A 127245-nucleotide genomic window follows, 5' to 3' on the forward strand; every position below is an offset into this window, starting at 1 on the left:
TTTGTTTTTTTTCTCTCTTTTCGGTGCTTGATAAAAAATATCAAGAAAAAGGAATATTATCTTTTAATTTATCATCCAATGGAGCATTGAACTATAAGCTACTTGTTTGATGAAAATAAAAAATAAGTCAAAGAAATACAAAATAAAATAATTCAATTTGTCCTTCAAAAAAAAAAAAAATTCAATTTGATCACTCATAATTTGCTTAAAGCCCAAACAAAAAATAATACACGGTCCTTCTCTCCTTAATGTTTTTCTAAGAGATTCAATTTAATCGCTGACTTATTGTAACAAAAGGACTGATTTGTTCACTTCATGCAAATGTCAAACATTAATTGGATATTTTTTGTCATAATTAAATTAGTATGCAAGAAAATTGCGAGACGAAAATAAGCCTTTAGTCTAAATTTTAAAAACAACGAACTTGCATATCATTCATATTTATATCTCAAACTAATTCGTGTTCTCTTCTTTAGTTAGGAGATATCAAATGCATAGATAATCTCTGATGTTAAAATAGCCTCTCAATCTATGTCTCCATGAATTTATCGAAATCACAATGATTTTGTAAAACTACATAGTGTAACTTTTACAATCATAGAATCTGTTTAATGTGTTGATGTAACATAATAGAACATTCATATTGCCCTGCCCTCTAAAAAAATATATGTATAACTTGAAAGGGAATTATTTTGATTCAACCATTTCCATATTTGATTTCATTTCCCTTTCTATTTTGAATACCTACTAATCACAAAATTTTTATTTTTGCACAATTTTGTAATGCTATAATAACCGATTCTATAAATCTATGACCGCCCAACCAAATCTAAAAAACGATTTCCATTGGTACACTCAAGAATCTGGACAAGTCCCAAGCTTTTTGTATAACGTTGTGTGGAGTCCTATCATAATAATCATCAACAGGAGTCAAAGGAATGGTCTCTTGTTCTCTTGTTTGCATATAAAGGACACCACTACTGGGTTCTGGGTTAGGGTTAGCTTGTAGTATGAGGGACTGAATATCTTCCATACGAACTCGGATAAAAACACGACGATATGTTCCAGGAAATCCGTAATGAAAAAAACATACCATTCTATTTTTTTTATCGAAAAAATTATAACCACTCACCACATTCCAAAAAATTAGAAGTCACCAATGTAAACTTAGAAAGAGACCTGCGATTCCATAGAAAGTCAGGGTGACCCCTTGTGGCTAAAAAGGAACTACAAATTCAGATGAAATCAAAGGAAAAAATGTCTACCATAATAACTGGAAACTGAAATATATAACATCCCTAATGAACCTGAAAGAGTGAAAGAAGCCTAGAAGAAATGGATTGGTTTTCGGGACCCCGGTACAATGTCAAGCCATGCGTCTTGTGAACGAGAACCATGTTTTTTTTTTCTTTTTCTGATTCCCAATCAATGAATTTGAAAATTGCTTTTCTAACTTCAATAAGTTCCTAATAACACATGAAAAATACAAAATTACCCCCAGCGGCAGTTAAATGGGGAGAGAGGTGTGAGAGAGCATGGTAGCATGAGTATGACTACATGGCTTGGTATGTCAAAGTCTCTCACCCTCGAATTATCCCACCTGATGACAAATCTCCTCCCAGGCCGGCGAACCGGCAGCAACTTATAGAGGAGGAGCATGCCAGAGAGATGCCTGACACATTGACGATCATCAGGGATGTCGTGCAGATATCGGATAATGCTGTGGCCATGAGCGCCGAGATGACTAAAGAGGAGTTGGTGTAGTAGATGATCCGGATTGGCAGTACTGCTCGCCCTACCCTTATGTATCGGACTGCCAGGCAGCGCAAGGGGCATAGGCATCGTAGACAACAAGGTTGATTATCATTAGGCTTTTTTATGTACATTTTGACTATGATGATGATGATGATGTATTATTATTATGACATTTTCGTACCTTATGATATTTCTATGACATTTTCGTACCTTTTATATTATTTCTTGCATTTTATTTTTATCATGTTAAAATTATTTTTACTTTTTAAATGTTTTAGAATTAATGAATGTGAAATTGGATGAAAATGATTGAGAAAATGTGTTCAAAATGGTATGTATAAACATGTTCAAATGTGGGGAAAAAGGGAAGAGAAAGTTCCTGGTTGTTTGAATGTGGGGAACGCAGCGGTAGTTAAATGCTGCCGGATATGCCAACGCTAGTAAATTCGTAACTTCCATATGTTATTAGGAAGTTATTGATGTCAGAAAATCAATTTTCAATGAATTTTGGAACATTAACCAATAAAGACATTACAATTAAGACAAGGTTCACTATAATTTTGGCAAGTTTACGTGATATTAAGTTATTATATTTAGTTTTGTCTTGACAAAAATTAATTTTAAATGAATTGATTCTATAAAATTGATTCAGACTAATAAGATAATGAGTTAAAGGTAAAATAATTTATGTTTAGATACATTTATGTAAAAATGAGTTAACAATAAATTTGCTCGTTACAATGAATTCTAAAATCAAAAGTTTCAATTTGCAAATTCAATTCTACTTAAAAGCAACCAATCATGTCTCAATCAATTCTAGACATCTGAAATTAATTTTAGCTCCTATGTAAAATCAAAATACACTGCTATGTACTCCCTCCGTTTCAAAATACATGTCCAAGTCAACCACTTCACATATGTTAATGCACAATTTTGACCGTTAATATCTTTAATTATCTAAAGTAAAAAAACTATAAAAATTTAATATTTTGAAAATATTTGTCGAAACAAATCAAACAACATCTTACGTGCTAATATTTGTATTTATACATTAGTTAAAAAGTATGGTCAAAGTAAGTCAAGTGAATAGTGCATATTACAAAAATTGGACATATATTTTGAAACGGATGGAGTATATGATCAAGATTCAAAAAGCTAAGGCCTCTCTTTTATGCCAAGTTTCTTTATATTTTTGAATTGTTGTTAAAATATACAAAAGCACAAGAAGCATGGACAACCATCGCTCTCACATACCAAACCGATTCATATTACGTGACCAAATTTATTGCTTTGTCGCGTTGATTGTTTCTTGGTATTGTTCAAAAGTAGCAAAAAGTGCATACTCTTGTATTATTGTCATTATGCTTTTTCAAACTTGGTTTATTGAATGACAAAGAAAGAACGTGAACCAAAGAAACACCCAACTCTTTCTTGTGCTTTTCTCTTCTTTTGATGCTCGATGCTTTACTCACTGCAAAAGTTGGAACACCCATTTGAATGCACACAACAGAGAAAGCTAGAAACTGACAGAATGAGGGGTCCTCTGTAGGAACTTTTCTTTCTTGCTCACCAGGCAAATCATCTCCTTTTGATCTCTCTCCAATTCAATGCAACCAAAGATGTAAAATTCATTCATTCATGATTTCATTCAATTCAATTCCATTATCCATCTTTGACTGTATGTACAGTATTTGCCCCCACCACCATGGTCAAATTTGAATCCCTCCCACTCCACATGCATTCACATTTTTCTATTCCCTATACTATACCCTTCTCCAAAACCATTACAAAAAGTAATAAAAAAATATCTCATCACATGCCTTATGATGCATAGCATGTACAAGTACAACAACTATTGTTGACAATCTCCCTCTAAATGAAAACAAAAAACATCCTTGTCATGTCTGATGTCCCCCACCTCATTCCATTTCCAAAGGCTATGAGAAAAATTTAGCCACCAATAATAATAAGCAAGGCTTCCTTTCCTTTCCAAACTTGGAATTAAATGTTAACAGCAACATTTTTTGTTTGAGCTTTTTTAAATCAACAATGTCTGCAGCACCAGCTCATATATTCTGATGCTAGTTAAGGTGTGTCCCCATGCCAAAGTTGGTCCAGGGCTCAATTCTCATATTGTCTCTCTCCAACCATGTTATTTGTCCTCCACAAAGATTCTGTGTATGAAATCCCTAAACCTTTTGGAATATAGCTTGGGATCAACGGCTGAGATGGATGTGGGGTCCACTTGTAGTGACTTGTATGCATGCTCTAGCTTTTTGCTAATATCATAATCTTGGAGAATGTCAATGATGCCAAAATAAAGGATTACATCAGAGATCTCACCGCTACTCTCTGAAGGGGTAGATTTGCTACTTCCAGTTTGCTGCTGATCCAATCCAGCTTTACACACTCTCTCCGCTCTTGCTGGCATGTTAATTCCCAGCCGGATTAGAGGTCCTCTGGTATATCAAGAATCATAATTCAAATCAAATATTAAATATCTGCGTAGTTAGGATGTAAACTCACATAAGAAAGAGAGCCCAAGAGAAACGGATTACTAAAACTTATGACTTAAAATACAGTTTAGAATTTAGCATTTTTAACAAAGAAAGAGTAATGTATATCAGAAAAAATGTCAATATTTATATGTAACTGGCACACAAATGTATTTCCTAAGCCTCAAGTTCTACCAACCACCATTGCTCTATCAATATCATTGTCAACTAACAAATAGCTTTACAGAGAAGGTTCTGCTCAAACGACCACTCCAGCATTTGTTGTCAAAAAAACTTACTATAACATTGGCCATGACAAATCAAGTCATTGTGGTCCATCTCAACAAACAGGAGCATATGTCACTTCTAAATCACAGATAGAGAGGACTGGAGAATACTACTAATTCATCTGCCACTGCTTTATTTCTACATGACTAGTAGTGGTTCATATCCCTCTTTGCTACTTGCATGCGCATGGGCCAATATCGCTAGTTTAGGGTGGAAGCATTTTGCTTCTATTTGCATTATGGCGGGTCCAGATAGACTAAAGCTCAAGAACATGGCACATGCATAAAAGTAAAAGAAATGACCCGGTGGATGAAAGCAGAAGAGACAAACTGCTATATCCTAAATGAATAATCTTTTCATAAAATGTAGCAATAAAAATGGTCCATGTCCCATGAATCCACATTCCCATAAGTGACTTTGATTTCTAGAACAAATCAATAAATGATGGGTTGGAATTCACATAACAGCTTAAGCTAATAGTAGAACCGCACCAGCATTTCTAAATCCTCAAAACTTATCTCTTTGGGACTAAATATGGAAAATTCAAGGAAGACAATCTTAGCAGTAAATTTTTATAATTTCACAAGGATTTATTCACCAAGCTGAAACAACAAAAACAATCAGATACGGTGATAAAGTGAAGAGTGCATACCGGCCTATGGGTATCCATCTCGTGTCCTGAGTGTCATCATTTTGCATGTCTCTCTTGCCTGCAAAAACCATAATCCCACAAATCTTTTAACCCTTGGATCGGACAAATTCACATGAAAGGAAACATGGAACTAGGAGGAAGCAAGAAGACACATACCAGAACACAATTCATTAGGTGAACTTTTCATTTCATCCGATGAGTAATCATCACGAAAATGAAGGCCAATGAGAAAACTGTAGTCCATTATTCCCTCTGCTTCCAGGAACTCACAGTCTCTATCAAGTTGCCTGAGCAAAAATCATTACAAAAGACCAACTCTAAGAACATCGTAAAAATGCTAAAAGTGAAAGAAACTTTACACAAGGACGTAAATTCTGTACCATTTTAGCTCTTGAAACCAAGACTGCTCCAGGCGAAAGGCAAAACTAAGATCAAGGTCTTTAAGAGTAGTAGTCTCATCAATATCCTTGCGGAGTTTATCGGTTGTCCGACCATGAGATGAACCTTTGAGGTCAAATCGCTTATGAATTCGATACTCCGAACAAAACACATTGCCCATTACAATAAATCGGGTCTGTTTTTCCATAGCAATACAAGTATTCATTATATTATTACAAACATTCATATAGTACATCAGTTCAGTGCAAAATTTAAACTAGGTAGTCCATACCTTTTGGCCTCCAATAGGTTTGACACAATGAACTCCCAGGAATTTCGTAACCAACGAGTTCTTGTACTGAGAAACATGTTGATAGTAACTGGGAAGCATCCTGATGAGCACCTGACATGGTCACCAACTAATCATTGAAACAGAGGAAAAAAGCATAGTGACTAAAAGCTGTGATTGAAATTTCACCTTGCTCAATATAGGTTTTATACTTTTCTCATCAAACATAATGCTTTTTCAAGTCTAGTAATTAATTAAGGCTAGGAACTAACAACTAACCTTGACTTCAGACTTCTTCAAGGTTTTGATTACAAATCGGTCATCTTGAGTAAGGTAAAAGAAGCTTCCACTTTTTCCAGGAGAAGACATTTCCCTCAATGTATCATTGCCACAAATAGCAAGCATGTAATCGGCAGGATCAATCGCAAATAATTCCCTCAAATGCCTAAATACCCAACAAAGAAACAAACAACCACCCACCAAAATACAAACATCATTAATACACACATAACATCAATTAAACAATCAACATATAAGAAAATTGATTCAGATATTATTTCCACCTGAACACCACGGGACAGTAGTCTTTCCATCTAAAATCCACCGATTGATGGGGAGGCGTAAACTTGGAACCTTCTGGAGGAAACCTTGTCCAGAATTTCTCCTTTGGATCAAAATCTCCTGACCTAAGCTCTCGAGGCACCGAAGCATGCTTCCCAACACAATATCTAAAACAAAAACAAAACCACAATCTTATTAAAAACGCCAAACACATAAAAATAAACCAAATCCAAATCCAAACTAACAATGTAGATAACACAAAACAACACACCTAATACCCAATTGAAGATTAAGAATCAAATCATAGTTCTTATGTCCCTTACAAACAGTATAACCCGGTTTCTTAACATCCCCATCGATCGAATAACAAGGACTCTTCTGTGAATGTCCATACCCTACATCACCAACACCAACACCACCAATCTCTGATTCACTTCCATCTCTATAAAACATACAAGCTTCCACATTATCAACAATATCACAAGTAATATCACCAGCTTCCCCATCAAGCTCCCAAATACAAATCCTAGGAAAAACCACACTCTTAGAACCATCATCCACACTCACAGAAACCCTCTTCTTGGCATCATTCCCCCAATTCCCTGATGAAACACTCCCATCACGCCACGTAAACACACCTTTCCCTTTCGGCACACCATTCTCCCAACAACCCACATAACGATTCCCATTCTTCCAAATTAAAACACCATTACCACATATAGCACCACATTTCCATTCACCAACATACTCATTCCCATTCCTCCACATATACCTCCCTTCCCCATCTTGCAAATTGCACCTCCACCATCCCTCATACACATCACCATTAGCATAACATTTCTCACCAAACCCATGTTTCCTATCAGAAACCCAAGAACCTTTATAAGTATCACCTTCCACACCAACAAAAGTTCCAGAACCTTCCATGGACCCTGAAATAAAATCACCTTCATAAGTAGCTCCTGATGGCCATGAGAATTTCCCTTTCCCCCATGCTTTACCTTTCTTCCATTCTCCTTGGTACATGCATCCATCGTTCCATACGTATTTACCTTTGCCGTGTGGTGTGTTTCCTGATAAACTTCCACTGTATACGTCGCCGTTTGGAAGGTGTTTTTCTACTGGCGTCGGTGACACGCGCCGTGTTCGCGGTGGTCGACGGCATGGTGATGATGATACTATTACTACTTCCATTTCCTCGTTTTTCTTTGCATTTGTGTTTTGGTGGTGGTGCTCCGAAATAGTTAATAATGTTTCTTGCATATTTAGGTGAAAATGATTATAGTATAGTATAGTATAGTATAGTATTAATCCTAAGATGTACTAAATGATAACATTGCTGCTAAAGTTTGAAGGAGTAGAGGAGGAGGAGGAGGACTGTTGTTCAGTTCTTACTTTACTTTACTTTGATTTAATTGAATTTATGGGTATGTATTTGTATTAGAGACATTTTTGGGTAGTAGTGAGGTGGTGTAGTACTAATTCCACGTGAAATTTGGTAGTGGAAGTGGTTGTGTAATGGTTGGGACCTAAAATTTTGGTTTGTGTGAGTGTAATGGAATGGATTCATTGGGATCTATGCGAGTGTAGTGTGTGTGCTTTATTGCATTTATTCACCTACAATTCCTTTCCTATGGTTTTCTTTACTTTTATGACAACAGCTACCTAGATAATTGTTTTATTTTTCTTTTCTTTTTGTAGGTACAACAAGGTAGGAAGCATTTTCTGTGTTGCTATGCAAGTCAAACCGCCAAAAACTCGATTTTTATGTAGTATGAATTGTCAATTGTCAAGCTGCTTATTAGTGTTGTTGATAGTTGGCATCACGTATAATCATGGATGTGTTAACTTGTTAACTTAAACTTGTGATGGAGTGGAGTGATGGGATTGTATGGTGCTCTATCAATTTTTAATTTTCAGATTTTCACTATCACGAAAAAGTGATGATCATCATCATACAAATAAATTTGAAACTATGTTAATGTTTCGTGCCTTGGCGTCGCAAGAAACAGAATGTGTGTATTTGCAAATAAAAATTAAATGTTTAACGGACACTTATGTACAAAAATATGATTAACTCAATTGAATAAATAGTAAATTCATGGTTAATAATATAGTTGAATTAATTACAATTTTGATCCTGAATTAAATTAATCATCTATTCAACCGAATTAATCATATTTTTTAAATTAATAGTTTAATTAATCATATTTTTTAGTGTGAGTAGGAGCTAAAAAAACAGTATGAGCAGAAGTAGTTGTAGTTGTTCATTTATCATTATTCTTTGCAAATTGCAACACATATAAATGTGGGAAATGTGATTCAATTTTAGTGTGAGTAGGAGCTAAAAGAACAGTATGAGCAGAAGTAGCTGTAGTTGTAGCGGTGCATCTCACCCGAGCATTATTACCAAGGTTTTACAACTCGAGAGTTTACCTCAACTCGTTTTACCTAGTAAACTCAATTCAAGAACTCGTACGAGTTTACCTAAAATTAAAATTAAATAAAATGTATTATTTACATGACATATGTAAACTAATATAATGTTGTAAATAGTCTAATAGTGCAAAATATGACCAAATTATAAAGGTTTCCAACCACCGTTATAAAGCATTATGTTCAACTAAACATCAAAATACAAAATAAACTTGCAAAATTATAAGTTCCACCACCGGCGTCGCAATCACCGGCGTCGCAATCGGAATAGTTTTCCTTCCACCACTATAACCCTAACTGGTATGTGCTCCCCAGTTCATGGTTTGAGAACTCAGAGAAGAAAGAAACAGAAACGTTTCATTTCAGGAAGCCAGACAACATGTTGCGGAAAGGAAACTACTCAGTCTTTGGGCTTGAAGAAAAGGAATTGAGCTTTGAAATGAAATGGGTCAAAAAATGGCCCAGTTTTTCTTAAATTTTTTTTAGATGTAAACTCGGTCGAGTTTACACGAGTTTATCGAGTTTGACCGAGTTAACTCGAGTCAAACTCGTCAAACATTCCAATTTTACCAGAAATCAAGTTTACCTCTGAGTTAACACTCGATTTGTGGAACATTGATTATTACCTTTTTAAAGGGAAAATTTAGATTAGTGGAGACATATTCATGCACTATTTAGGACGGAATTAAAGGTTAAATAAGTTTTTTTTTTAAAAAAAAGCTAAATTAGCCCACCCAACTTGGCACTGGGAAGAATCGAACATGAATGTATTTATTTTTAGGAAGTTATACCCCACACCCCTACATTTATACCTTCACCCCTACATTTAACACAAACTACCAAATTTACCCTTTATATAAAACAAAACACAATACCCTTTCACTTTTCACCCCACACTTTTCTGGAAAAAACACTTCGCGTGTTCACCCTTTTTCTGAAAAAGAAAAAAAACCATTGTTCTGTGTCTACTTTCAACAAAGAGTAAGCCTTCTTTCCTTGTTCTCTTAATCGTTTCCGTGTTCGTTCTTACTATATGAGCCTTCTTTCCTTGTTACCGGAATCCTTGATTAAGGTTTGCTAGGTTTTTTGGGTTAGTGGTTACCGGAATTGTCAATTGACAACGACGATGTGAGGACGATTCTGGAAATGACGATGTATGAAATGGCGTCGTGAATCGTTAACTGGAATCATGTTCACCAAAGCTTTCCGATTGTTTTCCAGAAAAAGCGTCAGAAGCCTTCCGATAAATGCTTCCCGGAATAGTTTGGGGAAGTATTCCGGTTCATGCATCCTTATGTCTGCAGCTTTCATTTATCTGTTTATATATATTCATTATAATTCCTGAACTCGTATGCATCTTTTATGTCAGCAGCATTCACTTATCTGTTTTTATACCACTAATATACTTGTTTTAGAATTCAATTATATTATGCTAATGTCTTGGATACAAAATGCTGATTTTTCTTCTTTTAGAAATCAACATATTTTTCGCAGCACATGAACAATTATATTATGCTAGTTTTGACCAAGTGATATAATCGTAATTTGTGACCATAATTAAGAAATTATAACAAGGAAGTAGCCAAGTGATGGAATTATATGCTGATTTGTGACCAAGTGATGGAATTGTATAACTAGCATGAATCGGAAAGGTATTTCTGTGTTCTCCGGTATATATATTCGGAACGCCAAGCATTCTAGTATTCCGAATTATTTTCGGAAATGTTTATATGAGTGTTCTGAATTTTTTTCAGAAACGTTTTAGGGAAGAACGAAAAACGGAAATACGTACTTAGAAGTGGGGTGAACTCACACTGAATTAGGAGATGTTGAAAATGAGGGTGAAAAATTTATGTTTAAAAGGTTAAATAATAAAAGGGTTAAAATTGGAATTTTCAAAAATTTGTCGGGGTGAAATTACATGTGTTGGGGTATAGGGTAAAATTTCCTTATTTTTATTAAAGGTTAAATAAGTTTTTTTTTGTTTTTGAAGAAGCAAAATTAGCCCACCCAAATTGGCACCGGGGAGAATCGAACCTGAAACTTTAAGGAGGAGCATACTCTCAAGTCTCAAGTCAGGAAATTTTACCATATACCCATACATTTAAACCTTCACCCCTACAAATTACTAATATTTCCAATTATGTCCTTTTTCATAAAATTTATTTTTTCACCCTCATTTTTAACATTTCCTAATTAGGCAGAGGTTCACCCCTACCTCCTTACAGGCGATTATGTAATTCCCAGAAACCTTCAATTTACATTCACGTTCCAAAAATCCTTCAAATAAATTATGGATTGATTTTTCAATAAAAAAAAAAAAAAGAAGAAGGAAACACATCGCTCATTCCTATTGTCTACAAACATAGCATGCTGCTTCCTTTCAACTGCTTGCTGTCGTCCTCTTCCTGTGGTGCATCCTTGCAAATTTAAAGTTGATTAAATTGATTCTCTCACAAACCAATTTTGACCCTTATTTTATTAAATTAAATCTCATACAATTCCGGCCTTTTTTTTTAATTGAATTGCATATTCATTTCAACAACAATCCATAAGATTGAAAATGTTTCTGGTTTGTTTGATTTCCACAAAAACCATAAGCTTCCAGAAAACACATCGTGCTAATAAATCTAAATCAACAATAGATCCATTTAATTTTGATGATTTCCGGCAAAGAAAGCACACTGGAAAACGCATAAGTTGGCTTCGTGTTTTGTTTCTAAAGACTTACACTTGAATTTTTTGACAGAAATGAAAGAAAAAAAATTGATTTTTAAGTTTATATGAGGGTAAAATAGGTAGTTCATGTGAAATGTAGGGGTGAAGGTATAAATGTAGGGGTATAGGGTAAAATTTCCCTCAAGTCAATACCACCGGACCACTAAGTGGGTTAGGTTAAATAAGTTTTTAATTGCCATAAATATAAAAACTTTTTGTTTTAGTTTCTTCAAAAAAAAAAAAATCTTTGACTTTTAGTCTCTATAAAAAATTTAATCACCATTTTGTCTCTATTTTCAAGTCAACTCATGTGTAGCCTTTGTATTTTTTTTAATGAAATTGTGCAAAAATATGAAGAATATTGTAAAAAAATTCCTAATTTTTTTAACATAACATGAATTAAATATGAATTTTTAATCACAAAAAATATAAAAATTCAAATATAATTCTTGTTTTGATAAAAAAAAATTCTAATTTTTTGAGAGATTCAATAATATAAACAATTCTGTAAAATTTTGTTAAAAAAATAAATTTTACATATGACTTTACTTCAAAGGAGAGACCAAAAGTGAAAATAAAAAACTTGTTGTTATAATAACTTACCAACGGTGGAATTTAATTAAGATTAGAACACAAGCTTGTGTGAATGGAAAGCCTAAATAACCATTTGTGTCAACGCAATCGATACATCATACAAAAGTGTGTTATCTTCAACAACTAAATTGGAACAACAAGTTTGAATCCTTTCTAAAATGGAAGTTATGCTTTGATTATTGGAGAAAAGTGTAGTGTGTGTCACATACTCACATGTCATTGTTTGCATTGGTCAATATGATCTGGAATAATTGTCGGCCCAAAAAAATAAAAATATGGGGAGCTTACCATCCGTGAACCAATTCTTCACCATGTTATTGAGATTTTCTCAAACCCCTTGCATTATGAAAAGCCTCCAATATTTCAATTTTACCCCACTTGGGATTAAAAAAATAAGCCAATTGGGAATTGTATGATTAGCTAACCGGTATGATTATGATAATTCTAACATCGTATACTAAATTTAAATAAATTTCAGGACTTTTGCACCTTTAGATTGACCTATTGAAGGTGTAAAATTCAATTTTTGAGACTTTTTACACATCTAGATTGAAAAATTAATCCGGTGTAAAATATTCACTTCAAAATTTTCATAACTTTTTACACTTTTGAATTGGCCGATCCAAAATAAAATATTCACTTCAAATTTTAAGACTTTTTACATTTACAGATAGGTCATTCCAAATGTATAAAAATTATGAAAATTTTATACTACTCATAATTGCCCAAGAAATTTGATGCATCCATAATTTTCAGACCATAATAAGTCTCATAACCCAAGAACCAAATTTTCACCACATTTTTCAACAACAACGCCAAAAAATAAAACAGGAAAATGTTGTGTTTTCTTTAAGAAAACCCCTTTTGTAATAATTGTAAATGGGATGGCGATTGAGGGTGGAGAATATGGATAAATAAATAAAAACCCTTCAGTATTTTTTGTTACAATGTGTCAACATATATGTTCATACAAATTCAACTGCATCAGAAACTCCACTATTAATTAGTTGAGCATCTCATAGCATTGCATTCTCTACATGCATCTATCTATGTACATCAAACCTTAATCAACCATTTTCTTTAACGCTTAAAATAAGTATTAATGATGACAAAAATGTTTATGAATATGTGATCAATAGCTGAGAATTCATGGAGTTGAGTTAGATTCTTGATCAGGATCAACAGTAAATTGACCAAAAATATCAGGACATGATTCCCAGTTTCCCTTTTCTCTAGTCTCCCAATATCCACCAACATAACGATAACTATTACTGCCTTCTTCTTTGGCAAACCACTTTGGTTTCCAACCTTTCTCTTGCATCTTTCGTGCCTGCAGATTATTGTATCATACTTTTATTAATAAATGATATATTAACCAACATTATAAATTTCAATGCATGCATGGCATAACCTAATGAATTTTCAATGTAAGAATTGTATGTATATATACCTGTCGTTGTCTTTGTTCCAACCGTAGTTTCTCAGAATTTGCCATTTCATATTCTCCATTCTCCAAACATCTTTGATCAGGCCTTAGCCTTGAATCTGTTGGTGGCAACTTCTCCTGTTTGAACTCCAAACGTCAGCACAGAAAATATTTTTTATATGGTAAGTTTAATTTAGTATAAAAAAATTCCTGAATAATTAATTACCTTTAGACCAGGTGTGATTTCATTTAGTGTAATAGCAAACTCAGTAAGGTTATATCTTGTTTTTTGCTCTGGTATTTCGTTTCGCTTCCACAACATATGTCCTTTTGACGAGGCATTGGACCCTTTTCCTTTTCCACCTCCAATTATGTAATGCAAGCTCTCATCCCACTTTCCAAATATAGTGGCCATTGTTTTTCCCTTCTTATCTTCCACTATGCCGTGAACCTACAACAAAACTTAAAATTACATATCACAAGTTACATAATATGCCGTGAACCTACAATGTCTTACTCTTACAACAAGGTTGACTGACCCTCATAAACAAGAGAGGAAAAAAAGTAACATGTGTTGCACCTCATAGCATAAAAAACATAGATGGTTTATGATTTAAAGGGAACCATCCCCCAAAATATGAAGTAATAATATTAATTAGTTATAAGAAAAATTGGTACCTGGTGAGGATTTCTATCAATGATTGATTGCTCCTTGAATTTTATTTTGCATGAATACTCACCGTTACCCTCCATCCGCATTGTACCATAATGGTCACAATACAATTTTCCTAAAATGAGGTTGTAAATGGATGTTGTTACCTGATAATGGACGATTAATTAGTTAGCTAATCAGACCATTTGACAATGGAAGGAATTTAGCTCCATAAGCTTTTACGTGATAGGAGAAAAGAAAAATGGTAAGAGTCGATCAAATAAGCACTCTCTCGATCAGACTAAGTAAAAGTTACATAATAATATTGTATTTTAATGTAAAACTTGTATTTTTGAGAGATCTTTAACATCTTCTCTAAGGAAACAAGTTAGCAACACCCTTAAAAAAATTTAAAAAATTATAAATAATTAAATAACATGTACGTGTGAAACTCACTTAGATACTCAAAAGTGAATTATCTCCATTTTTATACATTTATTTATATACTTCTCATGTCAGGAAAAATTATACCTTACTCCAATAGAAGACTTCTCCATCATCAAACTCTACAGTCAAAATACCAATAGGATCAAGTTGAATTGAGCGACCCCAAAATTTGTTTTTTAAATTGCTATCTCCCCAAAATTTCCAGCCTTGACCTTCACAATGACATGCTACAACCATAGGGTGATGACTCACCTATATTAGAATGAATAGCGTAAGTATTTCACTTTCAACCAACAATATTGTGATAAATATGGTCAATTTAAATTAAGGGACCAAATTGATGATAAATATGGTTGCGGTCCTTGTAAAATTGGAGACCTTTTAGTCTCTATTAGTACACATTTTTAGTTTTCTCCTATAATTTAAAAAAAAAAAAAAAAAACTTGGGGCTGGTTTGATTGAGACATAGAAGTGTGTCCCTCTTTAGGTATCAGGTTCAAATCCCTTATGTGCCAACAATTCATGTGTTGGATCAGTGCATAGAGATGTTTATTATGTCTTCAATTTGACCTTTGATACACAATTATACCTTCTCAGAGATAAAGCGTACTCCTTTATCTGGATAATCTGCCTCATATGTTTCACCCAATAATGGATTAAATGGTTTGCAAGTTCTACCACTAGTGTTTGCATACCCTGAAACTGCAAATGCAGCCACATATAATATCCTCATTAGACGGTCACCCTGTGCACATATGTGATTTAATTTATTTAGTACAAACAATGAAACTTCCTAATATATAATACAATTTACAAAAATTAGTGAGCTATATTTTAACTATTGCATTGTAAATGTTTTTCAAATACTGAGAACTAACCTTTTTCCCGCATTCATACGCCTGATCTAGAAGGTGGGAGTATTCCAAATCTTCAAAACATTTCTGTAATGAAGAGATTGGTTCATTGAAGTAAACTGGAAGACAAACTTTTGTAAGATCTTTTCCAATGTTGTCTTTTATTATTGACCATAAACTAATTCCAGTTTCTTTCCCAACAGGATCAGGCAACTTCTTTCGTCGATCGATATGAGGATAGTTAGATCCAATAGTTGGAGTGGATGTCTCCTCAGATTCAGACTCATGGTTGGATTTCAGATGATCAGATGATCCATGACTTCTAATAGAACTGGTGGTTAGAATTTCATATGTATCGAAGAATGCGTCATTCTCATCGTCGGAGTTATCATCATTCCTATCTTGCTCATCAGAATATTCACTTCCACTCCCATCTAAATAGTAAAATGGATGAATTAGAAGAGTTTTAGACAGTGTTACAAAATTACTTCCTCCGTTCATATTTATAAGCACTTTTTTTAAAAATAGTGATGTGTTGTAGATGGAAGATATGCTAATTAAAAGTCACATATATTCCAAAAACTCTACTACTTTTTTAACATGCAATTACAACATTATTTTTCATTTAACAAGCTAGCCAGGACACAATATTCTATAATAAAGTATGGAATATTGGTCTCTCTAAACATACCACTATCTGCTTCATGTGTTGATAGATAAGACTCCCCATCATCCTTGAATTGTCTTTGGTCTTCAACAAGCGTGTTCTCCAAGTCAACCTTTTCTGTCTAGAATAACCAAATTTAATCATTACAGTTTCACACATTATAAACTATATAGAAATATAGAATACATACTAGCTAGTTATTTTGTGTCACTATTACCTCTAAATTACGGAGTGTGTCCGTAAGTAACAATTGTTTCTGCTTTAGGGCAACAATATAAGTGTGCAACTGGAATAACTCAGCTCTCATGATGTCTTCACATTCACGAATAGCAATCTCATTTACACCTTCTTGCAGAAGTCGTTGCCTCAACTTGTCTGTGGAAATCACTACCGAAACTGAAGGAGATGTGAGCTCTGTAGTGGTTGGTAATCGAGGATACATGTTCTTCACTGCCATCATTGCCTCCATCCACATTGTTCTATCTTCTTTGCTCTCTGCCCTTAAATGGAACCTCTTCTTTGTCCCCGTGCATATACAAAACCTCCTTTCATCTGACTTGTTCTCACGTACAGAACAAACCTACCCCATCCATGCAATACAATCAATTTTATCTTTATTGAATATTTTAAGTTAAAAACTATCCAAAAAAACATTTAAGAAATGCATCTAACTTATATCAATTAAATTGATTTTATTTTATGAGAACAAAAAAAATGGAGATATGATTAATTGTTTGAGTGAGAGAGAAATAGTGAGATACCATGAGATGGATTTCACTGACGGGTTTGCGGTGGCGGGAAGGACAATGTCGGTTGCTAGCGATGCGACGGAGGGACTCATCACCAATGACTTTGGATCTTTTTTCAACGTCGCGATTAAGAATGAGCTTATTGGAACCGTGAATTTTATAATAAGAGAGAACACCGTCGTGGAGGACGAACCACCTCGGTCGCCATCCACGACCGTAGTTAACCCACTTATACAAGATACCAGATATTCCATTACCAACAATATCATTAAGCATGAGTTCACGTGAGGTGTTTTGACGTGCCAATCTAGCAGAGGCGGATCGTTGAACCACCCTGTTCGATGAGGAGGTTCGACCATGACGGTTGCAGCTAGAGAAGGAACGGAAGGGAGTGGAGGCCTTGTTGTGGTTCTTTGACGATGAACCGGGTTCATCGTCATTTTGAGCTTTGCGAAAGGATTGCATGGTGAGAATATTTGGTAATGTGATGTGATGAGAATTTGCAAAAGTAGATTTTGCTTAGAATGTTGTGTTTTGTTGTTGTGATTGGGGGAGCGTTGTTAGCGGTGAAACCATGCAATAGTGGCTCGTAGTGAAAATCGCTCTATTTCAATTTCCTTTATTATCTCTATCAATATCAATATGTAATTTTCCTTTTGTTTATGATTAAGATAAGATTACTTAAAATAAAAACGATTTAGATAAGATTGACCAATCTAGTTAATTTGGCTTTACTATAAAACAACGTATTTAGTAAAAAAGTTGATAGAAAGCGTATTTAGTAAATTGTTTATACACTTAACTTATAAATGTAATCATATTTTAAGCAATTCTTTTTACATTAAAATATCTCATGAAACAATTTTTAAAATATTATTCTAATGCATGTGTGTTAACTTGTGTTGTTTTAGGGGTAAATCATAATAAAAAAAATTGCTTTGGGGATAACACTGCGGTCGTAGACGTGGTATGGCTGGGGGAGTGGTATTAGTGAAAGAGTTGGCCCCTTAAAAAGAAAACAAAAAGAGTAAGAGAATGCAATGAATGAATTCTTCGAAGATCCTCTCTAAAAGCATCTCCAATTGAAGATTTTTACCGAAAAACAAAAATTTGAATCTCTCTCTCATCATATTTCAAATGAAAAGTTAATGCATGAACTTAATGTTAAAAATAGAGTGATTTTTTAAGAGTTGCTTATTAAACATTAAAATTAAAAATGTAATGAATATGTGAATTGTGGTATAAACATAGAGGAACAACTTAAATCATCTCTTAATAAGAGCATAATTAAAGATACTTTAATATCTAGGGTGTGTTTGTTTCAAGTTTACCAAATTTATTCTTAGGAATAACATTCCTTAAAATATAAAGATGAGAATTTTATTCTAAGGTATTTAGAAAAAATATGTTTGGTTAACTTTATAATATTCCTAGGCACCATACAAATACAGATTATAATAGGTAACTACATATGAATTTATTCTCATCTTCAACTTTATTCTCACTCTTTTATTTGGGAAATTTTTTCTATTCTCATGAACATTTTATATCTGAGAATAAAATTTAGTAAACTTGTAACAAACATACGCATATATATTTATATCATTTTATTCCCAGAAATCAACAAGTATAACTTGAAACAAACACACCCTTATACAATAAAACGAAAGCAACGGTTAGAGGAATTAGTGAGTTTGACTAAATACCAACAAAATTGATGTGATGTTTGTTCTATTTCTTTGACTAACCACTAATTTATAAATTGGTTTTTTTTTTTTTTTTTATCAAATTTAACAATTCTAGTTTTCAATTGATGAATACATTCATACTTCGCAGTTTCTGTTCCTGTAGCACTCCATCATTCCTAGTTATGAGTACTGATTTCATATTCTAGATATATTAGTGTTGTAATTGACTTCAATTTTTTTATTTTGTGAAAGCAAAAATCGTGACACGATTTTTGGAGGCGTGCCGCGATTTTCTTGGCAGAATGGATGGTTTCTGCTGAAGGAAAACTGGGGCGCAGTTTTGTACAGGCGTGACGCGATTTTTGGATAAGGTTGTCGTACCTTGGATCGTACGCTTAAATTGTGGCGTGATTTTCACAGGCGCGGCGCGATTTTGTATGTTAATGTGTACTATTTAAGTGTTTCAGATCAGATCTTTAAAGAGAGCTTGAAGAGAGAAAAAACTTGGATTACATAGGAGGTAACTTTAGGGTTGAGTGCATTTGTAGTGAGGTTTTTTTGGTTGGGAAACATCGTAAACACCTTCGGTAGTGAGATTTCACCATTGAAAGAATCGAAAAAATTCCTTTTGTGTTTTCTCTTAGGATTCATTGAGAGTGTGGGTGACATGAAAAAGGGTAGAAATTAGGTCTTGTTCTTTTGTAAGCTTATAAGCTAATTTCTTGTAACTCATTTGTATCACTTTCTTCTTAGTGGATTAGACGGCTGCTCTCTCTCCCATAGTAGGTCATATTGGACCGAACTGGGTTGTCATCTTGGTGTGTATGATTTCTTTCTTGCTTTCTTTATCTTTGTTGCTTTGATTATGCTTTGGTGTTGCTCCATACTTAGATTTAGGCATGTTTGTTGTTGTTGTTGTTGTTGCTTGGAGACACTTTATTCATTGATTACCACTTCCTTTGCTCCACACATCTTTGTTATTCATTGGTGTGATTTTGTCCGAATTCACAACAATTGGCGCCCACCGTGGGGCTAAGGCGTAAATTAGTAAAGTTGATATCATGGGTTCAAAGTGGGACATCGAGAAGTTCACCGGAAGTAATGATTTTCGGATTGTGGAAGGTTAACATTTAACAATATTAATATATAATTTTTTATATATATAATTGCTGCAATATTATGAAACTCTGTATTTATTATCCTCGTGAGTTTAACTCAATTGATAAAAACAATGTATAATATATGCAAAGTCCGGGTTCAAAAATCATCGCCGAAAAAACAGTTATTTTTTTTTTACCAGTTATAAAGAAGGAAGTAGCAAAAGAAAATAAGGGACAAGTTAATTGTTTTAGCAATTCAAGGGTAATAATGTAATTCACTATTAGACAAATTTTGAGACAAAAGACGGCCTCATGGCGGTGCCATGTCTTCTCTCTCTTCATACAAGAAAGTAGAAACCGTAGCGGGCCAATTCCTTATATTCTTTTTTTTACCATTTTCAATTGATTCATTTTTAATACAATCTTTGTTTTATTTTTTAAAATTCAATATTTGATTTAAGGACCAATCAATTCTAGAGATCAATTATATCCTCTATTAACTAACCCAACATAAAAATTGTTTTCATAATTCAAAGTTAAACTTTAAGTTGAAAACTTCTCAACCTCATACCTACATCACTACAGTTTTTATTTATCATTTGTTTTTATACAAAGAGAAAAAAAAAAACCATCTAAAACCCACTTAACAAAAATGAATGCAAAGTTTAGGGTTTAAAGTTTAAACTCAATGAGAGTGTCCATATTATTAATATCGACGATAACAATTAAATTTTAGCGACTTATTTTATTTATTTGACAACTAATAACAGTAATGCACACGCTCCTTAAAAAAAAAACAGTAATACACACGCAAACCATTCTTCTCCTCGTATGTTTTGTTCTCAACAACGCAAGGAAACAATTAGTCCAATATAGACAACAACCTCAAATTACACACACTTGTCCACTTCACAATTTCATCATCATCATCGAATACTCAAAAAGGTTAAAGCAAAGCAAAGAGAACAAGATATCTCACATTTCATCTTTCATTCATTCATCAAATGCTCAACCTCTTCCCTCTCTTTCCTTCTTCACTGGTGATCCTTTCCTTCTTCACAGGTGTCCCTCACTCTCATCAAGATCAAATTCACACAAAATTTATTTTTAGTTTTCCTTTTTTTTTTTATAAAGTTTTTATTTTTATTGAAATTTAATTATGTATTTTGTAGTTATTTATGTGGGTTTTTTTGATGGGTCTTAATTTAGATCTGAGTGTAACTTAAATTATGGTTTAGCTTAGGATGTTACAGTCTCATGTTAAAGCAATTCAATTTTTTATTAGCTTAATCATGATTATGATATAGTACCCATTATCTTAATCTTTGCTTAAGATGAAAGAAAGTACTGATCAATGTGCAATCATTTTCTTCACAATTCATCCATCATCTCAGCATGCTCTGTGTTTTTTTTTATTTTGTATTTTTTTTAAAGTGCTCATTTTGCTTCTTGACATACATATTGTAATTTTTGCTTATTTTCTTCAATACAAAATATTTGCAATGATACTGAAATTTTAACATATACTAAATTTCTTTGCCTTTGATTTTTTTTCGATTGCAGGGTAGTTTGTGACATACTGTTCTTCAAACTTCGGTTGCTGTTGGAATATGATCTCATTTTTCACTAGGAACTGAGGTGAATTTACTGAAAGGTATATTTTGAAGTTACGAAATTACGAATTATATTAATACTATGAAGCATTGCATAATTGATCACTTTACAATAATAGTCAACAGTCTTGCGAGATATAAAATCCACGTTTTTGCTCCATATTTTCCATAAAGAGAAACTTTTAGCTAAGCACACACCATTCTGGGATTGGGCATGTCCCTTGTCTGAGACCCATATGACACATGTTTAGCAATTCAGACAAGTGTCCTATAAACACTTTTCTTTTTCTCTTTGCTTCGGCACACATTAACGCTCTTTGAACACATCTACGAGAGTTAAAGATGCGTCAAAGCTGATCATTGAGGAGGTTAAAGACATTAAATTTGATCATATCATTTCCAGATTTTCGGTAATAGATGGATGAATGATGGTGAAAGATTATCCATTTATTGTTTTAGATTTTTTTAATGAAACAAATTGCTCAATTTAGATGTACATATATCCTTTGATCTCAATTTATATATCTATAATTAATGTTTGTATTCTATTTAATTCATATTGGTGTTGGTGTCCTATGTTTTTGACATTAGCAGTGTCGTCGTATCCGTGTCTGCCTCCTGTCAGTGTTGGTATCTGCGTCCTGTCAGTGTCGGAGTCCATGCTTCATAGGCTGTTAGCAGTTAATGTAAGACTATTGGTGATTTTCCATACTATGAAGAGATAGTCTATATTCTATCATGATATACATCAAAGGGAGAAAAAGTTTGTTCTCAGTCTGGTTTTTAATTTTCTTTATTTGAAATTATACACCCTTTTTTTTATGCATTTGCAATTATATGTTCATAACCTTTATGTTTTGGTAGACTTTTTTATAAAATCTCTCGGAATTCAAAAATCTTTGTTTGTTTCTCTTTAGGAAAAATTGATAAACCTCTACCTTCTGCTGTAGCTGACATTAATTCTTTGTTCCTTTTAATCCATGTTTGCTTCCTCTTGTGATATTTGTTTTAACTTTTATGCATTATTTAATTTTTAGATCGTTATCTTGAAAAAAGATGGCAGCTGAGTTAGTCAATGCTGCAACAAGTGAGAAATTGGCCGAAACTGATTGGGCAAAAAATATTGAAATATGCGAGTTGGTTGCACGTGATAAAAGGTACGGCAAAACTTTCATCTCTTTAATTTGTTCTGTTCCATTCTGATCGGTCAATGTTTGTTGATTTCAATTGTATCACATAAAATAAAACTGAAGTCATTTAATTATCTTCATACATAACTCTTGTGTTATGGTTTTTCATTATAGGAAATAAAACCAGCAATCTTTTAGATTTATTTTCATACTTACTGCATGTTTCTTTTGTCTATCTGCATAGCAATCAAATCTTTGATTGGTATACTTGTGACTTGTGCTATGCCCAAGTGGCCAGTTTATTGTTGGGAAGATAATCCCTATGAATGATCATTTTCATCCATCTTTCCAGAAATTGATTGCTGGTTTGCCAGGAAGAAATTCTTTTTCATTTTAGCTGTACGTTTTATGTCTTACTGTTTATTTTATTCTCAGAAAGAAGACTTATATTAGAGTATTACGTTAGTTGGTAAACGACTGATATCAGGCAGGTGCCTGGCATACTGTGTGGTTGGCTTTGCTTATTTTGTGTTCAAATAACGTGCAATAAAAATGTTGCAGAGATATATTTTGAAAAGGAAAAAAAAAAGATTATATCTTAAAAAATAATCAAATCCAGGCGAGCTTATCTTCTCATGTCAACTTATGTTCTTCACAGTTGTTGTTCAGCACCATCCCTGGACCCTGGCTGTTCTTTTTTCATTCTATTAGTAATATAGATGAACTCATAAGCATATTAGGTAATCCTAGTGGTTACTGTTTTTAACCATCATATCTTTTGAACATGAAGGCAAGCTAGAGATGTTGTTAAAGCTATCAAGAAGAGACTCGGTAGCAAACACCCTGACGCCCAACTTTATGCTGTCACGGTGAGTATAATGAATTTGTTAAGACTTTTTTTATTCAAAAAAATCCGTGTGAATCGATCGAATTTGTATTACTTTTACTGGAAAACGTATGTAAAGACACAGATAGGCACCCCATGGTTTTGCTGTAATTGATATAGAGAAACTTGGCTATTAGACTTATTTCTACTGAGTTGTTGTTGATCTGTTGATCCTCTAGTTGCTGGAGATGTTGATGAACAATACTGGAGAGCATATTCATGAGCAGGTGATTGATATCGGAATTATTCCTATTCTTGTGAAAATTGTGAAGAAAAAGGTGAGCTTTCTCCACTGAGACTTGTTGTTTTGCTAGGCTAGTTTTTCCTTTATCTGATTTCTTACTTTGTTGTTTTCTTCATTGCAGTCTGATTTGCCTGTGAGGGAGAGGATATTTCTTCTACTAGATGCCACACAATCATCCCTTGGTGGTGCTTCTGGAAAATTTCCTCAATATTATAACGCATATTATGATTTGGTGGTAGGTACAACTATGTGACACAAACTCGTAGGATGTTATTATAATTTGGTCTGCGTTCATTTGATTAGTAGGTGGTGACTAGGCTATTGTTGTTCCAGAGTAAGAAAGAATGATGCTAATCTTACTATATGATTTTAAAAATAGAAGAGGAGGCTAATATAGGGAAAAAAATATTCAATTGGTCTGCATCTGAGTCTTAAATTGCATACCAGGAGAGTGTTCTGGGTTCATATTTGACCAGGATACATAGCGCTGACTTTTAGGGATAAGGTCATTTAGTACTGATATATCATTATTTAAAGTGCACCTGTGATGATTAAATGGGAAAATTGTGCAAAGTGGCATGTATTATTATTTTTGAGCTCAAGATCATTGATGGTCTGCAAATATGCTTGGTATTATGCTATTTGCAGCTCCCCCGTGTTGCTCTTTTTAACATATATGTTACCAAAAAAAAGAAGAAAAAAAGAGGTTACTCGAGAACACACAAATAAAGTCATTATATGCCATTATTTTCCAGGGATTGAATGCTAGACCTCTGCTTAAAACTCTTGCGACGTCCCTTAGCTCACCAACCGAGCTTGAATGAAGTCATTATACACCATTACTTACGACATTTGGTTTTATACTTTTTACAGAATGCTGGAGTGCAGTTTCCTCAAAGTGCTCAAGCGGTCCAATCAAATAACGCTAGTTCACAACCTAGTAGGGCCGGTAGTGTACCAAACAGGGAGCAGGCCTCACCTAGACAAGAAGTGGTTGTACCACAAGCAGAGACAGTCCCTGAATCCAGGTGACTTATGTTTTTGAGTTTTAGTGTACTTGTGATTGACATCATCTTTAGAAAACCTTTTCTATCCTACTGTATTTAAAATGGCTTATTACGGTAAGAAAAACTATTTGCTTTAGGGGATGGAAATTATGATAAGAAGATTTAGCCATATACAATAGTTTTGGTCAAATGAAATAAATGATCAGTTTCAAAATCTGTCTTTGGGTGGATTTGTGTTTCTTTAGTTTTTTTGGATGAATTTATTCTAAAAAGTCTGTTTCTTCATTTTCATTTGCTTGTATATTGCAATCCTCTTTTGCAGCATCATTCAAAAGGCTGGTAATGCATTGGAAGTTTTAAAAGAAGTCCTTGATGCTGTTGATGCTCAACATCCTCAGGTGACTCTTGAGAGTTTTAGTTATAGAATCTGCTAACAATTAGATTCTATCTTTTGCTGAAAAACTTTCCATTTCTTTTCTAGGGAGCAAGCGATGAGTTTACCCTTGACCTTGTAGAACAGTGTTCATTTCAGAAGCAAAGGGTAATGCATCTTGTGATGGCTTCTCGGTAAGGCTAATTTAGTTTTTCTCTTCTGCTTTTGAACCTTATAATTTCCTACTATTTCCTTTGTAGACCTGAGACGTTCAAATTATGGATAGTGCCTTTGCTCCAAGTCTTTTGGTAGATATACTAATCCTATGTATGAAGAGTATATCCAATCATTTGAGGAACCCTCCCTTAAAAATCTAGCGATCAACTATCAAGGAAGAAGAACCAAGTCACTTAAATACCCCACCGAACATCCCGTACTACTCAATGTGGGATTTGAGCACCCCATAATACCCAGGACTTCTCAGTTAACCCATCCATATGTAGCCCTTTCCAAGTAACTAACAACCGGGCTCTGATACCAATTGATAAGTATCCAGGCATTTGGAAAACCTTCCACCCAGCAAGCATCTCATTCTAATCGATGTGGGACTTGGGCAAATCACTATACATATAAGCAAACAAAAAGAAAAAGAAAAGCCCTATGTGGGCTTGGTTTAATAATAAATAATCAGTATAGTTTTAGTGTTGATCTCAACAAAAGCATAAGCTTTGGCTTCAAAAAAAACAAAAGCATAAGCTTTGTGTTTGTTTTCATGTTACTTATTGTTATCACATGGTTAATTTTACTTAACTGGTTTTTGCATTGTTCATTTGTAGAGATGAGAGGATAGTTTCTCGAGCAATTGAATTGAACGAACAGCTTCAAAAAGTTCTTGCAAGACATGATGACCTTGTTTCTGGAAGAGCTACAAAACCTGCTAATGAACATGTTCCAAAAGTTAAACCAAGACGCGATGACGTTGTATCTAGCAGAGCCACAACAACTGCTAATGAACAGTTTCCGAAAGTTCTACCAAGACGAGATGACATTGTAACTAGCAGAACCACAACAGCTGCTAATGAACAGTTTCCAAAAGTTCCTCCAAGACGCAATGATGTTGTATCTGGCAGAGCTACAACAACTGTTATTACTCGCTTTGACCACGATGAATCAGAGGAGGAAGAGGAGCCTGAACAGTTAGTACGAAGGTTTGCCTAACTTGTTCTTTCAACTCAATTAACTCCTTAATGAATGATATAACACTGTATATGAATATTAATCCATCTCAGTATAACTAATGCCTTGCAGATTACGCAAAGGAAAGGCTTGTGCAAGACCTGAAGACGAAGATCTTGAAACTGACATCTCTCGCATGCGTTTGAATGGGGAGAGACTCAATCGTCCTTTAATAAGGCCACTGTCCTCAGAGCCATCTCGAGAGGCTCACAGTCCTGTTCCTCCACCGGCTGTGATCCCACCTCCACGTCCAAAACAGAATGGGGAGCTTCCTCCTGTGGCAATTCCACCGCCACCTGCAAAACACATGGAGAGGGAGAGGTTTTTTCAGGAAAACAAGGATGCTTCTAATCTGTCTGGTCACAGGAGAGGCCTCTCTTTACATAGTCGCAATGGCAGCAGCTCTCACAGTCGCAGTGGAAGCTTTGATTTTAGCGACTGATATCTTTAACAACAAAACCTCTTTTGATTTTTATCTTAATTTGGAGTTGGTATTTTAATGTTGTGAGAAGTTTGTGGTTTCTGATCTAGTCTTGTTGCCTGTTATTTGGAGAGGGTGAAAAGAAGGAAGAACGTGTCTTCAGTTCAAGAAATACATGTAATTATAAAGTTTTCTAGATCATATGATGTGGCCTGATGTTTTAAAGTTTCAGGTACTATTGTGATAAATGATATATGTATTCTCCCTAATGTAATAGTTTTGGTAAATAAAGTGAATTCATGATACATTCAAACTGTCAACTTGGTACCAGTATTTTCAAATATATATTTTTACGAATATATTTTAAATTTATGTAGATAACAATATACTTATGAGCAGCTAAATGAAATTATAAAAACAGGATATGCAAAAAACAGGAACTGGTTAGTCTTTCTTCCAGATGATGATGAAAGAAGAAAATACAAAGTTTCATTAAATAAATTTCAATACTCTACTTTTTGTTGGACAAAAAATACCTTATCTATATTCATGAGGCGTAAATTTACTTGCGTCTAAAGTTTTTAGCATATCCCTTAAGAAAAAAAATTAGCATATGCTGATGCTTTTAACGTTATGCATATCCCACAAACAAACTAAATGGATTTAATTTTAATCCACTAATCATGTTTTTTTTTAATTGTGTTATTTAAACATCAAAATACAAACACCGAATTTAAACTAATAATGTCGCAAAATTTGATGTCAAAATCATCTCTTTTTTTTTTTCCACTATAATGTAATCAAGCATCACCATCACATTATATATAAAATGAGGTCAACTAAAAAAAAATAAAAAATCTCCCACATAGTGTAGAATTCACTTATTTTTTTTTTTTTTTTGGGTACAAAGAATTCACTTATTTACTATATGGATCAAGTGACATAATAACACCATCACATCATGATTATGTCATCTGGATACAGTAAAAAAAAATTACTTTGACTTTTTTTTAAGGAAAAAATTACTTTGACTTGTCAAACCACTTAATACAACCCCTCAAAATTTCAATATTGTGCAAGGGAATGACTTGATGGCAGTGTTATTAAAAACCTATATACTGAAGGATCAAAATTGAACTGAAACTATGAACTCCACTGTCTTTGAGAGCATGGTTGAGATTCATTCACCTAAGAGAGGGCGATAATATTCCCCATTGGTGAAAAATACTATCAGGTGTCGTGACTTCAAAAAACAAAAGATGCAGCACAGCTAACATAGCTGCTCTTCCATTCCAAGTTTCAGCACTTTTTGTCAAACCCCATTCCCACACTATCACCGGCGATGGCAACTCCCTATTTTGCGAGTCATATGCTGCCAATAACTCTTGTACACTTCCGAGCGGAACCAAAGACTGCCAAAGATAATATACTTTCAATTAGATCATCACAAGATGCCAGATTCCAGAGATTTAAACAAACATGTTCCCCATATTAGAAAGATTAATTCCAAAATAGATCAAATACTACAAGACTAAAACTAAAACAAGGACAAAAAGTATTATATCATATTCATATGTTTCATGGATTGAAAACGCCGATCTTTTGAGACTAAAACAAAGAAGATGCATATTACAGAGACTAAAAAGTTATTAAACCAACTATATCTAATTGAAAAGAATACCTGTCGAGCTTCGAGGCTTGAAACTGCCATGGCACCAGCATATGGGAGACTTTCAATAACAGCATCTGCCAAATCAGAAATGAAGGAGGGTTCACATCCTAGAGCAGGAACACGGCCCCAATTTTCTATACCAGATTCTAGAGCCAATTCTTTGTATTCAACATCAATTTCTTCTAGAGTTTCAATATGTTCACTGACAAAGCTGCAAGTGAATAAAGCCGCACGAGTTAACAAAACAAAATACTAGTCAGGTCTAAGAAAAAGGGCGAGAAAGATAACAAAAGAAATTGTGACACGAGTAAACTAATGTATTTACCTAATTGGAACAGCCAACATACTTTTCACTCCTTTTTTTCCAAGTTCAACTATTGTCTCATCTGTATAGGGTTTTAACCATTCCACAGGTCCAACTCTACTCTGTAAGAAGAATTATTATTATAGTCAATTACTAGAAACCAAGAAAACTTCATGAACTGTTCAGAAATTATTGCCTAATGAATAACATCTAAAGATAAAAAAGTTATAGAAAACGAAACAACAGCAGAATCAAAAGCAGAAAAAAAAATTACCTGATAGGCAAGGGTGAAGGGATTTCTTATCTTTCTTGTCTCAAGCTCTTCCATGATCAAATCCACACATTCCTCCATCTCTGCCTTGTAAGGATCACCGGCCTCTTCCACATAAGCAAGAGGCACCCCATGTGCACTAAAAAATATCATGACCTGCACAAATTACTTGGAATTAAAGCACACACAGCCAGCAATGAAAAATGCAACTCAATTTGAGAGCTACTTCTTAGCAATCCCAAACAAAGAGAAACAGGAATAACCAAAATTGTTATCACATGAATCTCAACAAAAACAACACATTTTTTTTTTTGGGCATAAATTGGCATTTCACAGTTTCCATGAAGTCGTTGAAACTACATAAGGTAAAAAGTACACTACCTCTTTAGGGCAGTCAAAACTCTTCAGTTCTTTTTCAATTAAATTTGACATGGCCTTTATGTATCCTTCACGTTGATACCATGAAGGTAATACTGTGTGCTGCATGTTGACTAGATACTCATCCTCTCTGAAGGACCAATTCATAATTCAAATCATAACATGAAGTTTGATGCTTATATATTGGCCAAATACCTCCCTGGGTCCTTTAAGTTTCACGTTTGTAACAGATAGGTCCTTTAAGTTTCAAAGGTTACAGATAGGTCCTTTAACTTTCTAAGGTTTCAGATAGGTCCTTAACGGAGGTTGATAGAAAGAACCTATCTGAAACAAACTCGAAACTTAAAGGACCTATCTAAAACCTTAGAAACTTAAAGGACCTATCTGTAACCTTTGAAACTTAAAGGACCTATCTGTTACAAACGTGAAACTTAAAGGACCCAGGGAGGTATTTGGCCCTTATATATTTGAAGAATATTTAACGTGGGTAATAAAAGTAATCACCGGAATATACTCTCCAGTAGACGTAAGCTTGAGCCACTGGTTGATATTGAAAATTGTGGATAAAGTGGGAGAACGACCAGCTTTGTAACTCCATCCTTTTTAATCTACACAATATGTTTCAATAGGAAAATAATTATAATCAGGTTTCAACAATGTGATCAGGTCAGTATTCTTGATTTCTTTGATTATTTATAAATATTTTGCTACCTTTATTTTAGATTACAAAGCATGCAGTGACATTTTTTAACTCGTATTGTAGAGCGATAGCAGGTAGGAGAATCCCTGGTGGCATAATCTTTATCAAATTCTATCAGAGTTTTTACATTATGAACTAAGAATGAGATCATCAAGTACCTGTTCAATAGCTTCCTCAGTGAATGGATGCCAGTAACGCATGCCAACGTACACTTCAGCAGGGACATTCTTTTCCGAAAGAGATTTCTTCAAGTCTTCAGCCTGTGCAGAGGAGATCATTAGAAGAGCAAAGGTAATAATAGAATGAATGAGGTATGAATCATAGTGCTAGAAAACTCTTAAAAACATAAATAAAAAAATATAAGTCAATAGTAGAATCTCATCGGATTAGCGAAAAATTCCGAAAGCTTGATTGAAATGATTGGAAAGAGTAAGGATGAGGTAACAATATAAAAATGCAAGAAGCGGTAAAATTAAATTGCTTTCGGAGTAAATATTGTTGGATCATCAATCCAACATTGGACTTGTATTTTAAAAATCATGTATTGTAGACTGCCACTTAAGTTGAAGTCCAATTAAAAGTGATCTAAAAAGGTTTGGTTAATATGGGCTTATAAGTATCTAATAGGGTGTGGGCCAGGGTTCTATATATAGAGAGAAGTTATGGTCTCCAGATCACGCGTGCTTGCAGCTGTTATTTTCTGACTACCTATATCAGAAGAAGATAGAGAAGTAATTAAGGGTTCTTTCAGAGAGAATGTGTGTTGATCTGGAAGGCCAAACCACCAAATATTTGTTCATCATGAATTCAAGTACGCCTCCACATATTATTCTGATTATTAACATGATTGATTTTGGTTCCAACAAATATTTCTCCTTAACAGTTACTGCATAAAAGTGGTTCTAACTACTATTGCTGAATGAATCAAAATACACATAATGCTACTATTTGATAGAGTTATATAAATTTCCGCCATATCATTGTGCTATTCTTTCACTTTGCAAAATCTGAAGCTGACAAAAGTCGCAAAGACAAATTTCATGCATCAAGTGCATATAGAGACTACAGAATAACAAAGCCTGGAACAACTCCTACTCAAACATGATTAGTTCATTTTCTGAATATTGAAACTTGAAGTATTGTAATCATTTTAGAGAGAAATATAAGTCATAATCAAAAGGAAAAAAAATAAATAACAGAAAGTGGCATGCCCGTGCATCAGTTATACGTCTAAGAGGAGAACCACCACCAATTGAAGCGTAGCCTTCTCTGCTCTTTGGGGCCCTTAGAACAGATACAAACTGGGCCAATGGCTTTTGAAGAAAACTAAATATTCTTGGCAATCGTATAATATCCTGTGAGATTGGACATAAAATACAACTGATATCAAACAGCAAAAATGACAATCTTAGGTTCATCACGACCTAAAGGAATAGCGGGATAAAAAAGCAGTGTTGTCAATCGCATATTATGTAAAATAGAAGCTTGTTCAAATTCTGCTATGCTACAATGCTATAGCTGCTATTTGGTAACAGTTTGTACTAAATCATCTTACGCATAAATAATAGCAATTTTTTAATATTTCAATACACTATAGCACTATAGCGCCACTATTTGACAACACTGTAAAAAATACAGTTCAAATGTAGAGTATGTAAAAGCTAGAGTATTACCGGGTCTGCAAAAAGGTTAAATAAAAAAGGTTGCACATCTTCTAGAGTCTCTGGACCTCCAAGGTTTAGCAATAACACTCCAATCTTATCATCAGATGTAAGAGTTGCATCAGAAACATCCTGATCTGTTCGAGCTACTAAAGCTCCCACTGAAAACATGTGCTTTTTGAGTGATTGGTTGGAAACCAAGGGTTTTGCTTCAGATCGCAGTGAAGAAAAACTGGCTGCTATGTAATTTTTCACAGGATTAGAGTTAACAGAAGCCTCCACATGAGCTCCAGAGCAGAAGGACTTTTTCTGAGAGGTACAGATTGCCTGTGGCGACAGCCTGCAAAAGTAAATATAATATAAGCTTCAAAAAATTTTTGCTATCCTTGATAATTAGTGATAAAATGTGGCATAAAAAATGCATGAGGAAAAGTTGAAGTATAACTTTCAGCGAGAGTTTAAAATGTTTTGAGCAATAAATGAATGTGTTATATCATTGCATCAAATTGAAGTTTAGAAGACAGAAAGTTGATCGCCTAGGATGACAGCGGTAAGGAGATTTTTCACGAACAAAATACAATCAATGTCAAGATGCTTCGTATGTTTAGAGAAAAGGGGTTAGCAGATATCGTATCGTATGTTTTGACGAGCAGTCTAGCAGGATCTTGAGATGGATTTTTTTTCTTGAGATGGATTTGAACCGGTAAATTAGTGCTTGAATATTTTTGAACTTCAATGTGTTGTTATAATGAGAAACTGTGAATTCCTATCCATTGCTGAAATATCAGAGAATTCTAAATGTGTGAAAAGAAACCGGAAAATGATTATTTATTCATCCTCGAAAAGAAGCTATACATTGGATCTTTATAGAGCACGGAAAAAGTATTAGAACCATACTCAGTATTGTATCCTAACCTGATTAACTTACAATTTTACATTAACCAAAAAGTAACTTCATAATCATCGGTAGTTGTTACTGGTAATGGACCTGATAGATCAAAATGTTAAGTTTATGGTCACAATACAACACAGGTAGAGGTTAGGAGCCCAACAATTGAATTCCAAAGAAAGAAAGAGCACTTTATCTAAGAAATATGATTAAGTACTAGACAATCTCTCTTCCAAGGATTTCCCCTCGGCAACAGAGTTGTTACTCTTATTCACAACATTCAAAAGATATACTCCCCTCTATCAAATGAAGGCGCTATTTAAAGACTTGCTTATAGGCTTAACAGACACATAACAAACTAAACAGCTGAACAACCACATAACAAACTAACCAATTATCTAACCAACTAATTTTTATAACAATTCTTAACTAGTTTAACTACTCTAATTTCCATTTATTCTATAATCCAAACAGTAGACTTGACATAGAACAAAGAGTACTTGATTCTAAGGACATTTCCGAAGGAAAACTTACGATACAATGTAAGTTGAATTGTAAAATTAATCTTGTTTTAATTGCCATGTTATGAATCCCTTCTAGGGAAGAAATAGAACATGTTGGATTCCAAAAAGATTAAGGACCAAGTTTGGATTAGCTTAGTTGAGAGCTTACCAACCAAGCTAAAAACTAGTGAGAAAACAGCTTATAACATGGCCATACACTCTTATTTTTGTTATATGAAGACAATTTAACTTCGTTACAAAAATAACATATACATAACGATAAAAAATTAATGTTATAAACACATGAGAGTCACATTGTAAATGGAAGACTTACGGAGGACGCTTGAAATTAGGAGAAGCGTTGTTGAGTGTATGGGAGGCGGAAGAAGTAGAAGGTGATAACGTGGCATGAGTTGGAGTTTGAAGCTTCATAGCTGGAAAACTTGTTGAGGCCTTGTTTGGGTGCTATAGAAAGTTAGTTTGAGTGCTTTAACAAGAAGAATTGTATCGAACCCAGAAGTGAATTTTAAGGTGATAATGATAAGTTTACCCAACTACTACTATCTTTTTTTTTCCTTTGCTTTTCGACCTTTGGTTGGTTGGTTTACAAGGAGGAAACGTTAGCCGTTATGTACTTTGGTTGGTTGTTAGTGTTACTCCTCCACATATGAGATTATCATGGCCTAGGACGTAATTTAGGGAAAATACTTCCATGACATAGCTTGTGTGCCATTGGGAAAATCCTAGCCATTGATGTGGCGGGATGTGTGTGTGATGTGTGTGTGTGGTGGAGATGCAAACTATGGCACCAATGGCACACAAGCTATGACACCAAAGTGGAGTCCGTAATTTAGACACTGTGAGCATTTTTAGATACAAGGTCACTAATAATTATGTATGTAACAATATGGTATATCATATATTTTTAGATGCGATGTTTTTCACTAATTTTAACTTACAAAAAACTTTTTTTTTACACATGCAACAATCATGGACATAGTTATTTGAATTTGATATTCAACTAAAACATTTGACAAACTCAAAAAAATTAAATACCCACATTAACACATTTGACAAAGATATTTGCAATACTTTAAATATAGCAAAAAATCATTTGCATCAAAATCCGACAAATCTTTATGAGAAAACATGGCATCAAAATTTGTGCAATATTTTTTAAATTCGATTTTAAGGTTCTTGCGTCAAATAAAAAATCAAGACTACTTTCAAATACTTCTAAGTTCTAAATGCTCAAATCTATTTTTTCAATGAAGTTATTATCATATGAACAACCACCAAAATATGAATGACTCTAAAAGATTCCTCATGCGGTTGTATTTGCTCATCATTATCATTCTCATCATATTGTCTTTTTCTAAAACTACGTCACTTTGTTAGAAGTGTCGGCTCTATACTCATATCAAATGCAAGACTTTTTGGCAACAATCATACTAGATTCAAAGTCTCATTTCTATATTTTTCAAAATATAATATCATTTTTAAAATTTTATACTTATTTTTTCGAGCTTAGGACGGTTGCCATCTTCACCGTATCTCAAATACAGTCCTACTCCTCTCTCCACACCTCATCAAAATGCCATAAGCTTTAACATCATATACTAGTATTTCAAAATTATAAAAATGGCATCAAGAGCATCTCTATTGGTGAGGAACCTTTATAATAACAATAGAATGAAATAAAAAAAGTGGAAAGAACGTCAGGTGGATTGCTCAAGAGTTGTATAATTTTTTTACTATTAAAACAAAATGTCAATGAGTTTCATAAATATGATATGAAGTTGAGGAGATTACTTGATGATAACATATGAAACCAAAAATGAGTTTCTTAAAAAATTACTTTTGAGATACTCTAAATGTTCTAATTTTATGAATTTAATTAAGTAACAAAATATATATTTGAGAATCAAATCAATAAAAACACAATTGATGATTAAATTGACTAATAATTGACACATTTTAATATACTTATCTGATTTTGATATCTTCGATAACTATACTTGTTTCGCTTTGAACATTTAAATAATTCCTCCGTTCTAAATTATAAGTCATTTTAATAAATTTATTTGTACTAAGTCATTTTACAATATCAATAAATCATTAATATTTATTTTCTTGTTATATCTTGGGTATAAATAAGTAAATGGTCCCTCTAAATATATTAACATTTGATTTTAGTCGCTTTAAAATATTCTTTAGGCTTTTGGTCTCTCTAAAAATTTTCATCTATGAAATTAATCCATACTTTTTATTCAACTCATGTCTAACCTTCATATTTTTCAATGAAATTTTACAAAAAAGGATAGAATATATGACAATCGCTCCAAAAAAAATTAGAATTTTTTAACAAAACATGAATTAAATATGAATTTTAATGTTTTTGGTGCTAAAAAATTCATATTAAATTCATGTTATGTTAAAAAATTCTAATTTTTTTTTTGAAAAATATTGTCATAATCTTCTACCCATTTCTGAAAAATTTCATTAAAAAATATGAAGGTTAGACATGAGTTGACTAAAAAATAAGGACTAATTTCATTAATAAATTTTTTTGGAGGGACCAAAAGCCTAAGGAAAATTTTAGAGGGACTAAAATCAAATATTGATATATTTTAGGGGACCTTTTACTTATTTAACCCTTATATCTTTTCCTATTTATTACTTTATCTTTTTTCAATTCTTTTAATTTATATTTTTTGTACCATTAATAAATGATATTTTTGTAAAACAACTCACAATTAATATTTTGGCTTAAATGCACTTTTCACCCCCTATGTTTTAAAAAGTTGCGATTTTGGCCCCCTTTAAAAAAAATGGATATTTTGACCCCCTAACTTTTGGCCCTCTTTTAACTAACTGATTTTATGCCAATTTCTCAGTCTCTGATATCTGGTGTAAACTGACATGGGGATAGAAGGATGCTGATAAGTGGAGTTCAAACTTGCATGGAGTCCAAACTGATAAGTGGATCCTTCTTTAGGGGGGCCAAAAGTTACACCATGCCAGTTTGGACTCTACTTATCAGCATCTTTCTATCCCCATGCCAGTTTACACCATCAGAGACTGAGAAATTGTCATAATCTCCATCAAAATCAGGTAATCAAAAGAGGGTCAAAGCCGTAAATTAAAGCCGTGGTAGTGGGCTAGATGAGTAAAACACTCCAGGAAGTTGACCTCAACTTAGGTCACATGACTGTGTTGCAAGTTGGATTGTTGGTTGACCAAAACATGACAGGGGAAGTCAATTTATAAAACAAGGGAAAAATTATTCAAAATAAGAGAAGAGTGTCAGATAGCATGTATTGTGGTGATAACATAAGACAAGTTAATGGATAGATAAATAAACCAATACAACTTAGAATAAACGTAAATGAATGATACTCATTTTAACAAGTTGACTCCACTAATGGATTCTACTAATCTACCAAATGTTGTGTAACGTAATCACCACCAATTGAGTTGCTTGTAAGTTGTATGTGCCTCTCCAATATGCCAAGCCATGCATTATATGCACAGAGAAATTGCAACAAAAACAACATCTCTTATCAGATTCTCAATATCAATATCAGCATAAAACTGTCAATTTACTTTCATGAATGAATACTCTCATTAACTACGTGCCATATGATGATTAATTAATAACGTCTGAAGCACGGGTACTCCAATTTGCAAAACGTACCCGTACCGGGTACTCCGCGGGTACTGGTACTCGTATGGTACTCGTACTGTACGCACCCATGAGTACCAATTTTTTTTGTTTTTGTTTTTAAACCTTGGTACGGTTACGGTACTGCGGTGGTACTCTCAGGGTACTCGTATGTTTTTCACAAAGTACTAATACCAGGGGAGTAGGATGTTGCACACACGATAGTGCTACACCTTTAACAGATAAATATACAAGTGGAACTGGCAGTACAGACAATGATTTTCCTCTCAAGGCTTATGTGACAATTGTGCAAGAAAGGCATGAAGGAAAAGGAAATAATGCAACCTAGAACTGCAACTATTGCAATATATCATACAAGGGTTCTTATTTTAGCATAAGATGTCATTTGCTCCGAGAAAAGAAAAAGGGATAGCTATTTGTCCAAAAGTAACAAATGAATATCTTGCTGAGATGAAAGAACTTGACAGAATTGCTAATGAAAAAGCAATATAATTTCCTCATGCTAAGTTATTTTAAATTAAAAAAAAATTATCCTAACGTACCCGTACCTTTGTTTTTTGAGAAATGCCGTATCTCGTACCCGCACCCGTACCCGTACCGGGTACCGTACCCGCACCCGTGCAACACAGAACGTCATTAACTACCGGTACTAATTAGGGAATCAGGTCCACGAAAAACAAAGGACCAGTAATTCCAAAATGTAGATTGATGAAGCTGGAAGTTCAAGTATATACCATTTGTAGTAGTTTGAAAGTGAGTTTAGCCTTTTCAAAAAAATTAAAGCTCAAAGCGTCAAGTATACGAAAACCATTAAGGTAGAAACTATTTTCCATTTTTATTTTCAGAGTCAAAGAAATTAATTTACACTTCTTTTACATGATTCAAAGTGATTTTTTACCCCATTCCAAAAACAAAACAAAAAAGTTATTTTTTATCCATCTATAAAAAAAAAGACTTATTTTCCTTTGATTGAAAAATAATATATTAAATACTTTATAACAAATTATTCTCTCTTTGGAATTTTATTTATGTTGTGATTTTGATTTCCTGAAAAATAAAGCCACTTTCTATAATATTATTAATTAAAATTATTTGACTTTTGGAGTCAAATAAATTAATTTAGACTATTTGACTTTTGGAGTCAAATAATTTAATTTGCACTATTTTCACATCCTGCAATTATACACTCCTTTTACTTTTTTTTTAAGGAACACTCACTCTTTTTACATGATACTACATACAAAGTGATTTTTGCTCCATCCATAAAAAAAGTGACTTGTTCTCTCAAAAAAAAAAATTAAAGAAAGTGACTTGTGGTCCTTTGATTGAAAATAATATATTAATTAATAAAACAAATTATTCACTCTTGGAAATGTTTGTTATCCAGAAGAAATAATACTGTGATTTGATTCCCTGAAAAATAAAACCACATTCTCTAATCCTGTAAAAGAAACCACTTTCTCTAATATTTGGTTCCCTGAAAAATAAAACCACTTTCTCTAATCCTGTCAAAAAAACACTTTCTCTAATCCTTTAAGAAAAACCACTTTCTCTAATATTATTAATTATTTTTTGGTCAAGTTATTAATTAAGTTACTCTTACCGTTTGATACGCGAGTATACTTAGCATATATGTGCAGTGAAGAATATTTTTTATTTATTTTTGGTATCATGCAGTAAAGAATATTTGATAACCAAGAAATGCATCACACACACCCATTTTAATTCTTTCTTGAACACCAACTTCATCACATTGAATTCAAAGTAGTATAATCAATCAAGATAAGAGTACTTTTATTAAGATGAGAGCTTCTTCCACTTGTTCTTCTCAATTTTTGGCTCTCTTCTTGGCACTAGCATTAACTGCACTAGTTCTTGTTTCTTCTTGGATTCATTCTCCAAATTTCTCATCATTTCTTGGTTCTTGGAGTTGGAAGGCAAAACAACCAACTTCTTCTTTGGATATAGAAAACGATAGAGCTTCAACATATGAAGGAGAACCTCCATCATCAAGTGCATTTCCATTACAAACTTTTGCTCCGTATGATTCTCATGTAAGCAATAATCATTTTTGATTCATTAGTCTTTTTCCTTTAATTAACAACTATAGTGTACTATCTCTCATCTTTATTCTTGGTGGTGGATATTTTATTCTTTAGGATGGTGAAAAGCTTGACACAAACTTTAAGCATAAAGGTACAGACAAAGTGAATGTTACAGATCATGAATACAGCAATTTGGAAAGAATTGAATCAAAATTGGCTAAAGCAAGGTATTCCATCAAAGAAGCTAGCAAAGTTCAAAATTTAACATCAACCCACCAAGACCAAGATTATGTTCCTCGAGGTCCAATTTACAGAAACCCCAATGCTTTTCATAGGTACTTTTTTTCAGCCCACCATAAATTTTTCTTCATTAAAATTAAGGATTTAATTCATATGTACTGACATTATAAAGATTTTTTACGAACTAAATTTAATCATATCTACTTTAAAAGTTATACAAATGATGATTTTAATTCGTTGACGCCGTAAAAAGTTGAACTCGTTAATATATATTATAGCTGAAGTCATTGATATTTTTTGTCCACAGGAGTTATCTAGAGATGGAGAAGGTGTTCAAGATTTTTGTGTATGAGGAAGGAGAATCACCAATGTTTCATAATGGTTTAAGCAAAGATATATACTCAACAGAGGGAATATTCATAAATGAAATGGAAAAGGGAAGGTACTATCGCACTAATGATCCAAATGAAGCTTTTGTGTATTTTCTACCTTTCAGTGTGGTTATGATGGTTGAATATCTCTACGTGGGTGGATCCAATGATAAAAGTCCCATTGGTGTTACTGTCAAAGACTACATACATGTTATATCTCATAAATATCCCTTCTGGAATCAGTCCTTAGGCCATGATCATTTCATGCTCTCTTGCCATGATTGGGTAAGCAATTCTATCTCATTTCACATTTTGACTCAAATGGAGAGAATGCAAGCATGCAAATAATTTGATTTTTTGTGCATTGTTCAGGGTCCAGATGCATCTGCTTACGTGGACAGCTTGTTCAACAATTCAATAAGGGTTCTTTGCAATGCAAATACATCTGAAGGATTCAATCCAGCAAAGGATGCATCATTCCCTGAAATATTTCTCAAGAAAGGAGAAATCACAAATCTTGTAGGAGGGTACTCTCCATCTCGTAGGACAATCCTTGCTTTCTTTGCAGGTCACTTGCATGGTTACATAAGATACCTACTTCTCAATACATGGAAAAACAAAGACCAAGATGTGCAAGTCTATGAAGAACTCCCTGATGAAGATTCTTACCACACAAAGCTTAGAAGCAGCAAGTTTTGTTTGTGTCCAAGTGGTTATGAAGTAGCAAGTCCAAGAATAGTGGAAGCTATATTTGCTGAATGTGTGCCTGTGTTGATTTCTGATAGCTATGTTCCACCCTTTAGTGATGTTTTGAATTGGAAAGCATTTTCAGTTCAAATAGATGTGAAGGATATTCCTAATATAAAAAATATACTCATGGGGATTTCACAAAGGCAATACTTGAAGATGCAGAGGAGAGTGAAACAAGTGCAAAGACATTTTGTTCCTAATGAGCCACCAAAGAGGTTTGATGTATTTCATATGACTATTCATTCCATTTGGCTCAGAAGGTTGAACATCCGTATTCATGATGATCAGTAATAGCAGATCCTCAAGATTAACAGATTTTGTAGATATAGAAAAATGTTTCTTTCTTATACATGTGTGAAAACCTAAGGAAATTAGAGATTTACTAGATTCATTATCATTGTCTGTTATTATAATTTGTAAGTACTTTTTCTCATTGTAATTCTAGTAAAGGGATTCCATGCTTCTTTCTCCAAATATATATTTAAAAATTAATCAATCAAGTAAGAACTTCTAGGTAAACATTACATAGCTGAACACATTGCTCATTGGCCCCTAGTACACTTGAGAAAACATGAAAGGACAAAATTGCATTTGCGGTCCTTTAAGCTATATGTTTGTAGCAAATAGACCACATAAGATTTTTGTTCCACATATCATCTTTTGAGTTCCGTTACGCACACATGGCACCTATTTTTTTAGAATCCCCATTATTAAAATACACATATGATCATTACATATATGATGTGAAAATAAACGTTGGCGTGCCTTGTTAATATACCCACGCAATCATCGATTTTTAGTTTCAACTTGCAAGAAAATTATCAGTGTTTCGAAAGATAAATTGAGAAGATCATCGATTTTTAGTTTCAACTTGCAAGAAAATTATCAGTGTTTCGAAAGATAAATTGAGAAGATTCAGAAGACATTATATTGGTACTACCAGCTGTGAAAATATACGTTGGCGTGCCTTGTTAATATACCCACGCAATCATCGATTTTTAGTTTCAACTTGCAAGAAAATTATCAGTGTTTCGAAAGATAAATTGAGAAGATTCAGAAGACATTATATTGGTACTACCAAGCAAGTTTTTAGGAGTAAGGTGGTAATGTAAAAGCTTCTGAATGAAGTTTCAAGTTAAAATAAAAAGGAATAAAAAAAGTTTTTGATTAGAAAGAAAATATTTTTTTGGGTTGTCTTAATGCATTATGTAGTTATTGGGTTGAAGATGATACAGGTTAGCAGCTTTCAAAAACAACAAGTGTTTTTTTAACAGAAATTCCAAAACAAGGTCAACAATGCAAACCCTTTCAAACTTGAAGGATCGTGTAAAACAAAAAATAATAATGAAGGACCTGTCTAATAGTCTAATACAAACACATAACTTAAAATACTGCAGATACAATTTTGTTATAAGGAAAAGTAATGTAAAGCATGTAAAAATCAGATAAATACCGTTCTCAAACAAGGCGATTTAGAATGTAGTGAGACTAACATTGTTCTCATAGTTGGCGTCCATTGTAATGCACATACAAAATTACTAGAGTCATAATAACCATAATTTACATGAATAGGTGGCTTCTAGTTTACCCAACAGATAAAATAAAGGTGTCTTCTAAAAAAATTATTTTCACAAGTACTCGAGGATTTGACATTTGAGTGCTTAAGTTATATGGAATTCTCCACTTGCATGTACCTCTTTGACCCTCTTATCGTACTCATCTTCTTCAACTACCTCTTCCTCCAATTCTTCTTCCAAATCTTCTTCTCCTTCAACTTCTTCCCCTTCCCAGCCAAAACCTTTGACGGGCCTAGATACTGGAGGCGGGTTTCTTGCCTCTCCCACAATTTTCATTACATCATCCACACTTTGTAGATGAAAGCTTGGATTTTCTCTCTGGTAATACATAGCTTGAGCTGATTCTGTTAGCTCCCTTGGAAGATTCTTTAAAAACCATGGATGGCTCTTGATTTCCTTAATAGTAATTCTCTGTAAACAGTAAAGAATATGGTCGTAACAGTTAGATCGTCATAAACAAGTGCTAATATGTCAAAAGTCATTAGTTTATATTTTCAAGAGCTTCCCCAATAAACACAGTTACACTATTATAAGTTGCTTTTGCCAAAGGAGAATGAATTGAAGACATTATTTGTACAGTATCTTGAAAGGGGATACATGAAGACACAAAAATTATAAGGACTTTGATTAATAAAAAATATAATGGAATACAGGTAAAACAATTATAAGCCAATTGTAAGTTGGATTCTGTAATGGAACCTACATTGAATCACTGGATTTTTAATATTTCATGGAATTGGTACATCTTCTGTTGTATACTAAATATGCATATAATTTAATAAAACTTTTATTCAGATTGATATACCACAATTCCATAATGTCCTGACACTTACATACTAATGCTCAGCTAGTTAATATGAATATAAGGAGCCCAAAAGAAGACCAAATTCATGTTCTCAACTCATAGACACCAGATATATAGAAAAGTCAAAATTAAGAGAAATGGAAACACTCCAATTTTATTTATCCACTAAAGAGGAATTTACCAGATGGTTTTGAGGGTCGACAAGTAATCATACTCGTCATACTTACAAATGTATACATCTATAACATGGAAGAGTCGGGGCATTCATGATATGATATAAAATGCAAGATAATCTAATCGCATTGCAAATAGGCAAACAAAAACTGGACGATTAAGCAACATAACATACCCTCAATGGATTTGCAACAAATATACGAGAGATGAGGTGTCTGCAATCTTGAGATATGTGAACATAATCAGGAATTTTGTATTGAATGGCCATTATACGCTGTTAAATAGGATAGGAAACAGGGATAAGAATGATAAGAAAATAACATGAAACATTACGAAAACCGGCAAGTATTTAAATGGAAGAATGTACCTGAATTGTTTTCCTAAAATTTTTAGGGTCATCCTGGTCCTCAAAGGGATATGCTCCGACCAACATGACATAAAGAGTGACGCCACATGACCAGACATCAGCCATCTAAAACAGTATAGAATTATCTTATTTCAGAAGTGAATAAAATTCTATATACGTTGGGTACAATTAAAATATTCAAAATCTACTTCATTCCAGACTAATATAATCCGAACAGCAAAGCAACAAAACATGAGATGAGCAAGTGTTTAGTTATAAGGAAAAATTGAAATACTTTGTGTGCTCTCTGCTTTCACACAGACACGCACACTAAGACACACAAAAGACTCCGGATGACATGTTTCAGGTTAAAAAGGTGAAGTTAAGATCCAACATAAGAGTAAATTAGATGCAACAAACTCTAGTGAGACAATTCAATGTGTGAGGAAAAATATATTACCTTTCCATCATACTCCCGCCTAGAAAGAACCTCAGGTGCTATATACGCCGGTGTTCCAACAGTTGATTTGGGGCGTGAATGGAGCAAAGATGACTACATCACAAATAAGAAACACTCAAACAAACTATAACAGTAACATAAATATTATTTAAAACTTTTGAGCTGGATGATACTGATTCCAATACCTTCGAATAACCAAAGTCACAGATTTTTAAACGGGGTGCAGGACTTCCATCTAAAAGGGTGTTCTCTAGCTTCAGATCTCTATGGCATATTTGCTGTAAAAGAAGATAAAAGGCATAAGTTCTCACTACAAGTATTTCAAAATTCAATAATTTACTTCAAACTTGAGCATGAATTTACCATGGTGTGACAGAAATGGACACCCGAGATCAGCTGCTGAAAGAAATATCTGGCCTGAACAGTCAAAGGAGACAAAGTGAGACATGACATGGAAACAAAAGCAAGGAAGTTAAATGATGGAGAAAATTCTGAAAGAAACATGTGAAGCAATTAACCTCATCTTCACTGAACCTGCCAGCATTGCATATCCTCTCAAAGAGTTCTCCTCCAGCTGCATACTCCATCACTATTGCTAAATGTGTTGGAGTCAAAACCACCTGTAAAACCAAAACCAAAATCCTATTCAAACATGATCTCATAATTCACCATATGTAATGCTCAACCAACACAAATTAAAGAAGTGAATCAATACCTCCTTGAACCGAATTATATTCGGATGCCGAAGTGACCTATGATTCATGATCTCTCTAGCCACGTTCTCATCAATCTGAAATTACAATCCATAGAAAGAAAAAAAAAATTAGAATTACATACAAATTAAAAAAAAAAAAAAAAACAGTGACTTAATTGTGCAGCAGCAACAAATAGAATCCTAATCCTCCGATCAATTATGAGTTCTAAACTAAAATCACTAAATGATCACATAAATCATCTCTTAAACTACTTAATAATGATGATTATAATTAAACATCAAAGGGGTTGTGATAAAATCATCAAAATTTAAAATTAAAAAATTAAAAATTAAAAGGAAAAGACATGAACCTTTGAGCCACGCTCGATGTATTTCATGGCGACAAGTTCCTTTGTAACTTTGTTCCTCATAAGCTTAGCAACCCCAAAATTACCGGAACCTAAATCCTTAACAGCCTCGTACTTGTCCATAGCAACAATAATAACGAAAAAAACAGAGACCTAGGAAAATAGGAGGAAATAATGGAATCGAATTGAATCAGAAAAGCATGATATCGAATTATGCAATTGGATGAAAAGGGTATCGAAAAGTGGTTGCTTTAACGGAAACAGACGCTTGTGTCGTAATTTGAGGAAGGTAGAAACAGGGACAGGGGGAAAGAGGGTTGTTGTTTGGATCGGAAGAAAACAAGTGGAGAGAAAAAGAGAGAAAGAAAGAAAAAGAGGAATGAAAGAGGTTGATGAACGAATGAAATGGAATGGAATATGGAATGGAATGGAATGAATAATGGTTATATTTGTCGGCTACGTGTGTTTTTTCTCGTTCAGAGGTTTTTCTGCACTGTGTGTGAAGTGGCACTGTGACTTTGCTATTGGATCTTATATACTTTTTTATTTTATTTTTTTCTTTTCACACCAGCATAAGAGCATCTTTTATTCATTTCACAAGTGAAAGTGTTAAAGAAAAATGTACAAGAGTCCTTTAGGATATGTATTGTTACATGTAGATCTCGGAGTTACAACCTTAAACATTCACTTATTTATTTTTAAAAGTGAATTCTAGTTATTATGGTACTTGACAACGAAAAAAATGTATAAAAAAAATCATTTTGAATGTTTTGTCAAATATCGATGCATTCTCTATTATCATAAATGATGTAAAATAAAATATATTAAATTTGGAGTGATAAAAAAAAGTACTATTAATTAGAGTTATAATTAGAAAGAAAAAAAAATTAATAATATGTTAAAAAGTAAGCTATGTCAATTATTTTAGAACAATTTTTGTTGCAAATGATTCAATTATTTTGGGACGGATGGAGTAGTTTTTTTTAGAGATGTTTGTTAAAGTTTTTTTTTTGTTTTTTAAATCACTTTGCATCTATTAGCTACATTTTAAACAAATGGTTACGTCAGCAAGTGTTTTAAGAACATTGTTTAAGGATTTATTATAAGAAATTTTATCTTGAAATATATGTCAAAAACATATAAAAGTGATAATTATATAAGTTTTTATGAAAAAAAAACTACTAATTTTAGCTACTTAAACAATGTATCAAAGGTATTTGTTAGTATCTCCCTTAAAAAAATTAATATTTCAATCTTATTTTTGTGTTACCATATATCTATCGTCTATGTAAGACTATGTGTTTATCTTTATTCACAACTTATCCTTTAAAAAAACAAAGTTTAAATAGTTGTATCGAAACAAATTGAAAATCACTATTTTTAAGAAGTGTTTTTTACTGTTTATTGACAAAAAAAGTATAGAAACTGACATTTTTTTTTTGAAAGAAGTATAAAAACTAACATGTTTTTTTTTTGAAGAAGCCATAAAAACTAACATGTTAGTGTATAATAGATTTATACATATATATCTACACCTATATTTAAAAGGAATATATGATGTTGGTGTGTTCTAAATTTGGATCTTGAATATCCTATTTGTATGTGTAAGTTTTATATTGTATTTACCATTTTGACTACATAAAAAAAATAACAATTAATATAATCATCGTTTGGAAGAATTTAAATTTAATTTTCAAGTAGAATATTTTTTGTTAAGCCCTTTACTTATCTCGCTATCAAATTGTGAATCAGTGGTGTAGTATTAAGTATTAACACACAAAAAAATAACAATTATATTTGTTAAGTTTTGAAGAAACAAAACTTTAATATTTTCTCCTTAAAAAAAAGACTTTACAATTTTATTTACTATATATTATAATCGATAATTAATTAGATTTCTCCATGATCCTATCCAAACTTCCAATCTCCATGGGACCAGAGGTTGGTGAGTCAAAGAAAATGGCACTAGAGGATGGCGTAGCATGGAAAGAAAATATAAAATATGTTTGACAAATCTAATATCTTTTTTCGCTGAACTTTTTTTTTTCCCCCTTCAACGACAAATCTAATATGATTATATTTTTTTTTGAAAGGGTCTAATATGATTATATGAACGCTTCAATATAGAAAGATTTTATTAGTCAAAAAGAATATATAAAATGATTTACGAAAATGGATTGTAACCATATAAATCTCTTATCTAACCATATTACTTTAATTTTGTAATTACATTTTAAAATTATTGATATAACATAAAAAATGAGTATTTGCTATTAAATATTTATATAACAATATATAAAGAGAATATATGATTTGTTTTGGACTGGGCTATTCATTTTTATTATATTCACCCTAAAAAATTAATTATATTTTTTATATTGTTGGTAAAAGATAATCATAGTTTATTAATGTTTAAAAGTCTGAAAATAACTATACGTATAATTTTTTTTCTCAAAAAAGAACTATACGTATAATTTTAATCAAAATTTTATAAAACGTCGCTTATAATTTACATAAGTTTGCGCACTAAAAAAATATGTCATTAAACCAATAAAAAAATCAATTTAAGAAAAATAACTTATCAATGTGCGTAGACATATCCAACTAAGAATTATCGTTTTCAAGGTTCAACTCTGAGACTCAAATTGCTATGAAGCTTATCTCGTGGGTTTCGCATGCCGAAACCTTTCTCTACTCCTTTCGCATATGAACTCATGGCAATTTTAGAGTACAAAATAGTGAGTTAAGATTCATAGATATGTTAGAAGAAGAACAAGAAAGGGTAATGATTTTTTGTTTGGACGTTCTAAAGAAGATGAAAGGTTTGGTCTGTAGTTTCTATTCAATGAGATGATTTAGTTTATGAAAAAATATACTAATAGTTTCAAAACGTATATATTGACTTGGTCATAATTTGTTTGGGGTCAAAATTGCTAAAGGGATAGATTTAGGGGGGTCAAGATCCTCTCCATTTATAACTTTTTTCATTTGTTGCAATTTGGAGAGAGATGGACACATAAAAAATAATGATGGCGGGATCCACTTAGTGATAGGACCCACCACTTTTTTTTGTGTCTCTCTCTCTCCAAATTGCAACAAATGGAAAAAGTTATAAATGAAGAGGATCTTTACCCGATTTAGGGGGTTGATTTGTTATTGTTTTTACAGAGAGTTAAAATCGCAAGATTGTAATACTTGGGGGGACAAAAACTGCAATTAAGCCTAAAAATATATGTTGAATTCAAAAGAGTAATGATATATGAACAACTATTTAAAACAACTTCATTTTTCTCTCTTTTTTTATTGGTCAAAAACAATAAAAATGATAAAAGAAGAGAGCGGATACAAATATAATGTGAGTACGACTTATCAGAGAGTTGTAAAAAAGTTGTCATAGAGATGTACAAATATCATTTTTGAGTTCAAAATGTCTTGAATTTGAGCTGTGCATATAAAATGTAAATATTTGTGTGCATCATCCATTTATTCTCTCAAAAATGTCTAGTATAAAAAAAGTCATAAACACAAATCTTTTATGTACCAGTACCACCTGCCGTGGAATAAACCAGATCATACTCACCGCTGGAAATTCGTCATCCCCGTTGGAAATTGAAGTGGACTCACTCTGTCACTTGCTCCTTTTTCTGCCTCTTGCTCTCCAAGTTTCTATCTTCAAACAATGGAGCATGAACTTGACCTCCAAACCAAATCCTTTTGACATAACCATGTGGCATGCCATCAGAGCATGGCCCCTTCTCACCACAACATTGGGGCGTATGTATGATTTCATTATTTACGTATACTATAAAATAAAATAATAACTACATAACTAATTTTCATTTCTATAATAATTACGTTAAAATAACTTTCAAAGACCCTTTAAAAAAAGAGCTTCGAAAGATAGGACTTAAATTCGGGGTTCCATTTTCGATAATCTTTGAAGATTTTTTAGTAAAATTTTAACCTTCAACCGAGTCAGTATTCCTTCATTCGTAGAAAATTTTCATAAAAAAAATATTGCGTCAAAAAACAGAAACCTTCATTTCTATTATTAACTTGATCAACACTAAATAAAATTATTATTTGCATGTTAACGTTTATTAATTCATTGGGTTATCATGCTACAGGTATTAAGCTTTCACCGCTGTTTTACGATAAATCTTTGTCAGGAAAAACATGTTGGACATATATGGTGGATTTTTCTATTTCAACCGAACTTTCTTAACACTTGTTTAAAGAGTTAAAATCTCTTATTAACTGAAGCAACTCATTGTTCGCAAACATTTTTTTTGTGGCTTAATTTAATAAGATATATGGATAATTCTATTTATTATTTATGAAAGATGAATACAAACACAATACAAGTGAAAACCCTTTTTTTTTAATAAGTGAAAGCCATTTTTAAAAATATAAAAATTGATCTCAACAATATTTCTTGTGTATCTCTCTTGTAAAAGGTTACCCGTATTTCTTTGAGAAATAAAGAGAATTTCAACTTCTCACTTAACAAATTTTCCTCTTGCCCCACAATAAACGGTATTTGTTGGCCATTGTTAGACAGAACTAAGTAAACACTTCTATATATATCCATTTTCTTTTAAAGGTGGCGAAGCTAGTCTTTATTATGAGAGGGTTAAGTATAAAGAAATAAAATATATTGAGTGTTGCCTTAACGATTTCTATTATTAAGAAAGCTCTACTTATAGTTGCTTAAGCGATCATAAATGTCAAAACAAGATAAAATACATCTATCAAACAAGGGTTTTTCTAACCTGTGCAAGATTGCACAGGATAAGGGGTAATTAATGCACCCACTTTTATAGGTTTCTCCACATCTTATTAATGGCCAAGTGTTTTTGAAAATTGATTTTATTTTTCCCTTCTCTCCTCTGTTAACATTTTCCACTTTTTATTCTTATTATTATTTTTTTTCACATTTTATTTTTTCCTTCTCTTCTCTGTTAACATTTTATTTTTTCACGATTTAGCAGTTGGGAACTTAAAGAAGACGTTCTCAGTTAAATCATTTGGAAACTATTTATTTTCAAATTTTCATTATTAGTTGAATCTACACATTTTGTTAAATTATTGAGGTCCATTATTCAGCAATGTATTTTCCAGTTTCACCAGCAAACATGTAAACTTGTAATTTTACAATTTCAAGATAATTCAATTTGCAAAATAGAATTGAGAAATGTTCATATGAACTTTGGTTGATTGGCATAACCAACATTGAAATCATGTCAGCTTGTTCCACTAAATTGGAAGTTTCAAATAGAAAGAATTGACTTAAGTTTGAATTCAGGGAACCAAAAAGTTGTAAAATATGTCCAGGAATGCAAAAACCTTAAAATAAAACGTTAACAGAGGAGAGAAGAAAAAAATAAAACGTGAAAAAAAAGGAATAAGAATAAAAAGTGGAAAATGTTATCAGAGGAGAGAAGGGAAAAATAAAATCAATTTTCAAAAACACTTGGTTATTAATAAGATGTGGTAAAACCTATAAAAGTGAGTGCATTAATTACCCCTTATCCTGTGCAATTTTGCACAGGTTAGAAAAACCCATCAAACAATAAGACAGTTTTTGGCTTTCATACTTCTACTAGTTTTGGATAAAAACTCATTTGTTGTAATTATATATATATATATATATATATATATATATATATATATATATATATATATATATATATATATATGAGGGGTGATATTTTGACTCCAAGAGTAAGTGTAATATCTTACTCCAAATCATGACATTTAATTTCAATTTTGATTAATGACTTAGATTAATTGATATGGTATGTTTTAATTCCATTTTCTATTGTAGTCAACACTTATCACCACAAAATAACAAAACAATAAATGTCATTTAATTGATTGATTTTTTTTGTTCTTCTCCCATTGTTTTTTTTTTCACGTTAAAAGAATTTTTGTGGGTTAATGGTAAAATAAACATCAAAGTTTTTTATTTGACCACAATTTTTTTTCTTCTCCATTTATTTTTTTTACGCTAAAAAAAATTGCATATATAAAAAAATTTAAGCAAAAATAGTAAAACTCTTTCTATTGTAAATGAATTGGATATAAGAAAAGACTGGGGTTACTTCCTCAATCATATTTTTTTTTCATGACAGATTAGTACAAAAATGTGTGTTTACAAAAAATATAAAAAAAGATCAGGATTATAATAAAGAAACCAAATAAAATATGTGGTATAAAAAATAGTAACGGTAGAAGAATAAATATACAATTCATTAAATTTTACAATTGTTTTATTTAAAAAAAATATATGTGCAATTTTTTTAGCGTAAAAAAAGTAAAGGGATAAGAAAAAAAATTTGTAGTCAAATAAAAAACTTTGATGTTTAGTTTACCATTAACCCTCAAAAATTCTTTTAACGTGAAAACAAAAAAAAAAGCAATGGGAGAAGAAAAAAAAAATCAATCAATTAAATGACATTTATTGTTTTTTTATTTTGTAGTGATAAGTGTTGACTACAATAGAAATTGAAATTAAAGCCTACCATATCAATTAATCTAAGCCATTAATCAAAATTGCAATTAAAGGTCAAGATTTGGAGTAAGTTATTACACTTACTCTTGGAGTCAAAATATCACCCCTCTATATATATATATATATATATATATATATATATATATATATATATATATATATATATATATTATATGGGATTTGCTAGAACACACCCACTAGTTTTTATGTGAGAGTGTTTTAGCAAAGCTACATCTTAGGGTGTATTTAACCACTTTTTAGTTATTCACTTGCTAAAATACTCCTTCTAAAAAGTAAGTGGGTGTATCCTAGCAAACCCCTATAGGATTTGCTAGAACACACCCACTTGTTTTTGTTAGAAGGTGTGTTATAACAACATACACCTTAAGGTGTATTTATTAACTTTTTAGTTATAACTTGCTAAAACACTCCCACATAAAAACTAGTGGGTGTGTTCTAGCAAACCCCTATATATATATATATATATTATTGGAATAATTAATTACAAAATATACTTACTTAATTATTCAAATAAAAAAAACACTGTTTAGGGTAGCCAAAGCTACCCATAAACACTCATAGCTTCGCCTCTGCTTGTGTTCAAATTCTCTTTGGCGGGGGTACATGAGAAATGACTAAAAAAAATCGTTCTTAATTTATTAAAATCAAATGTATTATTTTGAAAAGCTCATAGTGTTTGCAGGATAAAGATAAAACCGATGGTGTATGAAGTTTAATCAATATATCACCCTTGACAAAATAAATGAAGTTTCTGTCCATTTCTTTAATCAATATATCACCCTTGAGAAATGACTAAAACCCTCGTTGCAATGGTTTGGGTGCTTGTATGGGTTGGAGTTTGCAAGCACCAAAACATGTTTGGGGGATTTTGGGTTAACGTGGGTTGCTGCCGTGGTTTTATAGAAAACGTGGGTCGAAAAAACGCTGAAGCAAACATGCTATGAGTCTCTGTCCATTTCTTTAATCAAATGTATCACCCTTGACAAAATAAATGAAGTTTGAACCCCAGGATGCAGTGGAGTGATGAGAGACTCAAACAAAGACTTAAATTTAGCTTTTGCAGTGAAATTAGGGGATTATGATTCTGTTACCGCAACTAAACTATTAGCAATTTTAATGACATTATTTTGGTGTTGTTGCTGAATTTTGTAAATTTGTTTTTCTAACCTATAGAGTAGACACTCTCGCTAGTTTTTGTTAGATGTTGCTAGTTTTTTGTTTGGGGTAATCCCTTTTTCATCATAAACTAGTTACAAACCCGTGCTTCGCACGGGGGTTAGCTACTTTTTTGACAAAATATTATATCAGACGGATAGATTGCAAAATGACAGATAATTATAAACCATAACACAATATTTAGAATACTCCTGCATCACGGGTTAGAAAATGAAATGTTCAAAACAGCTTATCACGAGTAACAAATGAAAACGTCAAGGATTTTATTTGTAGAGAGAGATACAAAGCAAGTTGCAGCGAAGACAACAATTGAGAAGGCTAAACGTGCATTGGAAAAGTAGTGCCTTTCAACAACTCAATAATTGTAAAGTTAATTTAGTAGAATAATTGTGAACTGTGTACTTGATCTGATCCACCACCCGTAAATAACAAATAACAGCTAGAAGAAAAAAGATACTATCAATATGATGTACAGAACATCCCAGCACCCACATAAACATGAAAGAAAAACATTAAATGAGATATATCATTCAAAAAATCTCCTTCTACAATAAATACCTCATTTCATCTAACAGAGCATATCCTCCTTTTCAATCTTAAAACATCTCTCTTCTAATCTATATTCAAACATATTCCAGATTACTTAAAAAATAAGAAGAAATAAGCATAAAAGATTTCATACACAATGGCAATTAAAAATACTTTAATTTAAATTGAAAAGAAAAAAAACATGAGATCCTCCTAATTCTTTACACAGCATTGCAGAATCCTAAATTCATACACAGTGGCAACATATCAAAATCGGTTTTTGTTTGGCCTATTAGGGGGTAAAACACAACAAAAATTTTTTACAGGGGGGTAAATAAAAAAAAATTACAGGTGGAAAACCGGAAATGACCTATATTACAGGGGGTAAAGACCTATTACCCTAAAAAAAATATATTCATATTGTATATGAAGGAAAATGAAAAATCATGTTCCCATAAATTATCAAGGAAAATACATGGTTTTGGACTGACTTATATTTTTTAAAGATACAAACAATACAAGAATACATGTTAAATACATGATAAAGAATTTATATTTGTTATATTGTTTGTATCTTTAAAAAAGATAAGTATAGTTTGCACACTATTAAATGCAAAATATCTATTATCTATACCTATAATTTTACTAAAAATTTCATAAAAGTTAATGTTCGTACTTTATACGCATTAGCGTAATAAAAAAAGCTTGACAGGACTGAATGCTAGTAAAACACATAGAAACTCGAGTTTTCTAACTCTTAAGTCCTTCTTGAGCAGTATACTACTCATTGAGACTGAAATTTATGTCTTTTGGAGCTAACGGGTTCAATATATATCTAGCATGATAAGATTTGAAGCTCTTCTAAAATTGTCGCAGCTTAATAAGATTGCAATTACTCACTGTCCTAGCTTGTCATCGTTAAAGGACAGATCCTCTTACATACCACCTTCAAATTCTTCCAACATTAGGTTGTACTAAACTAAACTATACCTCAGTATATAAGAGTTAATACTTCATAAACAACATTCATCAAAAGAGAGCATATAAGTGATTGATAACATTTGAGAGCATGAATGCCAAATCAGTAGGAATTGAAAGTAATTGCTATTAGTTGTAATGTTTAATGTATCCTAAGATTTCAAAATGAAATTACAATAGTAGATTGAACAACATATGCAGTAATCATATGTTCAAGCACTCATTGTGATCACCATCCAGTCCGTTTGCAAAGAGAGGTTAACCGCAACAGACTCTGAAGCTTTATCTTGCACATAATTGGATTGTGCAACCTTTTTTTATCATTACAATCCTTAGCTACCTTTTCAGATCAGGCCAGAGTGGAAATGCAGGATTGATTCCAAAAATTCAGGACAGAACAGGAAGTTCAACCTTGTCAGAAGAAAAGAAACTGACCCTTCCTTCTGTGACCAGACAAATTTTCAATGGAATGCCACCATATTATTTCTCAACAGCTTCAATTTTTGCTCCAGATGGAGGATGACCCCTAACAAAATACACATGAAATGACTGATTTAATAGATTTTCTAAAACCAGATAAAGGAGTAAAATGAAGGAATGCTAGAGCTAATGACAAATTTGCATAGTTGTTCACGTACAACGACCGAAAAATCAGTTTGGACTTTTTTAGTTAAAATTTTTAAATGAATACACCTAATGTGTCCTAAGTCCACACATCACTCATAGGCTTTGTTTGGGAGTTTGGAAGGGAGGGGAGGGTTTTGGAAAAAAGGAAGGAGAGAGTGGAAGAAATAGACAAACTCCGCACATCACTCTTAATAAAAAGAAATTTAAGGTATTACTCCAAAATGCCTAATAATTACTCAAGAAAGCTATGAAGCACACAATTTACAATAGGAAATGGCAATTGTATCTGACAAAAGTTATTTTTAGAGATTAAATTGTAATTTCCTATTGTGGAAAGAGATTTTTAGGCCATTGCATTAGGACATTAAATTGATCACTTAACAATAAAATGTTTGAATCTAAAGTAATCACGCTGATATGATCAAAGATTTAATATATACCTAGACAAATGCAGCAGAAAATGTGGATCGCCGGGATAAGACTTTCTAAACCTGTTGTTAGGAAGATACACATCAAAATCTGGATTGAAATCGTTAATCTTCAAGTCACCAAATAACTTATCGATGGAAACCTCGAATTTGGAAACCATGTCTACTAATTCTTTGCGTTCTTCTGTTCCTTCAAGATCAGAAAATATAAGAAAACTTCTGATACTTTTCAAACTCCAAGCAACATCATGCCGCGCAATTATGTAGCCAAGAGACTTGAGGTGCCTGTAAGCCTCAAAAAGCTCCCAACAACATCCAAACATCCCACTATCAACTTTTTCATACATTTCTTTTAGAGATACAGTTCTATCACCATGATCTAATAGATCTAAGGCTTCTAGTTCCATAAGATACCTGTGACAAATCAAAATTTACGTAAATATAAGTTTTCAAAACATTTTATCCTATCAAAAATGTATTATTACAAATTCCTTTTTCAGCTAATTTTGCATCTAACACACATCATATTATCTCACAAAAATTGTACATCTAACTATATAATTTGTTTCTTACACAAGGATATGGATTTAAGTACTGTGAATTCTCCCTACTTGTAAAATTTCACAAGTAGAATGTAAATAAAAAAAATAAAAAAAAAGATGGCATATGATATAACTTACAAAGTTTCCTCAATTGAAGTGTAAATCTTGCCATTACGAACAATTCCAGTTGTTACCCACATTTTTCCATTCTTTTCACACACTTCTGTCATTCCCATCTCTTCATTCCATCTTCCTTTTGATTTTGTGTTCCTGGAAGATGAAATGCAAAGAAAACATTCATTTTGAATATAATACTAAAGTGAAGAGAAGGGAAGTAGAGCCAGAAATATTTTCAGTACTAAGGCAACCATTGTTAAAACATATGTGACCTGAATTGCAAACTGGGCAAGGAAGTTGGTGAAAAGTGAAAGTCTTATTCATCATCACTTGCAATTTGCAAATAGACCTCCTCCTCATCATCATCATCAATATCTTCATTTAAAGAACATTCCTGCCACCCCCCCTGGAAAAGTACTTAGTCTTCAGTAAGAAATAAATAACAACAAAATCATCTCTCAAAAATATAAGCCACCAACTTGTATCCTATCTAAATGCGAAAACAGAATGGAGAAATATGAAAATTTCATGTAACATGTTTTTCAACGTTGTTACCAAAGCATGCGAAAAAAACAAAGAAACCATATGTGCAACACATTCAAACTCGATTCAGCCATGTCTTGAACAGAAGATCAACAAATTCAAAGTGTTCAAATTGTACCTTTAGTTCAGCCATGTCTTGAACAGAAGATCAACAAATTTAAAGTGTTCAAATTGTACCTTCAGCACTTGCTTGAAGAAGAGACTCATCAGTTTTACAAAAACCTAAATCAGAATAAAAACACAATTCAAATTCTATATAAAAGAAAATAAAGAATAGGAGTATTCCACACAAGATTCCATTTGGCAGCTAACAAAAAGGGGGAGTCGATAAAGAAATGGTACATGGAATGCTTACCATCGAGTATAGATCTTTCAGCAGTCTTTACATCTAACTGAAACACAACACGGTCGAGAGAAAAGATGAGAAGGCAAATATAAGAATTAGAGAGCAAGAGACAGGTGAGATAAATAAATCAAGTTTGAAACAAATATCCAGAGAAGCCCGTAAAAATTCATTTCAAAGTTCAAACATTCTATTTTTCATATGATAGGTCATCATCTGTTTTTTATCCATAAAACTGAATGTTAGGTTTTGTTACTTAACAAACAACATTTAGAACAGTGTTGTCAATTGCGGATCACAGAAAATAGTGTTTTTTTTTCAAATTCCTCTACACTACAGTTCTATACCGCTGCCTCTATAACCACTATTTGACATAACACTTGTATAAAATTGCGTATTGCTGAACAATTTGTTCAAATTCCGCTGTGCTGTAGCTCTATAGAGCGCTTATTTGACAACAATGGCTTAGAATTTACGATAACCTATTCCTACCCAATCCTTTTTTATGAAGAAAAAAACTAATTAAAGATTTAGAGTCAGTCATAGTGTTGATACATAGGCTCTAATATTCAATAGCTCATGTAAACTAAACCCGGTAGAATTATAACATTACAAAGCATATCTATACTGATTATACTTAGTCACTCATTCAATTGGTTTATGTCTTATTTCTTGCTACCTTGGCCAGCTAAAAGATAAATAAGTTTAAGTTCCAAAAAATAAGCATATTACTCTCTGAAGTATGGTTGAACAGTTCTCTTTAACTGATTTTTCAAAAGGATCATACAACTTACATTTCAATGTCAGCAAATCAAATTCAAAACATTTTTTTATCTGCATTACAAAATAAAAAAATACACATTTTTGAATTTTTTGAAAGAAAAAAAAGTACCAATTTCTACAAATTGTTGGGGTTGAACCAAAACTAACATCATGCTTGACCTCTTCTTCTACTTTCTCAACTTTCTCTTCTCTTCCAGCTGCTCTTTGCATGAACTATCTAACACCAAAACAAAACAAATCAAAGAACAACATCATTAATCAGAACATGAATTCTCACTCAATGAATCATGAATTTTCTGTCTACATCATTAATTCAAAGAAATATATTATATAATATATTCACCAAAATGATTTGTTCAAAACATATGTATCTTATAATTATCTCTGAACTAACCTGATGTATCCTCTCTTTGACCACTGGCATATGGCCTGTTAACTTTGATAGGTTGCCCGAATCTACAAACCATTGAATTTAACTAAGTGTAAATCCAAACAACCTAACACAATTATAGAAGAATTGCACTTACAGATGCCTTCCATTGAGAGTTAATATGGCCAAAGCAGCAGATATGCGATCGAGGTAATGAATGAATATCATCCATTCTGTTACAAATCCATAGTATTTCAAATCAATATTTTGACAAAGACACATGCATATACAAAAATATGCATTCTCTTTCCTAAAAAGTTTACATCCTTCAACTGGACCAGTACCAGCAAAACCTTCTTGCAGAAGTGGCTCAGTTACCTGTGTATGGACGTTGATCAATTGATTAAGTATACGTCTAGTAATAGAACTAAAGTAAAATATCAATCACAGTCTACTAAAGAAACAAAGAACGTAAAATAATCAAAACAGAAATACAAATGAACAAATGCCATGCTCTAATCAGGATCAGAACTTAACTGCAATTGATGATTTGGATATGTATTTTATGTGACTTAACTATCTACCTTAGGCACCTGTTGAAAAACACAAAGCAGTGTCATTCTAAGAAACCAAACACTTAACTAATGTTACTGCCATTTCTTATCAGACCTAAAACAAAAGAAAACAATAGGAAACACTTGTCATTTGTTGTTGATTTTGCTGTGAAGATATCTTGAGAATGAATGATTCAAACTCATAGCTCCTGCAATTGGAATTTGCAGCTATGTGCCTATCAAATGCAGTTATCACCAACAATTTTGGCTTTAGTAAATGCAACCATGTGTTTATAAAATAAAGTTATCACATACTCATCAAATAGTGAAGGAAATTAATATCAGGTTCAGTAATATAAAAAACTAATCAATAAAACTACAAATTTCTATGAGCTCATTTGTTCATTGAATGAAATAATTATAGATAAAGCATTCATACCAATCATAATCATGCTTTCCTCCTTCTACAGATGACAACACATCCTCAATTCCAATTCGAGCCTGTTTTGCTCCTCCAACTGATAGTCTCGCCAATTTAACAGAAACTAAATCCACAAATAGCAAAATCACTTCATATCATAAGAAAATAGAAACAAAACAAAAACTGCTAAAACCATATACTAAAGCAACCAAATTCAGAGAAAGTTATTGAAATTAGTGTTGAGCAATCAATTACAGGTTGACATATCTATGATCTTAGAGCCTAACTACTATGCAAAGTTACATTTGTTCTATGATAGCAGAAACCCGTGCTTCGCCTTATCAATTAGTACTATGAAGGTTTCTGCTAATTAGGGAAAAATTGAATTAGTTACATGTGTTGTAGGTTCACAAACTTCACCTTAATTAGCCTAACATCTATCAGAATACCATCAGGAGGGCTATGAACAGAAACCTTCATAGTACTACTTTTGGGACGAACAAAATGTTAGGACATGTTTTTTAAGAGAGATGCTGAAACAAATGAGCTGCTTATTAGGACCTAACTAACGAAAATTATATGTGTATTCGACCTTCACTAACTAACTTTTCATAAAAAGGGAAAATGACCATAAGTTTCTGGACATTGTAGATAAATTTCCCAATGGCACAATGTAATTCAATATCTTGATTTGGTGTCAAATGACGAATTGTTCGAATTAAAGCATCTACTATAAACAAACAATCAGTACTCACAAGGTCCCTTCCCATTTATACTGATAAGGTCCCTTCCCATTGATAAGAGCACCATCTGGTATTCCAAGGTCTTTTCCACCGTCAAGTGAGCCTATATTTATCAAACAAACATACAAAATAGCAATCAAATATCAATAAAAACACATGTTCAAAATTTATAGAAGAAAGTTTAAATGAAAGGCAATAACTAACCGTGTAGTCCTCATTATACCAATCATAATGAAAATTACGTTGTCTGGCTGCGCAAAAGGAAACCCGTCCCAACAAAGAACAGAAAATACAAAGATGAAACCCTTTAAAAATGAAAAACACATCTTTTTAAAAGAGACAATAAAACAACACTCAAACTCAAGAACATGCAAATATGTTAACCCTATGATCCTAAAAATGTAATGAACTATATAAAAAAAAAAACTAAATCAAATCCAGAGAACTGAAAAAATAATCTCTTTTAGGTTAAAAAGATACCACAAAAACCATGCAATGATCATACACTATACATTCTATCTATCAGAACCAATCATTCACAAAATTCATCCTTTGAGAAGGATAATTACATGAAAATCCAGACACAATCCAGACACAATCGAAAAAATAACATAAGCAAAACCCAGAAAATCAAAACAGTACATTCAAAGAATAATAAAACCCAGAATAATCAACTGTTAAATTAACCTTTGTTGACTGCTTGCCATCATATCAGAAGTTGCTTGTCCATCCTCAAATTCATTGTCCATCTAAAAAAACAAAATAATCAAACCCAGAATGAGAATAAAAAAATCACAAAATAATCAAACCCAAAATAATCCAACAACATTAATTAGCATAATCCAGAATCAAAAAATCAATAAAAAACAAAATAATCGAACCCATAAAATCACAAAAAAAACCAATGAACACAAAATCATAGAAACAACCTGCAACATGCAACCCTAATCAAAAACTTTAATAACATTGTTTTGGCTACTTTATTTTAATTCCAGAAATTCCTTCACCATCTTTTCCTCTACTATTAATCCCCATCATAAACACAAACCAAAGTGTTTATTTTAATTCCAGAAATTCCTTCACCATCTTTTCCTCTACTATTAATCCCCATCATAAACACAAACCAAAGTGAAACACAAAATTAGGGCACAAAATTAATTTCAAATCAAATTAAATTCAAATCAAACATAACCCTAATGAAATTCAACAACAATTTCATTGAATTCAAATTCAACAATTCAACAGTGAAATACAAAATTAGGGCACAAAACTAATCCCAACAGACAACAAACCTGAATCACTAAAACAAACCCTAAAATCAAGAAATCAAACCCTATAATCAATAAAACAATTTTATGAACACATGCAAGCAAAATTACAACCGAAACAGATAAAATTTCTGGAAAACAAACCTTTGATAATGAAGGAAAACTGAAGAAGAGGCAGATTCCTTGATTGAATGTAGAATTTCCTTTGATGATTATTGATTGTGAGATGATTGCATGTTGATTTTGTTGATGTTTGAGTGAAGATTGGTGGAGCCGCCGTTTTTCGCCGGAGAAGGGAGGATCGTTTTTTGTTCTCTCTCGTCCCCCCCCTTCTTTCTCCCGTGTTCCCGTTTCTGTCACCCTTTTCTTTTTTTTTTCTTTTTTTTCTTTTCACATATATATAGCCAAGGGGAGCTTCAATTACCAATTTACCAAAATGCCCTTAATAAGGGCAAAATCGTAAAAAACACGGACTATTATTTTCCTGTCTGGTTTAGTAGAAGCTAAAAACCACAGCACACATCATCATAGAGTTGCACAAAGTCACACATCAGATATTAACAATGATCCACGTGGGTCTAGCTAGAAAACAAACAATTCAACGGCTTGGCCACAGTAGAAAGCAAATGAATGTACAGCTAGACAATTACAAGGCAAAAAAAGAGAAAACATGGAACGCATCCTAGGTACTAATGTAAGGTAAATCACTGACCAACCTCATCAAGTGTCAATTAACGGATTCAAATCCTCTTTTCCCTTTTCCTTTTCTCTTTCACATATCACTAATCAATTAAACTAGCATAATTATGCACTTTAATTTTCCTGTTAGGTTTCCTTTTTTTAATAAATCAAAAATCAAAATATGTGTGAGCTTAAGTGATCAATGAAATCCACCAAATACCAGATAATTTGGAGAATTCAAACTAAAAACGATTTTTTGTTAGACTTTATTTACCTTCCAAGAAAATTTCAGATGAAAATAACACTTTTTTTCTTAAAAATCAAGAGGGTTATTGTAACACCCACAACATGGCCCAGTAACAGTGCTGGGTAGCCCATAGTGGAAGTCGGCCAAGGCCGGGTAGCCCATAGTGGAAGTCGGCCAAGGCCGGGTAGCCCAGGGAAGTCTGGCTGTTACAAGGCACACGTTGATAGGAGGAACCGAATCACATCGGAATGAGAGGGATCCAGAGGCCGTGTAGGTATGGGACTACATGGTTGAAGGAAGGCTTATAAGAATTGTTAGGTACTACCCATATCAACAAGATGCATCTTCTTTTCGGGAGCTCAATCATAGGAACTCCACAGTTAAGCGTGCTTGGCTTGGAGTAGTACTAGGATGGGTGACCTACCGGGAAGTTTCCCGATAAGCATGTGAGTGAGGACAAAGCATGCTGAAAAGACTCGTGTTAGTTTGTGGGGTTAGTCGGCAGTCATGTAAGCAGTCTGGGATGTTACAGTTATTATCACGAACAAAAGAAAGTAACCTATGGGTGGGTTGGAAAGAAATGTGAATGGAACCGTTGGCTTCAAATTCTAACAGGCTGGGCTATGTAACTGGCTAGTAGGCCCGCCGTGTTTGGTAGAGAGTCAAATAACACCGTTATTTCCGGGCCATGGACCCACTTAATGGCCTGTTGAGCCCAGATTCCAATCTGGCACAGACTGGTCCTTCTCATCCGCCCCACTCTTTATAACTGCTTCCCCACGAAACAACCCCTCTATCCTATCCCCATCACACTACACCACTCTCCATCAATCTCCTTCATTTAACAATTTTGGTGAGACCAAAATACTTTTCATCGTTATTGAACTTAATAGTCTTAATCAAAATCAACTATGGCTGAGGAATCTCCAAAGATAGCCACAACTCAAGAGGCAGTGCCTGTTGCTGAGGAGGAGCAAGTGGTGGTCACTCAAAAAACAGAATCCACTGTTCCAGCTGACAAAGAATCTGATGAGCCCAAGCCCAACCCAGAGCCCGAGAAAAAGCCCGTTGAAAACAACACTGCTGAGACCGAGGAGGTATCAAAGCCCAGTGGTGATGAAAAAATTCCAGAGTCTGGTTCGTTCAAGGAAGAGAGCACTATTGTTGGTGAGCTACCTGAAGCTGAGAAGAAAGCACTTACAGAGCTGAAACAGCTTATTCAAGAAGCACTTAACAAACATGAATTCTCTGCACCACCTTCAACTACTCCAAGCCCAGTTAAAGAACAAAAGCCCGAGCCCACACCAGAAGCAGAAGCAGAATCACAACCACCTTCTGAAGAGACCAACAAGAAAGATGAACAGAACAATGAACAGGTTTCTGAAACAGAATCTGTTGTTGCTGTTACTACTGATGAAGTATCAACACCACCACTACCAACAACAACAACTGAAGCTGAACAACAACCAAAAGAAGAAGCAGAAAAGAAAGAAACAGAGGTTGCTGCTTCTTCTGTAGATGAAGATGGAGCAAAAACAGTTGAAGCAATTGAAGAATCTGTTGTAGCTGTAGCTTCATCAGTTCCAGAGGAACCAAAGGTGGTGGAAGCTTCTTCACCGGAACAACAACAACAACAACCAGAAGAGGTTTCAATATGGGGGATACCACTTCTTGCAGACGATAGAACTGACGTGATTCTGTTAAAGTTTCTACGTGCCAGAGACTTCAAAGTGAAAGAAGCATTCACAATGATCAAGAACACTATCCGTTGGATAAAAGAGTTCAAAATTGAAGAGTTATTATTGGATGAAAACTTAGGTGATGAATATTTAGAGAAAACTGTTTACATGCATGGATATGACAAAGAAGGACACCCTGTTTGTTATAACATTTATGGAGAGTTTGATAACAAGGAGGTTTATAAGAAAACATTTTCTGATGAAGAGAAGAGAGAAAAGTTCTTGAAATGGAGAATTCTGGTCTTGGAGAAGAGTATTAGGAAGTTGGATTTTACCCCTGGTGGTATTTGCACTATTGTTCAAGTTAATGATCTTAAGAATTCTCCTGGACCTACCAAATGGGAGCTTAGACAAGCTACCAAACAAGCCCTTCAATTGCTTCAAGATAATTATCCTGAATTTGTAGCCAAACAGGTACTAATACTTTACTTTGCATAATTTAATTTCCAGTTTCAGTTATATTAATTGCATGTTTGATATCACGTCGAGTTTGTTGAAATCACGACAAACACATCCTGATACCACTAAATAGATGCGGCCACAATTGTTGTTCTTAAATTTTTATGATACTAATAATACTCTTTAACTATATTTAATCAAATACAAATTAAATTGTTTAGTTTCTTAATCTTGTTTTATTTGATTTTGTTTTGTAGGTGTTTATCAATGTGCCATGGTGGTACTTAGCTGTGAACAGAATGATAAGTCCTTTTCTTACACAAAGAACAAAAAGCAAGTTTGTATTTGCTGGACCTTCCAAATCAGCTGAGACTCTTCTAAGGTAAAGGAAAAAACATAGCAAAATGAAACTAAACACATTTCTTGTTCATGTCTTTTTTTCCTAGTTTGTTAGTGTCTTAATTTGTTTTATGGATTTTTCAGTTACATAGCTCCTGAGCAACTTTCAGTCAAATATGGTGGACTAAGCAAAGATGGTGAATTTGGAATTACTGATGCTGTTACAGAAATTACAGTGAGGCCTGCGGCAAAACACACCGTGGAATTTCCAGTTACTGAGGTGAATTTGGTTGCTTTTTTTTTTACCTTTCTGTGTTTTGTCAGGATTGATTGGTTTTTTAGATTGAGTATCCAAGGGAACGTTGCATTGGATTGTGTAATCTTTCCTAGGATTCCTCTGGTCTTCATATTTATATTTGTCCTTTTCCTCTTTTGTTTGTTTACCTTATTTTATGCAACAATTTGTGCTTTACCTATGCCCTGACTTGAGAGATACTAGATGCTTTATCAAGGAATCATAAAATAAACATGGAAACAGACATACTTCAATTGGAATGACTGAATAAGAGAGTTTCATTTTAGTTCAAAAGTAGTAACAAACAAGTATATTTTGAATTGACCATGACTTAACAAAATGACCATGACACATTAATTTTTTGAGGGTTCAAAGGACAATTTTTGCCAAAATCACAATGACAATGCCACGTGATTTGGCCAAGTTTAGCAAAATCATAGACACAGTCATTTCTATAGTTAATTTTATTACTTCAAAGTAGATAATTAACTTAATGTTTCTTTGATATTTTAAAGGGACAATTAATCCGAAATAGATAATACTATTATATGCTTTGAGTGATTTTATAATGCATTGAAATTTTGTTGTTGGGAATTACTTGCAGAACTGTCTACTCTCATGGGAGCTAAGAGTAATTGGGTGGGACATAAGCTATGGTGCAGAGTTTGTACCAAGTTCAGAAGGAAGCTACACTGTGATAATCCAGAAGACTAGAAAAATTGCTTCATCAGAAGAACCAGTGCTTTGCAACAACTACAAAATTGGTGAACCTGGGAAAGTGGTTCTCACCATTGACAATTCAAGCTCTAAGAAGAAGAAGCTCTTGTACCGCTTGAAGACCAAGCCTTCAACTTCTGATTAAGAAAGTTTCAATGTTAATCATTATCTTGTGTTGGAGCAGATATAATTATATATTCTTTTTGCTGTATTATTTTGGTTATTACTATTGAGGGGATCTTTTGTTTTTTGAATTCTTATATTGATATATGCAGATGACTTATTGGTCTGTTTTATTGGATAAATTTCTTTGTAAATTTTGGTGGGGCCTAATTTGATCTATATGCTTGTTGTTTTGTCTATATTCATGTCTAAATATATGTTTGAACTGTCATGATCTGTGTCCCAATAGTAAAAAGGAAAAACGAATATTTATATTATCATGCACTTGGACTTCTAGAATATGTGACATAGTAATTTATTTAGAGTTTAGACTTCAGGGCCGTCTTTATTTGTTCTTGGAAAATAAATTCTTTATTTTGCCTTGGAAAATTTGTCCACTTGTTCATTGGATTTTAATTTCATTTGGAAACTTAAACAATACTGCACATGTATTTGTCATTTTGGAGTAGTACACCCATAAACTATGTGCTCAATGGTTCCAGCATACAAGGAATCAAACAAATTGAATTTTGGAGAAATGGGGTCCCTAAAGACTGATATTTGGTAGGATGAACAACATTTCTTGCTTTAAATTATAGATATCTAACTCTTTAAGCTGTGTCATTGAGAATATTACAGCAAGAGTTATATAACTTGTGAGTTTGTATTAGTTTTCTTTAGAAAAAATCAGAGACTTGGTCCCAGCTTTAACATCCCATGTTTGAGTACAAAGTGTGTGTCTGGCAAGACATTAAGGTCCCATTAAACATTCAATGTCTAATAGTACAGAGTCTACTTTAACTTTTTATGCACCAAATTTCATCATAGAACCCACTCATTCCTCCGTGTCATCTATCATTGATCAATATTCTAATCTCCCTTTGATTTTCAACTTGCTTTGCATACCTGTTTGCCTTCTTTTTTCGATTACACTTTTTGCTTCTTTTAAGGCATGAAGAATGAAAGATCAATTAGACGAGCATGGCCACCATTTGGACCAGCAAGGCTTTGCCACAGAAAAGTTATTGAAATCGTTTGGTAAATGCATAAACCAAGTTGATACTTTTTCATATAATTTATGAGTATTTTAATCATGACCATTTTCAATTTTTTTTTTTAAAAATAAATAAATTGTACTACAGATATCCATTTTTTTCTCTTTAAAATTTGGTTTGATATATATAACAGTTACGTTGTAACAACGTTGTGTTATTTGAACATTGAAATACTAACATGACATGCTATTCACCTTTGAAAATTTCAAAAAGACACAAAAGAATTAAATTAAAGGACACTATTTGACATCAAAATTATGAAAGAGACTCAAATCATTCATAACTCTTGCAATAATTTCTACACAACCTGTCATCAACATTAACCAAATATTTTTATGTCTTTTCATTCATCAACAAATGAAAAATATAAAGAAGGGGAAAAAAGACAAGCATGGGTTTGAGATTGAGTGGAATCCAATTTTTAATAAAGATATTTGGAAATGAAATAGATATATGAAGTGAAAAGAGACACTTTAGAAAATAAAAGCCCCTACTCCACCACCTCATAAAGTTGTGTATTCTTGCTGTTCATATTGAAGTTTTGGAAGCGATCGACAATAAAGGGTTGTTTGTGCCTCAAAATAACAATGAATAGTTCTTTGATCTCTTGATCTGGCTTGGCTGTATAGATTTAAGTCATAAACATTATTAAATTATGGTGCAGTCTATGGTGAGGTGAGGCACCAACTAACGTCTAAACCATCACCAGTCTATGGTAAGGAGTATTACTATAGGTTTTTTTGTTAGTCAAGATATTATATAGACTTATATAGGGGCTTAGTAATTTATTTTGTGAGCAGTTGGTAGTTAAAATGACGGGGTGCCCGTAAAAGACACTCTGACACACAGTAAGTTAGTATGTGAACATAACGTTATAAGAGTATAGGTGAAGGATAAAATCCTTTAATGATGGTGAATGATAGTAGAATGTCGTTGGTAGACGGTTACATAATGCGGATTCAGATTTACTGGCTTGTTGCGAGCAGGGAGCACACTTCCCTAATGAGTGGCTGTGTGAATAGCTTAGTTTTGGGCCTAAAGAAATATAAAGGTTCGAACAAAGTATGACAAGCTTAGTTGCAAGCGCTTTAGAGAGAAGAGAGGTTGAAGTTCTTGTCATGAAGAACAAGATGAAGATCCATGGTTTTTAGATAGATCAAATAACTATCGCGTAGACGATTCTTCGATCAATGATAGAAAAATTCGATTTTGTGGTGTGTTTCATTGAAGAATCTAAGTGACTTACTCTAACTAGTGATGAGCTTCAGAGCATCTGCGGTGTAAGAACAAAATATGAAATGGTGTAAAGAAGAGAAGCAAGCTGTCAAAGTTTTTAACAAGGAGGAGGTCGGAGAAGAGAACACCGTGGAAGCAAAAGGGAGCTTGACAGGGGAAGACGAAAAATCAAAATATTTATTTTTACTAATAGATAATTAATTATATTAATGATCAAAGATGTGAATTTAATAAAATGTGTCAATTAATATAGACAGGGGAAGTATATTTTTTTTCCTGTTTTGTTTTAAAGCAATTGATGAAGATATTACTCATCTATGACATTGTAGATTTGTTTACATCAGTCTCACTAGCCTAGAAATGCTAACTCAGAAGAATATCATGAGAGGAATGCCTAAGCTTAAAAATTCATTCAAAATGTCCAGTGACTGCATGTGGGAAAGCAACATAGTGAATCTTTTCTAAAGAATCATGTAGTTGAGAGGAAAATAAAACCATAACGAGGCGACTTCTAAGGTGCCACGTCAGCGTTGGGGGCCAAAACTGCCAAAGATTAAATACTTAGGGGGCTGTTTTGTATTTAAATTAGTTAGGGAGCTGTAACCGCAAGTTTTGGAAAAATAGGGGGTCAAAAGTGCAATTAAGCCAAAAAGAAAAAGGGACAATAATGAGTCAAACAAAATCAATTTTCACTCTCTCACATCAGTAGCCTAACAGATTTATATTGTTACTTGGACTCTATATTTTATTTTATATAGTTTACATATATGTGTGGCTACTTCTGGCCGATGCATATAGTTTTCTAAAAATGAAGTCTTCATGCTAAATATGCATTATAAATGTTCAAAGGTATATATACTGGATATTGTTAACTCTATTTCGTATTGTGTTTTTAAATTTGACCTAAACAAGTTGACTTCACTACATGAATAATGCCAAGCTCTATTTCCTGACATAGTTTTTCTTAAAAAATAAAGGATCAAACCTTGCAAATTAATTCTGCTGTTTTTGCAAATTAACTCATGGGACTACTAGCAACTATGAAATTGACTTATTATTGATCTATTTGAAAATTACGAGTATGTGAATCTTAGAACCAGATTCACATACTCATAATTTTCAAATAGGTCAATAATATGAACCTCATGAGTATTTATAAGCCTAACAAAGTTAATTTGAATGTTTGTGATTTGCATTAAGTTAATCCGCTGAGTTTAGAATCTTTTACCATTTTCATGAGAGTGGGATTTAGCCAAATATTTATATATTTGCATAATGTTGAAGTTCAAAATTTGATCTAAATATGACTCTTTCTTTTGGTTTTTTCTTTGATATTCTTTGTATGATATTTTTCTATAAAAGGGTATTCTTTGATTGAATATAATTGTACACACATCTGAGTTACACACATGCACATTGTGCACGCTGCTCTATCAAATAACAAAAGTCCAACTTAAAGAGACATTACTATAACTTTTCAATGCATATAGAAAGATAGGTAGATCTTAGAAGTGATTTTCACAAAAATTAGTTATAAGATTATTTTTTGTATCATTGTTAAGGTACATGTACTGTTTTAGTTATTTAGTATCTTTATTCTTGAAGCCATTTTGACTAAGATGCAGATTTATGTATATTTAACTCTTCAAATCTGTTAAATTGATAACATGTTTTTTTTATTCTTTTCATTCTTTTTTACATGTAGTTGTAGATGACCCAAGTTTAGTGATTCTTCCTATGCTCTGGAATTAAGTTATGTCTATCTTATATTATTATCTTCCCTTTTTTCTTTAAGTTAATTACAATTGGATGATTATGTTGTATGCTTTCCTCTTGGTATAAATGCTTCTGCTGAAAATGTTCTTGAGGATGTTCAATTTCTTTCATGGAGTTGGCTAAAGAGCAGTTTGAAAGAGGGTAATGAACTTTACCCTCATCTTATTGTTTTATTTTTCCTCTGTGTCTAATCTCCAATGTTAACTAGAAAATGATTACATACTATTTGTATTTACTATATTTTGCTTATTTAAGATTACATACTATTGGTGTTGTATGAAAAACGAGGAAAATAGTTAGTGATAACAATATTTTATATACACATGGAGACAAAGGAAATCTTGAACAAGATTAGACTCCATTTAACTTGAGCCCACTTTTCTTATATGGTGTTTTTAGGTTGAGGTTTGGTTCTCCAATTTCTACTATTTCATTTGAGAAGCTTTGTTATCTCTTAAGATTTACCTAAGGTTGCATATTTGAAATACCCAAAAATGTAGTTTGGACTATTAAAGTATTTACAAAATTCACAGTTGAATATGATGCGTAAGTAAATCATTTGCCTTAAAACAGGTTTTAATTGAACAAATCTATTCCGTAGTTTGTTGTTTGGTTCTTTCTTGGTGACCTATCTATTCAAATGATGAATTTGTTGCAACATTACTAACCAGTTTCGACAAAATACTATGTAGGAGTTGACCACTGAGGGAGATGTTACTATTGAACATTACTAACCAGTCTCGGCAAAATACTATGTAGGAATTGACCACTGAGGGAGATGTTACTATTGAAAAGGGAGCTGACTTGATGATGTTACTATTGGATATAAAAAGCTGGACTTGCTGATGTTGCTATTAGAAAGGGAGCTGGACTTGATGATGTTGGTTCATCATCAAAAAGTGGCTCTCATGATGAGAAGGAATCTGAAGACATCAACATATGTCTCAATCTATTCAAAACCACTCTGCAGTTTTAGCTAAGAATTTGGTTATATTTCTAACTAATTTGTGGCCTGTATTGTATTGGCAACCAATGTTAGACTAATGTTACTTGGCCTGGCTTTTTTGGTTGATACTTTGGATCTTATTTATGTAGTTTTCAAAATTCATGCTTTATCTAGGTATTTTAATATCATGTTGAACTGTTTTACAAGGATCGTGTGTATAAACTATTAACTACTCTATTTTATGGTTTATGAGTATTAATTTATTATTTCTTTTGTCTCAAACAAAATTATTAATTTATTTCCGTGTTATTTCCAAACAGAATATTAATACTTAGGTGCTACTATTCACACCTAACATAAACATGGGATTTTAATATGTATTTGATTTAAATTCAAAGTTTTATATTTCAAACAAACACGGGAGGCTACATGTATCTGATTTTAGTTCAAAGTTTTATATTTTAGGCTAAATATATTTCTTTATGTGGAAAACTTTGTATTTCTCAAACACCTAGAGGCTACATGTATTTCAATAATTTGTCTATTCATCGTAAGTTTTATATGGATTATATGATATAAGTTTACTATTTGTTTTTTAGAGTTATAACTCATGTGGTGATTTGATGATTACTCAACAATATTGTGTAACGAAGGTAAAGTAGATTTAATTGCAGACTGCAGTCCTTCAGATTTGTAACATGATATTTATATTTAAATTATTGTCTATTTTTTCCTTATTTTCATGAAGACAATAACATTTGATTTGTTTAATAAGTGCATTATATATTTTTATTTTGGTGGTATGTTCAGAGTAATAATTTGTTAACGCCACAGAAAATCTTTGTTCGCCCGTGCGTTGCACGGGTGGAAATACTAGTTAGGTAAAATATGAGTATAGTATTTCGAAAAAGAAACTTTAGATAAGGGAATGGGCCTAAAACAAGAGTGGGTTTTATTCACAACGTTGAATCCACCTTCTTATTAAATTATCTCGGAAATTGCTCTTTTTTGCAAATACTGTTTGGTTGAATTGTGCTTATGTGCTGATCGTTTAACCGGTGTTAGTTAATTGTTGTCGTTCGATACTTTTTAGATCGATTCAATTATTTTTTAAATCGGTTCAATCGATTTAAAAAATCTTTTAAATGACCGTTAACTGTCTTTAAAAATATTTTCATCATTTTGTTATGTCTGAGAGCGATTTTTGAAGCCTTAAGAGTTGTTCAATTATCTGTGATGAGCCTGGCTATACTCTTTCTAAAATATGCAAGCCCTCACAAGATTATTTATGACCCAGCAAACAATAAAGGCAAATAAAAATTCAATCGATTTAAAAAATCTTTTAAATGACAGTTAACTGTCGTTAAAAATATTTTCATCATTTTGTTATGTCTGAGAGCGATTTTTGAAGCCTTAAGAGTTGTTCAATTATCTCTGATGAGCCTGGCTATACTCTTTCTAAAATATGCATGCCCTTCTTATTCAAATATGCATGCCCTCACAAGATTATTTAATATGCATGCCCTCACAAGATTATTTATGACCCAGCAAACAATAAAGGCAAATGAGGGATTTTTTTTTTTTTTTGAAAGAATCAAACTGAATTTTTATTGTTAATGAGATTTTTATTTTTTAAATTTGTGCAAAATTGTTTGTATACTTTCCAAAATATAGCGATTTTAATATAGATGAAGCATTATTTATTTATTTATTTATGTTTTTTGTGATTTTGTCGTTTGAGTGTGACATTGAGTTGTTCATCGTCTTGGTGTGATATTGTTTGATTTTATGTCTTGATACGATGTTTATTTGGTTCATATTGAAAGATCAACTTCAATGACTTCGGTGTCAACGTTACAGATCTGTAGACATGAGTATTCTGATCGCTTTGATTTTATCATATTATTTATAGAAATTTTATGTTGTAAGCATTATGTTATCACTCCCAGCGTCCCTTATTACACGCCCCTCTAACCAATTTCACATATATTAAAAAAAAATTGTAACGTAGTTAATGTATCTATTCATTTGTTTATATGTGTATTTAATTTGACTTTTCATATTCTAATACAAGTTGATAGTATTAATTAGAGTTATGTTTGAAAAAAATGCACGTACTAATTTATATGCGGACTTATATTTAAGGACAATAAATTTTTTTTTTTGAAAAGGTGCCTATAATTAGAGATGGAGAGAGTATTGAATTGGATATTGTGCGTTTCTTTGCAATTTCACCCTCTTTGTTTATTAGTGATAATTGGATGAAGAGTAACAATTTTTTAGGTTAAATATGTTTTTAGTCTCTACAAAATCATTAGTTTTTAAGTTTAGTCCCTATAAAATATCAATGGTAATTTTAGTCCTTCACAATACTGTAGTTAGTAAGAATAGATCTTATTTTAAAATCTTTTTACAAAAAGAATATACTTTTAGTCCTCCAAAATAGTCCCTATAAAGTTTAAATAGAGACTAAAAGTGAATAATTTTTTTGTAGGGGTTAAACTTGAAAGCTTGTAATTTTGTAGTGATTAAAAACATATTTAACTCTAATTTTTTTAAGAATAATGCTAAACCTCGCGAAGGAAATTAATCGTGACAGCTTCACGAGGTGAAAAATGTGTCTTATAATTGAAAATTAATACCAACAACCTACCGTTTTTTCCACCCAATTGGAGTTGAAATTTTGACTCTCCTATAGGAAGAAGACACGTGCTGTTCTTGAAAAATTCGGGACAAATGTGTCGCCTGATATGACATCACTCTTTTTTAATGTTAGTATTTTTCTGTTGCGCATATTTGAACTTATAAACTACTTTAATCTCAAACCAGTTGAGCTAGCATTTTTCCCTCACCCCCCTAATTCATGATTAATTTGATTACGGTTTATATATTCAATGCAATGAAAATTGAATTACTAGGACATTCGTTAACAAAAACCCTTTTTAATTGAATATTTGAATGAAATATTTTACTCAAAAGGAAAAAAAATATTTATCTACCCTCCATATTCCTACAAAATCGCATAATTAATTTCAGAAATACACAACTTGAAGACACACAAACTAATTTATAATTTTGCTGAAAATGTACATTCCAAATAATTTACCACATAATTATTTGGGAGGACATGAGATGAGATTGAAAGTTGCTCAAAAGCCCCTTAAATTGCTCACAAATTTTATGTTATTTGAAAGTTGAATGAATTTGAGTGTTGAATTTGTTGTGTTTGAATGCAATGTATCACATGTCACTTATGTTGTGCATTCTGCTTCTGTTCTAGCCAGAAAGTGATCGTCGCTCAATTGCTGGATTTTGGAGGGGGCTGGTGAGCAGTTAGGGTCTTTTGAGCAAATATCGATGAGATTAAGCAGAGGTGGCATGCATGTGAAACTGCTGCTGGTGTTTTCACTGTCAAAACCAAATACCAAACCAACCAATCAATGTCTTAAATCACCATAAGAGAAAACATGAAACAGTTCCTCCTTGGGACTTACCATTCACAAAATAAAGTTACAAAACGACAACTCCATTTCAGATTATCGCATTTGAACATGTACAAGTCCAAGCATGCATGCTGCTATGTGTCACGTGAATATATATCATATCAGTGATATCACCCATTCCCAATGTCTCTTTGATCAAAAGATTCAAAACCATCATCACCAATGCTTATATGACATGTCGTGCACGCTTAAAACCATCTATAAAAAGATAACCTCAATTGTCACATGATTCACTGATTGTAGAGAAGAACAGCTTGAAGAGGTGTTATCATAAGACAATGGAGAGGAAATCACTTGTCCTGTTTTTCTTGCTTCTCATTGCTTTTTCCTCGCGTAATATTCTCATTCTACTTCACTCTCTTACTTGTTTACATGTTTATTGTATTATAACTTTGTATTGATTATTTGAATGAATGAAATTGCAGAAGTGGCAATGCATGCAGAAGCAAGGATGTGTGAGTCACAGAGCCATGGATACAAAGGTGCATGTGTAGGTGACCACAACTGTGCACTTGTTTGCAGGAACGAAGGGTTCTCTGGTGGCAGATGCCAGGGCTTGCGCCATCGTTGCTTTTGCACCAGGCTTTGTTGAATGAATGGCTTTGCAATATGCCACATGCTATTAAGACAAATAAATTTATGTAGTCTCTTGTTTTGGTATAATGTACTAGCTTTGCGTAATTGAAGCTTTTCTTAGAGAAGTGGAGGAGCAAATTAAATAAAATTATCTACTTGTGATATATTTTTCTGGCTCCATTTAGTTTTAATGAATTTATTCAGCTCATGACATGATCATTGGTTTACACGAAAATATGCAAGTGAATCAAAAATATTCATATATGACCATATTATATCTTGAACTTCATATTGCAAGGATTAAATATTCAAATTGGATTCAAATTTACTTTGTAATTTTTTCTGAAGCATAATTCTCTTGAACTTCACGTAATTATTCGGTTTTATGTTTTAAGAATAGTATGGTGATCGATTTGATCAAGGTACTGCATGAATGGGTAGTTGTTGGTTGAATTGAACCATGGAGTCACTAGTTAAAATTACACTCACCTCCCCTTAGGCTTGCTTAAATGATATAGAGACTCCTTCTAATTTATTACTAGATACGTACACCAAAATCTCAACCGTTTAATTTATTTGATCGTACATCCAAAATAAAAATTGGAATACTAGAACACGGCCCACTCTTTCCCCTTCCTCAGCGTAATTTCTTTGCAAACCTTGAAAGTTGTGATTCCATTTCTTCTCCAATTGGAATATTATTGGATGAAAATCGCGTGAATTTATTGTACTTTAAATGGAAGAGAAACACACAAGACAGAGCACCGCGAGCACCAACTTGAGTTAACAAGACTTTTTGCAACAGCAGTGACCACCCAGGTATGGCCTGCGTTTTTCGCATCGACCACATGCATAACCTTCAAAACTACAAGCTTTAAAACAACTTTCATCACTTAAACAAATCCCTTTATACCGACGACAAACAACTCTCAACTTTAAAATGGAGCGGAGTAAATGGAGCAAAGTTAAACTCCTCGGCTTGTACCACCATCTGCATTTATTCATCGATCAGTCATTAATATGATTAACAAAAATACAACTTACTAGCAAATTTCATTAACTACGTATCAATTATTCCAAAATGCACTTATATAAGACTTACTAGATGCAAGGAGAATAAACAAAATGAATAAAATCCCAAAGCGTGTCTTGTTCATGATTACCACATACTACACTACTACAGTCTTCACTCAAATCTGTATTATTAAGTTAATAATATTAACCTATGAATACTATCTCGCATCATGTTATCTTTTTATAAGAGGTGGAGGATGTAAATTTTTTTTTTTGAAAACTTGGCGTTTAACTACATTTTGGAGTTCATGTTCCTTCGTTTATGGCATTAGTTACAATTAATTTTAGTAGAACTTATGTTAGTCTCATGGAACACCCAAAATAATTTGCAACTCTTCTACATCACATCTTGCTAACACTCCACAAACATAAGAATAAGGGAAATGTTAGTATCACATCCTCTAACACACTATTTTGACACTTAAATAATGATTTGACACAACATACTCTTTTTATTTCTTTAACCATTAACTGATTCTACAAGTTGTTAAACTAAAAAATATAGGAAAATGCTAACCCAAAAATAAAATAAAAACTAACACCGAATAGAAGAGAATGGCAATGAAATGGAAGAGAATGGTATGTTCATACGTCACTTTGATCAACTTTCATCAACTACATATTCAATCAATAACTTAGATGTCAATGCTGTAAATATAAATATTTTAATCACTTTGATTTTATCATATTATTTGTAAACATTTTATCGTTATATGTTACATTGTTACCAGTGACTTTGCCAAGACCTTGAGTCAGGGGTTCAAACTTTACAATGTAATTAATAATTATAATGATATATACAAAAATTAATATATTCAAAACATGTTAAAATGATTAAGTAGATGACGTTGTTAATTTATCTACGTGATTAACTACAATTTCACATTGTTCAATGTAATATTAATTAACTATATACTCAATTGATTAATTAACCATAATTTTGCATGTGTTTAATCAAATGTCACAAATATAGAAAACAATTGAATGTGCATGAAACACTTTTGTTATTGCATGGCCTAAGACCTTGTTCATGTTCGGTGCTCAACTACTTAAATTAGTGGGATAAAATGTTGAACAAATGATATCCCACTCGATTTACATTTTTTAAATTATAATAAAAAATGTCAATAAATTTATAATTTTTTTCTGATATGCAATAAATTTATAATAATACAAAATCGAGTAGCATATCATTTGCTCAACATTTTATAAGTTTATTGACATTTTTTATTGTAATTTTTTGTAATTATCTGTAAGTTCTTCTAAAGGGTTTGACGATTGATGAAGATTATGATGATAATGATGAAGAGAATGAAAAAAGATGAAGATATGTAAAATAAATTAGATGTTGGTTGTTCATTATTAGATCTAATATGCTACTATGATTCAATGATTTCTTCCAGGGTCGGACCTCGGGATGTGCAAACCGTTCAATGGAACTGGGTCTCCCTAAGGTATGGGCCTCAGAAAAAAAATTATAGTCTAGTAGTACCACTAAGTGTTAAGTGAGTGTTTTTTTTGGGAGGGTGGTTTGAGGTTCCTCATGTATACGGTAATGATTTTCACCTTTGGTTGTACCGCATATATACAACACCTAATATTTATCTTTTAGAAAATTTAAATAGAACATTGTTCTTTTAAAAAAAATTCATTTTTATTTTATTACGGGGCTCTTTTCACTTACAGAACCGAGCCTCCGGATTCGTAGGAACGGCCCTGATTTCTTCATTCACAAAAAGTTTAAATTGTTAAAATTATTTTTTTTTACAAGGTTTATGATGAACCGCCTATAATATTGGTTTACCTTACAATATTTGAGGTTTAAATTAACGGAATAAGACCAAATTAACTAACAAAAGTGCATTTAAGGTATCTAAACATAAGAATAATTAGTCATGAGACCAAATAAAACTAGAAAATTAGTTAAGAGACTAAACATTTAATTTAGCCAAATAATATTAATGTTGCTTTCAACTTAACAATCTTTAAAAGAAAAATTAACAAATAAAAATGAACGCACGTATAGATTCTATATTTCTCAGATGTTACCAAAGTGCAAATTTACGTGTAGTTTTCAAAATTTATAGTTTTTCATTTTTAAACTTTCCACCTCTACAAATACAGAGTGGCCAACCCAAGTTTGTTTATTGTTGTGAAAGTGACTCAAAATTGGAGAAATTGAAGTTTGCTGAAGGTGTCAAAATCGTAGCACGATGTGGAAAATCGTAGTACGATTTTTGGACCAGGTTTTGGACTTCGGATTCTGGAAAAATCGTAGTACGATTTTACGCTGATGCATAAAATAAAAACGTATTTTTCAGCGTGAGATTTGGTTCCGATTTTTGAGGGATTGCTTTTACTATAAATATAGACATTGTATCGGTGTAAACCTTGAGATAGAGGGGGCTGAAACAAGGGTTTAGAATGGCAACAACAAAACTAGGGTTTGTATAGAGTTTGTCTCTTTGGAACAAACACTAGGGTTTGAAGGTTGATTCACCTTGGGAAACACTATTAGGATTGAGTCTCTTGGTTACGGGAAGAGGCTGAGATTTGGGTAGAATTAGGCGGGAGACTTATTCTTGTAACCCATTGATATCTCTTTTGTAACGTTACTCATCATATAGTGAAACGGAGGGTCTCCCCCAGACTAGGTCAATTTAGACTGAACTTGGTCAGCAAATTCTTTTGTGTTCTCTGTCTTCTTTTCTCTCGTTGTTTTCTACTTTTGGCTTGTGATTATAATTGTTCCATACACTTTGATTTTGGTTGCTTAATTATTCCTTGCTCCACACATCAAGTTTGTTATTGGTGTGTTTTCTCATCGAATTCACAACAGTTTATTAACTGGGTTATATATATAGGTATCGTAGTAAGGGTAATTATGAACAAGGCACACTTTGGGTTTTCTTCATTTTGGTCATCCCTTCTTGTTTCATGTAAGTGACCTTATTATGTATGATATTATGATATTACAATCTTTTAAATAGCGGTCATAGCTACTCTCGCATTAAGGATTTCGCGAGTTCTTCAATTATTGATGTTGCATCATGATCATTGTGGTATGAGTTAATCACAACCTTGTATAAATTTTATTAATTTATTTATACGATCATGTAATGGATAATAATTTAATTTCTAATTGTTTCTTCATGATTTCATAACTATAATTGTTCCCTACCGTATCTTGCGGCCGTAACAACATTTCATCACATCGGTTTTGTGATTTTTGTTCATTGTGCTAAAACGGAGAAAAACAATATCTTTGCCTTTTTGTAGCCGCTGTTTTCACGGTATGTTTTTTAGAACCTTGATTACATTATATACAATCATTAATGCATATATGCATCTTAGAGACCTTTCAAGTATGTTTAGTTAACAGACCAATTTTCCCTTAAAAAATAGTTAAGAGACCAATTTGAAGAGGAACAAAATTGACCATTTATTCTTATATTTATGGAGTATATGCAAGATGGTATTGAAAAGTTGCAAATTATTTTGGGAGTCCCATGAACCAAACATGAGCTCTACTAAATTAGTGTAACTAATGTCATAACCGAATGAACATAAACTCCAAAATGAACTTAAACGGCATGTTTTCAACAACAACAAAAAATGTTTTCTACACCCTCCACCTCTATAAGTATATAACCGATGCATGTTTGTTTATTAACAGGTAATATCTCTTTAGGTGAAGATTGCAATAAGTGGTAATCATGAACAAAGCTGGCTTTGGATTTTTCTTCATTCTACTTATTCTTCTTGATTTCGGTAAGTCTTTCAAGTTCATATTCATGAAACTATTTAATTAAGCTATATTTTTGTTAATTAATCATATAAATGACTGGTCGATGCAGAGATGGTGGTACAAACCGAAGGACGAAAGCATTGTAGGGAAAAGAGTCGTCTGTTTGAAGAGTTATGTTTCAATAGTGAAGATTGCGCTAACACTTGTCGCTATGAAGGTTTTCATCTAGGTGGTAAATGTTGGGGATTGTTTAGAACCTGCTACTGCAAAAAAAAATGTCGGTAACTTAAGTTGGTGCTCACACGTACTCTAGATTAGATTGTGTTTCTCTTATTGTTAGGTTTTATTATTGGTTAAAATTCATAGGACTCATAATTTGGTGGAAACAATATGAATTTTAACCGATAAAAATGTTAACTTGTGCCCTAACCCTTAGGGCATATGTTAAGAATTCTAATAATAGAAATTATGTATTAGAAATCGTGTTAATTTATTTCTCAAATAGTTTAATATTAATTTTTTTCATTAAATTCTTACCATTAATGGAATGAAATTAATGCTTAACATATGCTCTAAGGGCACAAGTTAACATGACCCTAAAAATATATTGAAAAGTGTGTATGTGTTGGTGATACCACTCTTATACTCCTTCCGTCAATTGTCTATTTAACGCTTTTTCTTTGTTTAAAAATAATTGACACTTTAAAATATCAGTATAACATTTATTATTTTTCTCCCACTATTATAGCTTTATTTTTTTGCCACTATTATACCTTTATTTGATAATATTTTTTAATCTCAACCACTTATTTTTTATCTAAGGGTTTTAAATCATTCTTATGATTCTCACATAAATATATCATTCTCACTTGATATGGCGAAGGAAGAGGGGCTTGGTAGTAAATGTGGTAAACGTTATTCATTTTTAAACAAAGAGATTAAGAGAAATAGTGTAAAGAGTTTGGTAGAAATGGTATAGTCTTATGCTTTAATTTTTTTAAGACTAAACAACTACACGTATTAGTCCTAAATTTGACCTGTTTCTATAAGTGTTGAGGAGCCCTCATGTGCGTCGGAAGTAACCACAATTTAACGATTCAAAACCCTATCTCTACAAAAAAAAAAAAAACTCAAATCATTAGATATTCGAGTCACGTTTCTTATATATCTAACATTTAGCTCATCATAATTGATATGAAGCTAATCGCTCGCATTTAAACCAGACAATCTCCTCCTTAAATATGAGTCTACAACAGAAAATACTTCCACATTTGTTATAACCAATTTTTTTACCCTCATGACTACAATGCAAGAAGGTTTCTGATAGAAAGGATCAAATTAATACATTAGGATCCACCATCACTCCCCTATCAATACATTAGGATACCACTTATTAGGTGAGTTTGGATAAGTACATGAGTTTGGATAAGTGCATGAACACCAGTTCTGCATCTGAAACATCAAGACATTAGATCACATCTACATCTGAAACATTAAGACATTTGATAAACGAAAGTGAAATTAATCATTCTTAATCCAACATGAATGCTAGATATGGTCCTTGCTTTACGAATAATCAACAATAGAAATACATATAATATTCATTTATATTTTTTTAGTAGCACCGTATTCATATTTTTATTTTTAAACAATACAATTTTTATTAATTTAATGCTAAAACTCATCTTTGATTTCTACAATGGTCAAATTGATAAGGAGTACAAGTCGGACGGACGAGTAATTTAAAAACACCAAAAATTTACAACAATTTGATGGCTGTTGGTTTGACAAAAATATGAGAATGAAAATTAATTAAGTTTTGAAGATTCTTATTTTTATCGAACTGACACCGATCTACTACCGCTTTAGACTTGGTGTTGCAAGAATAAATAACCATAAACTTCTACTTTTAAATATGATGATAGTTTGTTAATATTGGCTCAAAACTGATGTTGAAGTTCGTCAAAAATCGTGGCGAGATTTTGGAGGTTTGATTCGCATTTTTTTCGTGGCATGAAGGGTGAAATCATGGCGTGATTTTGAGGATCATGCTCAATGCTATGTACGAGCTCCAATCTTGGCACGATCCAAGAAAATCATGGTGCGGTTTTGCCCGGGTCTGATCACTATATAAGGCTTCATTCTTTAATTTTTTAAAGCGTTTCACGAGAGAGAAACTTAGTAAACCAAATGAGGTAACTTTAGGGTTGATGGTCTATGGTGAGAGATTCTTGGGTTGGAAAACACTTCACAAACAGTTTGGGTAGTGAGATCTCGTTAGAGAAAGGATAAAAAAAATCTTTCTTTATTATTTTCTCTTAGGATTAATTGTGGGTTTGAGTGACTTGAAATACAGATAGAAGTTAAAATATCTTCTTTGTGAGCTAGTAAACTAATTTATTGTAACCTCTTTGTATCACTCTTATCATAATGGATTGGAGAGTTGTTCTCTTCTAAAGATATAAGATAAATTTTTAAAATTTTGGTGTGTTGTTTCCCACGTTCTTTTCTTATCTTTGTTGTTTTGGTTATATTTGTGGTGTTGCTTCACACTTAAATAGATCTATGTTTGTTTGTTGTTGCTGCTGCTGCTTGGGACTATTTTGCTACTTCCTTTTACTTCATACATTTAAATTTATTGGTGTGCTTTTTTTTTGTTTGTAGATAGACGAAATGACAAAGTCATCATAAATTCACACACAAAGTAGAGGTGTCGGTGGTCATGACGTAGGACTTAACAATTTTAACATTTTTGTCGGTTGAGATATGACTTACGGAATATTTATTAGTTTGTTTTTAGTGTTCGATTTCACAACCATATTCGTCGTTAAAGTTTTAGACAACTTATTAAAGGGAAATCAATACATATTTTTTAGACAAATGATGAAGCTTTTTATGTTTATGATGACTGTTATCACCGTCCTAACGCCTCTTTCCAGCTTTCCTATTCTTGTGCTTGGAATTCTTTTGGTCAACAGACTGTATGCAAGAAAATATAAACTTGCTTTTCCGATGAATTACACGTCGTTGATCAGAGACAAGGGTACTTGTGCTGAAAAAGTTCAAATTACCAACCATTTTTTAATAAATGCGAACGATCTTGGTCGGTTCATTTTTTTTCGAAGGATCATGGTCGGTTCATATCACGTGAACAAATTACTACATTTGGTTAGAATAAGTGCAGTTTTAAGTTCTTTTTAGACAGATTAAACAGAACTACTCCCTCCGGTCCTATTTATAAGAGAATTTTTGGTCAACAAAAGTTAATGTATTTGGTTAAAAAATTGGACCAGATACATCCATTTTTGTTGACCCAAATTTCTCTTATAAATAGGACCGGAGGGAGTATTAGTATTGTATTACTCCCTCCGTCTTGCAATAGATGACCCATTTGAAAATGTGCAATTTTGACCTAACTTACTTTGACCATATTTTTCTACTAATATACAAAGATAAATAATATCACATAAGATGTCGTTAAATTCGTCTCGATGAGTATTTTCAAAATATCAAATTTTTATAATTTTTTCTAATATATTATTCAAGATATTTAAGCTCAAAATTATGCATTGGCATGCGTAATAGGGTCAACTGTGTCATGTATTATGGGACTGAGGGAGTAGGAATAATGAATTAACGGAAGAACCGAGAAGGCTATAATTTTATATTACGAATAATGAATTAACGGGAAGAACGGAGAAGGCTATATAACTTTATAGAGAATGCTTGTACAAATATCAATAGAGAAATGATTGTAGGAGTCATGTGAACTTAACTCGACTGGTAGAAAAATTATTTTAGTTTTGCTTTTTCTTATATGTTGTAGCTTAACCCACTCTCATGTTTGGAGGTTCTTATTTAGCTTTGGACTCTTTTATTCTTTTTAGTGGTTGTCTGCATTTTGGCTGTATCACTAAGCTTTAGTTCTTGCTATCCAGATGTAACTGATATTTTTATTCTCTAGTCCTTCTCTAACACATCTTGTGCTAGAGCGACTAGGAATCTCTGGTTATTCAATTCCATTTTAGTTTTTTTTTATAAAAAAAAAAAAAATCAAGGATGGAGCTAGAAGGGAACCAGCATAGGCCACGGTCCTCTCAAATTTTTTTTTTTTACAGTAGTGTGTATCATATTTTTTGTGAACTTTATATGATGTTATATAATGAGTTTTTTCTTCAATCAATATATTGGACTTTAAACACTTAAACTTCTAGATTTTATTGCACTAATCCTTAACTTGAATCCTTAAAAGCGAAAAGAATTTGAGATTTTGTCTATAATTTACAAAAGAATCATAATCATTAACGAGAATCTCGATTTAGAATTCCTCATTCTGTCATTTTTTTTGCGCATTCTTAGACGATTTTGCAAAGAATTCATTCTCCTACGTTTGCATTTCATTTGTTTCTTGTTTTCTTTCTATGCTATTCAAAAATCACTTTAGTCTAATCATTCTCTAGCAAGCCTCAAGATACTTATCATTCTTATATCCTTAAAAAAAATTATAATTTTGAGTATACTTTTACTTTGAACATATCTTATAATTTCTAATTAAATTGCTTGTATGTGCATTCGGAAATTTATATTTAAGGGCAACCAGGTGCACTAGAGCTCCCGCATATGCAGGGTCCAGGAAGGGGTCCCACCATTTGGTGTATTGTACGCAGCCTTACCCTGTTTTACACAAGAGGCTGTTTCCAGGACTTGAACCCGTGACCTTTCAGTCACATGACAACAACTTTACCAGTTGACCTTTCTGAAATTTATTTTTCTCGTTAATAAATTATACTTTGAACATGATCCCTTCTAAGCGTAATTCATGGCTCCGTTCCTGAGACTAATGATAGTTGTAAGACCATTAGATTGACAACTCTCTTACAATCATTTCTCTGTTTGTTTGGTCAAGTAGCCTAGTGGTTACAAATTCACCTATAAGGTGATGAATAAGCGGGGTGTCAGAGGTTACTTGTAGGTGAATTCCTCGTCTGATGTTACTTGTCCGGGATGTCTGAGGTTACTTGTAGGTGAATAAGCGGGGTGTCTGGGGTATCCCCGCTTGTAAGTGAAGTAAATTGTCACGCAGACGTGCTCCAATGGCACAAAAATTATGAAGTTGTTACATAGTGTTTGAAACTCAATGATAAAACCGTTATTGAAGATGCTCTTAAGACACTTGTTAGAATGTCCATAACTTATAAAACTATTCTTATTAATGATTAATTAAAAAAATTGTCATACATATACTAATTTTTTTAGTAGTTTCTTTCTTCTAGTTGTCTTATATGTGCTCCGCCTATATACGGTACATTTGTATTTTTTCCTTTTCCTGCCGCGAGTGGTACTGCTTTTAGTACGACTTGTTGTGAATAATATTGGCCGATTCAAAAAAATATATATACTAATTTTTTTAGAAAAATATGCCATATAAAATTTTATATTATATTCGAATGTTTTTGTACTGATTTCTCTTTTCAAAATGGAGTGTATAATCCTTTTTTTAAGAAAAAGACGACAAACATTTTAAACATTGTGCCTAAAAGAGTGTGTTTTTCCTCTTTCTTTCTTTTTTGACGGAAAAGAGTGTGCTTTCTTACTTAGTTTTTTCATGTTTACTCCCTCTACCTCTATAAATAGATACGAGTGTCCAATACAAGTTTGTTCATTAACAGGATAATAAATCTAGGTGAAGATTGTAGCAAGCAGTAATCATGAACAAGACACGCTTTGGATTTTTCTTCATTTTGCTTATTCTCCTTGCTTCTCGTAAGTTTTTAAGTGCATACATATGTAGTTAACGAAATCTATTTTCGGTAAAAATATGTTTATATTATTAATCATATTAATGACCGCTTGATAAATCAATGCAGAGATGATGGTACAAACTGAAGGAAGACACTGTGAGTCAAAGAGCCATCGATTCAAAGGAATGTGTATGAGTGATCATAACTGTGCTTCAGTTTGTCATGTCGAAGGTTTTCCAGGTGGTAATTGCAGGGGATTCCGTAGACGTTGCTTCTGCAAAAAGCGTTGTTAACTTTTATATATAGTTGGTGCAAATGCAACATTGGAACCTTATGCTTTTATGATTAATAAGGAATGGAAAATGCTACTTCTCAAGAAAAATAGCTTCAAGAATTTTTCAAGACACAGTTGGCAAATTTTAATTGGATGATTTATTTGTCCACTTCCTATTTTTCAGCCACACCTCCTTGAATTGTGGCAAATAGTGCATTGTGATTGACTATTCTTTATTCTTGAAGAATTCTTGATGTTATTTTTCTAGAGATATAACATTGCTCATAAGGAATACAAACCCTTATAATCACTTATGTGTCTTGCTTTATTTTCTTAATACTCCTAGTCCTAATGCTTTTGGTTGTATCTTTGGTCGTTTCGATTTCTATTTGGTTGATTAGGCGCACAATTATCTAATGTTACTTTTGTGTTGGTTTCATGATGTATTTTCTATAAAATAAGTAGTGATGTTGAACCATTTTCATTTTATATATGTTTTTTGACAAGATTTCCATTTTATATTACTCCATTCATTTCTTTATAATTTTTAATTTAGGATTAATAACAAATATCTATACAAGTAAAAATTTATGAATACTTTTTTTATTAATTTTTTGTTTTTTAAATATATTTTAACATTTTATTAGAATCAGACACGTTTTATGGGAAGTGCAAACAGTTCAACAGAGTTGGGTCTTCCAAAGTTATGGGCCTCAAGAAAAAAGAGTATTGTCCAATATCCACCCCCCACTCAAAGAAAAAAAAAATGTTCCAAATGCATTTTTTTACGGTTTTAATTTAGGTTGATTCGATTTACGGTATTCCTCGGATGAAATTATACATGTAAGAAAATTGTTTTTCTGACATATAATACTTCCTATTGACACAAGTAAATGACCAAATTACCCCAGCAGTAGTTAACTACCGCTGGAACGGCACGCTGGGACCCGGCGGTTGTTAACTACCGCTGAGTTACTTTAATTAAACTAGATTCACGCTTTTAATCGATCCTTTTCACTACTGTGTTTCTCTCTCTTTTTCTCTTGAAACTTCTCTCTTCCTGCTTGCTCCCTGCATCTCTTTTCCATGAAAAACCAGCATCGATTCAATTCTTTCTATTGATCTCTGTTATGGTTATCTATGTGTTTTTCTTGAAATTAATTAATTAGCCATAGATGCACTCCTGAACATGAAGAACGAAATTAATCTCTGCATTAAATTAAATTTGGAGATTGCATATTGGAATTTGGAAGGAATTAAAGATATGAATAGACATGAATATTGGGCAATTCCTTAAAATTGAAGATCTGAATCATTCAAATAGTCTTTTAAAATCGTGGATTACATCTGAAGTGGATTGGAGATTTAGAGTTTTTAATTGATAGATTTACAAAGAGTTTTATAAAAACACATAGAATTTGTGGTGGATGGCAGATTTAGAATAAGTAAAAAACACATATAGAGATCGTGGTTGGGGTTGAGATTGTTGGCAACGAAGGGTTCTGATAGTTTAGATCTGTAATTGGAAGAGAAGGGAAGCCGAACAAAAGAAAGGGATGAAGAAGATAGTCAAAAGGAATTACATGTGGGAAGAAGAAGAAGAAGAGGATGAAGGAAGTAACTCAGCGGTAGTTAACAACCGCTGGGTTCCAGCGGCAGTTAACTACCGGCGGATATGTCAGCGGTAGTTAACTACCGCCGAAGGTAATTTGGTCATTTACTTGTGTCAATAGAAAGCATTCTATGTCAAAAAAGCAATTTTCTACATGTAAAGTATGGTTGTGGCCCAACGAGTACTCCTCAGATGAAAAACAAAATATGTGTCTAATGCTTGGAGATAGATATCTAAAGCTTCCTATTGTCAATGATAGCATTTACTAGATTATTAGAGATGGCAAAGACACAAAATTCAGGAAGCGTTGTTCTAATGTTGAACATACCATATGATGTTGTAACCCAACAAGGGAAATTCGGATCACCACAAACTAGAAGTTGGATTTTATGAAATCTAGCAACAACGGGTTTAGGCAACAAACGGTTGATTTTACTCCAGTTCCAAGCCATACATGTGAAGTAACTAGCAATATATAATTTTTCTTCTTTAATGGGAATAATATTACAAAAACTGTTCTCCAAACAACCTCTATTTGGTGACCAACATCCTATGATGTTAACTTCAAAGATGAGGAAGTACAACAAGATGTTGATCTTTTCAAATTAGCTTGGAAGTAGCAACGTCATGCGTGAATGTGAACAACTCTATGGAAAATATCACACATTAAACTTCTTACGAATGAGGAACGTTGTCATAGAGGTACTAGGGTATTTACATTCAGAAACTCAAATAAGTTTCTGCAGATAATATTTGTCCAGTCCTGATTGTAACTTAGCACAAGACTCTCTCATTCGTGTAATTAGAGATTGTAATGATGCAAAACCTATTAGGATCGTATTATTAAAGACGAACATTGTAAAAGATTCTTTGGCTTTAAAACTTTGGCTTGCTTTGAATTGAATCTCTCATCAAAAAGTATTGTTAATACCGTTTGGCCATGGAAGTTACTATTTTGTATTTCACTTAATCTATTTTGGAGAGACCGAAATTCACTTTACTCGACATTCTAACATTGGTCAAACTCTTTGGGATCAAATTCATAATCAAGTGGAGGAAATTTATAACGATTAAATAAGTTTTTTCAGTCCCTATAATTATAACAAATTTCGTTTTTACTCCTCATAAAAAAGTGATAAGTTTTAGTCTCTATAAAAATATAAAAAATTTCAGCAAGTAGTTTTAGTCCCTCTTAAATTCAAATTTGTTTAATTATATTTAAACCTTTAAATCTTTTAATGATTTTTTAGAGACATGTTAAGAACATTATAAGAAACTCTTTTATTAAAAAATCATAATTTTTGAACATGTAATAAATTAAATGAGTTTTTTTAAATGTTAAAAATTTTAAGATAAAACTAATGAAAATTTTGACCTAAATATAAAATTTTGAGATGATATTTTTGCGGAGGAACGTTTAAGCACAATTAAACAAATTTTAATTTAACAGGAACTAAAACTACATATTAAAAAAATTATAGAGACCGAAACATGTCAATTTTTTTTTATTTGGTTGAAAATTCGGTAGGCGACCTCAAAATGAATGTTGATGATGCTCATTATGCTATTACTGGTTCCTCAGCTTGTGGTTGTATCTTGTGAGATCAAAATGAAAGTTTTCAATGAGGTTTTTTACTACAAAGTGAGTTCTAGTAGTGCCGTTTTTGCGGGAATTCGAACTTAGGCATCTGTAGTGACATCTTGCATTGCTCGTGATATAGGTATCAATGACATCGTTTTTTAAACAGGCTCTCTATTATGCTCCCCTTATTTGTAATCTGTTGTAAATTTGGATGATGTTGCATGTTGGTGTTGTTTCCAGCTTTTGAGTTAATAAAGTTGGCCGGATTCTGTATAAAAAAGGTAGTTATTTTATTTTCTAAAATAATTTTACGAAATAAATATAACAAACTAAAATTTGATGGCATAAAACATCCTATTCCACATATCTAATTCGGTGGTTAAAAAGATTTTGCTACGACATACTACTAAGAATGAATTGCTTGTTTGAATTAGGAACTTGATTCAAATTCAATTATATAAAGCCAAAAATAGGATTGGTTTGTCAACGTGTAAGAAGAATACGTCAACGAATTATGATGTCCGTTGAATCATTTTACAATTATGGAATTTATGCAACATGCCGTTGAACAGTTGCAAATTACTATATTGCTTCATCACTTTTATGGGTGTTCCTAATCTAAGTACTAATCTTCATGTGGACCCATAACAGAATATATCTGATTAGTGGTGACAATGTTCATGGTCACCACAGTCAAAATACTCTAACATAATCAAGATAAAATATTTTATGAAATGTAAATAACAATAATAAATGAGGAAGACCTAATTGAAAAGCATGAGTAATTTATTACTGTAGAATGGAGTGTGAAATGAGGTGAGCAAACAAAATAATGTTGCCCTTTGGCCCAGCTCATGCCAATAGATGAGGTGGGAGAGAGGTGGGTCACCAACCCTCAAGATTCTTTACCTTATTTTATTGTGATTTTCTTCTTGTGTTTCTAGAAGCAACAAAAAGCTAAGGTGGGAAGGTAAGCCTTACCAACCATGTCCATAAAAAAATTAAGAATTGATAGGCCGGCTCATAATTTTGCATAAGTAGTACTGTTGGATTCGAAAGAGAAGTTAGTTGAGTTTGAAAATGACAATTACTATCAATAATGCGTATTAAATTTGTTTTGAGATATACACTCATGGTATTTAAATTTGTTTTGAAATAATGGTATTAAATTTTGTTTATATTTGAATCTACCCAATCATGGTATTTTTTTTTTCCTCTTATATATAAGGCTGAGCGAGTATTTCATTAGCCAAATTGTTACCGTTAAGGCAAGTTCAAATTTTGGTGCTTGTATTCAATTCATTTTGATAATTATTAAATTTGCCTAGTAGGTGAAACAATTGAAAGAAAATAACAAGTAATCGATATATTGAACTTGAAGAACCCCACTAATCTCAACCATGGATGGTGGGGACGTTAGTTACTCATATCGACATGAATGGACAAGAGTAAAGTGGAGTTGGTTGAGTCATGCTTCTAGAAATCCTTATATAGAAACAAAATATGTGGAGTATTGAAATTAACGTTAGGCATCAAACAAACGATGAAAATGTATTAAGGCTCGTGTTTGGTTTGGCAGCAAACAAAATCACATTAGGCATCAAACGTGTGTTTTTGGTGAAGCTACACTTGCTAGCTTATGATTTTTCACGGTCACAAGGCCTTTCAACCTACGGTACCTGTGGATCACCACTCCACCAAACAGTTGCTTAAGAGTTCTGCTTCGAATCTGGATCAAACAACTTTAAAAAATTTGAGGGAGAATTATCGTGCGTGGCATCAACATCTCACGTGGCAAATCATGTCATCATGCAAAGAGGCTCTCGGTTTGACACATCATCTTTTATCAAAAAAAAGTATAAGAGTTTGAGTTTGTAACTTCAAAGAATATGATTAAAATCTCACTCAAAACAATCATAAAATGTTCATTAATATTAACATCATAAAATGTAAATTAAGAGATTTGGAATTTTAGAGACATAATCTAAAAAAATTGCAATAACTTTAAGAAAATCGCAATAACAAAAATTAAATTTCACCGATACTTACAATTATAAAATGTTCGTTAATACATCATAAAACATAAATTAAGAAATTGGGAATTTTAGAGATATAATCTTTAAAAAAAATGCAGTAACAAAATTTAAATCTCACCAATATTATAGAGATAAAAGAATGTTTTTTTATCCTAAAAGAATTATATCATTGGTGGGAGAAATTAAATTCAAATAAGTAATTTATTAATTACCTTTTATTTATCCTTTATTTTAAAGAGTTTGGTGGTCAAATTCACACACATTAAATACATAGAAGAGATATTGCACACACTCAATACATCAAGCATCCCAAAACTTTTTACAAGATGTACTTACGAGACAATTTAATAAGTATTTCTAAATTATAAATCTTTATTCTTAAAAGAAATTATAAATCTTAATGGTCTTGCTAACTAGTGTTCTGTTTAAAAAAAAATATAAAAAATTGTTTTTAAAATACAAATCAAACACATATAAAAATTATAATATTGTTGGATATTTAAACAATACCTAAAGAAATTTGTTAGGGTTTTTGAAATCTGAATAGGTGGAATTTGCACATGTTTAGGGATAAGAATAAAAGAAGTAATATATAGAGGGTGAGGTGGAAGAAGAGGTTGGAAAAGGATGTAAATAAAAGTAGAGGTAGCTACCTACCAAATGGAGCACTTAATAAGTGAATTGTAACCACTCGTGTTTCTCACCAACTTGGTCAAATACTCTCTCTTTACATTACTTCTATTTTCTCAGAAAAAGAAGATCCCCGAGTCAATTGCACCTCCTTATCACCACTACCTTCCATTTATATTCCTTCTGCCCTCTTTTCTCTCACCAATATAATTTCATTACTTTCTTCCAACCTTCCACGCATTCTCTCTCTCTCTCTAAGCCACTATGGGCAGATCTCCTTGTTGTGAGAAAGAGCACACAAACAAAGGTGCTTGGACAAAAGAAGAAGATGAACGTCTCATTAACTACATCAAGCTTCATGGAGAAGGTTGTTGGAGGTCTCTTCCAAAAGCTGCTGGTATATAACATACTCTATGTTAGTTAATTTCCCACTATATATATAGCTACAACAGATTAATAAATTTCCATTTCTTATAGATATATAGAATTTTAAATCAATATATATGGTTGTGATGATTGTAGGCTTGCTAAGATGTGGCAAGAGTTGCAGATTGAGATGGATAAATTATCTAAGACCTGATCTCAAGAGAGGAAACTTCACTGAACAAGAAGATGATCTTATCATTAACCTCCACAGCTTACTTGGAAACAAGTATGAACACAACATATATATAATATCCCCTCCATTTATAATTAGTTTAGTATCACAACATATACGGTGAAAATACACACATTTAATTTATATATATATATATATATATATATATATATATATATATATATATATATATATATATATGATCAATATTGTTGATATTTCCAAATTATCAACTTATATTAAAATATTCTCAATGTTAAACAACTAATTTATATTTGTTCTACAATTCATCATCTCATGATTAATTCCCATATGTTTTTTTGAAGTTATCCTTAAAAAAATTGTGGATAATTTATCTAACAATCAATAAAAATTAGTTATGTAAGTAAATTGCAAATGATGTAAAATTAGTTTGTGAATGCCATTTGAAAATTTATAAATGTAGCTTATTGGTATTTTTTGTTGAATAAACTACTCACAATACAACGTACATCCCTCTAATGACACCCTTGTTTTTCTAAGAAACAAATATTAGTTGTCGATATCTTATGTTGGTAGTAAGAGTTGGAAGTCTATACCTCTTTGTTAAATTCTTGTGTGACCTAAATTCCTAACTCAAGTACCACATAATTTATGATTTTGCAGATGGTCGTTAATAGCTGCTAGATTACCAGGAAGAACAGATAATGAGATCAAGAATTACTGGAACACTCACATCAAGCGAAAACTCTACAGCCGTGGAGTCGACCCTCAAACTCATCGGCCACTTAACGACTCAACGGCATCCACCACCATAATTCCACCAGCTAATGCTGCAGTGTCAATATCTCAAATTCCCACAAGCAACGTTAAGAACATGATCATCAAAGATATTAGCATTATTAACAACAACGACCACAGTTTTAAGTTAGTGAGTGGCTATGCCAATACAAAGATTAATGGAACCAAGTTGGTATGTGAAGATTCAAATTCAAATAACAGTAGCGGAGTTAGCTCCGAGGAAGCATGTCATCATCAACTAAATTTGGACCTTTCCATTGGTCTTCCGTCGTCACATCCTCAAGTTAACGATGAAAAATTGAAATTACAACATCTACAAGGTGATGAGCAACAAGAAACAAAGGTTACTGCTAATCACGGTCTGTGTCTTTGTTATGATCTAGGGTTTCAAAGCAACCAAGTGTGTTACTGCAACAAAGCCATAGGTAACACTGTTGCTACAAATGTCACCGATAATAATATGTATAGATTTTACAGACCCATGAATATTTAAAACTTAATAGTTTATAATTAGTTAGCTTGTTTTTTTGGGTTGGAAATTATAGAAGTTAGCTAGAGTTAAGCTGATTCGGCTCATAAATATTGTAATGTTATGTTGCGACTGTTGTGTTAGTTAACAATAACTTGCAAATAGTTTTTGACAAAATTTTGGATTATTTTTTGTTTCAATATTTTATTTTGATTTCTTTTAGATTTCATCTCGTGGGATGAAACTTGATTGTTGTTGTTGTTAGATTTCATCCATTAAAGGTAATCAATTTGAGAGAGTATCGAATTCAATTGAAAATCTAACCTCTATATTTTCCACGTTCTGTTTCCTTAGTAACTATTTGTTTGAAATTTGATTGAAAGTCTGACCAATTATAACAAAAAAAAAGTTATTAAATATAAGAATTTTATATTGGATCTTGCTATACCGTGTGACATAAGAGCACATTTTGATTCTACAAATAACAAGTATTTATTATAAAAAAAAAACGAATTTTTTTAAGAAATTAAATTGACTCCATTTCTATTTGGTACAATAGCATGTGCCTTAAATGTACATCTTAGCATTTCCCTTTTATACTATACATAACTCATCTTTACAAAATCGATGAACTTGAATATTTTCCAACACACTCCCTCACATCAAACACCATTAATTAGGGTTGACGTATCATGCATAGAAATAAATGATGGATAGGTCTGATCAATAAACTATAATATCATATTATGTTTTTATATTGAAGATAACTTATTCTTATAAAACCATGCTCTTTTTTTTTTTTTGGAAAAAATGGGCAGCCCCAAAATCAAGAAAAGACTACATACCTCTCTAGCGAAAGAAACACCTGTGAGGCAAATGCAAGACAACTGCAAAAGCAAAGACTATTGGATAAGTCAAATTTTGCGAACAAATGTGCAACTTAATTAGCTTTCCTTTTTACATGTTTGACACTATAATTAGCTTTCATGGATACGTTGAATCATGCTTTGAAGAGAGTCAAACTTGATCTCAACATTCTCAAACCATTTAATAACAATGGTTTGAAGACCTTAATGGATTGCTCATATATCCGGCTTAACAATGTTACAAGTGCCAAGATCATACTCATAACGTCCACACATAAAAGTACCTTGGCCATCACACACACACGCAGCAATAGAACCATGCGTTGTTACATGCCCATCATTGTTGAGTTTTACACATTCAGGAAGAGACATTTGCCATGTAATGCTTGTTGTGATTGGATGAGAAGAAAAATAGAGAGCTCTTTTCCACATTATAATCTCACAATTTACCGAGGAGGCTAATAACAACCACAAGTGAAGGAGTCGGGGTTCAAACCCCAGTCACGAGTTAATCTATAACTTGTGGACAACCTTCTCTCTTTTCTATGTGGAAATTGAATTTTTCTTGATATAATACATTTGATTTGAATTTCCTAGTTATGTCAAACATTCTTCGTTATTAAGTGGCAAAAAAAATTAATTTCCTTTAAAAAAAAATTATGACCCAATATGAATTGTCACAATTATTGATCACAAATTCAATCCCAATGACAATATGATTTTTGGTTTCAATTATTTGTTTACAGGATTTGTTTCTTTCTTTATTTACAGAAAAAAAAATCACATTCTCAAAGATGAAAGCGATGGTAAAAGAAAAAATAATGATGGGAAAGGTACTCTTTACAAAAGAAAAGTCAAAAAATTAAAACAGAAGGCAAAAATTATAGTATTCCTCTTAAATCAAGTGATTAATCTCCGTCGACAATGAGCCACGGATAACTAGTTAACTCGTAATCAGTTACTAGCTAGTGGATAAAATTTGAATATAGGCGTTGTTGACTACTGGTGGGTCGAAACTGGATCCCACGCTATAACTGCGTTAATGCAGTAACAGCTATGGGCCATCCGATCAGAAATGAAGTCACTGTTCAATAACACTAGCTAACCAGTGCCAAGTCAATGAAGTCACTGTTCAATATTGGCTGTGCAAGTGGAGAAGCTCTAAATTCCCAATGAATTTTTCAAAATTTGTGTACTTTATAATAAATAATTTGTATACATTTTTGTTCCCACATGTCTCACAATATTCTCCTGATGCTTGTTATTGTCATACTTGAAAACAAAATATTAATAATAAGAGAGCATTGTATGTTTTAATATGAAAATTCATATGTAGCCATGAATGTACCAAAAATTATACAAGTCACGTGCCCTTATACAATTTAGAAGATTTCTGTTTGATGTTTATAAACCATAACATTTCATCACAACATCAGTCAAAAGAAATGGATGGTTCCAAGTTTTAGAAATAGCCAATTCTTGAAACAAGTGTGAATTTTCTCGTTAAATTATAATAATCGTGTGAAAGAATCCATAAAACACTCAAAATTATACCTTGTTGCCGAAGACGATCCCAAAATAATAGTACTAAAGAACCTGAAGTCCTAAAAACAAAATATGCAAATGAATTCACCATTGCAATTTAGAAAAACAAGTTAAGGACCAGAAGCTCCTGAAGATTCAGCAGCATCCTCTAATCTCAATGTTATGGCTACTTCTTCAATCATTTTACCTTTATCAGCTGAACCTTCCACTGCCTTATTCAACCTTGTTAACCAAATATCATAATCAACAGGATATGGAGTTCCACAAAGACTATCCACATAATCAGCAAAACCTTTCAATACAGCAGAAACCTGACCAAGATGTTTTTGAATTGAACGCTTCGCCCAACTATTCTCTCTCCATTGTAAAGCAGACTCGATAGAATCTTGTTGACTCATAGTCCCTCCGGTAATAAAATAAACGATGTAGACAATGCTTTCGGCATCAGATGAAGGACAAAGCTTCCCATGCTGAAGCGCATGAGATGATGAGAATTGTAAATTTATAGCAGGGCTGTCTCTATCTTCCAACACTGCACGGCCCCAAGATATTGGGACATACATTGCTTGGTTGTGCTGGTTTCTGATATTGCCTTGTTTTTCGACAACGCGTATTATGTTTTCCGGACAAATATCACCGTGCTGGACATTAGCTATAGCTGCACTTCTTAGAGCAACCAGACAGTCTCGGCACAAGCGCATTGCTTCGTCGGCAGAAAATGTTCCTTCATTAGAAACTACAGATGATAATGGCTCACCTACCGGAGATGTTACTAGTATTGGTGTTCCACACCATGGATGATCACACCTTCCTCCTGGACTTTCTTTGTTACAATGACCGGAATGTACAATCCTACCGGAGGCAACAATTTCGGGTAAATATTTGCTCAAGATTCCTTGATTCCTCAAAATGTTTAGAACTTTTGTTTGGCGTTGTACTTGATACCAAAGGCTCATATCCTCCCAAGAGGGCTCGAGTCTTGATGTATGTGCGCCAACATATAAAGACAGTAATGCCAAGGGGTGATCTAAACATATAGCACTATACAGATAATAGCTCCCTCGTACCAGATATTCATGAATTTGGAAACTTCTCTGTCCTTGTTGTGGATCATCCAAGACTACTATGTCACCGTGTTTAAGCTTTAGCCGTGAGGGTCGGTTATTGGAAAATAAATCATTTTGATCAACTTCAACAATCTCTCCATCTTGATGATCATAATAAGGCACAAGTGCATTTTCAGTTTCGATTATGCAGCATTCTGTTCGGCGCTTCTGAAGGCGAAAGCTATGATCTGAGATCAATGTGGCGACTGATTTTCTTGGTGGTCCATTCCATTGAGCAATGGAGTAGAATGTTGCCAATAGTATCTGCAGAGCTCCTATATCTCCCCAGTTTGGATTTCCTAATTGGTTCCATATTGGTTCAGCCGGGGTGATGCAAATTTCAGCGTAAGTTTTGATCCATTCAGCAACAGAAAGATACGGATTGCTTGAGTTCGATAAATCAAGTTTTCCAAGGTCACCACTGAACTTTATCACCACTCCAGACTTAGAATCAAGAACTAAAAGGAAAACGGAATCACTGTTGACGGAACTAATCTTGCTCAAACTCCGAGAAACAAGAACATGAAAACCGTAAAAGAGAGCTTCACAAATAGTGTTGGCTGATACTCTCAAAGCATTGTCCAACAATAACTCTGGCTTGAATATGGCAAACTCAACCACTTGATCCCATTTAATTTTTGAAGCAGTCGATGTTTTTGATATCAAACCTAAACCACGCATTTCCCTTAGCCTTCCCCTTGATATTGCTTTTTCAACACTATTGAACTTTGAACCAGGATAAGAGGGACATGAGACACATAACGGTAGCGGTCCACTTTTATGCCAAAAAGTACGCCAGAGACCAATGATAACCGCGTGAAGGAAATCCTCTACAGCTAGATACTGGTCTTCTATAAGCTCTTCAGAAACCTCGGAGAATATTGGCATACGGACAAGTTGCTGAAATGGAACCCCCTCCAACGCCATATCTAGCTTGCGCATCTCACCAATCGTGAAGAGAGAACTAAAACCATGCATCCCATCTACTGAATCACTATTTAGATTCTCCATGACCCATTCCTCAAGATATTGTGTGAATAACTCCTCAAGGTCAACCAGTTTTCTTCCATATTCCTTGAGTCCCTTTAACGCTCTTCTTGAAATGGGAACAAATTTGCTCAACCCTGACGCCCCAGAGACGGTACTAGCAGAAATAACTGGCATATAAGAAAACTATGTTATATAATATATATTCATAAAAATAAAAATTAGTTACAACTATTTATCAGCAAATATTGTTCTTGTGGGGGAGGGAGGAGGACATTAGTACAAACCAGAGCTAGACTTCCTGAAACTTCCATCCTGACTTTTTCCTGGCGATGAATCCATTCCATTTTGCAAAAAACCTGATTCATGTGATTATAAAGGTCGTGCATTAGATGATTCTTTATCTATAAATATGTCGCGATTAAGTAAATAATTGAGCATTTTCTTAAAGCAGTACAGTATATATCTCTAAATCCTATTAGCACTGTTTCATGTCCCAAATACACAATAAAAAGAAAGACTATATTTGGGAACACTAACTATTAATATTAATCATTCAGCTTGAGTCTTGAGGTGCCAGAGTGATGAATACATTTTGTCTAATACAATATTTACATGGAACATAGTACATACATAATTAGACACACATATTTAGAGTGAGATAAAGAATAAGATATATTTCATCCTTATTCCTCACGAGTTGGAGGAACTAAAATGTTAGAGGTTGTAGATACATTTTTTACTTCAGATATAAACCCTGGTATACTTTTTCCCCTATGTTCTGTTGGTTGAAATCCCCTCTTACCAATAGTTTTGGGAAGTCCTGGAGCAACTTGAATACCAATAAACTCTTCCTCAAGTGTGAATATCTCAAATCACTATACTAGATGCAAACACAAGGATCCCACTCCTCCACCAAGCCGACCAGGGCTCTGATACTTTATAGGTCATGTGCCATGAGGAGAGCCTTAAAACCACACTTGTGAATTGGGCACCATACCTTAACCCAAAACCTTCATCCGTAAATGCAAAAGGGAGGAAGAAAAAGGTGTTTTGGTGATACATTGTTGTGTAATAAACTTGCTACCATACTACTGTTGGGTCATGAGGGGGCTCGGGTGATCATCGCATTGAGCTGAGAGCAACCACATAAGTGACTTGGACACAAAATCTTCACACAAAACCTTAAGGCATTCGGTATATGGGTCCACCTCACTTATACGTTGCTCAACACACACATTTCCATCCAATGTGGAGAGTCCGGAAGAGCATCGTCTAGGAGCAACAGAAGGAAATTTCTACACAAGCGTAAGGACACCCACAAAAGAAACAAAAATACAACTCACAAATTGGTTGTGATTCAACATTTTGTACCTACATCTACAATCTATCAACAAAATATTTTATTACTCAACATGTAATTTTTACAAGGAGAAAATTGCAAGGTTTCTCATATAATTTTTGCATGGACAAAATTGCATTTCCTCTCATGACACACAACTACCCAAAGTACATCCAAAAGACTAAAGTTATTGTGCTGAAGAAAACTCACTCTTCATATTTATAATCACTCTTCACTTCTTTTTTTCTTCACACTACTTATTACTTAATGTGGGACTTGGATAAATGCCCACTTTGACAAAACATATCCATTCACACTTAAATACCAACAATTAAGTTTTTTTTCCATTACTTTTGATACAAAACAGTACTGTACTCAACTAATGGGAAAGAATAAACCAATTTCATTTTGTTAGTCTATGAACTGATCTCATTACTCACAATTAAAACCTAGTACATGATATTAAGTGACCTAATGTAGGTCTACATTTTGCTCCTTTTCAATCCTGATGTTTTCTTACTCAATTTAGTATGCGTTTTGTTGGTGGCATCCCAAAATATTCATTGTTGGTGTATCCCTCAACCGAATGCAATGGACAAGCTATGATACTATACTAAGAATTTATATTTTGCCTAATGTATAGTGCCTCTACTTAACAGCTTTTTTCTGTTTTCAATTTTCAATGTGGGACTTGTGGTGTTTTTCCAAATATTGCTATTATTAGAATGAAAAGGCAAATTGACAAATCAAACCAATATTGATTCTAGAGAATACACAACACATATAGCATTACAATCCGAATCACCATTCAAATCACAAATTAGCTACATTTTCATGAAAAATCAAAAGGGTAAAGCAAAGTAAAACTCACCTGATTGCATTTTGACCAGCAAAGATGTTTTGAAAAAAGAGTAAAATGCGGAAAAGAAGAATCAAGAACAAGATTCCAAGATCTCAAGAAACTTGGAAACCCACATTCTTCAAGCCATACAAGATAATGTCTAACGAGGATGTGAAGAAGGAGTGGCATTGTAGGTAGAAGAAGGAGTAAAAGATGGGACAACACCGAAAGTAAAAATGATGAACATGGTAGATCGTAGTAATGAATTTTTGGTGGATAAACATAAAAAAGTTGTCATCTTGTAAGTTTGCTTCAATAGCTGGAACAGAACAAGCACAGTTGTTTCTTTTTTTGTTGTTGGGTGTTTGTGTTTGTGTGGTTCCTATAGTACGAGCTGGGAACAAAAAAAGAAGCAGTGTCACAGATTCATTCAGAAAGGTAGAGAAAAGAGCATGATGATTGTGTTGTTGTTGAAACTTGCTTTGAAGACAGACAAGTGAAAGAAAAAAAACAAAGCAGCAACGACAAGACAAGAGGGGAGGGGAATTGTAAATTGTAAAAAAGCTGCGGAAAAGCCAATGAGGCTATCTGTCTCAAGTCTCAAACTCCTCAACCCAATAGGTCTGTCTGTCTGTCTGTTTTTCTTGGACGTTGGTCCGGTCCCATTGGAATTGATAATCATGTTTCATCAACTATCTCTTCTTAGCTAGCGCGTCACTTCCACACCTTCTTAACTTAATTGCCTCTTCATGCTTCTCTTACCTTACTTACATTCAATTTTAAATTCACCTCTTCACTTTCATATGTGTTGGATACATGCAAATTTACATATTTGTTATATATCTTGACTTGATTGTTGGGAAGAAGCCACTGCACTTGAAACATTAAAAATTTAATGGTTATGCATGTAAAACTCAAAGCGTATGGGGTTGTCACATTGGATGCAATAGGAATATCAGTTAATCCCCTTCAGAATAACATGAGTTCATTGATGTGTATTGTACAACCACACCAAGCGTATCTCCTAACAGTTTTTTACAGATTTATGGTTCCAGCAATTCACTCATGCATTAGAGAATTGATAGATGATTTAGAGTAAGAGAATGATGGAGAATTATGTTGTTAATGTAACAAAATTCATGTTTTATGTGTGTCAAATTAATGATCAAATGTCAAGCATTTATATTTATAGTGCATTATATGACCCTTTATATGATAAAGGGTTAATTAAGTTTTTAGTCCCTATAAATATTCACAGTTTTGTTTTTAGTACTTACAAAATAAAATCACATTTTTTAGTCCCTATGACATTTTCCTTAAGCATTTTAGGGACTAAAAATGCTGATGGAAAAATTTTATAGGGACTAAAAATTCTGTTGAAAAATTTTATAGGGACTAAAAATGTTGATGGAAAATTTTATAGGGACTAAAAAATGTGATTTTATTTTGTAGGGACTAAAAACAAAATTCTGAATATTTATAGGGACCATTTACTTAATTAACCCTATGAGAAAAAACACCCCATTGCCCTATCTATTAGTATAAATTTTCAAAAAAAATAAATAAATAATTGTATTCGTATTTTATAAATTAAAAGGATTAATTTCTTTTATAAAAAGAAGTTTTGTTGATTAGATTATCTTGAACATAATTTAATTGATAGAGACGTTGTAATATGTATATGGATGGTGGGGTTTGAACTTCATTTCTTCACTTATTCATCTAGATGTGTCAAATTTTAATCATTAGATTACTTAACAAAAAACATGAGATTCTCATGTATTCTGAAATTTGGTCGAGTATCAGTACTTTATTACAAAATTCATTAAACAAATAGTTTTATTTTTAAGTAAATTAATATAAAATCATAACATGATACTTTTATTTATTGTATCTCAGTCAATAAGCTACGTAATTATTCTATCAATTACTTTGTTAAATGTAAATATATTTTTTACGAACCACCTTAAAATTTAATTAGATATGTATTTATCATTCAATTATTTAATACTCCTTCTGGTCTTATTTATAAGAAATATTTGATTTTTTTGATTCATTGCGTAAATGATGTATTTGGTCTATGTTCTAAACAAGATACATCAATTACTCAATGAACCTAAAAATTCAAAAAAAAAAAATATAAATAGGACCGAAGGGAGTTAAAAGATAATTACTTCATAAATATTATAAAAATATAAATCAAAAGAATGACATGCAAATATTCTAAATTTATTTAACATGAGACGAGATATAGGCCGTAACAGTTTGGCACTTTAGCTATCAAGTGCACACTAAATATTTTAGTTTGATAAATGAAGTCCCTGTTAATGGCAAAGATATCGTATCTAGTTACCACTTTCACTTTATAGCATCTTAATTTGTCCTTACAAGCACTTAAATTGTTTAACCGTAAAGAAAAGGAAGGGATTGAACCGAAAAATGGAAGGTGGGACACAGTCTCCCTTGAAGCGTAAGTGAAGATTATAATTTGCTGTCATGTTATCCCTGCGCTAGCTTATCCATCAATTTTATAATGAGCTTCTCTTGCAGGCCTGTAAATTAATTTTTCTGTACCATATAATCATTTTGTGTTATTAGATGAACATCAATACTAAAATAAAAATATGCATTTTAAAAATACATAGTACAAAAATCGATTAACCTCGTATTTAACTTGAAGAATTCAATGCAACATTATTCCTCTTTGTAAATGGGGGTTGGCTTGTTGTTTGAGTTAAGAAATTAAGAGAGTTGACGAGTTAAATGTAAAATTAACATAATAAGGGGACCATTCTCCCTCCCTTTCCATCAATCCGTTTAATTTTGATGATTCGTGATATTAGATCGATTCTTACATAAAAAAAAAAAAAAAAAGGAGAATGTTAATTAGTGTTCCGGAGCATTGGTTAAGCAGACAAAAGAGGTAAGATTTTATTAAAAAGTTGTGTAATAATTAGTTAGTCAAAAGTAATAGTTTATACTTCCAAGACAATTTTTCTACTTTTGAATTCCTTAATCAGTGCTCCGGAGGCACCGGTTAACAAGACCTAAAAAAAAATTCATTTGAACACATATAGTTGATAAAATTTTAATATGAAATGATATTAACTAATGTGATTTAATTATTATTTATGTGTCTCCTCAAATCAAATACTTTTGATTTGAAGCTATGTCCAACTAATTATTTTTCGTGATATTATACACATTTCTTGAGACGTGTATTGGATTAATCTATGAATTATGGGAATTTTGGAATGTCCTTCATCAATAGTAACATGGTCCAACTGTACTTACTATTTGTTTGCATGTGTTCACCTTTTATTGGTTTAGATGCATTATTATCTCCAAATGCGCATGGAGAGTTTTTCATTGCATGATTGCACATTGGCATTATATTGTCTCATCTTGAAGCAATCTGCAATTATTTTATCTTGCTTTTTTATAGTAAGATAATTTATTTAAATCAACAAATTGATGGATAAAATTAGCACTACAATACTTTTGTTAGAGTTAAGACTTAGCCAACCATTCTATTACTACTGTTTAGGTTTTTTTTAGAGGATTGTTTAGGTTCTTTAATTGATTTCAATTACATTTAGTTTGTTAGAGAGGATAAATCATTCAAGTTGGTTAGATTGCTTCTTATCCTCATCTCGGGTTTGCTATACTATAAAACCACTTCATTGTATTTTTTTATTCACTCATCAATAATATGAGATTATTCAGCAACGATTCTTCTATGATATCAAAGTAATATGGTGTTAGATTAAACATCTTCTTGCTTCCGAACAAAAAAAAATTGCTTTCCCTTCTTCTCTTCTGTTGTCTCCCATGTTAGACGAAAAGGATAATAGTTCCAAACATCAAAGTTCTACCTTTGGAGCTTCCCCTACAAGAAAAGATCTAGCATTAAACTCGCAGCTCTTGTTATCTTCATCCTGGAGAGAATATGGTTAAATCCTAGTTGTTCCTCCCCTTAACAAGAGCAATCCTCTTTCTGACATTTTACGGGCATTAAGCCAAGTTTGAGAAAAGAATTCCTTTATATAATGCATCATAATTTTTGTTATAAACGATAAATGAGACATGCATTAGTTATGGTGGTTGACATCACTACAATGCTCACACCTCAAGTCATCATAATACGATGTTTTGAAATCTTAACTATGTTGACACCCCAAAACACTGTCAAATGCATTCATCATATCCTATATATTATTAATAAAAAAAGAATAACACGACAAAAATAAGTAGGGGGGACGAAACATGCCCAACAAAGCTAGGTAAAACAATCGATTAGACAATCAAACCTATCTAAAAATAAAAATTAGCCCTAATAAAACTTGAGCATATAGACCACCATTAGAAATCTACAATAGTTTTACTAAACATATAAAAAACATCTCTTTTAACGGGAAGTCATAATAACGTGGTTTCTTCGAGCCTTTCGAGATGCAAAACCATTTATAATAACATGAGCATCAACGTTCTCGAACACATCATTCTAAATTGACAAAGTTGCCAAATCGTTCAATCTCTCTAATGACATGGATGATCTCAAGTAGGTTTTTAATCAACTTCAGTTTAGAAAAACATCTGCGTTTTGCTTCGTTTAGGATTTTACCATTTGCTTCTTTTGTGTTTTGCTTCTTCAGTTTCACGTTTTACTTGTTAGGATGGGGTGTGAAAATGAAACACAGCTGAGTTGTAAAAAGAAAAAGGGCTAAAGGGCTGCTAGATTGAGGTCTGATAACTATTTAGGCCCCCTTTGTGATTTATTCTATATATACCCATGTGTAAACTAGTCTTGCCATACATCTATAAAAAAAAATTGGGAATTACTTTTCCCACCCTATGGCCTTCTCCCGCGCCCTGTAAATTTTCCAAAAATGCCCTTGTGCATTTCGGATTATAGAATCTGGATTGCATTAGCACCATGAAAAAAAGTATAAATGATGGAATTTTGAATTTTGGGTGTAAAAATCATGGAGTTTGACATATATCAACCTTAACAGGAGTTTGACATATATCAACCTTGGATCATTAGTGAATATATATGCTGAAAGTTATTGTTTTTCACTTGTAAGTGTGGTTTGTTTTTGCATATCTCATAGTTTTTTCTAATATGCATATAGATGCAGTATGCAAATATCATTCGTCCAACGCTGCTAAAAGGCTCGTTCAGGTCCATAAAGTATCTGAAATTGGGTGGTGTGAATTTCAATGATAGAGGAGAACTTTTGTATATTGTTAGTGCACTCCAATGTGCTCATGGCTTGGTTGAACTTATTACACAGGTAAACATGATTACCTAAGCTTGTTAGCTTATTTCTTATTGTTGTATTTTGACACTTTAATTTTTACACTTCAGAGTTACATCGATGTTTCTACCGTACAAGTGTCGGATCATTCAGAAGAGTTAGAATGCAAATTCAACATCGTTAAGGACTCTTACTTTTAAAGTTTGTCCTGGTTCTAAGAGTTTAGATGCACATAGAATTTCAGAAGACTTGTTACATATGAATAAATTGGTGATGGTGCATTCCGGATTATAGAATCTGGATTGCATCAACACCATGAAAAAAGGGTGTTTAGGGGGTTTTTGGATTTTGTAATCCGAAAAATCATGTAACGCGCCATATTTTTTTAGATTTCCGGATTACAAAATCCGGAAAAATCCGTAACTCATTTTTTTCACCCTTTAACAAAAGAAAACACCATTCCGGATTATAAAATCCGGAAACTCAAGGGCATTTTTGGAAAAAAAAATAGGGCGCGCGAGGAAACCCATAGGGTGGGAAAAGTAAATCCCAAAAAAATTAGGTCCTCTACATGAATGGGCCCTAGGCCTTTGCACGGCTGCACCCCCGACCTTTGCCCAGGATTGACCCTGAACAAATGTAAAGTTATGACACGCTCTCTCATTTAAGAATAAAAATCAGTTTATCAGTGGTTCTTTCCCACAACCACCGTCTTCGAATCCTAATTATGTACTTTTGAATCAAGCCAACAAAATGGCGGTTTCTTGGATCATCGAAAACCTATCCCTTCATATATTTCAAAACACAAGTTGCATTGATACGACCTTTGAACTTTGGACCGTTTTTTCCTAAACATTTTATCAAAGTGAACCACTTCCATTTATTTGGTCTATTTTGTAATCTTCATTCAATCAGACAGGGAGATTGGTCGTTATAAACATGTCTCGCATATCTTAATATTCTTTGGGATTGGTAAGAAAACCTCTAACCAAGACCTTCTTGCACCTACTAAATTTCTTGTACATGCAATCTCAACATCGTCCTTCGCAATTTCAAGCATAAAAAATATGTCACCTTCTTTCTAAAAGTCTTGAATGATAATTGTAATTATGTTCGCACTCAAATTCTTTTAATGCAATATTTACCTTCCATTGGCGAATTTTAGTCCCTTGTCGTTCAACAAGAACCTTCGCATTCTTCGATCAAAGGATGGCAAAACGGGTCAACTCATCCCGCTCCATCATTACTCTTTCTAAAACGGGGTGAACTTGCCAAATAAAGTTGTAGTGTTGAAAATCTCACCTCGGCCCTCTTACTATTTTATGTGAATGACTTATGGTTTAACATATAAAAATTTATATATATATATATATATATATATATATATATATATATATATATATGCCAGCCTATCAAGTTTCAAATGCTTTTTTGAATCCTAAATATAGCCTAATTATGATTAAATAGTTTTTTTTTAGAGAATTAAATAGGTTTTTTAAAAAGCATTAGCCTTACCTTTTTAATAAACAAGTCGGACAGTTAGCCAGTGCCAAGCTTAAACAAGTGAGGTCGTAGACCCTAGCTGCTTGGTCTAACTCTTATTCTCATCCATAATTGTTAGTACTTCCACTTTTGATGTTTAACATTTCAGTTAGGTCATCCATCTACTTTGGATTTACTACATAGGTGTAAACACTTATCTAGATTTCTATTATTAATAACATGATTTGTGTTTCTATTATATGACAAAATTCTACAAACTTTATTTTCTCTCATGTCGTAGTCATTGTTTACAATTACATCACTTATTTTCTCTCAGGTCGTAGTCATTGTTTACATCACTTTAACTTAATAAATGTAGATATTCGAGGCTCTATTAATGTTCCATCCTATATGAGGGCTATATATCAATACATTTTAACAACAGTTGATGATCATTCTAGATATACCTGGTTATTTCTTATGCAAACCAAATTAGGAACTAGAATGCTTCAACATTTTGTCACGTATGTCTCTACTCAATTTTCACCCAAAATTAAAAATATTTGTAATGAATATAGTGTTTAATTCAATATGAAAATACGGGTGTAGAGAAAATGGAATTAGATGAGCTGATGATGATGATGATGATAATACCTATGCTCTTAAAAAAAAAAAAAAAAAACCCTGGTTACTTTCTCAATTCGAGATGTAATTTTTTTGGTAAATTAGTGACATTAAATGGTCCATAGTCAGGTCATTGGAATCTCTTGGTGATAAAGTGGTTGAATTTACAGATTGGACCAATCTTGGTAGCCATATGGTGTCTCTTACTTGCTTCAAGGTTTGTAGATGCGACAAGCTTTCTCCCATGCACGAGATATCAACCTATAGTCAAAAAAAAAAAAAAATTGGTGAGAAAATTGGATTCACGAAACAAGGGTACACTTATGCTGTATAATTAGAGCATCCACAATGGATTCCCCGACAAGGACCGTAACGCCCTCCTTTTTATTTAATTATTTTAATTAGTTTTAGAATATATTTATATATTTATATGATGTATATGAGGGATATATGATTTGTTGAGATTAGATGTCTTTTTATAATTTAGTTAATATATTTTGTTGAGTGATATTTTGTTATGTTATATGTTGGTATTTACTAGCATAATATATTTGTTAATTGTTATAGATATATATTTGTTATTTGGTGTATTATTATATATTTAGTAGAGAAATATTATTTATTAGAATATGAGGATTATTAGTGTGAGTGGATTTGGGGGTTAGAATAGAAAGAAGAGTAAGTTGTTGGGCCTAAATAGATTTGGGAAGAATAGAAGCTTAGGTTAGAAAGAGTTTACCCTAAAACCGCTTTTTTGGAAAAGAGGAGAACAAGAAAGAAGAGAAGAGAAGAGAAAAGTCAAGAGAAGAGGAGAATACCTTAGGAAATAAGAACGCTGCTGCTGATTCAGGAATTAATCTAAGGTGAGGGTGAGACTATCTTGCATTGATATTAAGTTGTTAAATCATTAGATTACATCTAACAAGTTGGGGAGAGTTTGTGAGAATTTGAGAATTAGGGTTTTGAGAGAGATTTGATGATTTAGATGATGAAAACTTGTTGAATTGATGTAGAAATTGTGTACGGACCTTAGATAATCCATAGGATGATTATTGGAAGTAGTTTTGAGGTTAGCACCATGAGATTAGGTGAAACTTGAAGAAAATCTGCATTCTGCCCGAATTTTGATATTAAAACTGGTATTGATCGGTGCGGAATTGGTCTTAGGTGTAAACACGAAAGTTGTAGGTATGGATGTTAGCTTTCTAATGTTGTTGGTCTCACGTCAATAGGATTTATAGCACTTGAGTTATGGTCAAATTACTGCACGTATGTCACAGTGAATTTTTATGGACTTTCAGCACAACTTTTCCGAATTTAAAATAAAAACTGGTACTGATCGGTACAGAATTGGTCTTAGGCGTAAACATGAAAGTTTTAGATAATTTTGTTAGCTTTCCAGTGGCTTTGGTTTGACGTGAAAATGATGTTTGGCCTTTGAGTTATGATGAAAATACTACAGGGAGGTCTTAGCAAAATTGTACGGTGACAACATTCTCTGTTTCATGTTTTTGCGTTTTGTTCATATGTTTCTGTTTTGAATTGATCTTTGTTGTAAACATGAAAGTTGTTGATATTTGTGATATCTTTTCAGTAGCTTTGGTTTGACATGAAAATATGTTGTGGATAATTTATTATGTTTTTACAAAGATACATAGTGAATTATTGTTGATGTTTAAATACGATGTTATATGATGTTGTCTATGGTTGATGAATTGTTGTATGATTGTTTATGATTGATGAATATGATGTTATATGATGTTGTTGATGATTGATGAATAATGATATTATCATGCGAAGATGTTGTTGTCGTCAATGAAGTGGAAGTTGTTTAAGTTGAAAGTTGTCATGAAGCCGAAGTTGTTAAGTTGTAAGTTGTAAGTTGTTACGAAGTTGAAGTTGTTAAGTTGTTGAATCCATTGCATACTCATATAAGTTGGTTGGGGGCTTGATGCCCTAGAATGCTTAGTCATTCACACGATGGGTGAGGGCTTGATGCCCTGGAGCTTTTGCTCACTATGTTGGGGGCTTGATGCCCTGAAGAGTCTATTTACGCTCATATAAGTTGGTTGGGAGCTTGATGCTCTGTATTAGTACCAAATGCATTTGCATATCAAGAGGTTTTTAAGATGATTTAAGATGTGAAGTTGTCGAGGTGTCAAGTTGTTAAGTTGTTAAGATGCTAAGATGATTTGAGATGTTAAGAGTTGCATAATCGAGTTAAGTTGCATTGTCGAGTTGAGTGAGGTTTGATTATGAAGTTTGATTGTGATTCGAGGATTATGATCTAATGATGATGAATTTGATTATGAAGTTGTTTTCGATAATGCTATGTTTTGATAATGATACTTATGTGAATTACATGACGATGCTTATGATTATATTTGATGTTAGATGTTGATGCTTATGATTATTATTGATGTTAGATGTAATGTGATTTATGATAAGATGTTATGTGATTTATGATAAGGTGTTTGTGACTATTATTTGATGACATGTGATGATGTTTTATGATTAATAATTGAGGTTATTTGATGAAGTATATGACTAATGTAGGAAGAATAATGACACTAGTTAAGGAAGTTTAAGTTGTTAGATATGATTAATGAATTATAAGATGTTTAAGTTGTTGAATGTACTTTATATGATTTATATGTTTATATTATTGTTTGAGAAATCTCACCCCTCTGCTTGGAAATGTTGCTCTTCGTATGAGTAACTTGCATGTAATCAAGATTAGAGGCGTCGTGAGTGGACTCCTCACATGTGTGTCTAGGTGCTCTGATACGTAACGGGATGGGACTTGACTTTACTTCTATTCCTTACGTATTGTTTATGAACTTTTATGAATAAATATTGAACTAAGACTTATGAGATTTTCTGATGAGGCCTGCGTGCCAAAGACTTTTTATGTTGAATGAACTAATTCCGCTGCGAAGTTTTGAATTACTTATGTTAAATGATTTTGAAGAATAAATTGTTATTTATTCAGTTTATGAATTTCTAAGAAGTGTAGCATTCCGTTTAAAGTTGAAAAACTCTGATTTATTTATGAAATTTTTACGTTGGGAAAACGGGGTGTTACAAGGACTCTTTAAATGGATCTCACGTGACACATCACTTATTTATAATTTTTTAATAAAAGTATCTATTAAGGACTCAATGACTCCAATATTGGCAATACACTAATAAAGTCTCCAATGAAAAGTACTTAATATGTCCCACTATCTTTACATATTAAACAAAAATAATTTATCTATTACATATTTTTACAAGTGGGACCAAGTAGTACACATTTTATTACTCCTTTATGCAAGTGGGACCAAGTACAGTAGAAACTCTTTAATTTAATACTCGGTAAATTAATAAACTCTCTAAAATAATAAATTTGTCCGGTCCCGACTTGGGCCAATGTAAAAAATTGAAAAACTCGATAAAATAATAAGATAATAATTTTTCGGGAGATCTCTATATAATTTTCGGTCCCAAGAAAATCATAAATTAATAATTCATAGAAACTGAAAAAAAATATATTAAGAATACATTGAACATATTTGTTCCTCTTGATTACATTTACTGTACTTCAAAAGTCATTATTGATTTCCAATGCATATGAACACAGTAGTTACTAATTTACGTTGAGTCCCAAGGTTCGCTGCAACGTAATTCTAAGAGGCATAGACTAATTTGCCTTTTTGTTTGGTATATACAGTATAATTACTTAAAAACTCTTTAAATTAATAATTATTAATTTATCGATAAATTAATAACTCTATAAATTAATAAATTTCTCCGGTCCTGACATTATTAATTTATAGAGTTTTAACTGTAGTACACATTTTATTACTTTCTTAAACGTGAGACCCGTTAGTTACCCATGAGAGAGAGGGTCCTTATATAGTTGCCCATTCCAAAACGGAGACTCATTTTTTTTTCCTCCAATGGAGGGTCCTTTACGGTGAGTGGTCCTTGTTAAGTAAGGACCCCCCATTAAAGATGGTCTTAGGCAGAACAGTTCTCACTGCCCTTACTAATCCTAACATATTTTCTCAAGAGTCCCTCTCAAAAAATTTGATTTTCTATAGAGTCCTCGTTACTTCAATATTCAAAATGAAAAAGAAAATGAAAACATGGATTAATTAAAAAAAAGGTAAAAGATTAGTTAATTAAAAAAATGTTCAAAAAAATATATATAATTTTAATAAATTTTCATTTTTGTGTATACATATTAGTATAATTTATTTATCCGTGCGGGTAAATTAAATTTACACTGCTGTTGTCATAAGTTGCTATTAGGTTTTGATCAATTTTTTTTTTTTGAAGAATGGTTTTGATCAATTATAGAAGCACTAATTTCATTTTCATTGTATATATAAGGGGTTGGATAGTTCAACTAATTTAAATTAAAAGATAAAAAAATTGGAAGTCTTGAATTCAAACTCGCATAAATTAAAAAAAAAAAAATCTTACAACTAATTACTATCATCAGTCGTTTAAAAAAATCATGGTGCATATAGAGTGTAGATAAATGTTTTAGTTAGAATATATATAGCATATTTTGACTTAATAACACAAATTTAGGGACTTAATCAACGACTATTTGCATCTATTATATGTTTAGGAATTGTTTTATTTGAACAACCATTTATGTAACAACTTACGTGACAGCCATAAATTTATAAAGAAAAGTATGTATTGACACGAAAATCAAAGCAATAGAGAGATAAAGTAGAAAGAATATGTAAATATAAGAGCTAAAGTTGTCACAAAATTATCAAAAAAATGAGTGTACAAATATCATTTCTCGAATGTATAGAATCCATTGAACATCTTAAAATTGTTCAAGGGTGAACCTTTACTCCTTAAAAGAAAAAAAAAAGGATTAACATTTACCATCTTAATTAACAAATAATTATAAATTTTATAATGGCAAATGTTCCACTATATTGTCATATTATTAAAAGAGTAATTTTGACATTTATGTAAATAATGGATCACGTAAAATTATCAAATTAACTGAAAATTCCTAGCGAAAAATTTGTAACCACTTGAATGGTCTTTTATTTAAATTTTTGTTCCCTGCTCCCAATATTTGTGATTTTTTTTGGCCGCCACAAATAAAAAAATTGACACAAATATTATTTGCTATTTGCGAGTGTTTTTTCAACATGTAATGACTAATTTAAAATATAGGGATCTTATTTTCGCTCTCCCAACCAACTGAACAATATTTTGATTTTTTTTTTAGAGTCCATGGAACGTCGGGAGCAATAATAAATTAATGGTCTATAATCACAAGAGAGACACCACATCTCATCACAAGAGAGACACCACATCTCTATAGATTATAGAAAATATTAAGACATTGAGATCATAAACCATCTTATACAATATTGGATTCGTTCATATTTCATAATCAATATGATATTAATTGCTCGCACACAGACATAAGCTATGATTCTCTATGCATAACAATGAGAAGAATTTGGGGGATATAGATTAATTTATTTTTTGACAAAATAAAAAATGATCTATATCCTAGTTTTCCAAACATGGTGCGTCAAAACGAAATAACTGGTACGAGTATTTTTTTGTTTTGACAAGAAATTTGCTAAATGATGAAATTTTGATAGACGTGTGTACTCGAGAATTTTTTTTTTTCCTACCCCTATCACCAAAAAAAATGATGATAAGTTTGCCCCTAGTTAAAAATTATTGTTGCAAATACCCCTATTCTCCTTTTAACTTGGCGAGCATGTCCATTTTTTCAACATCCCTCTGCAACCTTTCAACATCCCTCTGCAACCTTGCAGGCTTTGCAGCTTTCTCTGAACCATTCTGTGTGAGTTCTACATTTAATTTGGCGAGCAGCATTTTTTAAGTTTTTTTCCTTGTTTGTTATTTCAATTGGCGAGCACGCTAATTTTTTATTTCACCAACCATATATAAATGGGCTATATAAATGAAGAGCAGCATTTTTTTTAAGTTTTTTTTCCTTGTATGTTATTTCAATTGGCGAGCAAAGCCTTTTTTTTTGGTCTACTTCTAAAATGGCGAACATGCCTATTTTGTTTTTTTTCCTTTCGGTTTTACATTTTTTTTACAATATACCACATTTCTTGAATTTAAAAAAACAACCTAAACATGATTTTTTAATTAAACATTTAACAAAAATACATTAAAATGGAATGGATGTTGTGGAAAGGTCGTCCAAACAGTACTCACATATTGACTGAAATGGATGTTGTGGAAAAAGCACCGAGAAAATATGGACTGTGTTCCAAGATCGGTCATATTCGCAGGAATTATCCAACTATTAATCACCAATAGTTAATTTTCTTCGTAATGTATTTTATTTCGAATTTTCTTAATATAATTATTATTATTATTATTATTATTATTATTATTATTATTATTATTATTATTATTATTATCATCATCATTTGCTCATCTATTTATTAATAATGTTTAATTAAAAATATTTATATACAATGTAGGTAATTTCATTAAAAAATAATACACAACGTTTACATTATATTATACTAATAGATGAACCTTCTTTCAAAAACAAAATTAAATTTCCTTAAAAAAACAAAATTAAACTAAAATGGAATGGTCGCCATTTTATATATGGAATGGTCCAAAAAAAAAAATTAATTGCTCGCCAATTGAAAGTGAGCACAAGAAAAAAAACTTAAAAAATTCATGCTCGCCAACTTAAATGTAGGACGCACAGATATATTCAGAGAAAGCTGCAAAGCCTGCAAGGTTGTAGAGGGATGTTGAAAAAATGGACATGTTCGCTAAGTTAAAAGGAGAATAGGGGTATTTGCAACAATAATTTTCAATTAGGGGCAGACTTAGCATTTTTTTTTGGTGATAGGGGTAGGAAAAAAAAATTCTGTACTCGATCCCTATCAATGAATGGTCTATGCCCCGTGCAATAAACCGTAAAACATCCTATAAATTAACCTACCAATGCATGGCGACAGAGATATCATGTCATCCTCATCATTATGATTATTCACATAATAAAAATGCATGACATACGTTTACGAGAGCTTGTCATTTCAGAAAATCAAATGCATGCATAAACACTTAACATTTTCCTTTAATTAATGATCTAGACTAAGAAGGAAAGAGAGAGTAGGTTACCTCAGCTTCGTTGGAGAGACCAAGTTTTGTAACCAGATACTTTTTAACCATCAACACCGTCATATTTTCATCCCTTTTCAATCACAATTTGGAGAGAAGAAAAAAAGGACAATTAATTAAAAAAAGAAAAATTAATTGCAAAAAGTACTAGAAAAAAAAAATATTGAAAAGGAAAATGATCAATATAAACCCACAATACACTCCCAACCGCTACTTGGGGAATAGTAACTGAGAGAGTGATGTGATAGATGTAATAAGTTACTGATGTTATAGAAAAAGAGAAAATAAATAAATATTTTTTTTAAGGAAAAGATAATAATAAATAAATATTGAAAAGTTGGAGATGTTTAAATATAAGAGTTCAAATGAAAAAACAATTAGAGTTGGCTTTTTCTCTCATTTCAATGTGCATCATCATGGCAAAATGGAAAAATGTAATGTTGATAAGATGGATCGATCAGCCATGCATGCTAACTTGCACCACTTACTTTACTCTTATGTATTCCTTTGATATTTGAGGCAAAGTTTCACCATTCCTGCCATTCAAAACATAAATTAATTCCTTAACAGACTCCAAAAAGATTTGAGATCAATGTATTTAAAGGGTGAAATCTAAACAAAAAAACAAAAAAAACGTCGTTTGTGATCTTAGCGCTCACTAAATTAATAGTACCAGCAAAGTCTAGATATTTTTTTACAATCATTAATTATCATTTCATTTTAGTCCCCCTCAAATTTTCTTTATGCTTTTAATCTCTCTAAAAAAAATCATTTATGAAATTAGGATGTCCTCAACATTGACTATTACACCAGAGCAATGACTAATCTCATAGATGAAATTTTTTCGAGGAACCAAAAACCTAAAGAATATTTTATAGGGACTAAAATCAAATGTTGATATATTTATGAGGATTATTTATTTATTTAACCCAATTTTTTTAATGTAATTTGAAGACTTTGCATAAATACTCCAGTAACAATGATCATTAATAAAAAACTTCTCTTAACTTTTGCTAAAGAAAAAAAAACTTCTCTTAAATTATAGGGACTTTTTTTTTTTGAGCACTTAAATTATAGGGACTATATCAAAGATGATTGGAAAACAAATATTTATTTTCTAATATTTACATAGAGAAAACAAAGATTTAAACATTTGTTGTTTGTCGGTAAAAATTTACTTAACTACCCTACAATGTTGATATCGTTAAATTGAACACTCGAATTTAAATTGGGACTTCGTAGTTGAGAATGTTCAATTACGAAATTAAAAAAAAAAAAAAAAACTTGTTGTTTTAAAGTAAAACAAAAAATAAATAAAATCACAAATGTTTTGAAATGAAAAGAGTGGTAATTAATTAACTATGATGAGCGGGTATGATTAAGATTAATTATTTTGGTTAAAGTTGAGTAATTAATTGTTTAGATTGAACCCTGAGAGAAAATTAGCTCACCGGTTGGTAAAGGAGCGTAGCGTAAACCACAAACCAGATTGGTTGTGATGATGATTAACATTATTTGATCTGGCGAAGTAATGATGAGAATCGCTAGGAATTGGTACTATAGCCAAGTCTTCACCACGAGGATTCATAATTTGACAGGATGATGATGATGGTGGTGATGACAACATTCCATTATGATGATGGTCATTATAGCAATCCAAGCCTCCTAATCCTTCTTTACCTTTTCTAATTGATTCTAAACCTAAACCCTTATCTTCAAACCCTAATCCTATTTGAGGGCAGCTTAGTACTGTTTGTGAAGAAGATGATAAAAATGATGACGAAGAAGCTGAAATTGGGTTATGACTTACTATTTTCTTCGATGATGATGACGTGCTACTTCCCAACCCTAACCCTAAATTTAGCCAATCTTCTTCTTTTTCATCTTCTTCTTGAACATCTTTTGATGCTTTCTCTTCTTTGAAAAAGTTGAAATCCTCAGTGTTTTTCAGATGAGTTTTGTAGGAACGAGAAGAAGAGGCCATGATGAGGTAAATAAGGTATATTACATATACACTAAACTAAGCTATGCCTACACTACCATACAACACAGTACTACCTTATCAAGAAACATGTTTGGTAATTGATAAAGAAGGGTGGGTTTCCTTTCACCCTTTTATGGAACGCCATGCTTTTCCCCTGTTGTTAACCCACAATGGCATTTTCACACCTATAGGCTACACTAGTCTTTCACCACTATTGGACCTTTATTCCTTACACAAGGGAGATGGTGCATTGTAAACCACTCGATTAAAATCTAATGGTGTAAATACAACCATATAAATTAAAAATTACTAATTAAAATTGTAGTTTTCAATTTATATGTCAATATTTACATCATTACTCCCTTCTTCTAAATTATATGATGTTTTTGGCATTTTACACGTATTAAGAAATGTAATTAATTTTGTGTGAAAAAGAGATATTATGAGTTGTTTTACAAAATTGTCCTTAATAAATAATATGAAAAAAATGAATTAAAAAATAAAATTGGATGGCTGAGATTCATCGGTGGTCACTATCCGACCATTGGGGATTCATTTCTCACCCCCATTAAAATCTTTAATCTTCTTAAAACGAGTTTACAGTTAATTTTTCTTGGAAGTAAAATAAGTTTTTATAAAGTTGATGTTGTGTAATAAAGGAATGTCCATTATCACCTGATATAACAGTGAACTCTCTTATTTTTAGTAAATTTTAATAAAAAACTTTTCAATTTGCTATTACTTTTAGTAAACTTTTCTATTCGCTATTGTTTACTATTATAAAATTCATTTTTTCTTAAAAATGATAATAAAAAAAAATCCTTCTTTGACTCATTTTTTAGAGATTCATAATACACTCACTCGTATAATAAATTGATCTTTACACTTTTTTTTTTCTTTTGAGGGAAAATTTATCTTTACACTTTGAAATTCTTTATTAATAGAAAATGAGAAAGACAGTTAATGATGTTTAAGGGCAGAATATCAGCAAAAATGAAATGATTTTTTTTTATTTAAAAACGTGTATTGCGGAATATTTTGTCAAAAAAAATGTAGTGAGGAACATATTCTTTCAAAAATAAAAGGTATTAAGAACATCCCCTAAAAAAAGCATGAATCGTGAAAAAAATTTAATACACAATTTTCAGTTTAAGATTTTTAATATAAATTCAATTACATTTTATCATCTAAAATATCTGTACATGTATTAGGAAAAAAATATCTCTACATGTTTACCAAAAGGATTTGTCTAGATTAATTATCTTTCAAAAATCGTGGTTAATTTACTATATAAACAATAAAAAAAGAGTTATATGAGTAAATTAGTCTGTGAATACCACTTATAATTTTATTCTTGTTTCTAATTTTTATTGGATTTTAGATAATAAAAAAAATACAATTCTGTATCTCAATTTATAAAAAAAATAAGGAGAATGTTAACTGTTCCTCCAAGAGCAATGGTTTTTTTTTTTTTGAAAGAAGAGCAATGGTTAAATATCTAAAATAAGTAAGTTTTTATACTCTAAGAGTAAAATTGTTGTGTAATCATTGCTTTATCAAAAGTAAAATCTTATATTTTCAATACAAAATTTTTATTTGTAGATTCTTTAACCATTGTCATGAGAGCGTCGGTTAACAAAGCCAAAAAATCAATATCATTGCAACCATTTGCATTGCACGTGAAATATCATTGCTGTAATTATGTGTAAGTTTTTAGACCAATTCCTTTCAAAAAAAAAAAAATTTAGACCAATGCATGCTATATGAAATTATGAATATACTGAAATAAATACTGTACTATTACTACTCCCTCCGTCCTGGAATATCTGACTCATTTATTAAAAAAAGTGTCCCAAAATAACTGAGTCATTTCAATTTTCAATACAACTTTCATCATTCTCAATACAATATAACTCTAATTAATATTACTTTTATCATTCTCAATTCAATATATTTCACTTTCCCCTTTATTTATACATTTTTCTTAATTTGTGTGAAAAACAAAACTGGCTCAGATATACCGAAACGGAGGAGTTGTATATTTTCATTAGCTAGCTATAAAAAGTTTGTTTTTCCATGGTTTTCTCGGTGAAGTCCTCTTTGCTTCTTTTTGGGATTAAAATCAGATGGAGTAGTACTAGAATAATTAGTTTAGATCTGAGTGTCGCTCTTTTTCGAGGTACATCATCATGATATGTTTACTTCTCTGTTCTTTCTTTTTGTCTAAAGCATCTGAACAGTTTTTAGATAACTAGGATTTGGATTTGTACGTGGAGTTGGATTGTTTCTTTCTACGGTTACTTCTTCTACACGAAACGCAAACAAGACCAGAGAGAGTAGAGAAGTAGAAGGAATGATTGTGTGCGTGCTGTACCTGGCCAGTTAATTTGATAAGAATGGCAGAGAGAAAGCGTAGCTTCTGCTGCTGCTGCTACTTTTGTAACTCATGTACGAGCTACGAACATAGCCTTGCGTTGGACCCTGAAATATCTGGGTAACCCATTTTTCAATGCACATCCTTATTGTTATAGAGCATCCACAATGGTAGTTCCGAACCAATGACTCTTTAAATGGACCCCACGTGACACATCACATATTTATAATTTTTTAATAAAAGTAGTACTTTATTAAGGACTCAATGACTCCAATAGCAATACATTAATAAGGACTCCATTAAAAAGTACTTAAATATGTCCCACTATTTTTACATCATTAAACCAAAATAATTTACTTATTATTCATTTTTACAAGTGGGATCAAGTAGTACACATTTTATTACTCCTTTATGCAAGTGGGACCGAGTAGTACACATTTTATTACTTTTTTAAACGTGGGAGCCGTTAGTGATCCAGGAGAGAGAGAGTCCTTATATAGTTGTTTGTTCCTTAACAGGGACTCATTTTTTCTTCCTCCAATGGAGGGTCCTTAACGGGAAGTGGTCCTTGTTAAGTAAGGATCCCCTATTGGAGATGCTCTTAGTAGGTGAAATTTACGTTTAATTCATCTTTGCGAAATTGACTTATAAAAGATTATGAGTATCTCTTTTTATAAACTTATATCAAAACTCAAAAGTCTGTCTTTTTAATACTTCCTTCATCCCTCAATAGATGACCTATTTGACAATATATATTATTGACTTGACATACTTTGACCATATTTTTCTACTAATTCACAAAAATAAATAATTTCATGTAAGATGTTGTTGGATTTGTTTCGTTGAATATTTTTAAAATATTAAATTTTCATAATTATTTTTAGTAGAGAATTGAAGATATCAAAGATAAGACATATGCATTGGTACGTGTGTCGGAGTCAACTAGGTCATCTATTGAGGGACGGAGGGAGTATTATCGAAAGGAGGTCTCAATTATACTCTTGAAAATTTGGTTAATTAAATGGAAAGTAATATGACACTATGATGGATCACAAGGTTATGATCTTCTCCCTTTTGAAAATAATTAGAGAATTTCATTTAGTTGAAATCTGAGGAGTGTCATTTTTATCAATATTCTCATATTCTCGTTATATAGATTTAATTACATTTTTTTTATATAGATCAAGCACCATATTATCATGTTGCCATTCATTACTCAATTATTCACTAGTTTACCATTAAACTAGAGAAATGATCATTCATTCCTCTTAGATAATTTTCCGACTTATTATTTTTGGTACATAATATCGTTATCAAAATAGTCTCAAATTAGTATAACTAGACCATCGATCCGTGCTCCGCACGGGTCCTACCGACTAAAATATGTACGAATAAGTTATATCATAATAATAAAAAAAGATGAAATATTCACATGATAAAAATGTATTACATTAATCATATCATCATGACATTAATATAGTTTGAAAACCGTACATTTTACATTAGTTATCATATATTACGAAATACTATAAAAACGACATTTGGAGTGACATTAGTATTCTCACATTCATCATTGGTTATCATCAACTCATCTTTCTTTTTTTTTTTTTATGTATTCAACCCATCTCTTAAAGTAACTCTTGTTAATAGTCATTACAAATAAAACAAACAAAAATTGACTCCTTTGAAACTTGATCCAAGCCTTACACCAATTCCATGTTAAGTTTGTGCTTGTGTTGCAAGAGTTTATAATTTCCCCTCATTAAATCCTATCATGACATTCTCTAGCTTATATGTTCCTTCTTCTTCAACCATTCCTTGAATCGTTGGCACCAGGAACTTACGAACAGTGGCATGGATCCGTCCTCGCTAAACAAAAAATAACATGTCATCAAATATAAACAATAATATATGTTATCATAGTGGCAACTTGAAAAAAAAATCATTTATTTATACAATCGATTTATATAATATACCTTCTCATCAACCAATATCATGTTCATGAAGATAATATCGTCTGGATTTTCCTTATCACAGATCAGCCATATATGTGCCACACGGACAATCAACTTCAAATCCTTCCTTCCACCTGTCACAGCTGCAATGGGGGTGAAAATGTTTGTCATATTAGCAAGTGCAAGAAAGAGTGATATTTGCTTAAATTTGCTTAAAGTCGAGAATGGATGTATTAGCACAACTAATTGGTATTTAAATAGGTAATTGGCAATTCTCTTCGTTAGTTTCAAATGTGAATGATCATAGTCTTACATTGGCAATAATTACTAATCAAAAGTCTTTAATTGCCATTAACGACGTTTTCAAGCCATTAACCACGTTCTTAATTGCCATTAACACTACGTCATAATTACTATTCAAAATCGAATCAACCTTGATACGTGTTAATTTTTGAAATAAGTACGTGATAATTACTTTTAATAGGTAGTAGTTGGTAGAGTGATTAGTGCATAATGCATAAAAACAATTGAAAGTAATTCCTATATGAAAATATGCGACTTAAAATTTTTTAATTGTCATTAACGACGTTTTCAAGCCATTAACCACGTTCTTAATTGCCATTAACACTACGTCATAATTGCTATTCAAAATCGAATCAACATTGGTACGTGTTAATTTTTGAAATAAGTACGTAGTTAATTCCCTTGATACGTGTTAATTCCCTTGCTCTTAATTGTCATTAACAGTACGTAATAATTACTATTCAAAATCGAACCAACCTTGATACATGTTAATTTTTGTAATAACTACGTAGTTAATTGCTTTTAATAGGTAGTAATTGGTAGAGTGATTAGTGCATAATGCATAAAAGCAATTAAAAGTAATTCCTATATGAAAATACGCGACTTAAAAGTTTTTAATTGTCATTAACGACGTTTTCAAGCCATTAACGACGTTCTTAATTGCCATTAACATTACGTCATAATTGCTATTCAAAATGGAATCAACCTTGATACGTGTTAATTTTTGAAATAAGTACGTAGTTAATTCTCTTGATACGCGTTAATTCCCTTGCTCTTAATTGTCATTAACAGTACGTAATAATTACTATTCAAAATCGAACCAACCTTGATACATGTTAATTTTTGTAATAAGTACGTAGTTAATTGCTTTTAATAGGTAGTAATTGGTAGAGTGATTAGTGCATAACGCATAAAAACAAATAAAAGTTCGAGGGAAATTTCACCTTGAAACACATATCTTCCTATCACTCTATATCGGATAGCATAGTATAGTGTAAAAATGCATGCGTGAAACATTGAAATGTCAGTAGAATAATGTGATAGGAATTAGTGTATGCGTGAAACAGTATAGTGTAAAAAATCCATGCGTCAAACATTTTCAATTGCCACTTTCTAAGGGATGTTTATGTTATTTCTGATTAGCAATGGAATTAGCAATTATCAAAGGATGTTTATGTTATTTCTGATTGGCAATGGAATTAGCAATTATTGTAGGGGATTGTTGACCGACTTGATTAGGCTTTAATACGTATTCAATTGCATTAACGAAGTGAGAGAACTTTTTTCAAGTTTAAATAAACGGATGTGATCAAGTGCTTGAACGGATGAGATTACTCGAGCAATAAACAATGTTTAGGAGGGAAAAAAGTTAGGGAATTAGGGCAAAGTAGGGAGGATTAGGGCAAACATGATTGTCAAACAACTCTACCTCTTATAATAAAGGATTTTTTAGCTATTAATTAGGTCTTGGGCTCTTGTAAAAAATAAAAATAAATAGGGCTTAGGTTGTTACATACACCGTATCTTCTTTTTTTCCTTCAAACATTTTATTATTTATGTTTTAATATTTTTTATTTAATTTATCGTATATTGTATTTCGCATCATCGGGTGTAATATGGCCCCCCTTGAAAAAATGGAAAAATATATCATGAGCCGATTGTGGTAACTATTGAATGGATCAAAGAGATGAGAGAATTTAAAGGGGTAAAAAAAATTATAATATTTTTTTATGGAAAAATTTAAAAAATATAGTTTTTGTTCAATTGATGCACATGTATAATTTACTTTTTGTTGTATTAGAGTTTCAGTAACAATAGTTATTTTTACATCTCTTGGTTAGCTTTTCACAGTTGTTATATGGTAGTTGTTATGTGCCTATTGCCTTTTTCAGAGTTAGACCCTTAGTTCAGTCCAACTGTTATATGTAAGCTGCTATTTGGCTATTGCCTTCATTAGAGCTGACACTTAATTAGTCCAGCTGTTATACATCAGCTACTATATGCCTATTGCCTTTCTTAGAGTTAAACTATAAGTCAGAGTAGCTGTTATACATCAGCTGCTATATGCCTCTTGCCTATGTAAAATTGTAATCAAGTTAAGAATATTCAATACAATACGAGAAATTCAACAATATTTGTTCTCTTTCGTATTTCCTCTTCTTTGTTTTCAATACGTAGCAATTATAAAACAGTGTAAATGTTGGACCTGTTAGCGCTAAAGCATTTAAGGAGAAAAGTTGTATCGTGCATTGCTTACCTGTAGTAGGCTGTGAATCTCAGATGGTTTGTGGAGAAAAATTGAGATATTGGACTCTACACAATAGTCATGGTAAAAGTTGGGTAAATGAAGACTATGGAAAGTTTATCAGGCTATTACAGTCGGAGGCATGCCACTGGTATATCTTTTGCTAAAGTCAATGGTGAACCATATTCACACAAAATATGAACTTTGTGTACCGGGTGGTTTAAAGATTTTTATTTGACTTTAATTATGTATTGTGTGGTTTAAAGATTATTATTAGACTGTAGTTTTATTATTGTCTGGTTTTTGGATTAAATATGTGTGATATTGTTTTTATGAATTAGACTTGAGTTTTATATTGTGTGGTTTAAGGATTATTATTAAACTTATGTTTTATTATTGTTATGAATTAAAAAGATATTTGTAGGATTACTTTGTTCCATTTAAAAAAACCATGAATTAGCACAAAACAATTAATGGCTCCTGACGTTTCTCAGGTTCAATGCAACGTGATGACAATATACTAACTTACAATTTTCATGAATTGCTACTTCATAACATAAACAAAAAATATTTTCCTATAGTTCGTAGTAAGAATTCAAGATTGAAATTTTGTAATCCTGATGGATCTCAAATGGTAATTAGTTAGTGAATGCCTGACAAATTTGTAAAGTTATTGTGATGCTAGCCGTTACCTCCTGTCTCGTAAACAAAAAACAAAACATATACAAATGAGCAATATGTCGTGAAAAGCATGCATATATCTCTATCATTTTTATGTATTAAACACGACTTTATCCCTCTCCGCTCCATTCTATCATACACCATCCACTTCATTCTATTCTTCAAAGTGATTGTAAATTTTAACACCCCCCCCCCCTCTTATTTATGTTTTTAAGTAATTAATTTGTTAGAGATGGTCTTTTAACTAATTGACTAGTGAAAATATTTGTCGCGTGTACAAATTGTTCAAAGGAAAAGAGAATAAAATTTAAATTTTATGTAATTAAGTTTATACTGAATCAAGGAAAATTTGTGTGCATTCGCATGGGTCTACATATTTGTAGTTAATAAGTAAGGTTTAAAGAATGAGTAATGAAGGATAGTGCAACTAACATTTAACGAAATTTGACAAACAGTTAAAACAATGTACAATACAATGATAACGTTGTAGTAAAAGAAGTATATGGAGGGAATTGACAGTCTCAAATAATAGACTTAAATATATGAAGTTTCGTCATCTTTTGTCAATTATTTTTCACACAATCTAGCAATTACCGTAGAAAATTTATAGTATTTGTTACATATGTCCTTGTTGTTAAAAATGCAGAAAAAGAAGAAGAAAGAAAAAAACAATGCAGAAAAGGAAACTAACAGAGAAAGAGAGAAAGATGAAATACATTTGATTATTGTTAGTTTGAGTCTTGAAGCTTCAAGGGGACCGATGATGTTTTCATGTTCTCAGCGAATGAAGGCTAGTTGAAACTATTCATGGACGATGTTGTTATGAGCAAAACACACCCTGTATAAGACTTGGTTGGGTTAAAAAAAAAATTTATTCCTCATAAACAAACACAAAACATCTTTTACTTTTTATTTTTAAAAATAACTCTAAAATTTAATCTTTAAATTGTTACATGTGATAAACATACCTTAAATATGGTATAATTAGGTTGATACCGATGTAGAATACATATTAAATTGATAAATGTACATTATTGAGTCTCATACGTACAATTTAAATGGTAAAATATGTCCTTTTTGTCACCATTTAAATTGTACGTACGAGACTCACTAATCTACAATTATCGATTTAATCTATACTCTACATTGGTATCAACCTAATTATAGATTAAAAAATTAACCATGTCATATAATGGTCTAATATTAGTTGTAGCAACAAAAAAAAACATACAATTTATGGGTTCATTAGTGTCACATTTTTAATGTTATCAACATAAATCATAGCATGTTAATAGTTAAAATCTCGTTACTAATGATAAAATGTTTAGATCAAGTTAGTTTGACATATATGAATTAGTTTCTATGAATTTAAATATAAAATACAAAAAACGCAGCTACATATGATATTGTGTCATTCGAAATCAAGATACAAGACAAACAAAAGGCAAAAAGAAGATATATTATGTAACCATATTTGTGTTACCTTAGACAAGATAGTGATGTATATATTATGTAACCATATTTGTGTTACCTTAGACAAGATAGTGATGTTTTGGATGAGAATGATAAATAGTGATTTTGCTACTATTGGTTTATGCTTGCTTTTACACTTTTACAAGACAAACCTATTCTATGTATGAAACATACTAGTGTGTTAACCCGTGCCGTTTGGATGCTAGGCTATTTTTTTTGTCTCTAAAAATATAATATTTTTTGTTGAGTAAAAAAAACAATGGAGTCCTTAAGAAAAAACAACGTTTCAAATATTTATTTAAATAAAAATTTGATCCTCATAGTTGATATAAGTTAGATGTGATTTTATGTAAAGAGATTAAATGGATAGTTTTTTTTAAACTAAATTTTTAAAGTCTATAAATATACGATATTTTATAGTTTGTCCATATATAGAGTTTCAAGGAATAAATATTAGCCTTGTGTTTTTTTTCCTTCATAGTTATTAGGGACAAATGTATGTCCCGTGTGTGTGTATATATGTATATAATATTTGTCATGTGTGTTTTATATATCAGCGATAAATGTTTGTCCTATTTTTTATATATTTATCAATGATAAATACATGTTTTGTAATTATTTTTATGTTTCATGCATAAGTCAAATTAATGGTTTATAATAAATTATTAAATGGAGTACTCATAGATTTTATTCAACTTTTCTGACTATTTGAAACTCTGTTGTAATTATTGGTTATTCTCTTTGGCACACTTTGTGTTGAAGGGATAAGCCGTTGGTTTGTAATATATTTCATTTTGAGTTGTTAAAAAAAAAATCAACTTTTTTGTCAAAAAGAAAAAGATTCAATTCAACTTATCATCACTTGCTTTGAATTTGAATTCTGTATAATTGGTAGAAGAAATTGAAATTCAACTTTTACTCTATTTTTCTTCAAATAAAGTCGATGTATCTAAAAAAAATTATTATAAGTCAACATATCCTTTTCATGAATATGGGTCAATGCGGTAGTGTGTGATATATGTGAATAATCAATATTATATAATGTCACGCGTACTTTTATATTGTTTTTTTACTTTTTATATTGCTTATTCTCAAATGTATGTATAGGAGACTACTTTGTTTGTACTTTTTTAATGTTTTGTTCGTATGACCATTTCAATTTTAGTTTTTTATTTTGACAAAAAAAATCATAGGCAAGAAGCAATGTAATCATTTAAGATTAGAATTTTTTAATCAGTGCAAAAGATATCATATAAATAAATAGATATTATATCACAATATATAAAATAAAATAAAATAAAACATATTTTTTTGCAAATTTAATAAATTACAATTCTATTTTTATAATTTTGAAATTATGTCATTTTAATAGATAAATAATTTATGCATTGTGTATTAGCAAATTTTTATCATTTTTCAAAATTTTGTTGTTGAAGATTTTTATTTGATTTTTAGTTATACTTTGTTACTTTAGTATGTCATAAATGGTGTCATTAAAAAAAAGGTTTGTCATAAATGGTGTGATTAGACTATGATTTTTTTTTAGAGAATGATTAAACTATGATTTGTATGATTCAACCTTGCATTGCCACATGTAATTTTTTCTTTGTAATTGATTTTGATATGTCATGTGTATTGTTCATTTTAAACATTCTCAAATATATGTACAGAGGATTGGATTCAAATAACTTCATTAGTTATAGATTTTTAACATACCATAAAATAATGATTTTGACCGATTATGTAATTACAAATTTGCTTGATTAACTTCTCTCATTGTCATTCTTATTTTAGATTATAATAACTTAAGTCTTCGTAACTATATAAATTATTTGTATATAAGATCATCACGATGGTTTACATTTTCAAGTTCTCATAATAATTTTGATTTATAACATTTGACATTCACTACTCCAAAATTCTGAATTTTCGTCATATTATACATTGCTGATTATTACAGTTATTTTATTAATTAATTTGATTAACATTTTATTTTATTATGAAAATATAATATTTAATTTTACATTATTTTGAATGAAATATTTATCGAAATATTGGATTCTTTTTTTCACTTTTACTAAATGTTAATAAGGGTAATGGTATAAATGATTCTAAATTTTTTTACTATCTTAAATAGTATGACATATCAAGGTAATAGTGCAAAAACCTTAATAGTTATACGGTAAATTACTTTGAGGTTTGATTTTAGTGGTGGAAAACCCTTTTACAAATTTCTTCCAATATTTGTTAGTTTGTTTTTCGTGTTCATGCAATATGAGTACAAGAGCATATTAAACA

The 127245-nt window shown here is 32.1% G+C and overlaps 13 protein-coding genes, 3 long non-coding RNA genes and 1 pseudogene across 23 annotated transcripts; 8 read left to right on the forward strand and 9 right to left on the reverse strand.

The window, feature by feature from the left end:
* Positions 1–3070: 3070 nt before the first annotated feature.
* On the reverse strand, positions 3071–8189 carry LOC146941780 (phosphatidylinositol 4-phosphate 5-kinase 2-like). 2 transcript variants are annotated; one of them, XM_085755616.1, is made up of 8 exons: positions 6690–8189; positions 6421–6585; positions 6137–6302; positions 5861–5971; positions 5571–5764; positions 5347–5477; positions 5191–5248; positions 3071–4214 (listed from the first exon to the last, which is right to left on the reverse strand). In XM_085755616.1, the coding sequence occupies exons 1-8, from the start codon at positions 7679–7681 to the stop codon at positions 3908–3910; spliced, it is 2124 nt and encodes a 707-aa protein (XP_085611742.1). In that variant the 5' UTR covers positions 7682–8189; the 3' UTR covers positions 3071–3907. The 2 variants fall into 2 exon arrangements, with proteins under 2 accessions (XP_085611742.1, XP_085611743.1); XM_085755617.1 differs by having other exon boundaries at positions 3071–4256; positions 6690–8039.
* Positions 8190–13057: 4868 nt separating this feature from the next.
* On the reverse strand, positions 13058–17522 carry LOC146941781 (oxysterol-binding protein-related protein 1B-like). Of its 2 annotated transcripts, XM_085755614.1 has the most exons (10): positions 16974–17521; positions 16430–16792; positions 16237–16333; positions 15570–15979; positions 15281–15436; positions 14776–14943; positions 14271–14411; positions 13819–14043; positions 13617–13730; positions 13058–13496 (listed from the first exon to the last, which is right to left on the reverse strand). In XM_085755614.1, exons 1-10 carry the CDS (start codon positions 17424–17426, stop codon positions 13314–13316), a joined length of 2310 nt encoding a protein of 769 aa, XP_085611740.1. In that variant the 5' UTR covers positions 17427–17521; the 3' UTR covers positions 13058–13313. The 2 variants fall into 2 exon arrangements, with proteins under 2 accessions (XP_085611740.1, XP_085611741.1); XM_085755615.1 differs by lacking the exon at positions 15281–15436 and having other exon boundaries at positions 16974–17522.
* Positions 17523–20651: 3129 nt separating this feature from the next.
* On the forward strand, positions 20652–26979 carry LOC146941782 (TOM1-like protein 5). 4 transcript variants are annotated; one of them, XM_085755620.1, is made up of 12 exons: positions 20652–20811; positions 21313–21403; positions 21957–22048; positions 22400–22519; positions 23283–23361; positions 23558–23656; positions 23744–23857; positions 24496–24650; positions 24952–25027; positions 25111–25196; positions 25839–26210; positions 26311–26979. In XM_085755620.1, exons 4-12 carry the CDS (start codon positions 22419–22421, stop codon positions 26678–26680), a joined length of 1452 nt encoding a protein of 483 aa, XP_085611746.1. In that variant the 5' UTR covers positions 20652–20811; positions 21313–21403; positions 21957–22048; positions 22400–22418; the 3' UTR covers positions 26681–26979. The 4 variants fall into 4 exon arrangements, with proteins under 4 accessions (XP_085611746.1, XP_085611747.1, XP_085611744.1 ...); XM_085755621.1 differs by having other exon boundaries at positions 20652–20789; XM_085755618.1 differs by lacking the exon at positions 21957–22048.
* A 435-nt stretch (positions 26980–27414) lies between these two features.
* On the reverse strand, positions 27415–33587 carry LOC146941783 (ferrochelatase-2, chloroplastic-like). Its single transcript, XM_085755622.1, has 10 exons — positions 33372–33587; positions 31658–31985; positions 31196–31339; positions 30143–30244; positions 29789–29892; positions 29288–29414; positions 28910–29062; positions 28657–28757; positions 28341–28542; positions 27415–28071 (listed from the first exon to the last, which is right to left on the reverse strand). Exons 1-10 carry the CDS (start codon positions 33467–33469, stop codon positions 27844–27846), a joined length of 1587 nt encoding a protein of 528 aa, XP_085611748.1. The 5' UTR covers positions 33470–33587; the 3' UTR covers positions 27415–27843.
* Positions 33588–37485: 3898 nt separating this feature from the next.
* Positions 37486–40602, forward strand: LOC146941784 (putative glycosyltransferase At3g07620). Its single transcript, XM_085755623.1, has 4 exons — positions 37486–38776; positions 38882–39102; positions 39315–39663; positions 39751–40602. Exons 1-4 carry the CDS (start codon positions 38525–38527, stop codon positions 40417–40419), a joined length of 1491 nt encoding a protein of 496 aa, XP_085611749.1. The 5' UTR covers positions 37486–38524; the 3' UTR covers positions 40420–40602.
* A 981-nt stretch (positions 40603–41583) lies between these two features.
* On the reverse strand, positions 41584–44976 carry LOC146941785 (serine/threonine-protein kinase SRK2A-like). Its single transcript, XM_085755626.1, has 9 exons — positions 44556–44976; positions 44206–44280; positions 44009–44110; positions 43854–43907; positions 43676–43768; positions 43491–43583; positions 43052–43156; positions 42860–42958; positions 41584–42116 (listed from the first exon to the last, which is right to left on the reverse strand). The coding sequence occupies exons 1-9, from the start codon at positions 44673–44675 to the stop codon at positions 41790–41792; spliced, it is 1068 nt and encodes a 355-aa protein (XP_085611752.1). The 5' UTR covers positions 44676–44976; the 3' UTR covers positions 41584–41789.
* A 9163-nt stretch (positions 44977–54139) lies between these two features.
* On the reverse strand, positions 54140–57692 carry LOC146941786 (uncharacterized; annotated as a pseudogene). The gene is made up of 9 exons (XR_015030036.1): positions 57680–57692; positions 57547–57608; positions 57300–57365; positions 56382–56418; positions 56203–56248; positions 55756–55887; positions 55505–55636; positions 54837–55238; positions 54140–54295 (listed from the first exon to the last, which is right to left on the reverse strand). The product of XR_015030036.1 is annotated as an uncharacterized LOC146941786 (transcript).
* A 131-nt stretch (positions 57693–57823) lies between these two features.
* LOC146941787 (uncharacterized) lies at positions 57824–60880 on the reverse strand. Its single transcript, XM_085755629.1, has 7 exons — positions 60653–60880; positions 59928–59989; positions 59445–59487; positions 59253–59343; positions 58516–58621; positions 58060–58115; positions 57824–57900 (listed from the first exon to the last, which is right to left on the reverse strand). The coding sequence occupies exons 2-6, from the start codon at positions 59987–59989 to the stop codon at positions 58103–58105; spliced, it is 315 nt and encodes a 104-aa protein (XP_085611755.1). The 5' UTR covers positions 60653–60880; the 3' UTR covers positions 57824–57900; positions 58060–58102.
* A 1356-nt stretch (positions 60881–62236) lies between these two features.
* LOC146941788 (patellin-3-like) lies at positions 62237–65287 on the forward strand. Its single transcript, XM_085755630.1, has 4 exons — positions 62237–63589; positions 63832–63956; positions 64058–64193; positions 64813–65287. Exons 1-4 carry the CDS (start codon positions 62348–62350, stop codon positions 65068–65070), a joined length of 1761 nt encoding a protein of 586 aa, XP_085611756.1. The 5' UTR covers positions 62237–62347; the 3' UTR covers positions 65071–65287.
* A 3305-nt stretch (positions 65288–68592) lies between these two features.
* Positions 68593–70359, forward strand: LOC146941789 (uncharacterized). The gene is made up of 2 exons (XR_015032489.1): positions 68593–69295; positions 69847–70359. It is a non-coding gene; the product is annotated as an uncharacterized LOC146941789 (long non-coding RNA).
* A 3410-nt stretch (positions 70360–73769) lies between these two features.
* Positions 73770–74374, forward strand: LOC146941790 (defensin-like protein 1). Its single transcript, XM_085755632.1, has 2 exons — positions 73770–73936; positions 74029–74374. The coding sequence occupies exons 1-2, from the start codon at positions 73882–73884 to the stop codon at positions 74193–74195; spliced, it is 222 nt and encodes a 73-aa protein (XP_085611758.1). The 5' UTR covers positions 73770–73881; the 3' UTR covers positions 74196–74374.
* Positions 74375–74726: 352 nt separating this feature from the next.
* On the reverse strand, positions 74727–75521 carry LOC146941791 (uncharacterized). Its single transcript, XR_015032490.1, has 2 exons — positions 75282–75521; positions 74727–75170 (listed from the first exon to the last, which is right to left on the reverse strand). It is a non-coding gene; the product is annotated as an uncharacterized LOC146941791 (long non-coding RNA).
* A 2618-nt stretch (positions 75522–78139) lies between these two features.
* Positions 78140–79531, forward strand: LOC146941792 (uncharacterized). Its single transcript, XR_015032491.1, has 3 exons — positions 78140–78546; positions 78930–79024; positions 79111–79531. It is a non-coding gene; the product is annotated as an uncharacterized LOC146941792 (long non-coding RNA).
* Positions 79532–84598: 5067 nt separating this feature from the next.
* On the forward strand, positions 84599–85502 carry LOC146941793 (defensin-like protein 1). Of its 2 annotated transcripts, XR_015032492.1 has the most exons (3): positions 84599–84764; positions 84869–85090; positions 85301–85502. XR_015032492.1 is itself a non-coding variant. In XM_085755633.1 (2 exons), exons 1-2 carry the CDS (start codon positions 84710–84712, stop codon positions 85033–85035), a joined length of 222 nt encoding a protein of 73 aa, XP_085611759.1. In that variant the 5' UTR covers positions 84601–84709; the 3' UTR covers positions 85036–85252. The 2 variants fall into 2 exon arrangements, 1 of the variants encoding a protein (XP_085611759.1); XM_085755633.1 differs by lacking the exon at positions 85301–85502 and having other exon boundaries at positions 84601–84764; positions 84869–85252.
* A 5350-nt stretch (positions 85503–90852) lies between these two features.
* LOC146941794 (myb-related protein 308-like) lies at positions 90853–92900 on the forward strand. The gene is made up of 3 exons (XM_085755628.1): positions 90853–91273; positions 91399–91528; positions 92120–92900. The coding sequence occupies exons 1-3, from the start codon at positions 91141–91143 to the stop codon at positions 92745–92747; spliced, it is 891 nt and encodes a 296-aa protein (XP_085611754.1). The 5' UTR covers positions 90853–91140; the 3' UTR covers positions 92748–92900.
* A 1993-nt stretch (positions 92901–94893) lies between these two features.
* Positions 94894–100229, reverse strand: LOC146941795 (uncharacterized). Its single transcript, XM_085755627.1, has 3 exons — positions 99441–100229; positions 97515–97586; positions 94894–97397 (listed from the first exon to the last, which is right to left on the reverse strand). The coding sequence occupies exons 1-3, from the start codon at positions 99448–99450 to the stop codon at positions 95245–95247; spliced, it is 2235 nt and encodes a 744-aa protein (XP_085611753.1). The 5' UTR covers positions 99451–100229; the 3' UTR covers positions 94894–95244.
* Positions 100230–106713: 6484 nt separating this feature from the next.
* LOC146941796 (uncharacterized) lies at positions 106714–116098 on the reverse strand. Its single transcript, XM_085755634.1, has 4 exons — positions 115384–116098; positions 114421–114468; positions 113933–114005; positions 106714–107038 (listed from the first exon to the last, which is right to left on the reverse strand). The coding sequence occupies exons 1-4, from the start codon at positions 115914–115916 to the stop codon at positions 106850–106852; spliced, it is 843 nt and encodes a 280-aa protein (XP_085611760.1). The 5' UTR covers positions 115917–116098; the 3' UTR covers positions 106714–106849.
* Between the last annotated feature and the right edge of the window lie 11147 nt (positions 116099–127245).

The sequence above is a fragment of the Medicago sativa genome, chromosome 3 (genome assembly GCF_051527215.1).
Source record: "Medicago sativa cultivar Bolivia chromosome 3, Bolivia_mono, whole genome shotgun sequence".
Taxonomy (NCBI): domain Eukaryota; kingdom Viridiplantae; phylum Streptophyta; class Magnoliopsida; order Fabales; family Fabaceae; genus Medicago; species Medicago sativa.

Bases quoted from the DNA above. Each gene is read 5' to 3' on its own strand.
- LOC146941780 (XM_085755616.1), bottom strand. From the start codon at position 7,681: ATGCAAGAAACATTATTAACTATTTCGGAGCACCACCACCAAAACACA. The intron at 6,303-6,420 runs GTGGAAATAATA...TTGGGTATTTAG, and splicing joins TACTGTCCCGTGGTGTTCAG to GCATTTGAGGGAATTATTTG. The intron at 5,478-5,570 runs GTACAGAATTTA...ATTTTTGCTCAG, and splicing joins TGGTTTCAAGAGCTAAAATG to GCAACTTGATAGAGACTGTG.
- LOC146941781 (XM_085755614.1), bottom strand. From the start codon at position 17,426: ATGCAATCCTTTCGCAAAGCTCAAAATGACGATGAACCCGGTTCATCG. The intron at 15,980-16,236 runs GTATGTTTAGAG...TTTACTATTTAG, and splicing joins AACACATGAAGCAGATAGTG to ATGGGAGTGGAAGTGAATAT. The intron at 14,412-14,775 runs GTATAATTTTTC...GTCCATTATCAG, and splicing joins AAGTCTTCTATTGGAGTAAG to GTAACAACATCCATTTACAA.
- LOC146941782 (XM_085755620.1), top strand. From the start codon at position 22,419: ATGGCAGCTGAGTTAGTCAATGCTGCAACAAGTGAGAAATTGGCCGAA. The intron at 22,520-23,282 runs GTACGGCAAAAC...TTGAACATGAAG, and splicing joins TTGGTTGCACGTGATAAAAG to GCAAGCTAGAGATGTTGTTA. The intron at 24,651-24,951 runs GTGACTTATGTT...CCTCTTTTGCAG, and splicing joins GAGACAGTCCCTGAATCCAG to CATCATTCAAAAGGCTGGTA.
- LOC146941783 (XM_085755622.1), bottom strand. From the start codon at position 33,469: ATGAAGCTTCAAACTCCAACTCATGCCACGTTATCACCTTCTACTTCT. The intron at 31,986-33,371 runs GTAAGTCTTCCA...TTACTTTTGCAG, and splicing joins CCTAATTTCAAGCGTCCTCC to GCTGTCGCCACAGGCAATCT. The intron at 28,758-28,909 runs GTAATTTTTTTT...TTCTTCTTACAG, and splicing joins CCTTCACCCTTGCCTATCAG to AGTAGAGTTGGACCTGTGGA.
- LOC146941784 (XM_085755623.1), top strand. From the start codon at position 38,525: ATGAGAGCTTCTTCCACTTGTTCTTCTCAATTTTTGGCTCTCTTCTTG. The intron at 38,777-38,881 runs GTAAGCAATAAT...TTTATTCTTTAG, and splicing joins TTGCTCCGTATGATTCTCAT to GATGGTGAAAAGCTTGACAC. The intron at 39,103-39,314 runs GTACTTTTTTTC...TTTTGTCCACAG, and splicing joins AACCCCAATGCTTTTCATAG to GAGTTATCTAGAGATGGAGA.
- LOC146941785 (XM_085755626.1), bottom strand. From the start codon at position 44,675: ATGGACAAGTACGAGGCTGTTAAGGATTTAGGTTCCGGTAATTTTGGG. The intron at 42,959-43,051 runs GTACATTCTTCC...CCTATTTAACAG, and splicing joins ATTTTAGGAAAACAATTCAG to CGTATAATGGCCATTCAATA. The intron at 42,117-42,859 runs GTATGTTATGTT...TACTGTTTACAG, and splicing joins TTGTTGCAAATCCATTGAGG to AGAATTACTATTAAGGAAAT.
- LOC146941787 (XM_085755629.1), bottom strand. From the start codon at position 59,989: ATGGACAATGAATTTGAGGATGGACAAGCAACTTCTGATATGATGGCA. The intron at 59,344-59,444 runs GTTAGTTATTGC...TGATAAATATAG, and splicing joins GGTATAATGAGGACTACACG to GCTCACTTGACGGTGGAAAA. The intron at 58,622-59,252 runs GTGAGTACTGAT...TTGTGGATTTAG, and splicing joins TATAAATGGGAAGGGACCTT to TTTCTGTTAAATTGGCGAGA.
- LOC146941788 (XM_085755630.1), top strand. From the start codon at position 62,348: ATGGCTGAGGAATCTCCAAAGATAGCCACAACTCAAGAGGCAGTGCCT. The intron at 63,590-63,831 runs GTACTAATACTT...TTTGTTTTGTAG, and splicing joins CTGAATTTGTAGCCAAACAG to GTGTTTATCAATGTGCCATG. The intron at 63,957-64,057 runs GTAAAGGAAAAA...TGGATTTTTCAG, and splicing joins TCAGCTGAGACTCTTCTAAG to TTACATAGCTCCTGAGCAAC.
- LOC146941790 (XM_085755632.1), top strand. From the start codon at position 73,882: ATGGAGAGGAAATCACTTGTCCTGTTTTTCTTGCTTCTCATTGCTTTT. The intron at 73,937-74,028 runs GTAATATTCTCA...ATGAAATTGCAG, and splicing joins TCTCATTGCTTTTTCCTCGC to AAGTGGCAATGCATGCAGAA.
- LOC146941793 (XM_085755633.1), top strand. From the start codon at position 84,710: ATGAACAAGACACGCTTTGGATTTTTCTTCATTTTGCTTATTCTCCTT. The intron at 84,765-84,868 runs GTAAGTTTTTAA...AAATCAATGCAG, and splicing joins GCTTATTCTCCTTGCTTCTC to AGATGATGGTACAAACTGAA.
- LOC146941794 (XM_085755628.1), top strand. From the start codon at position 91,141: ATGGGCAGATCTCCTTGTTGTGAGAAAGAGCACACAAACAAAGGTGCT. The intron at 91,274-91,398 runs GTATATAACATA...TGATGATTGTAG, and splicing joins GTCTCTTCCAAAAGCTGCTG to GCTTGCTAAGATGTGGCAAG. The intron at 91,529-92,119 runs GTATGAACACAA...ATGATTTTGCAG, and splicing joins CACAGCTTACTTGGAAACAA to ATGGTCGTTAATAGCTGCTA.
- LOC146941795 (XM_085755627.1), bottom strand. The intron at 97,398-97,514 runs GTTTGTACTAAT...CTTATATGCCAG, and splicing joins TTTCAGGAAGTCTAGCTCTG to TTATTTCTGCTAGTACCGTC.
- LOC146941796 (XM_085755634.1), bottom strand. From the start codon at position 115,916: ATGGCCTCTTCTTCTCGTTCCTACAAAACTCATCTGAAAAACACTGAG. The intron at 114,006-114,420 runs GTAAGTGGTGCA...GTGATTGAAAAG, and splicing joins AAGGAATACATAAGAGTAAA to GGATGAAAATATGACGGTGT. The intron at 107,039-113,932 runs GTAACCTACTCT...TTTTGACTATAG, and splicing joins GTCTCTCCAACGAAGCTGAG to GTTGATATCTCGTGCATGGG.